Below are 138778 nucleotides of genomic sequence, written 5' to 3' on the forward strand. Positions count from 1 at the left end.
GGGATGGAAGGAGGAAGTGTCTGTGGAGCAGATTCCTGGGCTGTGAGCTCCTGTTCTGAGACATCGATTCCAAATCTGAGCATCTGCCAAGGGGAGCCGAACACCAGAGGGCACGGATGGAAAGGATGCTGTCGTGGGGGAAACAAACACCGGGGGCAAAGGTTGATAAGAGTAACCGGTAGCCCCCACGCTGAGGCCAGGCAGGCTCGCCCTCCACCAGTTCTCCAGCTCTGGTCAATGCTCATCAATGCCACCCCCTTGTGCACCCATGGGCTCCTGGAATCCGCACTCCACTCTGGCTCACTCCCCGTAGGGCCAGACCCACAGCCTGCAACCCGAGGCTGCCAGACACTGACTTTGCTTTCATAGTTGTTTCAAATGGCAGAAACTGTAATTCACAGGTACCAGGCCAAGGGACCCACGCCCACCACGCCCACCTGAGCCAGAAGTGAGGCAAGAAGGGGGAGGGGGTTGTTCCCCAGGGCCAGCCTAGGATAGCCGAGGCCATCCAGTTGTATAGGGGGTCGAGCTTGGGGTCAGGACTCAGGACACAGCGCTGGCCCTCTACAGTCCCGGCATCCATTTCCACCTTTTCCTAAAAGGCAGCCTGGCAATTAAAGACTCCTGCGGGGTACAAGGCGGGTTTGGCCTGCCTCTGAGCACTGGGTGGTGTTTCCTATAGACCTCGGTGTTTTTAACGAGCCCTTTACAACTGCTAAATGATTAAGCGAAAGATTGATGAGAGTCACTGTAGACTCAGCTTGGCAGCAAATCAGAGGCACGGGCCCCCGCCCTGCCGTCCCCTGGGGCTGCCTGGGAATTTTGTGGCAGAGGAGCACGGTTGAGCTGCAGGGCCCAGCCAATGCACACGTAATCAGCTCTCCAGCTCCTCTGCACGTCACAGGAAACCCGGGTACCTTTTTTGCTCTTCTGTAGAGGTTTGCCGTGAGAACGGCCCATACCTGGACATGTATCCTGGGAAGCGAGAAGCCTGCTCTGTCCTGGCAGGTGTGTGGTAGATCATGCCTCTTCAGCCGGGGCTGCCACAGATGAAACAGCAGGACACCCAGGTCAATTTTTAAAGTTATCTGTCCTTGGGCAAGTGGGGCTCACAGGTTAGAGGTGTTTTTATTTTATAGATCTCCTAAGCACAGTGATTTAAAACAATTTTAGCATCATGCTTCCTCCCTGGCTCTACACCCAGTCCTCCACATTCTTCCTACTGAAAGGACAGAGTAGGCTGCCCATGGTGGGAGAATGTACCACTCCAAGGCCAGTGGCAGGACCCCCAAAGGCAGAACCTCCGGCTTCCAAGTCAAATGTCAGCTGAGGTGTAATGACTTCAATAAGAACCACCCATGTTTCCCTGGAAAGCTCCTAGAACCAAGACTGGGTCCTGAGGTCACCAGTTTCAGCACTGAGTCCATCCATAGCTGGCAGTTGGCTCACTGCTGGAAAGAGACACACAAGGGACCAACTAGATGCCTGCGACTTTTGAATTCCCACAGCCTGAGAGCCAGCTGGCGAGACAGAGCGAGGACTCTGCCCTCCAAAAGCTGACATCAAGGATGGAGAGGACTTGGTGACAGGAAGGGCTGCCCATGAGGACCTCTCCAGTCAAGGTCCTTGGGTGTGTAGCTGGCCCTTCAGGACAGCCCAAGACAGTGCAGAGGGAGCCAGCTTTAAGGCAAAGGGAGTGACCGCAGCTGGCAAACAGGGCTGAGACTAGAGCCTGAACCTGAGGCAGCGCGGATATCAAGGTAGGATGTGGTTTGGTGGAAAGGAAAGCTGTTTAGATGAGAGGTCCAGATCCTTCCCATGAAGTCCAGGGGGGAAATCCTAGCAAATGACAGAGGAGCACCTAGAATTCTACAGAGTGTATTTTACCTCCAGCCCTTTTTATTCCTTGAGGTTTTATGTTATGTATATGGGTATTTGCATCCCCGTACATGTGTGCCACACATACACCAAGTGCCCACGGAGGCCAAAAGGGGGCATCAGATCCCCTAAGAACTGGAGTTACAGATGGCTCTGAGCTATCATCATGCGGGTGCTGGCACTCAAACCTGGGTCCTCGGGAAGAGCAGCCGGTGCTCCTAACCACTGAGCAGTCTCTCTAGCTTATCCTCTTGCCTTTTAAAACCTCCGCTGATTGTTTGATGAAGTGAGCATGTCAGAATGTCTGGGAGGACCACAGAACTAATGTACTTCCTGCTGAGTTTTGATTCTCCAGGTCCTAGCTCTGAGTCAGCAGCCGGATGAAACTCGGGGGCAGTATTGATAACCTCCACGAGGACGGGGTTTGTGTTCTAAGTACACTGAGTCACCTATGATAGGCAACTTCCAGGAAGTAGGCTAGCTGGGACCCCGAGGTCATCAGGATCCTGGATCCCCAGCCACTGTGACTTAGGCAGAAGAAAGGGGGCAGGGCTCACTAAGGGGAAAAAAGTACAAAAAGTTCAGCTATCACTGGGGTCGCGTGTCTTTAAGGAGCAGCATGCCAAAGCTCTCTCTCTCTCTTGTTGTTGTTGTTGTTTGTTTTGTTTTGTTTTGTTTTTGAGACCGGGTTTCTCTGTGTAGCTTTGACTATCTTGGAACTCACTCTGTAGACCAGGCTGGCCTCGAACTACAGAGGTCCACCTGCCTCTGCCTCCCAAATTCTGGGATTAAAGGTGTGTGCCACCACTGCCCCGTCCCAAAGCTGCTAACCAGGATTCTAGAAATACAGTCATCAGCCAGGACATCACAGCTCACAATAAGGGCAGGAAGGACTCTTGCCTGGGATGGCGAAAAGGAAGGAGGAAGGAGAGACACTGGTTAGGTGCCCAGCCACCCCGGACCTGTGACAGGCTTCACAGAGCCTTTGTCTCCAAGCTCATCAGAGGAAGTTTGGAAATCCAACCTGCCACAGTGACACAGGGAGGGGTCACAGTACGGAGTGGAGGGGGGGGCGCTGCAGCAGCTGGGAGCAGCGAGGCCTGTCTTGGCCTAGAACCTGGCCTGTTAGCAAGTTCTAGCTTTTGTTAAGCACATCAAGAAATCCAGAAAGCCCAGGAGCTGTGGAGATGGCTCAGGGGGTGACATGCTTGCTCGCCCCACAGATCCAAGATGTACAGGAGTCCCAAACACCCGTGTAAAAGCCAGACATGGGAGGATGAACCTGCAACCCCAGAACTGGGGCTGGGGGCCGAGACAGGGACTAGTGAGAGGAGAATGCTGATGTTGACCTCTGACCTCCATGTGCACACAGTTATATGCACACCTGTACACATGTGTACACTTTCACCTATACATACAAGGAATCCAGGTCTCTCAATGTTTTTACAAATGATTTATTTCTTGTCCTAGTTCGGGTTTCTATTGCTGTGAAGAGACATTATGACCACGGCAACTCTTATAAAGTTTAATTGGGTGGCTTAAAGTTTCAGAGGTTCAGTCCATTATCAGTCACCGTGGGGAGCATGGAGGCATGCAGCATGGAGGTGCTGGAGAAGTAGCTGAGAGTCCTACCTACATCTTGCAGTCAACAGGAAGTCAACTGAGACATTGGGTGGTATGCTGAGCGTAGGAAACCTCAAAGCCTGCCCCTACAGTGACATGTTTCCTCCAACAAGGCCACACCTACTCTGACAAGGCCTCACCTCCTAATAGAGCCTCTCCCTATGAGATTATGGGGGCCAATCGCATTCAAACTACCACAGCTTTATTTTATGTGCATCGATGCTTTGCCTGCTGCATGTTTGTGTTCAGGTGTCAGTTCCCCTGGAACTGCAGTTACAGATGGGTTGTGAGCTGCCATGTGGGTGCTGGGGAATTGAACCTGGGTCCTTGGGAGGAACAGCCGGTGCTCTTAATTGATGAGTCACCTCTCCAGCCCCAGTCTCTCAAGTTTTAAGTACTACATTTGCAACCATGTTTTTGAAATTTTTTTTTTTTAAAAAAAACAAGGTTAGATGTGGCTCAGGAATTAAGAGCACCTTCTGCTCTTGCCCAGGGCCTGAGTTCCATTCCCAGTACCACACAGACAGCTTGCGGCCACCTGTGACTCCAGGGGGATCTAATGCCACTGACCTCCCTGGGCACCTGCACTAATGTGTACATATATACACATGGACACATACAGGTAATCTGAAAAAATTTAAAAACTGTGAGAGAGAAAATCTGCACAGTTTGACATGTGTGCTGGTATAGCCGTGATGAAAAACAAAAGGGTACCTAAGACCTCACCCCAGCCTGGAACTCTCTGCTGGATCTAATGGAGCCTCTCTGAAAAGGGTGAGGGACAGGATCACGATGGCTGGCAGGAAACTAAGACCTTGGGTACCTGCACTGCAGTGAGAAGGGGGCCCAGGTGTGCCTGAACCACACTGTATCGCTGTAGACGGAGGCTACTCATTCGTTTCCCGGCCACCCAGGCCCGAAATAATCACACAGAAACTCTATTAATACAACACTGTTTGGCCAATAGCTTAAGCAGATTTCTAGCTAGCTCTTACATCTTAAATTCACCAATTTCTGTTATTTTAATTTTACCACAATGCTCGTGGTTTACCAGTAAAGTTCCAGCATCTGTATCCTTCAGTGGCTACATGGCATCTCCCTGACTTCGCCTTCTTTTCTCCTCTATCTCTGCTTAGAATTCCTGCCTTGCTCTATTCTGCACTGTCAGAGGCCCAAAGCAGCTTCTTTATTAACCAATGGTCACAAAGCACATTCACAGCATCCAGAGGGGAATCTACATCACATCATGGGATCCTGGGTGCCCATTCAGCCTCCTGGCATGCCATGGGCACCAGTTCTCCCAGGTTTCTAGGCAGACTCTGCCAAAGGAGTGTGGGAAGGGGACAGAGGATGTGATTCTGTGGGTGCCTTAGAGAGGGTGGGACCTGTCAAGTCCCAGCCTGCCCCCACTGCAGCCTTCTCGCACAGCTTCCGGGTGTGTCATTCTGGGGACTAGCCAGGTCTCAAAGCCTGGGTCTGGAACCTCAGGGCCTGAGCTACACACAGAAGCTGAAGGGCACGCGCTGACCTTGAAGAACATGCTCCAGGAAGGGCCTCTGGGTTCATTGCTGAGCCAATGAGCCAAATGCTGCAGAACATCCTGCCTGCCACTCACCATCTGCTAAAAACCAATGAATGAAATGGTCACATGCACAAACCCTTCCACCAGGAGCACAGCACAGGCTAAATGTGTCCCAAGCTAGCACCAGGGAGTCCTGGTGGGGGTGACTGGGTCCCATGCTGGGCCCTGGGCAGAGGGCCACTGTCTCTACATCTTTCCTCTGGTGAGCACGAACCATCCATTGGACCACCTCATTTTGGCACTGACGAAATTCCCAAGAGAGGACCATAGGTTCCTTCCACATCTGCTAACAAGGGTCCTGACTGCCCAAGGCAGGGGCACCCCTGAACACAGAACTCTCTTCTGCAGACCAGAATGAACTAGCCCTCTGGCCACCGTTGTTTCCTGGAAGAGCATCACCACAGGGGTGAGGGAGGTAGCCAAGTCCTTACCTTGCAAGCACAAAGGCCTGAGTTCAACCCCAAGAACCCAGGTTAAAGACAAACAAATAGAGCCAGGTGTTGCAGTGCTTGCTTCTAATTCCAGAGCTGGGGAGGTGGCTGGGTGAACAGTGTGACAGCAGCCACACGCAAGGCTGACAGTTGGGTGGAGTGAGGCAGGCCTGACCTACCAGCTACTCAGGAATGGAGGTTGCACAGTCAAGGCCGGCTTGGGTAACATATATTCTGTCTCTAGATTGGCTCCATGGCAGAGCACCTGCCGGGCACATGGATGTCTCTGGGTCACATCAAAGGTAGCAACAGTGAAAACAGGTGTCAGGGTGTTGGGTGAGCGTACTGCAAGATGGAAGTGGAGCGCCTCTCCGGGCAAGCAAAAGCTGCCGTCCTAATCTCGGTCCCTCCTCCTCTGCTCAGATCTGAACCCTGTCCTCCCTCACCCAAAGTATGCACTTTTCTCTTCTTAAAAACGACACGTTAGAATTTCCAGCTGGCAGAGCAAGTGGTCCTCTTTTAGGCCAAAGCCCAGTGGCGACACACCCATGTTCGCAAATCCTCAGCAGAGACTCTGCTGGGCGACTCCCAGGCCACATGCTCCACACCTTTTCAAGAACAGCTCCCTCGTGTAATTAATTAAGCCTGTAATTACAGACCAATCTTTAAAAATGTAATTTGTAGTTTCTCTACAATACTCCTTCCAAATCCGACTTCTGATGTGGGCTAAATTATATTGGAGCCAATTTTTACTACATGGAGACTCGGGATAAATCAGGCTTTGCTGACGATTGATTGAAATATACTGCTGTTTCATATTTATTGCTTAATAGCAGCTGATCTTTCTGGAGCCCTAGATGTGGGCTCTGCAGGCTTTATGGCCCTTCTTATGGCTAGAGAGACCGGAGCCATCCCTCCTCCTCCCACCTCCCAAGTTACCTGCCCCAGGGCAGGAGTTTATACCTCCAGGTGCTGGGATATCCTTTCCCTACTCCGCAGCCTCTTTATTAGTTATTCCTTGTGGCTTTTTCTTCTGAAAGCTACAGGGAGAAGACAGCCTGCCCTCCGCTTGCAGAGTCTCTGGGAGCTGGAGCAGTGGCTCAGTTGGTAGCGTGTTCACCTAGCACACACAAAGCCCGGTATTTGATCCCCAACATGGCAGAAACTGGGTGTGACAGCACATGCCTTTAATCCAGGCACTAAGAAGGGGCAGGAGGATCACAACTTCAAGGTTTGAGGTTACCCTGGCTTACATGAGTCCCTGTCTCAAAATAAGTAAAGCCTCGGGGGTTTTACTTATGTGAGGAGGATTCTCTGCACACAGGATAAAGAAGAGAGAGCAGTGGGATCCCAGACACTCTTCAAATGCTCCAGGCCTGCCTGGCTTTCCTGGTTTGTTGGGCTTAATGGGGGAAATGGTGGTCTCGGTGTTCCAGGTTCTGGAGTGGCCATCACTTTGGGTTGTCTCCTGATTGCCTGAAGTATAAAGGCCATGTTGGGAGAATACTAAAAAGATAATGACTGGAAAAGAGGGGTCAAAAGATGGGGTGATGGTGGTTGGAAAGCTAGGCTGTGAGGGTCCAGCCATGCCTTCTTCACCCCATAGAGAACCAAATGACTCACTATGAGCAAAAGGGTGTGGTCTAGAATCCAATCCCTCTGCAGGGTGGGAATTCCTAGTGTTAGGCAAGGTCATTTCCAAGAATGGAGACCCCCCCACACCTCACCCCCTACACACACACCCACACACACATCATCATCATCACTTCTGTACCGGGAACCCACTTCACTCGGGAAGGAGACCTTGTTAGCGATCACCTACCCAAAGTCCAACACAGGCCTTTCTGCCTCAAGAGCTCCTTATTTTAGATTTCCACCCTGGAGACAATTTTCTTATTGAGTATCTGGTAATCACTTGGATTGCTCATCCTGACACCGGGGAGGAGCCACTCTGCTCCCAAAATACCTTTTGAGTCACTCGGGTTTCTATCGCCTTGCTTAAACTTTGAATTATTCTTTGTGTTGAGAAGATTACTAAGAAACACACCCTCGAGCGGCCTGTACTTGCCTTCTCGCTTCACTCTGCAGGTTCTGCTGCTCAGGGCGGTTGCCCAGCTGCTCCCCAAGGCTCGTCCATGCGCCCCTGCTGCAAAAACCCCAGGGCAGGGCTGTTCCGTAGGGTGTGGGTTCAGGAGCCCAGCAACTGCCTTCCCATCCCGCCCTCCCTGCTAGCGCAGGATCCTAACCCTAACCTGGGCTACCGGAAACTTTTCTCAGAACACGGATGCCCATCCCCCCCCCCCCCCCCGGTCTGTCTACAGCATAGGGTAGGAAAGGCAGTACTTCACTCCTCTCCTCCGTTTGGTTTTTTGTCTGTTTGCTTTTGACTGTTGAATCAGGGGCTTGATATTTAGCCGGGGCTGATCTTGAACACAGGATTCTCCTTTCTTAGCCTCCCAAATGCTGGAATTACAGGCATGCACTATTACGCCCAACTGAGATCACACACACACACACACACACACACACACACACACACACACACACACACACACACACCTCTACTTGATAGAAGAACGGTTTTAAGAACTTTGATACCCCGCAGGTGCTGCAGCCCGAGGCAGCTGATTTTAAAGCTCTCCCACCTGTTCACACTTTAGCCCAACCAGGGGTTAAAGATGGACTCTTTTTTTTTTTTCCGGGGGAAATGATTCTCATACAAAATACAAAAACAAACAAAAAAAACCCAAAAAACAAACAAAACAAAACAAAACAAAACAAAAAAAAAAAAAAAAAAAAACGGCCGAAGCCTGGCCAGGTAGATGCTACAGAATTCCTAATCTTCCTTCGCGAAAACCCCAGGCAGCTGGGAGGCCCCGCTGGGGATGCGCGCTCCAGCGGCCCCCTCTGCTGGCCGCCGCCATTCTTTTCCGAAAGGTACTCGCAGGATCGTCGAGCGTCTTCAGGGGCGGTGGCCAAGCAGGAGGCTACACAGAGAAGCCCTCCGACGGGGTTTCCCGTGGGGAGTGTGATCCCAGCCACCATCCCGTCGTTCCCAACTAAAATGCAGGACCGCAACTGCACAATAGTCCAGTCCACGGAGACACACTGCCTTAGCGCCTCCCTCCCCGCCTGTTCTTACCTCACTTTAGGCCAGTAAGGGAGTCTCCGACCAGAGTCAACAGAGTCCCGAGTTACAGTCTTCGTGGTAATGGGACAGTGCAACCAGGCCCATCTTCTCTAGCTAGAGCCCAGGACGCCATGCTCGGAGTACCCTACGTTTTCAGAAGATTTCACCCATGGAGAGAGACCCCACGCCAGGGTTGGAGGACCCAGGAGATTCCGTACTAGGAGATTCCCAAGGCTTAGAGGACTCAGGGCTCAGTGAACACTACCCTTGACTCCGTCCAGAGGGCATTGCATTTTCCCTTTGCACCAAGACTTGCGATTCCTGCACCCGACCTTGAGCCACAGAGGCTCCCTGCAGCTAACTCTCTGTGTCCTGGAGGTTGCTTGCCCATAATAGACAAACGCTGTTGGGGAAGGCTTCAGATGGGAGAGAAGAGAGAGTGAGCAGGCGAAAAGGAAGGAGGGGAAGAAATAAGAGAAGAAAGGCAGGCAAGCCAGGGTCTAGACTGGTGCCACCACCTTGTCTCTAGCACAGGGGGACTGAAGTTGGCCTCGCCAGTAACTCCAAAAAGCAGCCACCAATATGAAGTCACAGTGACAGCTGGTGTCCCTTTCAGAGTCAGGCAAGTGTCACGGCTTCACACCTGTGAACTTGTCCACGCAGCTGCGGTGGGCAGTGGCATTACTGACTTTCCTACAGCTTCTCCACCCTTGATGATGACTCGCCCTACAGCCCCTCCCCACCTGGGGTAGGGACTAGTGAAAGAGAGCCGGACTCTGGGAGCCCCTTACCCTCCCCCTGTCCTGCTTGCACCACACACAGCTCAGGGACAAGGAGCCCTGCTTGCCTCTTCTTTTTTTTTTTAAATTTTTTTATTACTTTATAAATAATACCAATCAAAATTTTCACCTCCTCCCACTTCCCTCCCATTCCCCCCACACCCTCCTCCCCTCCCCCTCCAGTCCTGAGAGAGGGCTAGGTACCCTGCTCTGTGGGAAGTCCAAGGCCCTCCCCCCCCTACATCCAGGCTTAGGAAGGTGTGCATCCAAATAGAATAGGATCCCCAAAAGCCAGTACATGCAGTAGAGACAAATCCCAGTGCCATTATTGTTGGTTTCTCAGTCTGCCCCAATTGTCAGCCACATTCAGAGGATCCAGTTTGATCCCATGCTCGGTTCAGTCCGAGTCCAGCTGGATTTGGTGAGCTTCCATTAGCTCAGGCACACCGTCTCAGTGGGTGGACCAACCCCTCGTGGTCCTGACTTCCTTGCTCATATTCTCCCTTCTTCCGCTCTTCAGCTGGACCTTGGGAAGCTTGCCTCTTCTGAATCTGTGTGCAGACAGGGATGACTGAGCTTGGAAGTCCTGCTGCGGGACTCCATACCACGCCTCAGTGTCAGGCTGCTGACGTCGGATGTACCTTCTCTGTGAGTGTCCCCAGGGCCGTGTTGCACGGTGGAAGAACCAACTAATGCAAGACACGCTGGTGGTTTTGGCCCTGGCAAAAACCCCACCAAGTACCATGGGGGTCCCAGGGTCCCCGTTATAGATGCGTCCTCTTTGCTTCCTGTTTACCGTCATTCTGATTAGCGATGAGGCCGAGCTGATTGGCCTAAATCACAACCAGCCCTCTTGGCCAGCAGCTTGGCGCAGTGTCTCACTTGATTGTAATTGTGCCGTTAGGGGCAGCAGAGTGTGCTGTGGCCGGCGGGTGTGAGTGTGTTGCGGGGGAGGGAAGAGACTTGGGAGGAACCCAGTGTTCTGAAGCAAGGCCAAGGGTAATTTAACTCCAGAGTCCTTCCCCAGGGACCTGAGACAAAAGACCTCACTTCTCTGAGCCTCGGTTTCCATCTTTAGAGGGTTGGGACAGTCAGGACCTTTGCCAGGGCTCTTGGGAGAAGTGACAGACATACACGCATATTAGCGGGAAAAGGGTATCTCAGACTGTGTACAGCAGCTGTGACTGGGGACAGGCTTTGCTCTCCTGGGTCCCTAAAGGAAGAGCTTCCTGGGTTCTCTAGATGCTGGGAGCCAGGAGGGGTGTGACCACATCCCCCCCATCTTTCTTGTCACACACCCTCTGCCTTCAGTGTCTAAGGACACATCTCTGGAGTCAGGGTCCCAGCTACACAGGGGCTTCATGCTTTACCCCTTTGGATCTTTCCTGGTTTGATTGTGTTTTGAGACAGGGTCTCACTGTGTAGTTGGGCCTGTCTTGAAATTTGTAGTGTAGAGCAGGCTGGCCTTGAACTCACAGAGATATGCCTGCCTCTGACTCCCAAGTGCTGGGAATAAATCTAGGTACCACCACGCCCAGCTCCAGAGACCCTTGAAAGCCCATTTTCTGGGGGATAGGAGTGGCCATACTGGGCACATAGGCTTTAGTACATCAGTTCCCACTCTGATGCTGGCCCCTTATTGGAAAGCTCGTCAACCACTAGCAGGGTGACCAACATGGGGTGAGCCTTATCTCCAGGGATCGACCAGACTGGCTGTCACTCCACGTGTTAGCTACTTTTTCCATTGCTATAACGATATACCTGAGGTCCTAAGTCACATGGCCCAGGGAACTCCCCGAGAGTGCTTCTCTCACAGACCAGCTCCTGTGTTCCCAAATCCTCCATGGAGTGGCCATGGAGGCTGCAGCAGCCCACAAGTTGGCTGTCAGCCTAGGCCTTTTGCAGGACTGGGGAAGAGTGACCAAGCCCTGAGACACAGCCTCCTTCCTACCCAGGAGAATGGGCACAGCTCAGTTCATGTAAGGACATCTGGAGGCATCCCGGCATTTCTAGGCTCCACTGGAGCCGGAGTGAGAAAGAAGCCGCTGCAATTGGGTGGTCTTGAGTGGGGAGGGCTGGCCTTCCACTGCTGGAAACACAGACTGGCTGGCGTGGGCCTCCCAGGATCAGGAACTGGGGGAGACCAGTTGCCCACTGTCCTAGGAGGCCTCCCTCACTGTGGGTATTATCGGGCAGATTCATGGCTGCTCCACACTTCCACACCTGAGGAAGTAGTTCAGTGACATCCTGGGGCTCGATGGACTGGCGGTAGCCAGCAAAGCTCGAAGCTGCTCCAGGCTCAGAGGGGACACCCTGGACACATGTGCCCACATTGCAACCCCTGGGCTCTCTTTGTACCTAACCATATATGCAGGAAATCCAACCTCAGCTCCTGGAGGCTTCAGTCTGTCTTCAGGCCAACCTCAAGCCTGGGGACAATCCTGAGATTTCCGTTCTCTAACTTATTGTGTTCCTAATTGAAGCAACAAAGGAGCACGAATGGCTTCAAGGAGCTGAGGGAAGCTCTTCAGAGCCACAGAGAGAAGCAAAAAGCACCACGGGCTGTGGGAACAGGGGAGGGGTGCTTTGTGGAGAAGTCCTGGCTCCCAGCAGCTGGGGATGTCACAGCCAGGGTGTGGTCCCCTCTCCTAGTGGCTCCTCTCCAGCCAGATCAATGGTGAATGATGGGTTACCATGGGTCTCTAAGGTGGTGTGGTGGTTAGAGTCACCTAGGAGGTGGTCCTCTGATGCCTATGGGAGAGTGTCTTCACTGACTCCATTGATGTGGGAAGACCCGTCTTAAGTGGGGTGAGCAGCTAAGCACCACCAAGCAAGCATCTCTCTTTGTCCATGGTTATGGAAGTCATAAGACCAAACCCCTCAATGCTGGACTATACCAGAAACTGCATGGCAAATAAACCCCCTTCTCCCTTAAGGCTTTTGTCAGGTATTTATCCCAGCAGTCGGAAAGAAATGACGACAGATATTTCACAGGTCACAGACCTCCTGTGAGAAGTGTCTATTGCCATATCGCCAGCCTCTGGGGTCTCACGCCTCCCCAGCTGATGCCATGTCTTCTGCTGATTCCCTCTGGAGTTGGTCAGATCCCTTGAATACAAACCTGTTTTCACGGGTCCTGAAGAAGGAGGCAGTGACAAGCCGTTCATCATCGGAGACCTGGGATCCTTCTACCCCATAATCTTTTCGGTGGCTATCTCCCCAGAACCCTGCCCCGCCCCAGCGGCTAAAACCAGGGGGCTTGCAAACCTCAGCCCTAGGTTCAAGTCCTCCCAGCACCTGTTTTTGCAAACGCTTGCCTGAGAGACCCTGAGCATCACAGATCTTTTAAAGAGAAGTCTGCCAGTCTTGGCGAGTGGTTAATCCAAGGTTGGTGTCTGGGAGGGAACGGGGCTTTGCCTCAGCCTAGCTGTGTGGCTTTGGGGATCCCCTTAGCTCCCACAGGTTCACTTCCCTGTCTGTAAAATCAAGACCCATGCACCTAAACCACTGGGCACAGTAACTCCCCGGTGCTGCACCCTTCCAGAATCTTCTAGTGGTCTTTAGGGTATTCCACTCACCCCCAAAAGAAAAGCTGTTAAAAGGATTTATGGCTTGCTAATGAGAATCAAAACACAGCTTACAAAATCCCTATTACCCAAGCTGGCCCTGAACTTGGGAGCATTTGTAAAATTAGAAAGAGCCCATGGGTGGTTATGCAACTGGAAAAGCCTGGGAAGCAAGCCCCCAGGCGTCTCTGCTGGGAGCTTGGGATCTGGGTGTGTCTGGCTCTCTGGGACCCTTACTGTGAGCTGCAAGGCCCAGCAGGGGGATGGACTCGAAGGAAGGCCGAGATACCCACAGCGACACACTGAAGCCTGAGAAGCCCCTCCGTGCCTCCAAGGACCTCTTGTCCCAGACACAGGGCGGCTGCTGAACAAAGAGCTTTCATTATGTCCTTTATTTCAAACACCTCCCCTATTTAAAAAAAAATTATCAAGAACATATGTATTGGCCAATCTGGACACATGCTAGGCCAGAGACGAAAGAACAGAAAGCTATGGGAATGGCTGCAGGTTTGCAAGGCCCTGAGCTTACAGCCTGGTTCCCTGCCTGAGCTGTTGCAGGAGGCTCCATGCCTCTGAGACTCAGTTTCCTCACTTGTAAAATGGAATTGGGTATGCCTCATAGCCGGGTCTCCCGAAATGCCCTAATGGGGTGCAACTGATATTTAACAAGCAAACAAAGACAAGTAGACAGCGGGGGAAAGCCTTGTCTCTGTCACACAGCCCATGTCCGGCAAGGCAGGCTCGGATCCTCCCACTTTCAAGAGACAGGGACTCAGAGAAGTGAAGCCCTTTGTCTGAGGTCACACAGCCAGGTCTCAGCACAGCTCAGGAAGGATTCGGAATCCTTGACTATCAGTGAATCTGTTGCGTCTACAGCCCCAGGTTGCCATCCTCCCTGCCCAGAGAAAGATCTCAAGAATGAAACCTGTTTGTAGATGCAGGGTGTGAGGCCACCCCAATGTGGGGAGCATAAGGACCCCCAAACTGTAGAAGGAAGACAGCCTGCCTACCAGCCAGAGTGCTGCGAAGGCCATAGAGCCAGCAGAGGGCAGCAGAGAGCAACAGCTGGCTCAGGAAGGAGCCTTGGGCTCTTATTAGGGGTTGTTGGACACTGTCCCCTCATTTGACCGGTGACAAGGTTGGTGGAGACTGTCAGAGCCTTGGGTGTATGTACATCCTTGTAAAGCATGCAATATTGCTGTGACCAGGTCTATTAAAGAGGATGCCCACCACAGGCTGGGGAGGAGACCCTTATTGTGAACACCCTCCTGCAGGACCCTGGAGTTTCTAGCAGAAGCAAAACTGAGGTTCAGAACCAAAGTGATTCACCCAGGGAGTTCAGAGCAGTGGCCCCCAAATGTCACCTTCCCATCTTATCCACAGAACCTGGATGGCGCTGTTTGTCACTGCTGAAGGGACCTCTCAGATGTGTCTGGGAAAGGACATTGTGGGGTGGATATTTCCTCGATGGCCTGTGTGCACCCTCACGAGAGGAAGAAAGGTGCACCAGGGTAGGGTGTGTGGGTTGTGGATGCTGGGGTCCAGCGACACAGTGTGGGGAAGGCTGTTTCCTGGTGATGGTTACAACCTGGAACACATGAATACTTGCCAGGGCATGAATGCTTGCCATGCAGGAGGACTACTCAGCCCACGGCAGTGTCTGTTGGTTATTGTCCCCTTCTGGGGCCTGCAGGGCAGAGAAACTTAACTACCAACAGGGGGCGCCTTTGACTTCTGCCTGAGCTGTGCCATCCTAGGCCCAGACAGGACACACGGTCACACACACCGTTACACACGCAACACACACACACACACACACACACACACACACACACGAAGCACGCTCACTCCTTCCCACTGAGCTGGCATGCCCAGGCGGGCCTGTCACCCTGACAGCTGGCTGTGCCCACTCACATTGTTGGTCATCTGCCTCTCAGGATCTAGACCTGCAGCCCTGGACTGGTCTCCACTGGTGACACTAAGCCATAAACCTCCAAAGAGGGTCAGAGACCAGGAGGGTGGCTGTCTCAACCCCAGGGCCTGTGATTCCTAGCCAGGACCAGAGGACGGTGCTACCCCCGCAGGCTGGGAGGTCCGGATGCAGTCAGGTGGTACAGCTGAAGGTCTGCTTGCTCAGATTCTGCGCGCCCAAACCCACACCTGTGTGACTCATAGCCCCGCCTACCTCTGTGAAGCTGGAGCCTGGATGGAGGCAAAGTTGTCTCCTACCCATGCGCCCAGGACACGTCACCGATTCTCTTTGGACGTGTTAAAGACAGCACTGGGGCCCCACAGAAACACGCGTGAAAACGGCACAGGGTCAGCCGTGTCTGTCTGATTCCATCAGGAGGCGACTCTAGGCCCCCGGATGTTCTGAAGCAGGAGCTGATGGTGATGCAGAGACAGTGACCGCGGACAACCTCATCCCGATGCTGTGTCACTGTGTCGTGGAAGAGTTAGACATGGGCCACCCGCCCTACACACCATCCGTATAGATTCTGAACTTTACCGTGGAATTGGTATCCACTGACCTCCTTGGGTTTCCCCTTACGTGGACCATATCCAGGTCTCAGCAGAGAACAATAAAGATGAAGGGTTGGTGTCCCCAAGAGGACTAGCTAGAGTCACCCAAAGGAGGGGCCCACAGAAGGGTTTCCATCCCAGCTGCCCGCCACTGCCTTAGAGCCATCCCAGCTGGCCCACTGACCCTCTCCAGAAGCCTCCATCCTTCCCTTCAGACTCGGTGGCAAAGGTGGGTCAAGATTGTCAAAGCACGCCCTGAGATCCCTGGAAGCCGACCCCACCCACCCCCGTAAAAGTCTCCCTGACTCTTCACACTCAGCAGAGCAGACCAGTTGCTGTGCAGAGCCCAGCTTCAAAGCCAGGACCCGGCAGGGTGTCAGGAACAGGGCTGCCGGCGTGCTCTCTCTGTCACAAAGATATAGCACACTGTCTAAGACCACTGACACTGGGAGGGCTCTGTTAGGGGCTTGAAATGTGGACACGGAGTGACACACAATCTCCGTGTGACCCACAGAGGCATCAGACTAGGTCAGCACTCTGCTCTACCCCCAGCGCTTTCTTCCCACCCCAGGGTTCCTCACCAAAATAAAAGTCACAACTACTAGCCAGGCAGTGGTGGCACACACCTTTAATCCTAGCACTCAGCAGGCAGAGACAGGCGGATCTCTGTGAGTTCAAAGCTAGCCTGGTCTACAAGAGCTAGTTCCCAGACAGCCAGGACTGTTACACACAGAATGCCTTTCTGAACAAACCCTGGTAGAGGGTGCATTTTAGCAGGGTTCTCAGCTGCTTAGATCACAGGGCAGGTGCTAGGACCCAGAGGAACAGGCTTGAATATGGGCTCAAAAAATTTGTTTGTTTGTAAACATCTTTATTTTCTTTATTTTGAGAGCTGGGGGTTTGAAGCCAGCCTGACCTACACAGACAGCAAGGCTCTGTCTCACAAAAATAGAATCAGTGCAGACACGGAGGCACATGCACTCGGGGGTGGAGACAGGAAGGTCACGAGTTCAAGGTTATCCTCCAGCATGTCCTAGAAAAAAGAGGCAAAGTCACATACTTTGTTGTGTGGAGCAGTGGGGCTGCATTCCTGGCACCCGGCCGCCCTCGCGGCTAGCTTTACCCGAAATAATTACACGGAAACTGTATTCTTTTAAACACTGCCTGGCCCATTAGTTCCAGCCTCTTATTGGCTAGCTCTTACATATTAATCTAACCCATTTCTAATAATCTGTGTAGCCCACGAGGTGTGGCTTACCAGGGAAGATCTTAACCTGTGTCTGTCTGGAGTGGGAGAATCATGGCGACTCACTGACTCAGCTTCTTTCTCCCAGCATTCTGTTCTGTTTACTCCACCCACCTAAGGGTTGGCCTATCAAGGGGCCTAGGCAGTTTCTTTATTAATAAGAAATCACTCTCACATCAACACTTGATCTGACAGTATCCTCACTCACTTGGGCCTGGAGTGGCCAGAGGGTGGCCAGAGGCTCGGATATCCTGGTTGGGATTTGTTTTCACACATGACATGGAAAATCATCCCGGCACAAGGACTTGGCTTTGTGATTCCCTGGCCAGGGCTCAGTGTTAACACTGATTTGCCAGGCCAAGAGGTTATGGAGTATCCATAATATGTAAAGAACTCTGAGAAGACAATGACAAAAGATAAACCGTCCACTTAAAACTGGACTTCAGCTGACACATTTCCAAGAGATGGCACCACCAGTTGTTAGGAAAAGACAAGTTAACACCACCCCAAATAGACACACACACACACACAGCAAAGCCATGAAGAAGTTATAATGAAAGTGAAGAATAACAGGTGTCGGGGAGAATGTCGCCGGTAACTTTGTTAAGAAAATTTCTCCTTTGTTATGAAGAAAGTAACCCACTGCTTGGTGAAAATGATGGGAAATGGGTATGTTTTCTACTTTGATAAAAATTCCTAAGAACAGCAACCTAAGGAGCGAAGGGTTTCTGTCAGTTTACAGTTTGAGGTACAGTGAACCCTAACCCTTCTGTTAGGCAGGCGGTAGAAGTGAGGCTGCGGTCACATCGTAGACATGGTCAGGCCACAGAGAGATGAAGGCTGGCGCTCAGCTCACCTCCTCCCTTCATATGGTTCAGGACCCCAGCCCAGGCCATAGGACCTCTATGTTGGGAGAAGGAGTCTTCCCACCTCAACGAGCCTAGCCAAGAAATCCCACCTAGCATGGCAGGCCCTTTCTGGGGTTCTAGGTCCTGCCAAGCTTACAGCATGAACCGTCATGCGGCTTTCTGTCATTTGCCGCTTCTCTTCCTTGAGGAGATCTCTTGCTCTGTAGCCTAGACAGCCTTGAATTTGGGGCTTTCTGGCTCCATCCTTCTCTGTGCTGGGGTTACAAATGGCTGTGCACCACCATGCCTGGCTTGGAGATGCAACTTTTAAATCTGTTTCACGTGTCTCTTTAGTCCCAAATTTTAGTCAACACCACCCCTCTGGCCTTGACGGAGAGGCCGGGCCTACCGGGGTTGGGGAGGGTCCTTGTCAGTGGTGCAGCAGGCAGGACTCTGTGGTGACTCACAGTGGCCCACACCGCTTTGGAACCCTCTCCACTTCGCTGTGACCAAGACCCTTTGGATCTCAGGCGACAACTTCTATAACTGGAGGCTGCAGTATGGCACAGGTAACTCGCCTAATCCAAGGAGCCCTGCCAAGGGGCAAAGGCCTCCTGGACAAGATGAGGAGTCTTAAAAGATTTGATCTGAGGGCAGGGATGTAACTCAGGTGGTACAGTGCTTGCTCAGTGTGCATAGCACACAGCTCTGTGAGTTCTAGCCCCAGCCTGACGTGAGTCGGGTCTGGCGAAGCTTGTCTCATACCAGCACGTGGAAGACAGGAGGATCAGGAGTTCAGGCCATCCTCTGTTGCATAGTGAATTTGAGGCCAGCCTGGGCTACATGAGACCCTGTCTCAAAAAGAAAAAAAAAAAAAAAACAAGAAAGATCTGACTTAAAAGAGAATCCTTATTAGGACGGAAGGAACCACATAGCACAGGATGAAGCTGGCTGCTGGGGGCTGAAAGCCCCCTGCCTGACAGACGGCCTGTGAAGAGGCAGGCACTGTTCCCTTCAACCCCTGTCTGTGGTCACTTCTCCGCAGTTCTGAAAGCTAATCATGGACGGGGGAATCCTTGGGTGCCTGCCGAGGCTCCTTCCCACTGTCTGGGTCCCCCACTCCCATCACTATCCTTTCTGCTCCGGGGCCTCTTGGTTTTCCCCCTCTTCTGCCCGGTTGCTGAGCTAAAAGGCTGTTATTCTCTTAGACACAGCAGGCCATGTGCCCACTCAGCCTGGGGAGGATATAGAGGCCTTAACCTCCCCATGTGGAGTCCCCAGGTGGGGGCTGCAGACACTGGCGAGTTGGCACAGGGATGCCAACCCCTGCTGCGGGAGTGGAGGGGTGGTTGGCACAGGGGTGTCAGCCTCCCTGCCCCAGGGGTGGGGGTGGGGGTTTGAGCCTGAACAAAGCTCTCTCTTTGAGGTCGGCTGCCAACAGAGAGACCTTTGTTCTGAGGGGAATTTAAGATTAGTTCTGGAAAGAAAGAGGGCACCCTGACACAGGCGTGTGTGAATCTGGGTAGGGAGAATATATTTCTTTAGCTCCTTGGCAAATAAACAGATCTCACATCGACACTTCCAACATCCGTTTGATTGTTTGATTTGTCAGTGAGCCCTTTGGTGTCATGTTTTGATGACCCCACACCAACAACAGAGAACGGGGGGTGGAGAACCTTCCAGAACAGTGTGTCATAGAAGGGAAGGGTCAGGTATATGTATCAGTTACCCATAGCCGTATAACAAGCCACCCCAAACCACCTAATCCCAGCACTGCATCCACTGGTAATTTGCACAGATGTTTGATCTCTCTCTCTCTCCCTCTCTCTCTCTCTCTCTCTCTCTCTCTCTCTCACACACACACACACACACACACACACACACACACACACACACTTTCCCTACTGTCTTTTTTTTTTTTTTGATTTTCAACTTTTTATTCAGATGTTGGGTGCTGGGTAAGCAGAGCCTTAGGATCCTTTGTTGTGTGTGCGTGTGTTCACATGTGTGTGCACATGTTGTGTGTGTGCACACGAGTACACACGTGTATACATGTGTATGGACATCAGGAGCTGACATCAGGTGTCTCTATTCCCGCCCACTTTATTGTTTGAGATAGGAACCTTGATTGCTCTTTCCTAGAACCCCTCTTGGCTCAGTGGGTCGCTTGAGCACCCATAGTCCAGGCAGGCCAGAGGTGTGCACAGGAACCAGGAGGAAGAGAAGGAGCCAATCTCCCATTAAGGGGCACAGCATTGTCCCATGGCAGAGAATGAGGCTCAAGGAGTCTGGGGAAAACAGCTGTTTAGTAGATCTATCCTGAGTACCCTGAATCCGGTGTACCTCTCCAGGGAGGAGGCTGGGACAGTGGGGAGCTGCTTTCTGTTGTGATTCTATATCTTCTAATCCCAGCCTAGGACACCCCTGCTTGGTGCAGTGCCCCAGCAAACCTGAGAAGGGTCCCTTGCCGTGAACCGAACAAGACATGTGTACTCCCCAAACCCACAGCGTTCCAACGACCTCAAAGGAACCAGAGGCCCTCTCTAGTGAGCTATCTTCAGCCACCAAGCTGTAAACACGTCCACACACAGCAGAGCCCGGCAGCCTTTCCGCAGGGCTGGTCTCTGCACTGGCCAGAGCAGCCACGATCCTTCCAGACTGGCAGTAAAAGCTGACCTTTGTTTCAACTCGACTTAATGAGTACGTGAAGGCCGGCGTAGGCCCCCAGGCGACTTTGGGGTGAGGCCTCCAGCCGCGGCTAGCCCTGTGCATGGATCCTGAGAGCCAAGGCCTGGGCTGTGAGGCTGCAGTGGAGAAGACCGTTGCCTTCTTGCTGGCAGATGGGGCCCGTTCTCAGAGCACCTGCCCTGAAAAACTCAACTCTGCCCCCACAAACACAACACTGGGGCTCCAATCCCAGCCCTGCCTCTCTCTGGCTTGTGCACCTCTCATCAGGCCCAGAGGTCATCTGCAAGAAAGGCCATGCCACCATCACCGGGTCTGATTGTCACTACAGGCGGGTCACACTTCACTAATTTGAACAACAGAGTGCAAAAGAACAATGCCCAACCCAACATGGAAGGCACAGACGTCCCTGGTTCTGATCCTGGGGACTCAGGGAACGTGTCTTGGGAAGCAGGACTCATCTATTCCATGAGAGAGCAGAGCCAGCAGGAGGGGGTGTGGATGGCGCCCAGGTCACACAGCCTGAGGCTGGGACCTCGTCATGTGAACTGCACCCATCACCTTCCTCAAGGGAGATGAGGAAACAACGACAGGGAGCCGCTTCCCCGATGGGAGCTGACCCTCCCCCTCCACCCTGGCAGCAGTGCTCACGGACATCACAGGGAAAGAGCCCTTGCTGTGGTCTGAGAAATGGATCCTGGAAACAGCAGCTTCAGTGGACAGAGCAAAGCAAGACTCTGGAAGGCAGATCCCACTATTATTCCCCAAGGCTGCCTGAGCAGACTGCTTTCATTCCCAGAGAGGATATGGACTGCTGACCTGCTGGCTTGCGGGCCCGCCAATCACAGCGGCCCCCTCTCTGTGAGTCTAACGCTGGAAATTCCACCCAAGACACCTCCGTTTCCTCCCATTAGCTTCAGCAGGGTTGGGGTGTTCATTTTCAACACACACACAAGCACACACACACTCACATATGCACACACGCACAGAGCATTAGAACGAACAGCTTCTTAAGCTCATCTAGGTGACCAGCCGGGTATCACCAAGAACCTTCGCATTCTGGTTCAGCCGTCCCCTGTCATCTCCAGTAGCATCCCATCTTGCAAAACTCAACTCTGTCCCCACCAGATTCTAACTACCCACTTCCTCTATCCCAGCCCTGTGCCCTTGGACAAGAAAAGTTGCCGATAGAGTTTTTATTCTAATCGATCACATGCTCAAAAATCCTCAGAGTCGGCAGAAAAGGGAGATGCAAGGTAAGAGACAACACCGCCATGGCCTCCTTCGGAGATGAAACTGAGGCCCAGAAAGATAGCACCTCCAGGCCCACAGGGACAGCTTGACTGAATCACTATGGCGGGGATTCAGTTACTGAAACAAGAGTTTTTAGCAGAAGTGGTGGCTCACACCTTTAATTGCCACACTCAGGAGCCCAGGCAGGAAGATCAGCGGGAGCTTCAGGCCGGCTGGGGCTGAGATGAGACCCTATCTCAAATATACGTGTGTGTGTGAGTGTGTGTGGTGTGTTTGGAGGAAGTAAGTTCAGTGGGTCAGAGCTCTTACTATCCAAGCAGGAGGACTATGCAAATTCCCAACACACACATTAAAACTGAAGTCAGGTGTGGCTGCTCACAACCTATAACTGCAGCACTGTGATAGAAAAGGTGGAGACAGGAGGATTGTTGGGATTTGCTGCCTGCTACCCTAGCTCCAGATTCAATGAGAGATTCTGTCACAGGGTAGAGAGTGAGAGCGGACATCTGACGTCATCTTCTGGCCTCCCAGAGCATATGGGCACAAATGTCTACCTGCACACACACATACACACGTGTACATATACATACACAGACACACATGCATGATACACATAAACACATGCACATGTACATACATACAGACACACACACACACAGAGTTTCTATTTAATCAGCTTGTGTGGGTCAATTGTGTGAGTGGTAGCTCGCAAACCCAACACAAAAAATCAGTCTAGTGCTCACGTTAGCTCCTCTACCAACTGCAGTTTGCAAAGCATGCTAGTGATGGCAGCAGATGAAAAAAAATGTCTGCCAAGGAAGGTCTGAAATGCACACACAGAGACAGACACAAAGCCAGTTCTGCCTGGACCAGCATTTTGCATTGTGGAAGTGTGTTTCAACTGTGGCCACAATGAAAACGATCAGGGAACAAGGAAGGTGGCTGTCATACTTCAGAGTGGCGATGACGGAAATCTGGGCATGAACTCTACTTACAGGCCTCCGTGGGTTCAAGAGCTAAGGCTGAGTGAGTCCCACTCTGCAAAGCCATTCTGCAAACTGTGGAGCTGGGGGCAACAGCCTTGGGAATGAGAGCATTCTCTAGGAGGGATACTATTTGTATTCTGTGCTTGTAAAAGTTAACACTGCAACTACCCCTGTTCCAGGCCCTGGCATCCCCCACACAGCAGAGCGGAAATGAGAAACATGCAGTGTAGAAGCAGGGGCTGCATCTGGGGCCTTCTCCAGGTTGGTCCCAGAGCTGAGTGGCTCTAGCTGTCTGCGGATTTAGCTTCTGGGATTCCACAACCTCCTGCTGTGGGGAAGAGGTTTCATTGGATGCAGAAGAGGGGGGTTAGAGATGAGAGCCTATAGACCCCTCTGAGGAGTCAGGTGAGAATCATACCTGCTCCCTCAATTGAGGACAGCTGCCTGGGTCTGTGTGTCAACTTTTCTGGTGTGAACTTGGCTAAGCCCTTAGTTGTGAGAAAAGGAGTTGGTTCGGAAAATATGGTTCGGTACTCAGTAGGTCTCCATTCAATTGGATGGGGAATGTCTTAATTTTGTTTCTGTTGGGGTGACAAAACACCCTAAAAAGAACCTAAGGGAGAGAGAGGTTTCGTTTTGTTTTGTTTTTAGTGCACAGTTCAAGGCACAGATCATCATGGCAGCAACGTCAAGGTGGCAGGAGCTTGAACCACGGGTCACATTTATCCACAGCCAGGAAGCAGAGAGTAATGCCTGCTGCTGCTTAACCTAGGATCCCAGCTAGGGAATGGAGCCGCCCAAGGTGGGCAAGTCAGACGTGCCTCAGCTAAAGTCAAGAGAATCCCATCCCCCTTACAGACAAGCCCAGAGGCTCATCTCCTGGGAGACAGGGACCGTGACAACCTTCCAGATCCAGGCATCCCTGAGCTCCTGAAGGGCAGGCTCCTTCCTCAACATCTGACTAGGACGAAACTTGTCCTGGCCCTTCTGGTGGTCATGTTCTCCTGGTAGCCCTGACCTCCAGAGGCAGCACCTTTGGCCTGTGTGACTGGTGTTGTGGGATATTTGTTTAGCTATGTAAAGAGATGCTTTTGTTTAACCACGCAAAGGTGTGTTGTATTTGGTTACCTATGTAAAGGTGTGTTGCTCTTTTACCTTGACTGCCTGATTGGTCTAATAAAAAGTTGAGCAGCCAATAGTGAGGGAGGAGGTAAAGGCTGGACTTGTGGGCAGAGAGAGTAAGGAGTAAGAGGAATTTAGACTGAAAAAGAGGCACCAGGGAGATGGGGGAGGGGCATGCTAGCCAGACACAGAGGAAGCAGGAAAGTAGGATTTACAGAATGCAAGAAAAGTAAAAGCCCCGAGGAAAAACGTAGAGGAATGGAAACAGGTTAAATTAAGGTCAAAGAGCTAGCGGGACAAGCCTAAGCATTCATAATTTATAATAAGTCTCTGTGACTTTATTTGGGAGCTGGCTGGCAGCCCTAAGAAAATGCCAACTACAGACTGGCCTGATTTTTTCTCTAGCCCTCACCATCATACAGGGTTCTCGCTCAGTCTATATGAAGAAGCCTGGCAGAGGTTAGCACATCAAAAGCACTCAAGGGTGACTATTGTTTGTTGGGTGAATATATAACCTGCCTCGATTTGGGCTGCAGAACCCAGGGAACTTGGTGTCAGAGAAGTTCAAGATGAACAGAAGACATGAAGGCTGCCTTGCCTTGGAGGTGTGACCCCAAATGGCCTAGGAGTGTCTGTAAACAAGGACGAACAGACAGACACCACACACACACACACACACACACACACACACACACACACACACACACTCCACTACTAGAGGTGGACATGGTGGACTCTGTGAGGGAGTGGATCTGCCCAAGAGGATAGAAGAGTGGAAACTGGCCTCTGAAGGCAGAGGAGTCAGTGTTGTGGGAGCTATCCCCTGCCCTGTTTCACAGGCCTCTGCCTCACTGTGGGAGCCAGGCTCACTCACCTGTGACCCTAACTGTGTTTACATTACTTGCAGCCTCGTTTGATCTCCTGCTTTGTCTTCCCTAGGCCGGAAGACAAGCTGATGGTTTTATAGGGCCACTGTGACTCCGACCTACCGGGAAATAAAACCTGCACATGGCATTATCTTTAAGGCGGTTGTCTTCACAGGCCTCCCTCCTGCTCTGGCCCAACCTTTGACCGTGGCATAGGCTAATACTTTCTGCCTGCCTCTTCCTAAGCCTCACAGGTGCAGGAACAAAAGACCCTTACCTGTAGGCGCTGGCCCACGCCTACCCACCTGGAGAGAACTGAACTGGGCATTTGAGGCTGGCAGAGCTTGTGGAAAGTCTAGCTGATGGAACACTCTAGAATGGGGGATGGCGCTGCCTCTGGGATGTCCACTCCACGGTCCTCCTCTCCGACTTGACGGCGGGTATCATCACAGTACGTTATCTGATCGGCAAAGATGCATCTAATAGCCAAGGGGAAGTAGGCATTGGGACAGAGAGGGCTCCTACACCTGCTGCAGGGGCCCCACCCACATCCCCTCAGCCTCCTCAGCCCAGGTATGCATCTGCAGCTCAATGCAGGGACTTGTCCCTACTCTCTGAGGCTGAGGGGAGGGTACAACACATTTGCGGGGAATCTCCCCAAGAAGGTCTGAAGGATTGTGACTCCCTCCCCTTCACCCTTGCCACACTGTCTCCAAGAAAATGAACCCCAGACATCCCCTGAGGACCCTGCAGCAAGGGACTGGCTGTTGAAATATGAGCGGCGGGGCTGCGTCCCCAACACCCCGGCCGCTTGGCTAGCTCACGCCCGAAATAACAACACACAAACTGTATTCATTTAAAGAACTGCTTGGCCCATGAACTCTAGCCCTTACAGGCTAATTCTCGCACCTGGACTAGCCCATTTCTAATAATGTGTGTAAGCACCCCAAGGTGCGCTTACCGGGAAGATTCTAGCCTACATCCATCTTCATCGCGTGTGCCTCAGAGAGCAGAGCTATCGCGTCTACCCGGGAGAGCTGAGCATGGCGTCTCTGCTCCAGAGTGCAGAGCTGTCGAGACTGTCCAGGAGCAGAGCACTTCCTCTTCCACCCAGCATCCTATCCTGTTTATTCCGCCCACCTAGCTTTTAACCTATCAGGGCCAGCAGTTTCTTTATTGCTCAGCCAATGAAATCAACAGATTGATATATGACACTCCCACATCCACTGGCAGCCTGGATTGCTGTCATAGGCAGTGGATTGGTTTGGGGCAGGGACTGCTATGCTGTCCCCATGGGGCAGCACCACGTGTTGAAGATGGCCGGCCAGCAGGTGTCTAGGAGCGGGGCTCTGTGTAAGACATCAGAGTAGCCTTGGGCCCATTAGTCCCGGCTTCTTGGGGGTGAGATCACATAATACACAATTCAAACTACAGTTCCATGGCTTCTCTGGTCCTTGCCGATGGAAATACTCCCAAGGGATACACGCGGTGGCTTTGTGCATCAGAAGTGTCCCCCATGGTTTTTTTGCTTGACCACCTGGTCCCCAGCTGGTGGCGCTGTTTGGAGAAGTTGTAGGGGGGTTGGAGTATGAGACTTAGAGAGGGACAAGATCACTAGGGACAGGCTTGGAGGTTGTTTGCTCTTCTGGCTCCAGCCTGTGCTCTGCTTGCTGGTCCAGCAGCCATGGGCAGCTAGGTACCGGGTCAGATGAAAACCCTGCCAGGACTTCTGTGAGTTAAAATCAATCCTTTCTTCCTTCAGCTGCTTCTGTAGGCATTTGGTCAGAACAAGAAAAGTAGCAAGGAATGTGTGTGTGCGTGTATGTGTGTGTGTGCACGTGTGTGTGCATGCGTGTGTGAGTGTGTGCATGTGTGTGTGCATGTGTGTGTGCATGTGTGTGCATGTGTGTGCGTGTATGTGTGTGTGCACGTGTGTGTATGTGCATGTGTGTGCTCATGTGTGTGTGTTGGCTGTGTCACTCACATCTCCGTCTCTCTATGGCAGGACCCTCCCTGCCCTGCTGCTGCAGACCTGGAGGTCTGACTCTTTCTGGCAGATGCAAAGTGAGCAGAGGTTTTCAAAGTCACCATTCCCTTTGTTTGGCTTGTGCCTTGTTGTCTCCTGTCTACCACTAGGAAGCTGTGCCCAGGGCAAGCTATTGCCCTTCCTCCTGGGCCCCAGAGCAAACACACTCCAATTGCGTAAGCCACCGTGTCCTTTTAACCAGGTCTAGTGGGTCGAAGGCCGGAGTTGGTCCCAGCAGGTCCATCGCTGGCCTCTCCAATGCTTTGGCCCCAAGCATCCCAGCTTGGGATGATGGACACAGCATCTCAGTATCCTAGCTGTGACACATGATAGCTGTTTGATACATGATGGTCACACAAGGGGGTTTGTACCCTCCTCTGTCCCCAGGATCCAAAAGTTCAACCCTGTGAAGCTTGCGGAACGTCTGTGCCAGTCAAGGTGGGCTAGGCAGACACGGAGGGCAAAGGGACAAATTGTGTGGTAGCTGCTGAGCCAGTGTCATGGGACAGTTCAAACAGGAACAAGACCACCCAACACCGCCCAAAACCAGCTGGAACCAACATGGTGGACAGAGAGGGTGCTCACTGTCCTTGGCTTATTATAATCATATCTGCATGTCATTAGTCTCAGAAGGTGAGTGCTCCCACCAAGCATCAGATACTGTGGCACATTCGAAACCTTATACACAGACAAAAAGGGGTTTGTAGTGGTGGAATAAGTCTTTTTTTTTTCTTCACTTTTATTTATTTATTTATTAAAGATTTCTGTCTCTTCCCCACCGCTGCCTCCCCTTTCCCTCCCCCTCCCCCAATCAAGTCCCCCTCCCTCGTCAGCCCAAAGAGCAATCAGGGTTCTCTGCCCTGTGGGAAGTTCAAGGACCACCCACCTCCATCCATGGAGTAAGTCTTGAACTGGGGAAATCCCAAACCATTCTTGAAATCACACACACAATCCACCCCTTCATTAGTGTCCATCAGACACTATCCAACATCCTGGGCAGTGTGACTTCCTGAGAAACCGTTGTGCACGTTTATGCTGTGATGCCACTTCCTGTCAGTCCCTCACTTTGACTGTCTCTGTCTGGGACATGATCCCAGAAACACCAGGTAGAAGTCTCCATCCACCCCCTCTGAGACCTCCCCAGTCTTCACATCCAGCAACACTCCCACCAGCGGCAGAGACTCTCAGAAGCAGAAATTCTCAGCTTTCTCGTGGATGCACAAAGAAGCAGGTGCAGAAGGAACTTCCGTCTGGGGCGCTCACAGAGGGAGGGGATGTGGCTCAAAGCCCCATAGAACCCAGAGAATCTTCCCTGGGCCTGGAGCTGTCAGCCAGGTGTGGCCTAGAGAGGATGGAGGAAGAGAAACAAGGGTGAGTGATGGAGTAGCCCGGGCGGCTCAGGCTAGATGTCACTCAAATGCTTGAGACGTCGTGGGGCCCCCACAGATGAGAAGAGACACTCAGAGTAAAGGGACAGCCCTGCTTCCTGTACTAAGGGCTTCAATTAGCATTCACTTCTGTGAGAGTCACACTCCTTACACAGAAGACCAACGTCCTGCCCTCTGCGGGGGCAGGAAATTTTATCCTACCCGCTTCCACCCCCAGCCCAAGCTGTCAACTTGTTTCGGCTTTGTCTCTCGGTTCCCACTGCCCTAAACTAGGGCTGCAAATGAAGGCCCAAGGGCCAGATCTGGCCACTGACTACTTTTGTGAATAAAGTTTTACCAGTACAACCATGTTCCTTCGAGTGTGTCTTGTCCACAGTTACCAGGGCAGGATGCAAACAGGTTGAACCCAGTCCTTTCTCCTCTTCGTCCAGCGGCCTCAACTTTCCCCAGCATCATTCTCTAGGCCCTGCCCTGACTTGACTTCTCTGTGCCAGCTCTGCCCATGCCTGGGAAAGAGCCAAGCAGCTGGCAGGCCTGCCAGTCATTCCCCATGCTGCCCATAGCCCTCCAATTATCCACTCCTGTGTGGGGCCTGCCTGGGCCATGTGGTACTTCTACCCAGGCCTGTCTGTCTACCGGAGTGATTTTTCCATCCACTGCCCCCTCCCCACACTTCCTCACCCTGTGTTCCTCCAGAGAGGCCCCTGAAGAAGCGAGGAGCCTCCGGATTCCAGCTCTGGCCCGACTCCACCCTGTGTGGATGCCAACAGAAAGCCGGTGTTTGCCTCGATTAATCACAGGCCCAATCTGCAACCTGAGCCCCGTGCACCAGAAAGAAATGGAAAAGTGCAACCCGACCACAGAAGTATTATTTTATAAATAAGGCCCTTCAGTAGTGGCTAATTGGATACACATTTTGCAAGATTCGGGGAACATTAGAACTATCAACTCGAATTGGCTGGGTGGGTTCCCATTACAGCCGGGGTGGTTTTCGGTCCCACGCCAGGCCCCAGTTTGCACACTCTCTCCAAGCCTTGCTTTCTCCTCTAGTACATTGCTCCTCTACCCAGTCTGAGATTGATAACAGCTCCATAAATCACAGGACACACCCAAGCCCCAAGTCCTGCCAGCCAGGGTTCCATTGAGGCAGATGCCTAAAGGGCACAGCAATTCCTACACCTACACCCCAAGCTCCTGTTTTGTGTCGGTACCCACCTAGCCCCAGGCGGGGTTGAGGGGAGTCGTGTGCCCCTCCCAGAAGAAGAAGGCTGTGAGGAAAGAGTGCAAAGTGAGCTGTTCCTACGGAGGGGTACGGGGGCTCAAGTCTGCAATAAATGGGGGCTCAGCCATCCCTGTTACTCAGGAAGCTGAAGCTGGAGGATCACAAGTTCAAGGTCTCTGTGGCAACTTCGTGAGACCCCCGTCACCAAGCGAAGAGTGAAAAGAGGCCCCCCCGGGCATGTGTCTCCGCGGAGGGTGGCTTGCCCAGTGTGAAGGAGTAGGCCGGGAGCCTCTCTGCCAGGGCCTGCGGTAGAAACAGCTTCTCTTCAAACTCAGCTTGTCTCTCACACTCGACTCTTGTCATTCTCCCAATGCTCACGGGTCAGGGCTTAGACCATCATGGCCGGGAAGTCAGCCAGAAGCAGCTGGTCACTGCATCCTCAATCCAGAACCAGAAAGCAATGAAAACGGGCTGCTACCCAAGCCCCTTCTCCACTCACACAGTCCAGAATCCCAGCCCGGGAAAGGCGCCACCCTCAGTGGGAAACTCTTCCTAACTCAGTTCAAGCGTAGGAAAATCTAATCAAGATCGTCCCCCACAAGCATGTCCAGAGGCCCACCTCTGGATTGATTCTACGTTCTGTCTGGTTGACGATGAACACCAAGCGTCATGGTTGGTTTCCACATCTAACTAACAAAGTGTTTCCTCGAGTCCACCTTCCAGCCCAAGATGACAATATGATTATCCTTCTCAGAGATGGGGCCTCAGTTCTTCTGGGACATGTGTGGGTCTGTCCCCCACAGAAGCTAAATATGTGCCGGCTTTCTCCCTCTCTCTAGCAATTCTTATCAGGAGTGGGGGGGGGGGAGTGGGAGTCTCAAGGTGGACACAGTTTGAACAGTGGCTCCTCCTGCTGGCCGGGTAGGGTTCTGCAATTCCCACAGTCCCCACCACCCCCTGGATTCTGGCATCCAGCTAGTGGTTGGCTTATCTATATTCATTTGGCCCTGGAGCATCTGAAGATGCAGTGCCGTCTTAGAAATCCTGGCTGGGTACAGAATGTGGAAATCCACAGGACTTTGCTGACAAGACTGCAAGGCCTGAAAAGAAGAAAAGTCCATTCACAAAACACAGGATCTCATCTGCACAGAGGGATGGGCAAACCCAGTGCCGCTACTCGGTGAGCCTTTCCCAGCCTACCTCTGATGCCACCCAAGACGAAGGATGAGAGATGCCCGTTTCCTATGGTTGAAAGGGCGAAGGCAGAAAGCGAAAGAGAGAAAGAACTCTTCAAGGAGAAGTCTAGGAAGGAGGCACCCGCGAGCGACCGGAGGCCGTGGGCAGACCAGCTAATCGCTTCCTCTCAGGGTCCCCACTGGGCCTCCTCATGGGTGGGTGCATTTGTCAGAGGGGCTCCGTAACTCTCTGGAATGGTGGTCTGATACAAGGAAGTAAGTGGGGATCAACACGTTGTTGACTGTTTGATCTCCGAGTCAGAATTAATGAGAGACATTTTACGCAAAGGGAGAGCCCGGACTTTTCAGAGACGATTTACGCTAACTGAAGACATCCTGAGCCATCATGTCGAGGTGCAGGCGGCTTCCTGCACACAGCTGGTCCACGTTTGCTGTCTGCGGGTGGCTGGCAGTAATCCGAGCCAGACAGAGAATGTGAGGAGCTGAAGATATGGGGGGGGGGGGGGGGGGGCGCAGCCCAGGGACTGATTGCAAAAAGGGTACCAGGGTAGAGTGTGTGTGACAGTGTAAGAGTTTTGGGGAGCTATTGGAACTTCATTTGTCCTAAAAGTGCTCACAGAGCCTGGAAAGGGGGCGGAAAAGGATCAAAGTCTTTTATTTGGTGATCTTACATACACTGGACGAACTTCTTTAACTGGTGGGGACACAGATTAAGGAGCAAGAAGACTCCACGTCATGACCTATGGCCTGTGGCAATGGCTCGTTATGTAAGGCACTCGCTGCACAAGTGTGGTGCTCAGGGTGGGGTTGCCCAGCACATCTATGTAAACACCAGACAGGCATGACCAGAATGCAGATGCCAGAAAAGGCAGAACATGCTCAGAAGGACCAGGGAAGGGAGTCACCTCTGAAGCTGTGACAAGGAAACGGAGCCCCTAGTAAACTGAGGCTGGTAGGAGCCAAGCAGACATCTAAGGTATTTGGGCAGAAGGTCCGGAGGCAGAAGAGGCTTGGAGTATTCCAGTCACAGCAAGGCCAGCCATTCACTGGAGGCTAGGGAGGGAGGACAATGGGAGAGCAGCTTACGGCTGAGACCATAATTCAGACTCAGGTGAAGCAGCTGCCTGAGGCTCTGAGCCCGATGCATCTGATAGAATGGAGCTCATTGATCCATAACTGTACCCTAGTATTTTGGATGTTGAGTCTCAATAATGGGAAGTTCAAAGTCAGCCTGGGCTACAGTGAGACCCTGTCTCAACAAGCAAACCAAAATTGGAGACCGTGTGGGGATGAGTTTTGCTTTGTGTCTTGCAAACTTCTGTGGCCCTGGTGGAAACAAACTATGAGCTCTGCTGGAGACAGTGGTACATAGCTCCACTTGTACAAGCTGTGGAACTCGGGGTGGGGGGAGGACCTAGGAGGCAATGCGAGGAAGAGGTAGCCTGGGACCAACCCCTAAGCCAAGGGTGAAGCAAGGGCAGGGCCCACGGCCTTGTCACTCTGTGCTGGTCTGAATGAGAATGTCCCCCATAGGCTCACAGATTTGAATGCTTGGTTTCAAGTTGGTGGAACTGTTTGGAAAGGATCAGGAGGTGTGGCCTTGCCTGGGAAGGCATGGCACTGGGGTTTGAAGTTTCTAAAGCCCAAGACAGATCCAGCCTCACTCTCTGCCAGCAGCCTTCAGATCACATGTAAGCTCTCAGCTGCTGCTCCAGCCCCACGCCTGTCACCACGCCTGTCAGTCCGCTGCCATGCCCTCCACCAGGATGAGCATGGACGCCCCTCTGAAGCTATGAGCAAGTCCCCAGTTAAATGCTTTCTCTTATAAGTTGCCTTGGTCCTAGCGTCTCTCCACAGCAATAGAGCAATAACTAAGGAACACTCTAAACCCCAATCTCAGAATGGGAGAAAGGACACCGTCTGCTTAGACTCACTCCTGAGACCTCAGCTGCACCTCTGAGCTGTTCTGTGTCTCAAGCTCCAGGGCACCAGACTACTCCATCTTTCCCCATAGTTCTGGGATGTTCTTGTAGAAATTGTTTTGTATTAGTGTCTAATGTTTTAAAACACTGTACTGGAGGACTGTTGAGAAGATGGTTCAGCGAATAAAGGTGCTTGCTGCTGAGTCTGCTGTCCTGGGCTTGATTCCTGTGACACACACACTAAAGAGAACAAGTCCTGTAGCTTGAGCTCTGACCTCCAAACAGGTGGTGTGGTGCTGTGCCCTCAACAATACACTAAATAAGCAAATAAGTGTAATTTTTAAAAAATCTAAATATTATATTTGGTTGGGAGTGACAACACACACCTGCAATCTTAGGTCTGGTGGTAGAGGCAGAAATATCAGACCCCAAGGTCACCCTCAGCTACACAATGAATTCAAAGCTAGCCTGGGCTACTTGAGACCCTGTCTCTGAGTGTACCACTCTTCCCAAATCCTATTCCACTACACAGAATCTTCTTATTTCTGTAGTGGTTTCTTAAGTTTTACTTATTTTCTTTTATTTTAGGCAGTGTCTCATTATGTAGCCCAGGACCTGTAACTCCTTCTATAGGCCAGGCTGGCTTTCAATTTACAGCACAATCCTCCTGCCTCAGCCTTCTGAGTGCTGGGATTACAGGTGTGCCCTGCACACCCTACACATTGAGGTTTCCATACAGGGTCTCTCTTTGGGACCCACTTTGGCCTCATCCCAAGGTACCTCCTACTGGGAAAAGCAGGGCCACTTCCCAAGAGAGGTGTGATGCTTCTCCTCTTGGTTATTGTAATTGGATTTAGAGTCACCAAAAAGTGTGTCTGTGAGGTTGTTTCCAGAGATGTTTAAGTGAAGAAGAAAGACTCTTCTGGAATGTGGACAATGTCCTGGGAGCTGGGGTCCCAGACTGAATAGAAAGGAAAAGTGAGGTGAGCACAGCGTTCATCTCTCTGCTTCCTGACTGCGGATGTCATATGACAGCTGCTTCCCGACTTTGGATGTCATATGACCAGCTGCTTCCCAACTGTGTATGTCATGTGACCAGCTGCTTCCTGACTGTGGGTGTCACGTGACAGCTGCTTCCTGACTGTGGATGTCACGTGACAGCTGCTTCCCGACTTTGGATGTCATATGACCAGCTGCTTCCCAACTTTGGATGTCATGTGACCAGCTGCTTCCTGACTGTGGATGTCACGTGACAGCTGCTTCCCAACTGTGAATGCCATGCAACCAGCTGCCTCATGCTTTTTCCACCATGGTGGGCTGCACTCCCCAACGGTGAGCCACAGCAAAGCATTCCCCCACCAGACTGCTGTCCTCGGGCATTTTGTCAGGGCAGGAGAAAGATGGCAGTAACTGCAGTAAGGCAACACCAGCAACCTTTTTTGCCTTAGGTGTTTGTGTTTAGATGTATTAGGAAAACAGAGGGAGCTTGCTGCGTAGAAGCAACAGCTGAGGTCAAGGCTGAAGGTGCCGGGAGAAGAGGTGGTGGTAGAGTAAACGGTAAATAAAAAGATGTGGTCATTCTACAGGCAGAGATGAAAATCACGGAGGATAATGACTGAAGACTGGGGGTGCTCCCAAGGGACGGCCACAAGTGCTGGAGAACCCATCCGATGTGTTAGGCTGGTCCCCAGGTGACAGGTGGCAAATGTGGATTAATCACACATGTGTAGAGGCAGGGAAGGGGCAGAAATGCTGGGATATAAATATTTAAGTTATATTTAATTATTTATTGTGTTAGGGGGTATGCACACACCATGGCCTATGTGTGGAGATCAGAGGACATCTTTGGAGAGACGTCATCTCCTTCTACCAGGGATTGAACCCAGGTTATCAGACTTCACGGCAGGTGCCTTTACCTGCTGAGCGGTCTCGCCAGCCATGGATTGTAAATTGTCAGTTCAGAAGTCTTCTCAACTGCCACCAAGCCGAAAGACCATCTGTCGCTTTGCTGAGGTGTTTTCTCAGGCTCAGCCCAGTTTCAGTCTTATCCAGCCTAATGCCTCCTTGGCCTCAGTTTCCCTCCACAGCCATGACGCTCAGCCCAGAATCGCTGGGAGAAGGCATCTGGTAGGTGGAGGCCAGGAGTCTTGCTGAGTCCTCAGCAAGCAAGGCGTGGCCCTGTGGCAAAGAGCTTGCTCCCAGGTTTCAGAAACACCCCAATTTAGGAATCCCCAGTCTTTGACCACCATCATGTGTATCTTCCCCCAAGAAACAACACTCAGACTGAAGGCTGAGGAGGTGGCTCAGTGGCGAAGCGCTCACCTCACAAGTACGGGGCTCTGAGTTTGATTCCCATTCTCAGTGATGGCACTTGGTGGATGTAGAGGGGTCCTTAGCTCCATATCAATAACAAATCATCTCAAAGGAAAGATGGAAGGTATCTGAGAACCATGAGCAGACACGGCCCCGTGACAGTGTCTCCACACACAAATGTACACATGCACCCACACAGGAGTGAGCACGCACACCAGGCATACAAGACAATCTTCCTGGCCATATATCTGAAGTTATATAAACATTTTAGTGACTAAAAACTGTGATGTGTTTGCTGACATCAAGCTGTCTCAGAACAATATCTTTAATACGACCTGATGTTTACAGAGCCCCACGCTGGACCAGGTACTGGCCCAGGGACTTTTGCAGGTGTTCTCTGCAGTGCCCACCCTGCTCCATGCAGAAGAGGAAACTGAGGCCCAAATAGGTTGTACCTCCTGCCCAAACCTTAACCAGCCTCCCCTCCGGAGACAAGGTTTGACCTCAGTCCTCTGGCTCACACGCCTGGCTGCTGTTCAGAGCAGTGCGTGGCCCATGAAGATTATATACTTTCCTTGGGACTCAACTCAAAAGACTTTTGTTATTAAAAGGGGGAAGCAAGCCCGTGTTATATTTTTATATGTCCTGAGTTGCCGTTCATAGGGGAAGAACTCGCCTGCACTCACCGCCCCACCCCACCCACACCCCACCTCACAACACCCCCACCCCACCTCCTTGCCTCGGACTCCCTTCCTCTGACTTTCATTTCCTTTCAGTCCCTGAGTGTCACATAAACCACGATGGGAGGAGTTCGCACAGCGAGGGCCCTGCTGGGCTTCCTCAGCTGTGACAGGGGGCTGCCAGTTACTGGGCTAAATCAGGCTCTTGCACCCAGCGTGCAGAACAGCACATGGCTGGCTTGATGCTGCCTTGCAGGAGGCCAAGTTCAGCCTTCTATGCTGGACTCTGCAACCAAGTCCCAATGCGACAGCAACTCCGAGGGCCAGGGCCAAGCCACTCAGCCACGCAGAAGAACCCTGGTTCCCCCTGCAGCTTGCAGCTCGAGGCCTGGAGGCCTGTGCCAATGTTGTTGGCTCCTAGACTGGGCACAGCTGGTCAGTGTTTGGCTCTTGGGAACTGGATTTGTAGGGCATGCTTTTGATCTTTGAAAAATCCCATAGGTCCTGCAATCCCAGGGGCACTCAGACACACAATGGGAGGCTCAGAGGGCCTCTGCTACTAGATGACATCCACACAGACGCCCAACGGGGAACCAAGATTCCAACTCAGACCCTCAAAGTTCAGAAGGCAGGCATACTGACTGATGTCACAGTCCCCCCCCCGACCATGGACACCTTCACCATGGGCTCTGTGAAATAGAGGGAGGGCTGTGGACAGAGACGGGGGCCCTTGTGTGGTTGGTATGACACATGTCCAGCCCAGTGACTCCACACCCCGGCCTCTGCCCTTGGCAAGGGTACTCCTTAGAGCATTTAGAATTGTCCTCTTGGAACAGATGTCCACCATCCCTAAAGTGGGTAGGATTTCTCTATATGCTGTATTGAGGGGGGTCTAGGGCAGTGGGGGGTCCAATGGCTCAGAGCCAACTCAGTCAACTGGCAGTCTGTCCCTGTGGCTGTGCCAGAAGCCAGCCCTGCCTGCTGCCTAAAAGCAGAACTTTGAGGCTAGAGTCCTTTGTCCCCAAGAACTGTGTCCCCCACTCGCCTCTTGACCAGGAGGGCAGATCTGGAAGGTGCTGGGATCACGAGCAGTTGTGGAGAAGCACTGGAGGGTTATTGGAGGACGGGCCTGGAGGCATGCCCCCGCATGTGCAGGCCAGATGCAAGCTCCAGCCACATCAAAGTGGTTGCAGAGGGCAAACTGAGCAGTCCCCCAGCACAAGGACAGAACCCCAAACCCTGCGTAGCCAAGGCAAACTGTGCCCAGAGACAGTGGTCCAGCATGAGGCTGAGAATGTGGGGACTCAGGCTGCTGTATCTCAAAATTTAGAGACTGAACCAGGCTCTGTCCGGTAAGCCAGGCAGTGTGAGCACAACCCTACAGATTCCAGCACCCAGGCCTTCAGCTCCACTAGTCACTAAGCAATTCAGTCCCTGGGCCTCAGTTTACTCATCTATAAAATGGGGTCACTAGGGGCCTGGGCAGATGACTTAGCTACTAAAGTGTCTGCCGGGCAAGCATCAAGATCTGAGAGTTCTGATTCCCAGAAGCCACGTGAAAATCCTAGCCCCCCCAGTGCTGGAGGCAGTCATAGGTGGATTCATGGGAGATTTGTGGAACTCAGTGGCTGACCAGTCTGGCCAGTTGGTGAGCTTCAGGTTTAGTGACAGTACCTGTCTCAAAAAACAAGGCCAAGGGAGACTAGAAAGAAAGCTCAGGGCTAGAGAGCACTGAGTGCCCTTCTAGAGTTGACAGAGTTCAATCCCAGCATCCACATGGAGGATCACAACCATTTTAACTCCAGTTCCAGAAGACCCAGTGCCTCTTCTGGCCTCCTAAGCATCGTGCGCGCGCGCGCGCACACACACACACACACACACACACACACACACACACAGACACAGACACACACAGTTGTTGGCAAGATGAAACAGGACAGCAGGCGGCACATGGCAATGACCCAGGCAGCCTATCTGGATGCTGGCCACAGGCCTGGGCTGGAATGCCGGCCTCTGCTGTCTTGAGGTCCTTCTGTACTATCCTCAGACTCCCGCAGATACAGCCTGCCCCTGCATGAACCTGTGGTGGCCTTTCCCCTCCCTGACTCACTTCCTTACTCCCCTGCCTCCCAAACACATGCCACAATCCCGATGCCACCCTCTGCAGCCAGCTGAGCCCCTGAGATGACTTGGCCCACCACAAACAGCACCGTTCCTCTGCTGCGGCTCCTGCCAGTCCATGCCTACACCCCGGCTGGCCCTAGTTCTCCAGGAAAGCCACACCTATGTCCGTCTCTTATCTGCAATTGGCAAACAAGAGACAGACATCCTACGGGGTAAGCATCAGGATGAGTATATACAGCCTGGTTTAACCCTATCCATCATCACCACACAACAAATGTCAGCCATTGGGGTACTGGGTTGGTTAGATCTAGGGGCAGCCTGTGAATACAGGCTTCACCTTCACAGAATCCGAAGCTCTACATAAAATTCTTCTGTTTAGGATCTCGTGTGTCCCTGTATGGCTTTGAACACACACAACAGCCAAGGATGTGTTGAATCAGGCCCTCCTGCCTCTGTCTCCCAACTGCTGGGTAAGGTGCGTGGCTCAGCACTTGGCTCAACACTGCTGGTAAGGTCTCAATGGTTTCAAAACAAAAGGTCCCGAGTTCCCATCTTGCACTGGGCTCTCTGCCTTCATTGTGCTCATTGGTTAGTCAGTTATTGTTCTTGGGCTTTTGAGAAATAAAAATGGGCAAGTTATAGACAGTAATGGAACAGCCGGAGCAGCTAAGGGTGGAGCTTAGGGCTAAATGAGCTCGCTGGTCCTCCAAGCTTCCTCCACCACCGAGGAACTGCTCTGTTTGTTCATTTGTGACATGGTCTCAAATAGCCGAGACTAGACTCGGGCTCACTGTGTCGCTGAGGATGAGTTTGAACTCCTGATCCCCTTGCCATCACCTCCCACGTGCTGAGATGACAGGCGTGTCTACCACCATGCTCGGTTTGTTCACTTTCAACTTCAGACCAGCCCATTCATCCACCCGCACGGCGCCTTACGAACTCGCGCTAACATTACTGAGAACCAGGGCTCCGTTCTTCAGACGCTGTGTGGCTGTCCCTGCCTGTTAGACTCCACGAGAGGAGAGGGGAGGGGAAGCAGGAGCACAGCGACAAAGTCCACAACGGCTCCACCATCAGCAAGAAGCTCAGCTCTTCAGATCTCTCCCCATTGGAGAAAATGGTGGCCAAAGCAGGTTCCTGGCCACCACGCCCCATAACCTCAGTGTGAGGCAGCTTGGTGGCTCTCTACCTGTCTCTCTGCCTTGGCTACGGCCATAAATTTGGCTGGACCAGCTCCCCCAAAACTCACCCAGCTGGCAAGTGCCATTGCTTGTGTGCCAGAGTCAGGTACAGTGGGCCCAGGGCCTGGACTCCAGTGGTCATGGGCTTCGTGGGGTACAGACAGACTGGGGTGGGGAAAGGATCCGGATAGGTATGCAGGCTGGAGAGCTGAGTCCTCATTACTGTAGTCTTGCTCTGTCTAACTTCCCTGATGTAAGGAAGGGATTACCTTACTTTCATGTCTGGTGGCCATAGCTGAGCGATGGTAAAGAGGTGATTTCCACCAGGGAAGAGCTAAATCAAAGTGGCAGTAAACAATACCATCACTGCCGCATGCGGGCCAGCGGCCAGCCTATGCATGAAGCCCCTATCTTCCTTCTCCATCTTCCCCACAGCCCTGTGAAGCATGTGCTATATATAATTAAACCCATTTTGCAGATGAGGGCACCAAGGCCCCTAGAGGCAAAATAACACATCTAGTGTGTGGGCGAGGATGGGGTTACCTCAGCATCTTGGAAGTGGGCCTCCCTCTTCACCAGCTGCCCCACTGCCAACCCTGTGCCGCCTTCAGGCTAGGTGCCCCTCTCTCTAGTGAAGGACCTAGCCACTAGGTCCATCTCCACAGCAGAGGATGTCCCCCTAGGCAGGTCCGTTCAGGAAAGGCGGTCCCCATCATGACTGTTGGTGTGATTAATGGCATATCCATCCAAATGGGGACTGGGGTGCCAAGAAAGGCCTGCTGGGGACACTCCCGTCTGCAAACCCCATTCTCCACTGCAGGAGTGGTAGGGCCAGCCCAGTGCCCCGCCACTGACTGAGTCCCCCAGCCTCCTCCAGGTTACCCCTCTCCAGCCCCAGCACCCATCTTGATCTCTGCATGCAGCTCTTGTTTGGACTGGAGGCTTTTAAAATGCTGTCTTATAATTACAGAGAGCGTGTGGGCGGAGCGCACCAGGCCTGCCCACTCTGCTGCCCCCAGCAATTTGGGTAATGATAGTCATGTGTGCTGTTTATCTTTGGGGTTTCCAGAAATACAGGGACTTTTCCAGACACTTGTGAGTGCCCGCAATGAGTGACCCAGTCACTGGTCCCGGGAGACTGTGGAGCTATGACTCCGGGGTGAGCATGCTAGTCTCAGGGTGGTTCTGCAGGGAGCGCCCAGCAAAGGCAGGTCCAGTCAGTCCATCATGGGGCAACCACAGTGGTTCCCCTGGAAGCTTCGTGCAACAGGGTTTCCTGGGACGCAAGACCCCTGTCTGAAAACCCACAAGACACAGTGTCACCATATGCATGCATTCTCTTTGCCTTTCTTCAAAGGGAATTATGTGAATTGTTAAAGAAAGATAAAGACACAAAGAACAACAGGATGAGAAAAGCCCCCTGGACCATAGAAGGTGGGTGTGGACTGCTGAGGCCCAGAGGGTAGGAGGCCCAGGGGACAGGGGACTCCCCAGTCCCACCCCTTTGGAAATGCCATTAGAACCAGCCTGCAGAGACAAGGCCCAGTGTCTCTAGAGCCAGGTGACAACACAGTGACAGGCTGGCCTCCTGTGAGAGCAGGCCACTGCCGTCAGGTCACTGGGGACTAAGGGGAAGCCCCTGGTCCTAGGGAGCCAGAGACCAAAGCAGCAGGTACCAAAGCACAGCCAATGCAGAGGGAGGAAGCGGGCTCTCATGTCCATGATCCTGTGCCCTCAGCTCTCCCTAAGGACCCTAAAGCTCTTACCAGATGGACACCTCAGGTCATCAGTTAGCAATTTCTTTGGGTTTTGGTGTCTAAATCCTCCCTAGACCTAGTTCCTGATGAGTAGCTTCCAGGTCTCCTAGGCTGTGTGACTCCTCCCGTGGTGGACCTTGCTAGTTCTTCTTCCTCACAAAGGCAGCTTCCAGTCACCCGAGAAGGGAGTCTCAATGAGGGGAGTCCCCAGATCAGATTGACCTGTGGTTCTGTCTGTGGGGGATTTTCTGGATTGCTAGCTGGTGCAGGAGGGACCAAGTCTGTAGACGGAGAAATTGTAACGTCTCCATCATTGTTTTCCCGGTGTGAGCTCAATGGATGTGTGGGTGTAGTCAGGCAGCTGGGAGAAAGTGCCATGGGCTGGGAAGCTTACAAACAGCGGAAAGTTGCCACTGTTCTGAAGGAGGAGAGCTGTAGGTTCAAGGCCAAGACAATGGCGGATTTGGGGTCTTGTGGAAGCCGTTTCCTGGTTTAGACAGAGAGCCTTTGCTATGTCCTCCCTGACTTGTGAGGCAAATGTTATCATTGACCAGGGCCTGAGCCGGGGGTTTCCAGAATTTGGTTTTTTTTTTAGTTATATTTATTTATTTTTACTTTCTATGTGAGCATTCTGCCTGTATGTTTGTGTAGAGAGGAGCAGCGAGCTATGTTCCCGCCCAGCTGCCCAGAGAGATGGCAATGTTCTTATGAGGGTCAGGTTTAGAGCCAATCTGCAGCAAGCAGAGGCCTCAGAGGCTGGAAACTGAACCAAAGGTGTATGAATGGTGGCTGAGGCCAGACCAGGAAGGAGGACTCACAGGACCTAAGGAGCCCTGGGACTTAACTTGAAGGCTGCAGGAAGCTGCTAGTGTCTTCTTGCTCAAGATATATGCATTTATACTATTTGATACGTGTATTTTTATCTTGTGTGTATGTTTTCATCTATATGTTTAGCCTGCTTTCTCATTATGCAGACAGGTACTCACTGGACATGGTCTTAATTTTACAGGCAATAAATGCGCCCAATTTCCCACCTGCCCAAGATAACTGATATTGGTATATTGTCTTTCAGCATCTTTTCCATTTGTTTTGGTTCAGTGCTAACTTGTTTTGGGAGTGGGATTTGAGATAGGGCCTCACGTGGCCCAGACTGCCCTGGAACTCACTATGTAGCCAAGAATGACCTTGAACTCCTGACTCTCCTACTTTTAATTCCCAAGGTCTGGGGTTACAGCCATGCACCCAATTTTAGCATCTTTTCTGTACAGAATCTGGATGTAAGGTGCTGGGCCACAGGTGTCTAAGCAGGAAGCTTGTTGGACCAAGTTGGCTTCAAGGGAATGGCATGGCCAGGGCTGCCTAGGAAGAGGTTGGGTGGGAGGCCGTGGAGAGAATACTGGGCAGTGAAGCCAGAGAAGAGGGCCTACTGGGACATCCCAAGGTGTAGCTCACTGGATAGGTTTGGGGCTGGGTAAAGAGTGCTTGAGACTGACCTTAAGAGATTAGAGTTGGGGTATCTAAGGAGGGGGCAACTTTGTCTTATGGGCTTCAGTGGGACCTTCCAAGAAGATGCCTATGTGGCCCTAGCACAGCTCCACAGACTAGAGCGAGCAGAGAGCCCTTGAAAGTCATCTTAAGTCCAGGGCTCTGGGCTCTGAGCACACCTGTGAAGTGCTCCGACGCAGGTGAGCCCTGTGTGGGCCAAGGTCAGCTAACTGGGTCAAGATGCCAGAGTCTGGGACAGAGGGCTTCTGCGGGATCCAGGGCAGTTGGAGGGACACAGATCTCCGGAGGAACCGAAAGCAATTCAGAGAGGCTAAATTGCAATTGCCTCAGATTCTCAGTGGATGTACACAGTGTACCCCAGGAAAGGGATTCTGAAACCACAAGCTCAAAGACGCAGAGGCTCAAAGAGAACCAGGAAGGCTCATCTGGGTATGAGCAGTGGAGAGAAGAAACATGTGGTCAGTGACTGTGTAGGCAGGAAATAAGAAACACAAACTTTCAGAGGGCCACCGCCCCAGTGGCAGAGCGACATGTTCCCGCTTGTTCAGATCAGCCAAGGGATGAGTCAAACACAGAGGCAAGCTCATGACATCAGCCTCCCCGCCCACCTTACAGGTGTGAACACAGCTCAGAGGGAGCCTTGTCAGCCCAGTGTCCAGAAACAAGAGCCCCCACCCTCACCCGGCTGCCTCACGCTTGCTGCTTGACCAACGGCATTTCCTGTTCCTCGCTCAACCTGTTCTCCACCCATGGTGGAGGCGATGGACAAACATGCTCAGGAGAGCGGGCTGGTCTCACCTGCGTGTTCCTCCTGGACTCTGAGACGCTTGGTGGGATGCCTGGGTTCCCTGCCTCTCTGCAGTCACTGGGACAGTACTCAGCGTGGCCGGGCTACCTGTAGGCCAGGCTAAAGTGTGGCCATATTGCGTCAACCCAGTATGGATGTACTTGTTTCTCTGCCCCAATCCCACTGAATGGTACTGTATGTGTGGGGAGCAATGAGCAAAAGGAAGGTGATGGAGATGCAGATAGTGCTGCTGCTGCTGGTGATGGTGGTGATGGTGATGGTGGTGGCGAGGTCGGTGCTGGCAGTGGTAGGCATATTGATGACGGTGGTGAACATGACGGTGCTGATGGTGTTGTCAACTCCACGCTTGTTCTGTGCTCATTCTGAACCAGGCGCTTCTCCGAGCACCGTATATATTAGCCCATTTAGTTCCTCCATCCTTTCCATGAGGTTCAAAATCACTTCCATGCATGAGAACCAAAGCAGATTACAGAGCTTGCCTGAGGTCCCCGTAGATGGTAAGAGCAGCAAGGATGGAAAGCGAGGTGGCTTGTGTGTGCTCAGGCAGAAGGCCATCAAATATGAGGCTGATTGCAGTAGCAGAGAGGCAGAGACGTGAAACTGGTAAGTTTGCAGCTAGCCTGGGCTACATTGTGGGGCTCTGTGATGCAGCAAATCGAAGGAGTGAGTTACAGAGGTGGAGGATGAAACTTGTTGAATTATAGAGAGCACAGCGGTGGGAGAAATACCCAGAGGCAAGCCTAGCAAATGTGCACAATGTCCTGGAAGAAGAGCAGCGTTCCGGGCAGCCTCCCTCCTCTTCCTGGGTGCCCTTCTTTATTTCGGAACCACGGCTGGGGAAAACCGAATGAGGGCAAGAGGAAAGGCTGCAGGTGAGCCAGCTACAGCCAGGAGACGTCGTGGGCGTGGTGCTGAGAGTAAGCATCCCTGACCAGCACAGCTGGACAAAGGCTGCACTGTGCATCAGTCCCCGATGTCACTTGACCTCACAGCCCCAGCTGTGCGAGCAGAACTGCAAAATGGCTCAAGGTGTCTGTCGCATGCCAGGTGGGCCCTCTCCATGTGGCCAACACCACACTGCACAGGCAGGTGCCAAGCCTGAGGGGCTATTTATAGCCCTTGGAATGTCATCAAGACAGCGGGTGCTAAGACCTGCTCATTCATCGGGGGCTCACAGCCACGTCTCCATCTGGGCCCCAGGATCCCATGAGGACCTGCTCAGTGCTATCTGCAGGCCACTCCAGAGATAAGCAGCCTTAGCTTGGCCCCACTAATGGTATTATTTTAGGGACCACTCAGAGGACAGGCTGGACCTGTCATTCTTTCCATCAGCAACACTCTGAACGGGTCAAACAAAGACCAGCACTCGTGTGAGCAGGGTGGGGGTGGGGGCGCTGGAGAGAATTCCCAAGCTGAAAGCAGCCCCTCCCAAAAGGTAGCTGGGAAAAGAATGTGTTCAGAATGCCTCCGCCTCTCACAACACTACCGTGCAGCTCTGGGTTGAGGGGACCTCTGATGGCCTCTGGATTCTGTTAGGAGGGGCCAGAGCTCAAATGGGTAATTCTCTGCTCCCGCCAGCGACTGAAACCGTTTTTTATGCAGGACAACTGTTTCTTAAACTGACCATCCGCCATTAAAGGAGCAGACCTCTGAGCTCATGGTGTCCAGACCCCTTGCCCCCAACCTCCACCATCATCCCACAGCCTCCACCACGCTCACGTAAACTGTCCTTGGGGATTATTTAGTCTGTTATCTGTGGCTTGCTTATGGCATTAAACAATGACGTGAGTTTGGGCAAACAGGCGGCTACAATCAGATGCGTCATTCTGAGCAGGTCCCAGTCACTTCCTTTCCTACAAGAAGCAGAGGAAACAACTACAGTGTGGGATGAAGATCATGGCTCCCTGGAGCTCATCCTGTGCACACCTGTGAGATGTCACTGATGACCCCCAAACACAGCCCAGTACCATCAGAGTTGCGGAACAAAATCCCAGAGCTGTCCAGCTTTGGCATGGGAGGGGAAGACCCAGAGACTAGCGTTAAGGCTCCCTCCAAAGTCGCGTGACTACTTGGAGCAGCGCCCACATCTCCTGACACCCAGCCTGTTATTAATGACATTTAATTATCAAAAATCGCCCAGTCAGCTGTGCTATGTGCTGAGAGATTCCAAGCGGTGACACCATGGATAACATCGCTGGCCATCAGTGACCTCCCGGGCCAGCAGTCCTCTCCTTCAGCCCATAGACCTGAAAGCTCTGCCTTCTTGAGCCAAGGTTGGTTCACTCGCCATTAAGAATCACCATAAGCTCAGGTATGGTGGACAGGGCGTGCTGTGAATGACAGATTTTCTGGTCATTCCTAACGAGAAATTCAAGGGTATCAAAAACCGTGCTGGAATAAGCACCTGATCTTTCTTTTTCTTGATATTAGTATTTATAGGTTACTAATTATTTTATTTGTTGGGCGTTTTGCATGTCTGGGTATCACATGCATGCAGTACCCAAGAAGGCCAGAAGAGGACCTCAGGTCCCACGGAACTTGAGCAACAAGCAGTTGGGAGCGGCAACGTAGGTGCTGGGATTTGGATCCTGTCCTCTGCTAGAGCAGCTGGTGCTCTTGACTGCATCCATCTCTCCACCCTCTGCCCACCTTTTTAGGAGACTCTGGCAGTTTGTGTGCAGGTGGAGAGGTGACGATTTAAATGGCTGCTCCCAGCTCATCACAAGGCCACCCTAGGCTCTGCCCCACCTCGCTTTTTCTCTAGACCCCTTCCCACTGCCCTTCACCCACCTCTGAAGGCCCCATCTTGAGTAGATCTTTCCTCCTTCAGGTACTGTGAGACCCTGCTGGCGTCTGACCTTTTTTCTGTGCTGTCACTGCAAAGGGGCCTCAGCGCCTGCTGTCCGTCCACAGCTTGTCTTGTTCAGGACACAGACTCTAAGAATGTCCTTTGCGAGCGACGTGATAGGTGCCTTACTCTGTCCCTTGGGCACAGGACCTGTGGGGCCTCAGGCAAAACAAAACTATGAGGCACTTGTCCATAAACATTAATCAATTCAAGCCGGCGAGAGAAAAATGCATAATTACACTCAAGGTTCTCTGGAGGGTGGAGCCTGTGCCCTAGCTGGATGGTGGGTGGGACCAGACTTGAGGTGGGCCAGTAGAGCTGGGTGGGTGATTTCGGGCGTGAGTCAGCCCCCATGTTTCCTCCGAGCTGATCAGAATCAGGGCCTTGTCCTGCTAACGAGGAGGACTGCAGGAGTCAGGGAGCACCAGAGCCGATGCAGCAGGGGCAGCACAGCCCTCCTGGCCAGGTGCACACTGCCTCCATCCAAGCAGCTGTCGAAACAGCCTTGGAGAGCAGAGTGTTTTCCTCTTCTATTTTTATTTCCTCAAATCTGGAACCAAAAGAGGCCAGCGCGAGTGCTGAAGGATCTGAGCCAGGAGAATGGGGTTCACAGGCCAATAGGAAATGTCTAAGGAGGTCATCACACATGTCTTTGGCAGGGGCAGACACTCAACACCCCAAGTGTGGGTGGGGACCAGTCGACCTGACAAAGCTGAGTCCTAGAAGAGACTGAGGCTGGCCAAGGCTGTGAGCATGTACTCCCCGGAGGTACTTTCCATTGGCATCATGAAAGTGCCCCACTGGGGGCATCGTTTTATCAATGCTGTGTGTGAACAGTTGTGTAGGGCCCCACCCAGGGACGAATACCAGCCCCATGACAGCTAAGACCTGTGCTGCTTCCACTGCTGAAGCCTGGAGCCAGTGCAGCCCCCAGGCTTCTCCTGAGCTTGTTCAAGTGCCAAGTGCTCCAAACAGAGCAGTCAGGGGCACACCAAGGAGGTGGACGATGAGGGACCTTCTGAAGAATTTGGGGGTGACAAATAGCTATTCTAGACACCTAACTGGAATCTTGGTGGGGACCCTGGATTCAGCACAGCCCTGGAATTGTGCGCTGTGTGTTGTTGCTGATTGACATTTTAATGTTCGTGCAGCCTCTCTGTTGGTTCCTGATGTGTGCAATGACATAGCATTCCAAGAGGCTGGCAAGAATTCTGCCATCTGTGAGACAGGTCCTTCCTTGAATATGGCAGGCATTGTTCCTAAAGAGAGGGCCTCTGGATGGTAGGGCCAAGCCTGCTAAACAGCATTATGAAAGTGTGCTGTGTCGGCCCCAGGACGCGTGGACGCTCACCTTCTACAAAAACTGCAGCGGGAAGGGCAATGTGCCCACGAGAGACTCCTCCAGAGAGGGGATCCCCTGGCACATTTCTCTGTTCCCATAGTGGCCACCAGGCCCCGGGAGGAGCCACTGCTTGCTCAGGACAGCAGTCATCACCCTCCAGGTCAAGGTCACGCCCAGAGGTTCAGAGCCTCAAACAGTCGGGGAGCAGGAGGGAGCCTCCATGCTGAGCATGTAGTTCAGAAACTCAGCCTGGATTCTGGATTCAAAGGAGCCCAAGGGTAAAAGCTGGGAGTCAGTAATCCCTACGCCCTAAACAGCCCCAGGAAATTCCAACTCTGGGGAGCCTGGGTTTCAGAAATGGTTAGCTGGGGGCCTTTAAGGAGGTCACCTGCTGGTGCCCAATATTAAACAGCATTTGGCAGAGAGGTGGAAGCCAAGAAAAGGGGGAGGGGATAGGAGATAGGTACATCTGGTCTACCACAAATGGCCACAGGGCCTGCTGAGGGCTGTGGGAACAGGCTAGCTTAAGACAAACATAAAAGCCACTTGCCTATCCTGAAGTTCATGCATCTCCCAACATAGCTTTTCTTCTTATTCCTTCTGGGACTTGGGCCCAAATTGGTGTTCATCTGCCGTTTTTAAAATGCCAACTGACTTCGCCCCTTTGTGGAAGAGGCCATGGAGTGTGGTGGTGGCTGGGGCCCTGGCATCTCTGTTCTGCTAGGAGCAACACTCGCCGGCGGAAGAGCCAGGTGTCCCAGTCCGCTGACTACTCAAGAGAAACCTGAACTCCTGATTTGCAAAAAACATATTGGCAACGAATTTGTGTTTTTAAAAATGTGTAAACACTCCTGGGGGTGGGGTAGAGAGGACAAGGCACATCTGGAAGGCCACATCTGGACCTCCGGTTTGTGGCTCTGGTCTTCAGCCTGGAAAACAGAACAAAAGCTAGATTGTCAGGACAGTGACAGCAGGGGTTTAGGAACTGCAGGGGCTGGAATGCGTTAGGAGTGGTTGCTGGGTCTGAGTCAACAGGGAAGACGGAGCAGCCTGTCCAAGTATCGGCTGGGATTCTAGAAACATCCATCAGGTGACCTTAGTGCACACTTCAAAGCCAGATGGAGCCAGATGAGCACCGCTGCTAGCTTGACGGGGGCCCACACCCTATCCAGGCCTGCGGTGGGCCGCCCACCTCCACAGCTGGCCTGCAAGGGCAGCCCCCAACTGTCCGGGTGACGGGCACTGAATGACGCCAGCTGTGAAGCCAGTGCTGCTTTCAAGTTTGGGGTATACGCCCCCCTTTTCTCTCTTGTGCCTCTATTTTATTGGGATGACTAAATCCTTGACTATGTTAGCAGTAAACACAGCTAATTTACCCCCTACCTCTTTGAAGCAGCTGCTGACGGCTGGACTGTAATTCAATCAAAGATCTTTGCCATCCCAGCCTACCAGATTCGAATTTGTTGTCTGGTTCTGTCCCTCCGGCCTGGAGCCCCACACAGCTGCACCAAATACTGATGAGCACCGCTTCCCTCTGGGCCTCGATGATAAACATCCCGCTAACGGTAGAGATCAAGGTTGCGGGTTCTCAGCAGACGAAACTCCAGTGTCCAGGAGCACAGGGGTGAGGGGAAAGACACAAATACACACATGGGCCTGACAACCAGAACCAAATGTCTCCTTTTATTGCAAAGTCAAACCCCTCTTTCCTCTAATCATACAGCATTTGCACTAAGGACCACTTTATTTGACAGCTATGGGTACATCGGTCCGACTGTTAATAAATAGTCTTAAATAAGAAAACAAACAGACTGAAGGAAAGCGACCCCATTGTTTTCCACGAGGAGCCTTTGAAAAGAACTTCAGATGGAAATAAATAATTTCTTTGTCTTGTCACAATTATTTACACATTTAAATGTACAAAAGACACTGCGGACGGATTAGGGCCATGAGTGGTAAAATGCGTACCGAGAGGGATTCACACAGAAAAGCCCCAGATCTGCCAAGACACAAAACAAATTACAAGATGAAATACTCTTCTCTCCATTGATCAGGCAGAGTGGAGGCTGCAGCCCAAGCTACTGAAGAAGAAAAACTTAAAAAAATAAAATAAAATAACAAAAGAGAACCCAGTGTTTCCAGGATCACAGATATGGAGAACGGGTTCCCCATGTGACCAGACTCTACAGGGCAATGGGTCCCACCTGGCTAACCCCATTCTTCGTGTGGATGTGGGAAACATTGGCAGATGGTCCAGCTCTTGCCACAGCTTTGTACATGAAGCTAGGGGCTGGTGCAAGATAGTTAGGGCACCGCAGACCCAGGCAGAGTGGGCTTGCTTGAGCCATGACAGAATGACCCCTCTAAGGCAGGAATTCTCTAAGTCCTTCCAAGTACAGGACATCACTGAACCCAGTCTCCCTCAGATTGAGGAAGCAGTTTAGTGCAGGGCCTTCTGATGGGGTTGAGAGTGAGGAGAGGCAGCTGTAAAGGGCAGGGCCTGGCTCTGGAGTGCGGCCAGAGAGGTACCAGATGGCCTTATTTAGAGGACACAGCCCCGAATAGCCTGCACCATGGGCTTTGGACTAACCCCTGTGCTTCCTCACTAGGGCCGGAGCACAGGTCCTGTCCTGCCTTTCTGCTTATTCACTTTGAATTTTCTCATTATTTCTCAGCACAGGGCGGGAACTGGGGCCAAGGGGCTGGCAGAGCCAAAGTCTTGGTGTGTTTCACACATGCGTGCACGTGTGTGCCTCCCTCCTTCTCCACCCCAGTGTGTGCCTCCTTTGAGGCCAGCACTCCCTGGCTTCTTCTGAGCAGACATCCCTCCTTCCCCTCTCTATACAGTGGATTTGGGCAGTTCTGGTAAACACTGGGCCCTGAAGCCTCAGAAGGAAACCAAATGGAAAGGAGGGGGGCCCTCCAGCCTCCACAGGCCCTAGCTTCTGTTTATGAAGTCAGAATAAACCAAGAAACGGGGATAAATTGTTTAGGAAAGTATATCTGTGACATCCTAACCATTTTCATTCATGGGTTTTATTGTGACATTTTATTACAGGGACTTCTGCTGGTCTTCCTTCAGCACAGACGTAAGCGCCCACCCTGGCCGTGCCCTTCCTCCTGCTGCAGCTCATGGCCTGGCTGGAGCACACTAGTGATTACCCCTCAAGGGCTCAGCACCACGGAGGCCACGTGGCCAACGGACTCTTCCTTGGGAGATCGTTTTCCTGCTAAATGTTGCCTGTGGCAGCTTGTAGGATCTTGTCCATAACGTGCCAGAATTACAGCCCGCTGGCCAGCCAGGGCACTCGGGGTTCTAACAGTCGGGGAGGTGAGGGGAAGGCTCCGGAGAGATGGCTGATCTGTTTGCTCCTCGCCAAGGTGGGCAGTGAGAGACTAGGTGTTGAGACACCTCAGATCTGGAACAATGTGGCCCCAAAGGGTCGGGCTCTCTGAAGAGGTCAGTGGCAGCCACAGGCCCGGACCACCATGTTTCTGTACTTCTTCAGGATGACATTGGAGCTGTCGTCGAAGTAGAGGACGGATATGGCGTTGAGCTGCGTGGGCGCACAGCAAGGCTTAGGCACCGTGTCCGGGTTGATGAAATGAACCTGCAAGCCACCAACACAAATCATGCTGAGAGGCGGTGAGGCCTTCTGCGGGCTTCTCAAGTTCTCTAAGACAGTTCTGCTGTCTGGTTAAGATACCCATAAATGACAGGTGAGCCTGTCTCGTGACTCAGCTCAGGACTTGCCTCTGCTATGCGGGCGAGGGAACCTGGCTTCCTGCACACATCTGATGTGGGAGAGGCAGCTGGGGCTCCAAACTGAGGACTGTGGAACATCCTCCCTGACCGTTGCCCATGTAAAAAGCACTCTATCTTAAGGGATGGGTTGTAGCTTACTGGCAGAGGGCTTGCCTAGCTCACCCGAGGTCCTGGGTTTGAGCCCCAGCATCACAACGATAACAAAGAGAAGGCTGTTTCTCACAGGTACCTATGCACTCCACAGAGTAGGGGTTCAGACAAGGGAAACCTCAGATGCTGTGCAGGTACCAAGTGAGTGCCATTGGCAAGCAAAGTGAAGCGGAGCAAACTGAAAGGAGAGGGCCGCCACTCATCCACGCTGATCCCAGCCCAGCCAACTAGTCCACGTCATCAGGTGAACCCAGTGCTTAAGATTCAGTTAAGGCCAGAGATTCAGTTCTTCTCATGTGTCACTGGTTTCTTTGAAATAGGGACTCTTATAGGCCAGAGCTGGCCTAAAACTTGTTATGTCGCTAGCTTCCACCTCCTGAGTGCTGGGTTGAAACCATTACACCCAGTTTATTCAGCCCTATAGACTGAACCCCAGGGGTTTGCTTGTGCTAGGAAAACAGCCTACCATCTGAGCCACAACCCCAGCTCCCGATTGGCTATTAATGAGCAACTTCTGGGTATTGAGCAAACCAGGAATGGCAAACAAATACATTTCAGCAGCTCGCTTGGCTAAGATGGCTCCTTCCATCTCTCCTGATGGGCAGCACCAAATCCTTACACACCTCTACCTTCCTTATCTTGCTCCTCTTGAATAAATTTAATGAAGTTCTAGGTGTATTGGTTCATTTCCACTGTGAGTATCTCACCAGGATGCCCCAGAGAAGGATTTACCCCTGGTCCATGTGACCACAAAGGCCCCCTTCCTCCAGCAGTGGACACTTCCATGGACCCTGAAGTGAAATGCTAACAGAAGCAGCTGTGCCCCGCCCCTGGGCCAGGAAGGAAGGCAGTGGTGAAGGATGCTAGAGAAAGGCCCCAAACACAGGACCCAGCACCTTCTGGCTGCTCAGAGGAGGTCCGATAAACCACACTGGCAGAGCACCAGGTCCAGACAGTTCATTCCGTCCCTAGCTGCAGACTCCATGCCAAATGCAGCTCTGAAGTTTATAGTTAAGGGGAAGGGAAAACGTTGGAAAACCAGTCTTTAAAGATATGCCTTGCTAGCAGGGCGGTGGTGGCGCACGCCTTTAATCCCAGCACTTGGGAGGCAGAGGCAGGTAGATCTTTGAGTTTAAGGTCAGCCTGGTCTACAGAACAAGTTCTAGGACAGCCAGAGCTACATACATAGGGAGACGTTGTCTCGAAAAACCAGGCTTGGGGTGCAAGCCTGTAATTCCAGCAACTCAAAATAGAGTTTGAGGTAGGAGGGCCACAAGGTCACAGAGAAATCAAGATCAGGCCATAGCTTAGTGAAACCTGATGGCTAAGGAAACAGCTTGACAGTGAGAGCTTGCCAAGCATGCACGAGGCTCTGGGGTGCAGCCTCTTAACCATATAAGCAAGTACAGGAGGAAAAGAGAGAGAAAAGAGAGAGGAGGGTGGGAGTGATGGGGAGCCCTTCCTCTGCCACAGGGTAAAGCTTGGACTAAATGAAAGGCATCGACGAGCAATGAGCTCTGTTCAGGACTTATGGTGTGGAATAAACATAAATTTGAATAGCAAACAGAATTGCGTGGAAGAGGGTCCCGTGGTGAGCTCTTTGGCACCAGAATTCAAACCAGCATGGATGCTCAGTTGTTGAGAGAAGTCCAGGCAGCACCCACTGCAGGGAGGAAGGTCACCTTGGCCCCCAGCATCTGAGGCCAGTCTGGTCTCATCACAGTGACCCACAGAGGGTTGACTTGAATCGGCGGCTGGCTCCTGCCATCCTCCCCTTTCGGGCACATTCTCCCTCTGAAATTCTCTCATTTGCTCAGTTGGCCATTTCCTCCCCTGGACAGTAAAGCCCAAGGTCAAGAACACTGGGCTGTTCTGGCACTTCGCAGACAATCCACAGAGTAAAGCCTCTCAAATCACTTAGCTTCAAGTTCAAGGTCAAAACTGGGAAAGAAAGCCCCAGCTCTGAAAGGGGCTGGTGACTGGGGGAGCTCCAGGAGCTAGCAGTCAAACTTTATCATAACACAGGAAAGCATGCTGACACTCAAGAGGACAGTCCCCACCAGGAGGGGACCCAATTCTCAGCAAGGCACAGTGACAGGGTCCAAGATATATAAATACATATGTGTATGTGTGTGCATATATATTCATCTTTATACCACTATATGCTTAAAACATATTTTTTCAGCCTTTTCTATAGTAGGTACCCACAAGAGTCATGACACACTTGGACAGACAGTTTCTCAGGTTCTGGTTAAAGGCAGTAGAAGCCACTCCCATCTCCTACAGGCCACACCCCCAGGGGCACCCACCAGTGTCTGGACGATGGCGTGGTTGGTGGCGTTCATGTAGGAGTTTAGAGGGAAGGCACACTCCCCCTCACAGTAGTAGGCAGCATAGCCTTCAGGGGCGATGATCCAGTCCTGCAAAGAGAAGAGTGAGGCCAGGTCCTAACGGTACCTTGTGGAGAGCCCAGGGCAGGGTCCCACCCCTGTGTGTCCCACCCTGTGTGGAGTCCTCCCTCAGGCCCAGGTTATGCTCTTCTGAGTTGTGGGGTCCCTTCGGGGCCAGAAAAGTGAGCATGATACTTTGTGAGCCCAGCAGAAGGAAAAGACAAACAAGTCAAGGCTTAAAGGGGCTGCCCTTGTGTTGCGTCTCCTGGACCAGAGGTGCAATAGCAGCAGGGAGGGAGCCAGGGGTCAGAGACCACACCTAAAACCACCCCCGTCCCTGCTGGGGGTGGCAAGCCTCAGCTTGCTCCCAGGCATGTCCATCTCAGAGCCTAGACCTTGCACCCACTGGGTAAGCACAGCTACTAATGAAACCCAACACAATACGTAAACAACGAAAACGTCATTTCGTTGTTTGTTTGCTTGCACCTTCTTTGTATGTATGGCTTCAGCATGAACTCTGTGGATGACAACATTTTGTCCCATTGTCAAGACAGGACATGCCTGTGAGTCTAAACCAGACCTCCATGCCTGGTGCACCTTCTTGAGCAAGAGGCTAGTGACCCTCTGTGACTTGGGTAATCCAGAGAGCATATTCTCTGAGCTCTGGAAGTGTTGTGTCATGCTAACCCAGAAGAAAGTGGTACCGTCTAGGGATTGCAAGTCGAGAGCTCCTGCTGCAGGAGTGTCCGGCACAGCACGCAGGATAAACAGTATGCTCAGAGCTCTTGCTCTACCACAGCAGACTGCTTGCTTGGCTTAGAAACAAACACCCGATCTGAGTCACAGAACAGGGTGGAGAAAGGGCAGAGGAAGCTGGCCCTCCAGGGCTGGGTTCAAACACACGGTCATGAGTGTGAGAAGCAGCAAGCCAAGGGCTGGGACCAGGGTGTGCATGGAGACTGAAGTGCACACTTCAGAAGGGTGGTGCTTCAAGTTCTGATCCCAAGAGTCAGCCACACCTTGGGTGTCATGGGACATCATGGATGTCCTCACATGTTCAACTCAACTCCCCCTCTCAGGTCAGGGCTCCTGATACCTGACATCTCACCAGCAAGGACAAGAACTGTGAACTGAGCTGGGAGAGTGCTTGCCTAGCATGTAGGGCACTCCGGGTTCCATTCCAACATGACACAAACTAGGCATGGTGGCACACTCCTGTACTCCGGTGCCCGGGAGGTACAAGGTCATCTCAGGTTACCCAGTGAGTTCGATGCCAGCCTGGGACTTATGGGACTCTAGTCCCGAGGAGGAAAAGACATGGACTGTGACACACTGCACCCATGAAGACATCCCTGTGGCTGGCAGGGACAGAGAAAGGCCCAATGTGTGGTAGCTCAGCCATCCTTACCTGCCAGCCGAGGTCTCGGAAGCTGACATACAGTTCGTGTTTCTTGCAGGCTTGCCTCTGGTCACTGCTGCTGTTTTCTGCATGGACAAAGAGAAAAATCCAGGGAGGAGAGAGAAGCACATACGTGTTCAAGTCCCTTTGAGTCTGAAGTGGGGGAGCAGCCACTGGACTCAGGGGCTGAAGGACAGTGATGATTCAGAAGCCAGTTTGAGACTTTCATGGTCACCTCTGTCCTTTAGTAGAGCCCCCCCCCACCCACCCATCCCGCCCAGACTATCCTGCTTCCAGACCACTCTGCCTGAGTAGGCCCACCAAGTCAGCCCCAAGACACTCATGCACCCGAAGGTACAGGAGGTCCAGAACCGAGGCTGGGGACACTGCCGGGAAGAAACCAGAGGAAAGTCCACACCCCCGCAGCAGCTGTTGAGTTTAAGGAACAAGAACAGTGTGCTTGGTTTTCTAGGACACAAGTTTGTAGATTTGGGTCGGAGGCTGCACTTTGTAAACACTGTGGGAATCTGTCTGTCCCTCACACACGCCTACGGAAGCTTCCTCTACTCTGCAGCTGCACGGGCGGTTGGTACTTGATTGATGACTTCCCCAGCCTGACCTGTCCTTTCTATCACCTTCTCCACCATTCCACATCCTTGCCCATAAAGCCCGGACCCCTGTCTACACGACAGCCCTGCAGGCCAGGTTCCTGAGCACTCAGGCGATTTCTCATTCCTACACACCCTACAACCACCCAAAGGTGATGACTGCTCCCTCTGAGCCTACTGACAGGCCACAGGGTGTCTGGTGACAAGTGACACACATCCCTTAGGAGATTGCGCTTCTCAGGATGCATGGGAATTCCACCTGCACAGCTCTGTCCAGGAAGAAATAGCACAGGCCAGCCTGTCTCAACACAAAGGGCCAGGGCGTTATTAGAGCACAGTCCACAGACCTGGACAACTGGTCTACCTCCTGGAACCACTAAGGACCACTCCTAAGATGCCGTTCATCACCGTGGCAAAGCCAGGGACTGTAACTAGCACGATCCACCCCACCAGCCCCATTTCCCTCCTCCATGGGGCGGGGGCAGGTAGGAAAGAGAAAGGGAAGTGGACTGTATCCTCAGCCCAGGGTGAAGGAGTCTAAGCAAGGTATAGCTCTGAGTAGGATCCCTGGGGCCAGATTGCCCCACAGCTCCCAGTTCTAAGTCTGGGCAGATCCTAAAGTGAGATATGAGAAAAGGTGCTGTGGCAATTAGCCATGTCTGTCACTCTATCTCGTGCAAAGAAGGGGCGGATCCCAGTGAAGATCTTCGGTTTAACATTCGAAGCTCTGTGGGCGTGCTGTGGGGGGGATGGGCCCTTGCGTGTCCTAGCTGGGGTTGTGGCCGCCCCAGGAGAAGGTAGTTGGAATTCCCCAGCATTCTCAGGTCCTTCTTAGCAGAAAAGCAAGGGAAGGGAGACATCTAGTTCCCCTGCCCCCAATCTTGTTCCACCCACCCCACCCAGTATAGCAGAGAGCTGGTGAACAAAAGGTGCCAGCCACCAGCCGCTGCACAGCTACCTCTGAAAAGTCTTGCTCAGGTAGTAAGCAAATTAGGATAGGTGCTCGTACTTGCTGCTACCCCAAGGGTCAGCTATCAGGGTGTTGGACGGAAGGGAACAAGGGACCTAGGTTATCCACCTGCATCTCAGTAGCGGCTGGAACCCCGGGGCAGGGGTGGTCCAAAGGAAAGAGACTTTCAAGCAGAGGCATGCTGGGACATGTGTCTCCAACTGGACACATAAAGGATACTGTGCATGCAAGAGAGAATTCAACTTGTGTGGCCCATCATGTGAAGTGTGAGCACTTCAAAGGCACTGGGCACACACCTACACACACGCACAGGCTGCCTCACTAAGCCAGGGTGGAGCCCCAGTCCTGGTGTTTTTTTTTTTTTTTTTAAATGTTAAACTTCCAGGCAGGGTTTGGAAGAACTTAAAAAGAGAGTAGGGAGTTGAAATCCATGGGAGTAGGCAGAACCCGAGCCAGAGGGACTAGCTGTCATTCGAGGGAGGATCCTGTCCTGGAGGTATGAAGGTGGGCATTCTGGGGGACTACGGAGGAGGGTCAAGCCCTCCGCATTCCTCACTCCGGAGGCAAACGTAGATCTACAAGACAAGGTCACCTTTGCTGGCAAGGGATATGCCAGAGCTTCTTGCCAGCTGAGTTTGCACAGGATTCTGGGAAGTCAGATACTTCACCCGGTGCTATAGCCACTATTCCCAGAGCTCCCTGCATGACCTCACACCTACACAACACACGGCCTGGAAACGGAAAACTCCCACTCCTGCTCGGGATGGATTTCAAACTCGAAGATCAGACTCCCAGGAGAACGTCCCACCCACCTGTGGCACCAGTCTCAAAGATGTCAGAAAAGCTAAACCATGGGACTTTGTACCCTCGGGGCACACAGGCCTCAGCAACGGGGTCAGCCTGGCCTTGCTCGTGGGCCTCCGCTCAGTTCCCATGGGGACTCTTTTTGCAACCCTGGAATGAGCTGAGTTACCCAGTCACCACCCCCAATCCTGGGCCTGTCACTGCATACAGGTGAGGGCCATAATCACTTCTACCTGCCCCAGATAGCTTCTAGACCTAGGCTTCCACCACAGGATTCCAATCTCAGCATAAACAAGGCCCCCAAATATGAAGGAACTCAGTATTTTTTTTAATTTGGGGGCTAACAGACCCCTTTGAGGTGCCTATAAAAGGCCCTACCTGGCAGAAGAGAAGCTTAGGAAGCCTCTCTTCCACACTCAGGGGGCAGAGCAGGCAGGTGACTCCGGGTGACTGGGGTGACTGTTGAGAACAGCAGCTTTCTGACTGTACCTTGCCACAGTTAATCTGTTTTACAGATCAGCTGTGCTGCCCCGAGTGGCTCCATCTTGGGTCTGAATGCCGAGGCAGATGGATTCGGCATCTCATTTGTATAAGTAAAACAGCAACATCAGCCAGCACCCTAGAGGTGCTACTTCCTGGTAGTTTATTTGTGTCTATAATCAATGCTATCTCTGAGTATAGCTTATGTCAGAACATCAGACTCATGAGCCATCCTTCATACATCTCCTCACCTCGGCTAGGATTGAAGGAACAGCCAAGATGTGCTGGCACGTGGTCCTGGTCACTAGTCATGAACCTTGCCCAGGGTTGCCACAGGGAAGGACTCCCCCAGCCCCTGCCTGCCACCCTCAGTCCTCTGCAGACCAACACCAAAGCTCACCTAGGTCTGCATTCAGCAACTCTGCTCTGAACAGCCCTGAGCTCAACCTGAGACCCCTTCATCTAGTCCCCAGAGAGACTGTCCTTGAGGCCGGGTTGGCTCTGCATCTCCAGCTTTAGGACAGCCTTGCTGAGTAGCACTGCCTCTTCCCAAACAGCTTCTTCTCCACTCTGTAATGCGTGTGTTAATATGTAATGCCATGCTACACAGGTATAATGTGTGCTGAGTCATTAGGTGTTAAGTCGTTAAGACGGATTTACCACTTGAGATTGGAATAAAAACCTCTGATTGGAAGTGGCCATGTCTACCAAGGGAAAGGGGTATTTGGTGAATACCAAGGGATATTTGGACCATAAAATTGGCATAGCCTCTGAATTAAGAATAGATTCTGACTCTGTGGAAATAGGACTGTGTTCATATACATTTCTGACCCAACTCCACCCACGGAAGTCTCCCCTGGACACTGGGGGACACCCCAGAAACAATAGGTCCAACAGCCGCAGTGGGCCACCTTCTCCCTTCAGAAACTGAATGACTCTCAAGAAGACAAGCACAATGCAAGGTGTGCTCAAGAGGAGGGGACGGAGGGGGAGCAATGGCCTGGTGGTCTCACTTTTTAGTTCTCAACAGCCCAAACCTCCTTGGGTGTTTCCTCAGACTCCAAGCAGGCTTGTTGAGTTTGTGTCTAGACTTGCTTTGCTTCAAGGTCACCAGAGTCCTGGAGAAGCTACGCTCGACAGGCGCATCCCAGCTCACAGGCTGATCTGGTCTGGAACTATCCGTAATGCATTTGTACATATGGTCCCTCCTGACTGCTCGGACCTGAATTGGCCTACCTGCCACACTGGCCATCCTCAGTGCCTCTTGGTTCTTGGGTGTCTTAGAGCGGTTCTGGCTGCGCTGCTTGCCCCCAGTGGACCGGATGCTCCGCAGATGGACCTCTGTGGCCTTGAAGAAGGCGACCATGAAGGGTTGCTTGTTCTGAGGTCCGTGCCGCCCAATCAGGCCCGCCAACTTGGGGTTGATGCTCTGCCCTGCAGAGGAGGTGTCCATTACAGAGGTGTGGGGACAGGGAAGGGGTGGGGGAAGATTCCGTCCTCACCTGACAACCTATTCATGGCTATTCGTTCATCTGACAAGGACTATCTGGATAATTCCAGGAGCTATTTCAGGGGTACCCTGTTCTCTGGTGACCCCTGGGAGCATCGAAGACAACACATAATCATCAATGGTGACCCAGACACTAAGAAGCATGAGGATCCAGGCCAAGACCTGCAGGGCATCTCAGGCTAACGCAGGGGGTCTCAGGCTAATGCAGGGGGGGTCTCAGGCTATAATAAAGGGGGTCACAGTCTAGTGCAGGGGGTCTCAGGCGAGTGCAGCTTACACTGCTCTGGCCAGAATGGGTCACTTGGTTTGCCAGGCTTCACGGTGTAGCTGTTGTGTGCCAATGAGGTAAGCATGGCTGCCGACACCTGATGACAATGGAGAGGCCACCAGAGGAGAGACCGGGTGGCAGTAAGGAATGAGCCCCATGTATGTGGTCTAGCCTGAGACCCCCTGCACTAACCAGAGACTCCCTGCATTAGTCTGAGACCCCCTCACTACAGGTGGAGGGCCCTGCAGACATAAAGGCCTGGAGGGAAAAGCTGGATTCCAGGAGGATGAGAACTGGTGGGGGGAGGGAAGAAGACACACTAGGTGACCACTGCTAACAGGCGAGAGAGGTACGGATCACCTCCAGGCCTGTGGCAAGCATTTTGCCTGAACAAGGTCTTGGCAGGTGTAAGCCCTTGAGAAACACAAGGCTGCAGGGCAAGGCTTCATGACAGGAGCCAGTGGCTTTGTGAAAAGTGAGGGAGAGGCTACCCTCGCCCCCCAACTCTAACCCTGACCCTTGGTTCCAAGAAGGGGTTTCCCACAGCATCTGTTCAGTTAAACTATACTTTGTCTTCCACGTTCTACTCCCCAGCCCCCTGCCTCAGTTTCCCGTCTTTGTAAAGCCTTTATGGCTGTAGCCAAGGATGTGCCAGTCTCGCAGACCTGTCTTTTTCCTCAGCCCTTTGGTCGCTCAGCAAATTCCTTCAAAGCACAACAGAACCTGCCATTGTACAAGCCTGAAAAGCATGGACAGGGGGTAGGTACTCCAAGAAAGCCTGGTACCCAGAGACCAGAGTTACAAATTACGGAATTAACGCCAGGTTGTAACGGTCAATGTTGATTGCCAATGGAAACAGACCTCTGGTTATGGGTAGGGGGTAGTTTCTAGACTGGGTTAATGGCCTGGGAGGAACTACCCTCCAGGTGGGCAGTATCCCTATGGCCATGGTGGACCTGTCCTGGAATGGGTATAAAGAACAGAGACTGCTGAGCTCCTGCTCATTTCAGTCTGCTTCCTGGTTATGGATGCTGCCTCCAGTTGCCTCATGGCCTGGACGTCGTGATGGACGGGACCTTCAAGCCGCGGTCCCAAACAAAGCTTCCCTAAGTTGCTCTGTTGGGCATTTTGTCACAACACTGAGAAAAGTGACTCACAAGCAGGTCCCAGGCCATCCCAAGGCCCCGATGGTAAGATTGCTCTATACGTCTTCCCACGGACCAACAGCTATGAGCTCGTTAGAAACAGAATTTGACATCACACTGCTCATGAGTACGTTAGATGGAGACAATGTTGGTTGTGCGCAGCAGAGCAAGATCAGAGCGGCTGAGGGACCTGCCTAAAACTGTGCAACTCAGCGACACCGAATCTGACCCTAGATGAGGTTGGGGGTGGGGAGGGCACTTCACTGTTGCAGCTATTATGGCCCAAGTCCAGGGAGAGAACCACGGCCAGCAGAAGTGATGGTTCTGGAGGGCCTTGGCTCCTCTCCATCAGGAAGTACTTCAGTTAGCGTTGCCAGGCAAATCAAACCCAGGGAAGCCCAGCCTCCAGTGCCTGGCTCAGTCCCGGGAGCCAGTGTGGTTTTTAAGAGTTCATGTTTAAAAAAACACATTTCACCAACCCCCACAATTTACCTTCCCCCCTTTTCATCGTCCAGCTCTCCTGCATTCTTGAGCAGGGTCCCCCCCAGTTCATCCATCTATAACATGAGTGAGTCTATAAAAGAAACCATTAAAGTCAGGCCCTGAGGAATTGCGCTTCCCCCCTGGAAGGCTTTTAGGGCAGAATAAAAATGCCTCACCTAAAACCCTGATGCCTATCGGGACCCCTTAAATCTAGGCGCCAAGAGTGGTCCCAGGCCCTGTAGCCCTTTCGACCTGCCGGGCAGTGCTGGAAGCTGTCAGCAAAGCCACCTCCATTGGTCATAACCTCTGCTGAGCAGGAACCAAAGCTCGGCACCTGCCACCAGCTGCCAGCACAGCCTCGATTTCCTACTGTGTGAAACAGGATGAGGCCAGTGGTCTCACATCCCAGTTTCCCTGCTAAATGACATGGTTTTTTTTTTTCACCTAGGCATCTTCGCTCAAGCTGACTCGGCCCCAGCCTCAGGGCTGGGCGGGATGTGGTTGGACAAGAGGCACCTAATCCTCCTCACGACACAGTCACTGTCTCACTTAGGAGTGAGACGTGACCCAGTTCAGCCGGAACACGCAAGAGAGGTGTTCTGGAAATGTCTAGAAAACATATTCATCTAATGTTCAGAAGAAACTTATTATCTCAGCAGTGTGGAGGGAGAAAGATGGCATTCCCAACACTACCTTCATGTCCTCAGCCCAGGGAAGCCATATTTTCAAACAAGGGCTACCCAGGGAAGGAACAATACAGACAGGTCTCTTGTGACTCGGATGTCACCGGGTCAAGACAGCCTGCAGCCTTCGTCCTCACCCCAATCACCCCCATGAATGCCCCACCTTGATGACTAAGTTAGAGCCTGGAATTTTCCTCACCCCCTCCTCAGAGGCTGGTGACAGGGAGCACGGGCACAAGCCATCTTTGGCCCTCAGGAGCAAGCGCTGGGCCTGTCCTCATTGCCCAATCTGGGGAAGGATGCAGGTTTTCTGTGTAAAGACTGGAAGCCAACCCAACTGCATTTGTTTCGCCTCCAGCAGAAAGCGGGATCAGGAAAAAGACTGGCATAACTGCAGAAGCATTTAAACACGCCCTACTACGTGCGCGTGTCTACAGAAGCATTTAAACACGCCCTACTACGTGCGCGTGTCTACAGAAGCATTTAAACACGCCCTACTACGTGCGCGTGTCTGCAGAAGCATTTAAACACGCCCTACTACGTGTGATGGTTCACCTTTGCTGCTAAGTTTAGAACCAGAGACACACCTCAGGGTGTGTCTGCAAAGAACTCTCCTGAGAGCTTTAACCGAAGAGGGAAGACCACCGTGAATATGGTGGGCCAGGGATCCACAGAATGAGAGAGAGTGAGCTGAGCCCCAGCATTCGTCTCTCTCTATGTCCTGACTGCTGACACACTGTGACTAGCTGCCAGAACTTCTCTGCAGTACAGAACACCCCCTCAAAATATGAGCCAATGTCAACCCCCCTCCCTTAAGTCATTTGTGCTGGGTACTTTTGTGGGCAGCTAACATAGCCCACACCACACTCCACACATGAACGTCCAGAGTGGCGTTGTTCCTAATAGCCCAGAGGCAGAAACCACATCCATGGCACGTGGGAAAAAGGGAGGAAGGCAGGAAGGTGGAGGGCGCACTACAGGTGTGGGCCCTTGGAGGGTATTCTATGCACTGGAGGAGGCTCAAACAGCCTCCACCCAGGACCCCAGACAATGACACATGACCCCTAAGAAGCAAAGAGACGTGGATGGAAAGCCATGGCTGGCTGGCTGTTACTCTGTCTGCCTTGTCTTAGTTGCTTATATACAAAGTAATCAAAATAAATTATTGTGATGTGGCTCCCAGGTAGAGCACTTACACAGCATGCAGGAGGCCCTGTGTAAGCTGTGACTGTTCTTTCGTTTTCCAGCCTCCCAGACCCAAATAATCACACAGAAACTATATTAATTACAAAACTGTTTGACCAATAGCTTAGGCGTATTTCTAGCTAGCTCTTACATCTTAAATTAACCCATTTCTATTAATCTATGTATCACCACAAGGCTGTGGGCTACCGGTTAGGTTCTGGCTTCTTTCTCCTTCAGCAGCTGCATGGCATATCCCTGACTCCGCCTTCTTTCCTCCTCTATCTCTGCTTGGATTTCCCACCTTGCTATATTCTGCCCTGCCATAGGCCAAAGCAGCTTCTTTATTAACCAATAATAATAAAAAAATATTCATAGCATACAGAGGGGAATCCCACATTAGCTCTGGGCTCATCATTCTCAGTATTGGCAGATGTTACACCATGACTTGTTATATACAGCAGTGTGCCTATACACATCTACACATTACACACAGGCATCCATATACATATACAGACAAGTACATATTTGATACAGGGTCTCATTATATAGCCCAGGTCGGCCTTGAACCTACAGCCATCCTCCTGCTTCCCCTCTTGGGTGCTGAGATTACAGGTGTATGCCACTATGCTGTGCTCTTTATTTTGATATCGAACAAGAGGACAGTCAAAAAAGGTTGACTGTAGTCAGGTAGTGGTGGCACATGTCTTTAATCCCAGCACTCAGGAGGCAGAGGCAGGTGGATCTCTGTGAGTTTGAGGCCAGCCTGGTCTACAGAGCGAGTTCCAGGACAGTTAAAGCTATGGAGAAAAACCTTGTGTTGAAAAAAAAACAGAAACCAAAACCTAAAAAAAAGAATCCTTTTTCCTTTGTGATGCTTTCGTGTGACGGTTTCAATTAGGGCTTGTAATCATTTGTTTTGACTATTTGTGTTTAAACAGCCAGCGAGGCTACTGAGCGGGGCATGGGGTGGAAGCGGATGAATTCACTAATCTAGGCAGAAAGACAACACACATATACTTGGAGGCAAAAATCTGTGTCTTTGGCAATATTAGAAGACATTTCTATTTTATTGCAAGGTTAGTGGACTGGCGTTCTCCTCCATCCACAAACCCACAGATTTGCCTATGAAGAGGAGGGCTTGGGAAGTAAGGGAGCAGGCTGTCCCACCTGAACTTGAACTTCAGAAAAACAAATACTGTTTGCTGCATGCAGGACCACGCTGAAAGCATTGCGAGCAATCGCTGCTCACTCAAATTCCACTGGCATCGTGCGTCTCCCTGAGGCTGAGACAGGACATTTTTCTCTCTGTGCCCTGAGAACCTCCTTAGGGTTACAACCAGCAGGAGGGAGGGGCACAGGGCACCTGCCCACCAGCCAGGCAGGTAGTGGGCGAGGCCAGTATGGGCTGTTCCTTCCTGGGACTCATGCTGGCCCTCTTTGCTGTTGCCTCCCTGTTCTGTGTCTTGAGACAAAGTTTCACGTAGCACACGCTAGTGTTAAATTCATTATACAGCTGGGTCTGGCCTTGAACTTCCGGTCCTGCCACCTCTACCTCTAGGGTGCTGGAATTCCAAGCGTGCACCACACAGCCCCTTTATGAGGTGCTAGAGATCAAGCCCAGGACTTCAAACAGGGTAGGAAGTCTCTACCAAGCCCCAGCCCTAGCTGTTTATTTTATTCCTTTTAAAAGTCAGTGACAGTAAAAATGACTTTTTAGGGGGTGCGTTGTGTGTGCTTAGCTGTTTTGTTTGCAAATCTGCATGTTGACGTGTGTATCGATGTCAACTGAAACAGTTGAGTCAGTGCTTCCATGACACACACCACACACCCCACCCCACCCCCATGCACACACACACGCAGCACCTCCCCTCACACACACTTACCTACCCCATGCACACACACATTACACCCACACTACATACACACACAGCACCTCCCCCATGCACACATACACACACAGCACCTCCCCCACGCACACATATACACACACTACCTACCCCAATGCACACACACACCACCTCCCCTCACACACTACCTACCCCAATGTACACACACATCACACACACACACCACCTCCCCTCACACACACTACCTACCCCTATGTACATACACATCATACACACACCACATACACACATACACACCACTTCACCACACACACACACACACACACACACACACGCACACGCGATTGGGCACACTGGCACGTGTGCTTGAACTCTTCCTGTTCTCAGCAGGGGGCTGCTGCTCTCAGAGGCCACATGTATGTCAGGGGGACATGTATGTCAGAGGGAACCCAATGCCACTGGCATTGCACAGAAGCTAATCATTCCCAGTTAGGGTTATCCCATCCTTCCATCAGGTGATGGGCCAAAAGGTGAAAGTCTTGATGCCAAAGATACTCTAGCCCAGGAATCAGCAAATTGTGTCTTATATCTGGCTGACGACTGCCTGCTTTAGCAAATAAAGTTTTATTAGAACAGAGCCAGTGCACAGTCGCAAATGCAGCCTTTGACTACCCTCATGCTAACTAGCACTGGTGAAAGCCAACAACTCTGCTTCAAACCTGAAACATCCAGCCTCTGGAACACTCTAGAAGGCATTTGCTGACATCCACTCTCACCCACACACTCCAGACCTGCTTATTTCCAGACCATACAGAAAACGCACCTGGTGGGAGCTGGGGAGCACCCGGTGGGAGCTGGGGAGCACCCGGTTGGTAGAGCGCTCATCTAGCATGCACAGAGCCCTAGGTTTGACCTCTGCTACTGCACAAAACCAGGCCTGGGGATACGTGCCTGTAATTCCAGCACCTGGGAGATGGAGGAAGAAGTTCAAGGTCGCCTTTAACTACACAACAAGTTTGAGACCAGTCTGAAATACCCAAGTGCTAACCTTGGGTCTCAGACATCCATCCATCCATCCATCCATCCATCCATCCATCCATCCACTCCTCTCCAATGCTGTCTTCTGAGACCCAAGGTATCCAGAGGGTGCTGACTTCTGTCCCACGCCACACACTTGCCCGGGGAACCTAGCTGTGCTGCTTTGGGGCCTGCTGCTGGAAGGCCAAGGCACAGAGGCAGGCTTTGCACACTGCCTGGGTGGTCTGGGAAGACACTGACCTGGGACCTCCCTCAGGGCCAGATGGAGGAAGTGAGCAGTGAGCACACCTGGAGAACTCTGCATTTGCCATCCAGTAGGATCTGACGTCAGGCGAAACATCAGGCTTCCAGAAAGACCACATTAGGATGGAAACTGATGTCCCTGAGCAGGGAAACTGAGGCCTGACAGGCAACCAGTTCCAAATTCTAGCCGCCACTAGGCAGGTCTTCTCCAGCTCGGTGGTCTTGATGAACCACCACTCTAACCAAGGTTAGAGTCAGGGTGAGGATGGCTACCTGTCTCCTTCCACTCTGGTGCCACCCTGAGCCTGGCCTCAGCAGGAGCGGTCCAAAACATCAAGGTAACCTAAATTAGTTCAGGTCCCCAGGGTGGGCATAGGGGACCCTGCTGCCAGCTCAAGACCCATCACACAGTAGCTGCTGGTTGCACTGACTCCCCAGTGGGCCCCATGAGCCTCTCACCTACTGGTTGCAGGTGTGGAGTCTGTCGGCATCCATCTCTCTAAATGAACAGGGTGTCCCCAGAATAAAACTCTAGTCGACACAAGAAATGCCATGATGTTCAGTTCGTCATCCACAAATGTGTCTGGTGGCACCAACCACACCCGTCTTCCCTGTGGTCCACGGCGGCTTTGGCACTCCAGTCATAGAGTTGAATAGCTGTGACAGACAACCGCTAACCTGCCAAGCTGGGCGTATCGGCTCTTTTGAGAACAATAACTGGGGGGGGGGGGGGGGGGTTTGTGGCATTGGCCTGCACCAGCCTTTCTCAGCATGTGCTCCCTGAAGAGCCACAGGTGCCCCTCGAAGGGAAGAGTTCACGGTCCGTTAACTATGAGGAATGCCAGCTAAGTAAACTCCACAGGCTTCTCTTGAGGACTTATCCGAGGCCATTTTGCCAAGTGTCCCTGGTTAATCTCAGGCTGAGGACTTCGCCTAGGAGGATTCTACGTGAATGTTTCTTGAAATGGATTATTTCGGCTCTTAAGAGGCCAGGTGGGACATGGGGGCGGGTGGAGCGAGAGAGATGAAGAACTGAAGAGTGGAGATGCAGACAAATCGCATTCCCTCCAGAATGGCTGTTTCTTCGGGTCTCAGGGACACCTGTTGGGGCTTCTAGCTTGACTCAGTGGGTCCTGAGTGTCCGCGCCCTGCCGGTCCTGCTGGCTCAGGTTTGATTTTCCTCTTAGGTGGCTGGTACTCAGTGGCCAGGACTCTCCTCTCCTTTCCCAGAACAGTGACAGGACTCACTAGGCTTTGAGGTAGAGCAGCCTGGTGCTTAGAGCTCAGCCTCAAGAGCCAGGTGGCCCAGGTTCGAATCCCAGTGCCGCTGCTCCCTAGTTTGATGGCAAGGGCAAATTATCAAAGAACAACTCTTTTATGGCCAATAACAGTTCCTGCTGCCAGGGTGTCTGTGGCAGTTTAGTTTGCCTGTGCAGTAGTGAATGGCAGCAGCTAGGCATGATGGTCTTATGACTTAGGCTGTACCTGCCCTCTGGGTAAGGCACAGAAGGGAAGGCGTGCTTGCCCAGTGTCCAGCTTTCCCAGGAAGGCCTTTCCTTGGACCCCCTGGGCAGGGAAGGACTGTCTCAGACCATCCAGATGGATATGTAGAGGCCATTGGCTGTGTGGGTGAGCACCTCTGAGGAAGTGCTTTGGGGCAGGGTGACTGACACTTCCTAGCCTAAGGCTCATGGTCTTCCCCATCTGGTGGTCTCCAGAGAGAGGTCCATTGGAGTCACCTGAGCACACAGGCCCCATCCACACTCCCCAAGGACAAATCCCAGAGGGTGTCTCATAGCTGTGTTATTGGGCATCTTGGGGCCTAGCGAGGTAACAACAGCACTATGACCCTCTCTCATACACAGCACCTCCCTCGGGAGAAGAGACTTGCTACGAAACCCAAGGCGCCGCTGTCCTGTGGGTCTTAGTAAGGTAGGTCAGTTGTGACAGCTCAGACTGCTGAGGAGGGGCAGCAGGAACCCACCACACTACTGGGGGCATCTGGGACGTCTCTAAATGGGGCAGGGTGAAGATATAAAGTGTAAGTACCACAAGCAGAGTCAAGTTCAGACATGAGCTTAACCCACTCAGAAGGAAAGGGCTGGAGCCAGGTTCCTCACCTCAGTCCTACCTACAAGAGTCACAGAGTGGAAACCATCAATCCACACAGTGTAGTGACAGTCACATCTAAGTCTGGACCATTCACAGCGTGGGTTAAGGACCAGCAGCCTGGGGAGCAGGGAAGGCTGTCTGGAAAGACAGGCTCTCTGTACCCCACACCTATTCAGTTTGAATCCACATTTTGAAAGGTGCCCTGGTAAACCCCCTGGGAGGCACACACATGGAACCGCACATATGTGTAGGTCAGAGGACAACTTGCATGGATTTCTCTCCTTCTACACCTTACCACCTGCCTCCTGGAGACGAGACTGCCAAGATTCAGACAGGTCTAAAGTCACGGGAGAGCATGGGTCTAGACACTAATAATGTGTGGTCATAAAACACACCTTAAAGTGAATTAGAAACTCGTTGATAGATGATGGGACCAAACTCCAAGACAAGCTGTCACCTGAACACTGTGGTGGTTTGAATAAGAAACGTCCCCATACACCAGGCAGTGGTGGCACACGCTTTTATTTTCAGCACTTGGGAGGCAGAGGCAGGCAGAACTCTGTGAGTTCAGCCTGGTCTACAGAGTGAGTTCCAGGACAGGTTCCAAAGCTACAGAGAAACCAGAGGATGGCACTGTTTGGGGAGGTTTAGTTGGTGCAGCCTTGCTGGAGGAAGTGTGTCACTGGGGGTGGGCTTTGAGAGTAAAGTGCCCCACCTACTTCTGGCTGCTATTTTATGTTTTCTGTTTGCAGATGCACGCTCTCTGTCTGCTTCTGCTCCTGTCGTCATTTCCACTGCCTGCTGTCACGCTGTCCTCACAACCACGGACCCTAACCCTCAGGAACTTTAAGCCAGAATAAATCCTTTTGTCTATGGCATCACCCCAGTCCTGGTGTTCTGTCTCAGGAACAGGAAAGTAACTAAGACACACCCATCATGTTGTGGGATAATCTTATTGTACACTGTGAAGATGTGTCTTTGCTAAGGCCCCTTCTGATTGGTTTAATAACAGTTGAATGGCAGTAGCTAAGCGGAAAGAGGTTAGGTGGGGCTTCGGGGAAAGGGAGGAACTCAGGGGGATGAATCTAGACACAAGGAAGGAGTCAGACACACAGAACGGAAGAGAGGTAAAAAAAAGCTCGTGGAAGTATATAGATTTATAGAAACGGGTTAATTTAATTTATAAGAGCTAGCTGGAAACAAGCCTAAGCTAAAGTCCACCCTTTCATAATAATAAGTCTCCATGTCATTATTGGGGAGCTGGCAGTCCCAAAGAAGTCCAACGAGAAAAGTCTGTCTGCACCATCATTTGTTTGAGAAGCGAAACAGAGATCAGAATCTATACCTAAGCTTTTAAGCACCCAGACATCATTCCTGTAAAGGCGCCCATGAGTGCTAATCAGGGGTTATCTCTAGAAAGTGGAACTCAGAATCTGGGGGAAGGAAATTGAGGGGGGACTATTTATACTGTGACACATTTCTATCATGTTGACTGTGGAGGAATGAGTATTTCCTATTCCAAAATGAATGAAAACAATTTGCTTTCCCTTTCCCCCTTAAAACTGGTGGGAAGGTGCCAGGGTGGTCGTGGTACATGCCTTTCATTCAGGACAGCCAAAGCTACACAAAGAAACCTTGTCTCAAAAACCAAAACAAAACAAACAAAACCAACAACAACAATAATATAATACCTGGTGGAAAGGAGCTGGAAAGATGGCTCAAGATTAAGATCACTTCCTGCTCTTGCAGAAGACACAAGCTCAGTTCTCAGTACCCAATCATTCACCTAGAAACCACCTGCATCCAATCCCAGGGGATCTGTCTGCTGCCCTCTTCAGGCCTCTGAAGAGGTCACCTCCACTCCTGTGCTCATGCCCATTACACACGAGAGAGGAGAGAGAGAGAGAGAGAGTGAGAGATGCCAAGAAGGACCAGCTAACAATGACTTCTCCACCAATGTGACTTCAGTACTTCAATATCACCCCACAGAGAACATCTGGCCATGTCTGAAGACATTCTGGGGTGATACTACCTGAATCAATGCTTAGAAGGTTGGGGATGCCAGCAGCCATGCTCCATTGCCCAGGACTCCAGGAGTGCCAAGGGTAACAAGCTGGCAAACCTGTCTGGGACGGCCCGCTGTGCTGTGTGTGTAGTGCCACCTCGGAGCTCGAGCCTTGTGCAGTGCTCATGTAGCAGGTCTGGGTTGACCCAGGAGTCTACATGTGTCATATGACTGCACACCCTGCTGATGCAGGACAGCTGTAAGCAGTGAAGCCATCGCTGGCCCATCTTGCCCAACTCCCAATCTTCTGTGGAGTGCAAGAGGATGTGCTGGCTTCAGAAAAGAAGCTAGACTCCTGAGGCCTGGTTGAGATGGGGAGCACCAGAGGACACTGACTCGTGGGAAAACAAGCTTGTAGGCTGCTGCTGAGCCTCCTTGGCGGCTTGGAAGCATGGGGTTCACTGGGACTAGAGGTGTTGGTGTCTGAGACTCACCATCCAGGGTCTCCACGGAGAGTTGCAGGCCCAGGTTGTGTCGAGGGTTGACCACCCAGTGGTTGCTGGTGGCTGTGATGTCAAACACCAGCCAGCCCTCCTCAGAAGCCCAGAGGGTACGACTGTCCAACAAGAAGAGGTCCGACTCCCTGGAAAGAGGACAGAGACTTGAGGTTAGGCAGGTCATGGCTCAGTCACCGTGACAGCCAGCACCCTAGCAGACAGGGAAGCTCTGTGTAACAGGACAAGTGGGGGCAAGGCACCAGTCCCCTACACACAGGCTTGTCAGAAAAGGACCTGAGCACAACGGCCACTTAGCAGCCGTGATGGGGAAAGAACGTATTAGAAACACAGGTACACACAGGAATAGGAAGCTGGCACAAGGCCATCTCACTCTACCAGATGTCAGGGGACCCTAACAAGACACAGGAGAGGCAGGAACTACACAGCCTGCAAGTTGCTGGGGCTGAAGGTGATGCCAAGGAGGTCATTCACCATGTGTCTGGCACCACACCAAGAGCTCCATGCAAGGTAAAGCCATAATTCACCCGATGAGAGGTGGAAAACGGCTGGCTAACTGGCTGAGAGTTGGAGCAACAGAGGGATTTATGGATAGAAGGATGGGTAGATAGATCAATGGATAGGCCAAGTGAGCAGATGAATAGATAGATGAAATGGGTGGGGAGGGAGGGAGGGAGGAAAGTAGGTAGGTGATAGATTAAAGACAGAGAGATGATGGATGAGTGGGTGAGCAGATGGATGGGTGGGTGGATGGCTGGATGCATGGGTGGATATGTAGATAGATGGATGAATGGATGATGGGTAGACGACATGTGGACGAATCAGTGAATAGAGGTATGGATGAGATAAACAGATGGGTTGATAGATGGGGATGGACGGACGTGTAGGTATGTGGAGGATGAATGGATGGGTGGAAAGAGGCATACCACCGCACCACTGCATACAATATATAAGGCATTCGTAACAGCTCTTGTGGGTTTTTAGTTATCAAGACTCAGTTTCCACATTTTCAGTGGTTAACTAAATACAAGAGCTCCTATGCTGTGCTCGGCACTGGGGGACAGTGCAGCTCCTCTCCAACCCGGACCCTTCTCCGGGCCCCTGACAGTTGCCAGTTGACAAGGTGTAGTTACCACCTTTCCTGGGAACAGGGTATGTTTTGTGGCTCACACACACACATCAGTATGGCACCTGTTGGTTGGGCACAGATGACTCTCCAGGCTCTGGGGTCAAAAGCACGCTGTCGCTGAGTCCTCACAACAACCCCAGGAGCTGGAGAATCCTGCCCACACCGCTGGGCAGACACTGAGACGTAAAAGGCATGTCAACTCTCAGAGTCTTCGACAAATCAGACCTGTTGCTGAGTGTCCCACTAAGCCAGCAACCAGAGCCAACACACAGCGCCAGTCTGGAGAGTCTCCAGTTGGCCCCAGTCCCCTCCTCCTACTAACTACTGCTGCTGCCCATCTCTAGTCATCGTCCCATTCATCTCAGAGGTCTGCAGATTCTCCCTGCTGGGAGCCACAGTGCAGTCTACAGTCACCAGGTGCGCGCGCACACACACACAAGCCAGGGAGCGAGCTGCGGGCAGACCTTAGTTAGATGCATAGTCAGTGCCAAGGCGGGTGTGAGACACCGGCAGTCTCACGGGTCAAAGTCCCCCAATGGATGCTCTTAGCTGGGTCCTTCTCATCCCTCCAGCCAACAGTCTAGGCACAGAGAACCTATGTACATCATTTTATTTACATCATACACCCAGGCTTGGGAGTGGTGGCGGGCACTCCAGACATGGATGACATCACAGAGACCACAGGTGGGGGTGTGGATGGTTTTCATGCACACTCCCCTACACCTGATTTAGAAAACGTTGAATTACATCATTACTTCAGCTGGAACACCGTGTCCCTTCCCATGCTCATGTTGAAAACTAATACACAATGTGACAGTATTAGGAGGTGATCAGGCAATGAAGGCACTGTCCTCGTGAAGGGACAAGCCCTTGTGAGGGGTGTAGCGGGACAGTATTTGCGCCCTTTGGACTTTCTGCAGTTCACTGTGCCAGGACAGAGTAACAAGGTACCAACTTGAAACAGTAACTTAATTCACAGAACACAGATCCCACCAGCGCCTTGACCACCAGCCTCCAAAACTATGACATGAATTTCTGTTCTTGTAAGTTTCCCAGTCTTGGGCAATTTGTTGCAGCAGCAGAAACAGATTAAGGTGCTACAAGTTCTGATCTTAAACCAGTAAATCAGTCACGAGGTAAGAGCCTATGTCATTCCTCAGGGCCCAAAGTCCTCCAGATCCTCAGTAGTCTGTCCTCTTGGTTACTTATTACAGAGGCAAGGAAGCCCTGTTAGGGTCACACAGTGTTTGAAAGACCCTAAGTTTGACGTCAATGTCCAAGTTGAATGAAAACAATGACCAAGTCTTTAGGACACACTTACTTCTTCTACTCTGATGTCCCTTTAGAGGTGACTTTAAAATCTTGTTTGGAGAATATCTTACATGGCTTTCAAAGCCACGCATAGGGAAATCTGGCTGGCCTCATCTCCGACTTGCCTGATGGCTTCCCTGATTCTGGAGAACTCCCAGGACTGTCAGTGAAGCAGCTGGCTACCCTGACAGTCAGCGGATGGGAGCAAAAAGAAGCCACTCCAAGTCAGCTCGGGACATCTGCTCCAAGCACGAGATGAGGAACTTGGGTAGTGACGTTGCTAGGAAACCAGATGTGCAGGAAGGTGGGAGCAGATGCTGGCACAGGGAACAATGCTTGTGACCAAAGGACAGAGCAAGCCTTCACACAGGCTGCCCTGCCCATGGATGCTAAGACTTCTTTCATTAAAGGCCAGGACACTGAGGCCAGATGTGTCAGGCCAGAAGTGATTCATCCCCACATCACCATGAAGGCAGCCACTCCCCACAGCCAGCGGAGTTTGCCATTTATCTCAGGCATGCAAGAGCCACGCCTTATCTGAGGGGGCAGGAGTGGGATGAAGATGTAGAGACACCTCACCAGAACAGAGGCGGGACCACGGGCAAGGGACAGCAGGAACACTCAACTGAGTGGGAAACTGGATTCCTGGTCCCTCTCATAGTATTGCAAAGGAACACTGGTCATACAACAGAGAGAGAGAGCGCGCGCGAGTGAGTGGTGAATGGGCCTCTGGGACATTCTTATTTACCTAGAGCACAACGGCTGCTGCCCATCCCAGGTGAGTACAGAGGTGGAGAAGGTGCAGGTGCTGGGGCCCCAAGAACAGACACGCATTCATTTACCTTCCCCGCTCCTGGAGCCTGGGTGCTTTCCAAGCCGGCACACTGAACTTCCCCTGGCCCTCCATCATGTTAAGATGTCACTCCCAAGTTGGGCACAGTGGCACACGCCCATAATCCCAGCATTGGGGAGGCCGACGCAGACGCAGGACTGCTGTGAACCTGACTTACGTGGTGAGTTCCAGGTTGTGGATATGGTTCCTATTTCACACATGTGGGCATGGGGACATGTTGACATTGTCCCAGGGGCAAGCCTTATACATGGTCAAACTAGACAGTGGAACAGGAAATACAATTCAAGAACCTTTATCATCTCAGCAGGGAGGGAGGGAGGTACAGGATCTGTTAGGTCCTGTTTGGCACCTGCTATCCGCCCTGCACCTGCACTGTGTGGGACATGGGCAACACCAGACAAATGTAGTCAATTTTGATAGACTGTTCTCCAAAGATGGCCAAACAGCCAGTGGATAGGAAAAACAGGTCTAGTTGCATCAGCTGTCAGAGAAAGGCAAATAAAAACTAGAATGGGCAAGGTAGTGGTTAAAGGTGCTTTTTGCCGAGCCTGACGACCAGAGTTCAGTTCCCAAAATCCACAAGGCAGAGAGGGGAGCCCAGGCTGTCCCCTGCAAACTAACGAGCAAATGTGAAGGCTATAAAGAACAGGCAGATAGTTCAGTCATCAAAGTGATTGCAGTGCAAATATGAGGGCCCAAGTTCAAATCCCCGGTACCTATGTACAAAACTGGGCGCTGCAGTACATGGAAGGCAGACAAGCATTGAGGACCCAAGTTCAAGTCCCCAGTACCTATGTACAAAGCGGGGTGTGGCAGTGTGTGGAAGGCAGACAGGAGGATCCTGGGTTTCGGTCAGCAGCCAACCTAGCTGAACTGATGGGCACCAGGTTCAGTGAGAAGTGCTATCTCAAATACTAAGGCAATTTACCTTCCTGGGGACGACATTTGATTCCAAACTCTGGCCGCCAAATACATGTGCATACGCACTGAAGAGACGGACTCGTGGGAAGATGTACGCAAACACTCCGTCTGTTACTCCCACACATAAACCCAGCTAGGGGTGGGGCTTAGTTCCTCCTCCCCTCTCCATATTGTACTTGTTTTCTGGCCAGTGCTTGAACAGATCTTGTGCACACTGTCACACCTGCTGTGCGTCATATCTGCTGCTGCCCTGTTGTGTCTAGGGGACAATGTTTCTTTGCAGTCACCTGCCACCTCTGGCTCTTACACACTGCAATGGACAATCCCTAAGCCGTGTGTGTGTGCGTGTGTGTGTGTGTGTGTGTGTGTGTGTGTGTGTTACAGAGATGTACCATTTAAGGCTGAGCATCCCATTGTCTCTTATTCTCTAAACCCTGGCCAGCTGTGGGTCTCTGTGTTAAACACCACCTACTGCAAAAAGAAGCTCCTCTGATGAGGGCTGAGTTATGCTCTATCTTTTTAGATGGATAAAGCTCGAGGGTGATGTACAATACACAGGGCAGCGCCTTGCGGAAATAACTCCCTAAAGTTTGCAGCCCTTACACAGGAAGCCTGCTTGTGTGTACTCTAGTCTGGAGGGTGGAAAAGGAGCATTCCAAATATCAATTCTGAAAACATACATGGCTCTCAAAACCCTGCCTGTCGGGGCTGGAGAGATGTCTCAGTAGTTAAGACCACTGGCTGTTCTTCCAGAGGACTTGGGTTCAATTCCCAGCACCCAGATGGCAGCTCACAACTGTCTGTAACTCCAGTTCCAGGGAATCTGACTCCCTCACAGAGTATTCAAGGCAAAATACTACTGCACATTAAATAAATAAATCTTGAAAAAACAAAGCCCTGAGAACACATTCCCATGTTCTCGTGGTCTTTCCAGAAAACACGGAGTGACGGGACTAATTTTCCACTGCACAGACGTGTGTAGTGTGGCCCTGTCTGCCAAGCTCAGGAGAGGCATAGAGCAGATTTCAGGGCATGCGTTCCCGACTGTTACCACCACTAATTCCTCTTAAAGGAATAGCAAGGACTGGGGAGATGGCTTGGTTGGTAAAGTATTTACCAACACAAACATGAAGACCTGAGTTCCATTCCCAGATTCCATGATTAAAGAGACAGACATGGTGCCACACGCTTGTGATCCCAGCACTAGGAGGCTGAGGACAGGACATCCCTGGGCTCACAGCCCAGCCAATCTAGCCTAGCCTACCTGCTCAGTTCCAGGTGACAGACCCTGTCTCAAAAACAAAGTGCAGGGGCTTGAGCGATGGCTCAGTGGTTAAGAACACTTGCTGTTCTCACAGACATGGGGTTCAGTTCCCAGCACCCACATGATGTCTCACAACCACCTATAACTCCAGTTCCAGGGGATCCAGTGCCCTCTTCTTGCCTCTGTGGGTACTGCATGTATGCAGTGAAAGCAAAAACAATGCATGCAGTTCACACACCAGCAGGCATGCAGTGCACACACCAGCAGGCATGCAGTGCACACACCAGCAGGCATGCAGTGCACACACCAGCAGGCATGCAGTGCACACACCAGCAGGCATGCAGTGCACACACCAGCATGCATGCAGTGCACACACCAGCAGGCATGCAGTGCACACACCAGCAGGCATGCAGTGCACACACCAGCAGGCATGCAGTGCACACACCAGCAGGCATGCAGTGCACACACCAGCAGGCATGCAGTGCACACACCAGCAGGCATGCAGTGCACACACCAGCATGCATGCAGTGCACACACCAGCATGCATGCAGTGCACACACCAGCATGCATGCAGTTCACACACCAGCAGGCATGCAGTTCACACACCAGCAGGCATGCAGTCCACACACCAGCAGGCATGCAGTTCACACACCAGCAGGCAGGCAAAACACACAAAATAAAAACAAAGAAATGTTTCAATACAAAGCAAAACAGTCTTCAGCATATTCTTCAGGACACAGACATACACTTTCACACACACACACAAACCACATACCACACTATTCACACACTCACACACACATCACACTCACACACAGAAACAGCATCAAGACACAGAAGGTCACCTTCTCCCCTTTAGAAACCCAGGTTTTCCCAGAGTCCTGCTCTGTAAGGTGTGAACCCCAGTTGACCCTGATGCTGGCTCTGCGATGTTAATAATTAACCACCTGACTGTGGACTGCAAGCTGCTGGGTCCAGGGCCCCTCCTCCAAAGGAAACCAGTGGACAGCAGAAACCTAACCCTAGAGAAGAGGGAGGAGCACCCTACACACACACACACACACACACACACACACACACACACACACACTTGAATACGTGTGCAAGCACACACAAACAAGGAAACCTGTGAACATTGGGAAGTGAGAGGAGACACACACACACACACACACACACACACGCTGGGACTCGCAACACACCCTCCCCTGGAAAATTCTACCACTGTGGAAAGTGGGTATTTTAAATCACCAGTGTGGGAGGATGGAGAGTCCTGTCTGGGACTTCTGACTACTCGGAGGCTATTTCTAGTCTGCAATCCCCAGGGGCCATCAACCACTCCCCTGGGGATGGCCACATTTCCTCACATCAAGACCACCAAAGCTTACTGAAAAAAAAAAAAAGAAGAAAAAAGACCCCAGGGGCCTCTGGAAAATCTGAGGGCACGCCACTGCACGTGAAGGCCTGTTTCAGAATCCAGTACCCAGCCTTGGGGGACGTGCCATATTTGACCACTGTCAAGGGGTCCAGAACCCCAGCACCCAGTGTCTTGAGGGCCCAGGAGAACCTCGGAATCCCTGCAAAACATCTTAGCTGCAGCTGAAGATGGGGAGTGTTTGTGTCATCATACTGCTGCTGGTGGCTGGACAGGAGGAAGGATCTGGGTGACAGCCATAAAATCTTAAGTGGTGGGATTAAACATTCTCCAAGTCAGGTATGGTGGTGTAGGCCTACAGTTCCAACTGTTAGGACAATTACAGACCCAAGGCCAGCCTAGGCAATCTCAAGTCTGCCTCAAAATAAAAATATGGGAGAGGCAGAGACAAAAGGAGACAGATGGGGGAATTACAGAAAGAGAGGGGTGTAGCTCAGTAAGAGTGCTTACTTAACAGACACCAGGCCCTGGATTCAAGCCTCAGAATTGAGGCGGGGTCCCCAATATCACAGCCCAAAACACAGTTGTAGCTCCTCCAGGAGCCCTCAGGCACAGCTGACCACCTGCAGGGGCCCTCAGGCACAGCTCACCACCTGCAGGGGCCCTCAGGCACAGCTCACCACCTGCAGGGGCCCTCAGGCACAGCTCACCACCTGCAAGGAGCAGATACTTTCTTCAGGTGGAGAGAATAGCCTTTGGAATTCCCCAGGGTCTCTCCAGGAGGCCTGGTTCAGGGCTACAGCCAGGCACCTGCTCACCTACCCTCTCTGTCTCCTGTGTTGCAGGTCCAAGAGCCATCTCCACAGAGTAGTGGAGAGGACTAGGGATCAGGGTGTCTGCTGGGCAAGTGCCCCAAGCTGTTACAGAGAAATATTTGGGCAATCTTCACTGGAACAACGACAGCCAGGAATCACACTGCATGTTACAGGAGGTGACAGGCAAGGGTGCATTAGGTTCTGGACTGAATGACTCCACCACCAAGCAAAAGAAAACGGACTTGAGCTGAGAGGCCAACAGAACAATACACCCTCAGAAGTCCTGAGTGGTGGGCCAGGACCTGAGTGTGCTGTCTTAAATGGCAGAAGGGGTCCAAAGAGAAGACATGGGGGACACCTGAACTGAGGCAATTCTCCAGGGAGGTCCCAAGTCACCACAGAGTCAAGAAAGCAGAGAGTCAGACCTGAGCATAAAATGAGAGCGGACACTCCCAGAATCCAGGAAAGGTTAGGAACCGAGGCCTCCCCAGGAGTCCAGTGTGGACATCTGGTGACTTCTTTGGTAATTCACCATCTCAGTTTCTGAGATAGTCTTTCTGTGAACCCAGAGCACTCATGCTCAGGGTAGACCAGCCCAGCCAGTCAGCAAGAGCCCCAGGATCCGCTTGTCTCTACCCTCCAACACTTGGGTTATAAATTTGCACTACAATCAAAAGCAGGGTCTCCCTATGTAGACCACGCTGGCCCCAAATTCACAGAGCTCTACCTGGCCCCACCTGGCCCCCATTGCAAATGCTGGGGTTAAAGGTGTGGCCACTGTTCCCAGCTGCTTTTGTGTATGTGATGAGCATCCAGACTCAGGATGCTTAGGCAGCAAGGACTCTACCCACTTAGCCACCTCCTCCGTCCTAGAATTTGTATTTTAAGCCATTAAATGTGTGGTCCCTCGTTACAGCAACCTTGTCACCATTGGGATGTCTTGCCTCTCAACCTTATGCCAGCGCCAAAAGCTGGAGGGATGATGGCAGCCAGAATGGGGTTTGAGGACCAGAGGCAAGGACAGCAATACCCAAATTGGGCAGGCAAGATGCTGACAAAGATCAAGGAAACATCAGAAGTACAAGACTTCCCAGGGAAGGAGGTTCCCAGGGACACCCCAACAGGACAAGAAGAATGAGCAGAGTTAATACAGCCCAGACGGCCGGGACAAGGGTAACTGCTGGGACAAGTGTGCCTGACAGAGGGAACAGAAGTGTGGAAGGTGTGATTAGAGACCAGTGAGGAGAGGGTGCAAGCGGCTGTGGCGACAGAGGTGGGCGGGGCCACAGCCTGCAGGCTTCTGGCTACCATAAGTCAGATGCTAAGACCCAGAAAGTAGGGAGCACATTGGGTGGCAAAATCTTTGCCAGATCCTCCCTCCCTCTCCCTGCCGTCCACACTGTCCCTCTTCTGGACATGATGGGGGGGGGGGGGAGCAGGGAGGGAGAAAGAGAGAAGGAGAGAGAACACTGCAGCGGGAGAGAAATCCAGAGAGCGAACAGAGCAGAACAGAGCATTCGCAGGCTAGCATGATGTCATGTGGGTAGAGGCCCCATGAGTCAGGAGAGAAGGCCCTTGGCTGGTGTACCTGGAGCCAGCCCAGCAGGCATACTCCAGGCCGCAGGGAGGCCCAGGAGGAAGATCAAAGTCCTGAGACGAAGTTGGCCCCGCAGGGTCGGGTCGCCAGGCGCCTGGAGCTGCCCACCTCAGGGCTAGGACACAAAGGGCCCTGACGGTGAAGTCAGAGAGGCCCAGCGCTTTTTATAAACCACTCTCTTGAGGCCCTACACATCCAGGAAGACCAAAATTAAGTCGTTCGGGAGAAAGGTGGAAAAACAGATGAGAAGCCGCAACACCTCCTGCCACGGCATGAGCTGGGGGGCCACCCACCGCCTTCCCATCCAGCCCAGGACTGGCAGGCTGCCCACTGAGGAAGCCCACCAGGCATCCGTGGAGGGCCCGAGACAGCCTACACAGCAACCAGAAGGCTGTGCTGTTACAGGCAGGGAACGAGGAGAGGCCATTCACCGTCAGGGCTTCAGGAGCCTGTCTGCAAGAAGACAGGTTTGAAACTCATCAAGGTCTCTGGAGTTTACCTCATTAGCAGAGGGCCAACAGACAAGAGGGTTCTGCAGTGAAATAAGAAAATGTGTACCACTGACCCTCAGATGCCAAACTGTATGTGCGTAAGTACATTAAAGGCTCCAAAAGGGCCTCGAGATGGCTCTGTGGCTCGAGGCGCTTGCTACCAAGATAGTGACCTGAGTTCCATCCCCAGGACCCCAGAAGCAGAGAACTGATTTCTATAAATTGTCCTCTGATCTGTGCGTGTGCACATGCATGCACACACAGACATACACACACACAATACTTACAATGAATATGTATGCGTATGTATTTAAAGAAATTAAAGAATAAAGAGTAGCTTTTTTTTTCCAAACTTACAGGCGTCACCAGAAAGGGACTGGATTCCCCCAGTTCCCTGGGGCCTTTACCCACTGATCCTGCTCTGAGCCCCTTGGAAGCCCACTCTCAAATCCCAAGGTGGTCACTCACACTGACTAAGGAAAGACCCTGGACACCTCCTCTCACCTCCCACAGGAACCCTGGCTGGTGCTGTAGACTAGGAGACTGGAAGGGGGGAGGGGATGCCTACTCATTCTCCTCCCCACTTGGTGAGATTCACTTAGACACAGTGCAAGGACGGAGCCACACTGTTCACCTAGTGACACATCAAACATCATCACAGTGACACAGCGAGATCTTAGGAGCCCCCCCCCCCAAGAAACTGTGGGGAGCCCTGTGGAGATTCTGAGTCAGCTCCGTGTCCTCTTGATGGACCCCTGACTGAGGCTGTGGTGCAAAGGCGGATCTTTCCAGACTTTTCCCTGGTTGCCCCACTTCCTCCAGCCTCCAGCTCGAGACTGAAATAGGGCAAGGTAACCTCAGACTCCTCACGAACACTCAAGACAGCAACTAGTCGACACTGACAGCTTCCCCGCCGCGTCATCTTTCCAACCTGAAGAAAAAAAGAACCACAGACCGACTCTTAAGATTCCAAAACCCAGAGACCAGAAGGGGAGGGGAGCAGGGCGCAGCAAGAAATTGAACCTGAAAGCGTCAAGGCAGGGAGCTGCAGACAGAAGCAAGGGACACCGTGCCTGTGGAAGACAGGCTGCTCCCTGCCCTGAGGCCCTCCACAGTGTATGCTGGCCTTTAGGCTGCATCTTACCCTCAGGGACAGAGGAAATTCACACCACTCTACATGAATCACACTGCTCTGTGTGAATGGAGACGGTTGAGAATGCTCTCCAAACTTTCCTTTGGCAACTCAACACTCTCATCTGCCCAACCCTAACCACGGGGCGTCGAGTGACAATCAGTGATTTATGCAAATGAAATATTACCACCTATCAAGTAATCAAATTAAGTCAAGAAGACGTGGCATGTGGGTGTACCAAAACCACCTCAGAGAGCTAAACAGGCGGATCAGCCGGCTAAGTGCTTGTCTTGTAAACATCGGGACCTGGGCTCAATTCCCCAGGGCCCATGTGAAAGCTGAAGCATGTGTCTGTAATCTCAGCACTGAGGAGGCAAGGACAGGCAGATCTCTGGGGTGTGCTGGCTGTCCAGGCTAGCCTACTTGGTGAGCTCCAAGCCAGTGGGGGGGAAAAAACCCTAACACCAAGGTGGATGATACCTGTGGTTGCCTTGGCTTCCACACACAAGCACACATATGCACACCTACACACACACAAGCAAACACAGGTGGGTACACAAGATCATAGCAGAGTTAACAGACTCTTGACCTTACAGACATATGAGGCCAAGGAATGATGCCCCTGCCTCACCTGGATCATGCAAAGTGGGGGCACCTGGGCCAGTGAGACGGCTCAAGAGGTAAAGGCATTGGCCTCTAAGCCTGATGACCAAGTACGAAGGCCACAGGATCCTCACTGGTCTGAGGTGCTTGCCACTAAGCATGGTGACCAGAGCTTGATCCCCAGGACCCACACAGGAGAGAACTGCTCCCAGAGGCCACCAGGAATGCATTTCAGAAATGCAACAACCAGGGAACGTCTGGAGTGACCTGCTTTTGCACCACCAGCCTCAGACGGGACCATCAAGGGGACTCACTGAGCTGACTCGGAATCTCCATAGGACTCCCCACCGTGTCTTGGGAGAACCTCCTACAGTCTCGCTGTGTCATTGTGGTGTTTGAATGTGTCACTAGATGAACTCTGTGTCTCAGTCCTGCACTGTGTCCGAGTGGATCTCACCAAGAGGAAATGAGCCAAATAGCCCCTCACACCTCCCCCATCTCCAAGTCTACAGTACCAGCCAGCGGCTTAAGTACCCTCACAGCAAGGAAACCGGTGCAGCTTGCAAGGGATCTTCAATAAACTCTTACACTAGATGAACACAAACCTCTGCCGCTCTGTTACTGACAGTGTGGGTGTGACCACTCCCAAGCTTAGGATTCTCCACAGCTAGGCTAATGGAAGTTTCAGGAAGCAGAGGACCAGAGGAGGAAAGGAAAGGGGACGGCTAAGAAAAATGGTTCCTGCTTAGGTACTGGCCATGAGTGGAGAGCCAGGCAGATACTGAACATGCCTGTGATGCACGACCTGCTGGCTGCAGTGTGGGACACTCTCTTACCTCCTCTCACGCGTGAGAAAAGGCGGAGGCTGGCCTTCAGCCAAGGACTTGGATGCAAGTGGGTTGCCTGAGATCTGGTGCCAGGACCCACATGGAGGTACAAGACAGGAGGCGGGGAAGGAAAGAGCACCTGGGTACCTACAAAGACCCAAGTGACAGGTGTGTCTGGCAGGGCCTGGTCAGTGTCCACTGGATACAAGTATCAACAGCTACCAAGACCCAGGAGCCTAGAGGCCTGGCCTGATGAGTTGGCCTCCTGCTCAGGAGGGTAGGGCCCCACACATCATATGAGGCTATGTCCAGTGTCCCACGAGTACCAGGCTGAAATCCTCAGGATGTTTTAGCTTGGTTTGTGAGGCAGAGATAAAGCCTGGTGCCCTGTGGCAAGCAGCCAAGCACTCTGCCCCCAGGCACACCTGTGGTCCCACTTTGACAGTGTTTCTTTCTTTGTTTAAAGACAGGCTCTCACTGTGTTATCCTGGCTGGCTTGGAAGTCTCTACATAGAGAAGGCTGGACTTGAACTTGTGGTCATCCTCCCGCCTCTGTTCCTACAGGACTAGGTTTATAGATGGCATCTTGACACATTTGCCTGATCACCTTTCTCTGATCTGTGACCCGCCTTGGAAGCAAGTGTTAACAAGAGTGATTGTCTCTGGATTTTTGTCTAAACAGCTAGGCTGGAATGGAGGGTCTGGATTCTTCTCTCTAATCTGGGTGGATTCAGGCACTGTGGACAGTGGGAGCCATGGGGAGGCAGGCATGGGAAGGCAGGCACAAGCTGAGGAGGAGGTGGGAACGCTGGGAGGGAACTGAGGCACTTTCCACCCCAAATGTGGCCTGCTCTGGAGGCCTCCCGGGGCTATTCCGCTCCTCACTGGGGTGTTGCAGGATGAGGCCAGCATCTTGTGTATTGAGGCTGGAGAGGCCACTGCACACCTCCCATCTCCCCATCAGCCTGCCCCAGAAAAAGGTCAAAAGCCCCCAGCACAAAGCCAGAAGCTCTGTCTGAAATGATGCCTATGGAAGTGGGAGCACTCGAGAAAGAGGATTCAGCTTTGCCTCTGAATCCCCTGCAGGGGAGTGGACCACAGCTGGGGACCCTGAACAGCACCACCCTCCCCTGCATCTCCCCATTGCCCCACCCACTCTTCTCCTAGTAACAAGCCCTCATTTCAGGGTCTGGGAAGGTGGATTTTAGGAGGTTGCTGCGGGCCAGACTCAGGTCCTTGGCAAGGCAGTGCGCTTACAATTCCTGCGCTGGGGAGGCAGAGACAAGAGGGCCCCGGGGGCTTCCTGGCAAGTAGATCCAGCCAAACAGCAGACTCAGCAAAAGACCCTATCTCAAAAATGAAAGGGGAGAATGGTTGAGGGAGATACCTGATGTCAACCTCTGCTTTATACACACACACACACACAAACACACACACACACACACACACACACCCCGGTCATCTCACCATCGGCCCTGGAGACACCTTGACCTGAGCGAGGGGCCAAGCAGGCTTCCCTTGCTGGCAGATTCCCTTGAGTGGCTGCTCCCCTTTCATGCAGCTGCACTGAGGAATTGTGGGAAGAAGTGCTGTGATCCATTAGTCATGCCTGCCTCGGTTCCCAGAGGGAGACTAGCGCAGAGCGTGCTAGAACAGAGGCCAAATGTCAGCTCTTCTTCTTCCATTCCTGCATCAGCAAAAGCAAAGCCAAGAAGGAAGATGGCTCTGACAGGGTGAGAGCAGAAAGACAATGGGGGAAACCAGAGTTTGACAAAGCCTTGAGAATTCCGTCTTCCAACAAGAATATGACACAGCAGAGGCCCTCGCGGAAATAGCCGACTTCTTAGAAACAACACTTCCGGGGGCACCTGTTCCCCTACCCTCACCGAGTCAGCATCTGAGACGGTATTTGTTATCCCAGCTACAGATGACCGCTTACAACCAAACTGAAAAATATTAATTCCCTTTGTTTCCTGCCAAGAAGGCTAAAGCAATTACAGGCCCTGATATGAAACACATATGTTAATACATTTGGAAAAATCGGTTCCTATAGGGAAGCAGAGGTCCCAATCCAAGAACAGAGTGCTTTTGGAACTAAAGCGTCTGATCAAGTTATCCAGACAGGCCGATCCTAAAGCACTGTCCCCAGATGTATTCCAGCACCAGGAACCCAGGACCCCGGCACACGCTGCCATTGCCCCCTCACTGGCCACGAGGGTTCACCGACCCTTGGACACCCGGGCGGCCCCCTGGCTCTGTGTAATATGATTACAATCATCACAGCAAAGCTCGCAGAGAATCGAAAGCAGTTTAATTACAGGCAATTTTCACTTTTTGGAAATGGAGCTCAGATGCTGAGGTAAGATCGGTAACAAGGCAGCGAGGAGAGTATGGCAGAATGTGCCGGGGTGGACCGACAGCCCACGAGCAAAGGCGCTGTTGGCACTCACACATGTGGCAGGTACCCGTGGGCACGTCCTCGTGGTGGCGCGACACCTCCATACAAGAAGCCTTTGCCCTGCTGAGAGTGGTCAGACCTTTCCTGCAGCGGGCATCCTGAGTGCCTACTATATGCCTCAGACTTCACTTCCCAAGTAGTCTCTGTGGCTGGGCCACCCTCACAGCCTCCGGGGCTACCCACCCCATCGGAATTCACCCAGTGCTCAAGGAGGCTCTGCAAGGTCAGCAGGTTGCCAACCCCACAGTCACGAATTGGGGGAAGAGAATGGACAAATTGCCCTCATCTGTCATGGCTGCTCAGGAGGACAGCTATCTCTTCTGCAACGGCACGTCACGGGAGGCGGAGGACTGCGCCTCAAACTTGCCCGGATCTACCCAGCGGTAGGAAAGAGCCCTCCCCATGCCACAGGTCTGCAATGATGCTGGCTCCGGCTAGTGACTTACTCCACGTGGTTCAGTGCTGGAAGGAGTCCAAGAAAATGAGAGCCCCCCTGTAAGCCCCCTGCTGAGCCCCCACCGGACGCTATCACAAGTGCCCCACAGATACGCCCTGTTACCACTGACACCCAACTGGTGCCCAGCCAGTCCAAGAAGCCAGGTCCAGGCTGTGGAAGAGCGATGGAAGGAAGGAAAAGGCACACAGTACAGATCAAAACAGCCATCAAAGCCCACCAGCTGGCCTCAGACCACAGGACAGGAAGCCAGTGGGCATTTGGCTCCAGGACACAGGACAGGACCAGCTGACTGCCTCTCCAGAACTAACTAGATTGGACACAGTGGCTTGCTGTCCTGCCATGCTGGGTGGTATTGAATGCAAGCTTTTTCCAGAATGATCCTTGCAAATCACTGAGGGGGCCTTGAGGGGAACCACGCAGTACCAGGGACTGACTGTACCTTGTCCAAGGCTCGGGGATGGGGTCTGGAGTGGCGCCCTGAGAAAGGGGCCTCAGGCAGAGGCACCCAGGTGGTCCTAACCCAGGATTTTCATGGCCCCATGATTTTCCAGGGCAACGACCACCAGCTACTGCCCACGGCTAAGGCAGCTCAGATCCGCCCTAACGCCCTATGACTGAGGGGTCGTGGCAAGAGGCGGAAGTAAGGAGACACAAAAGCCTATGCAGAGGCCATTAGGAGCAGGGAGAAGCCAGAAGCTTCTGGAAGGGCCCCCACTCATTCTCAGCTAATCCCTCCCCCATGTCAGAGAAATGGACAGAGTCTGGAACGTGAATGGGGCTCTGTCCTGTGAGAAGAGGAAGTGTGCAGGCAAACAGGCCATTTGCTAGGCAGGTGACCCCTGTTCTACTTATTGACAGGGGACTCAACCAAGACAGGGCCATAAGGCATGGCAGCCACCTGCTCAGAGCCCGGCACACATGGGCTATCTCGCAAAATGCTAACATCCAGCCCAACCCACCCACTCTGGTAGCTTTAACAGACCCTGGACAGCCCACCCAATGCACAGCCATGACTGAGACTCTCACTGCAGCCCAGAATGCAGGTGAGGGTGTCTCAGAAACCTGGGTTCAAGGCCTCCCTTTGCCACTTCCTGACTGTGCGTCCTCAGCTGAGCCACCCCGCCTCTGAAGCAGTCTGTGGCAGAGGGGTAACACTGAAAAGGCCCGTTGTGGAGGTGGGGTACTCACTACAACTCTGCATGGAGAGAATACTAAAACAGGACATGCCCCAGTACTCTTTGCTGTCTCTGCACTGTGCCCATGACCCCTGCCTAAACCTGGATACAGGAAAACCCTCCCGGAGTCTGGATGCCAAGTCCTGAGCCTGCAACCAAAGTGATGGCTACCTGAAAGTCCTCACAGAGAACAGGTGAGGCGAGGTGCCACCCCAGGCCCACTGGTGTGGCGGGGGGTGTAGAGACCAGATGTACGTTTTCTTGCCCTCAGCTCCCACAAGCTTTTCCAAACCCCTGTGGTCCTCCATGTGTATCCTGAGGTAGAGCGGCACAGCCTGTCCTGGTGTGGGTAAAAGGCCATGCTCCACCTGCTCACCCTGGATTTGAGGGGGAAAGGCAGCTGAGACACCTCGGAGGTTGGCTGCAGTGGACTTCAGGACAGGTGTGTACCTGTTCAGATAGCAGGGGCACCCTGGACAGGACACCTCTTCTGAGTAGAAAGCAAGAGCCTGTTCTGGAGAAGCTGCTATCCCCACCTTGGGTACTCAGGAACAAGCAGGGCTGGACTGGGTTCAGGAAGGAGTTGGTAAGACACCCCTTTGGCCTCCTCTGCCCTGAATCTCTCTCTGGAGGGACAGGCAGAAACAGCCCCTTCTCCCTCACAGTGACTCAGGCCAGGGTTGATCCAAGTCCTGGCATTGTAGAGACTGAGGTCACCCTCCTGGCAGCCGAAGACCCTGTGATGGAGCAGGGGACATTCTTCATCCAGCTGCAGACAACATCTTGACCTTGGTGGTGACAGGGCCTGGCCTCCTGCGGCTCCTGGTGCAAGCATAGCCCTCCAATACAGGAGGAGCACATCCAGAAGCTGCCAGCAAGAGCACAGGTTGAGGATGGGCCTAATGAAACCCATAGCCTGAGGATGGAACCAACAGAGCAGAAGCAAACTCAGGTCCTAGAAGCTAGCTAGTCCAGCCTCAGGCCCAAGGTCCAGGAAGTAAGACTAAGCTCCTGATCCTCCCCAGCAACCCCAGCAAAGCCTTCAGAACCAAGCCACCACCCTCAGGCCCACCCTGAGCCCTGGCTCTCCCACAGCTGGCCAAGGGTGGCATACCTCTCCTGCCTTTCCAGCCTGGGGCTTGAGGCAGGGACAGGCCATGGAAAGCCTCCAACTCTAAGAGATCAAGAGGACTTGGTGGGAAGTGACTCCCCCAGGGGAGAGATGTGGAGGCCAGCCCACAGCTGGCTAATCCCAGCACCCCCGGAGTGTCTCTGGAGCTTAGCTGAGCCTGCCAGAGAGCCAGATGTCCCAGGCCCTGAACAGCTGGGTAGCTGGTGGCAACATAGTTATGTTCTCTATCTCGAAGCCCAGAGCCCAGGGGGTGGAAGGACTTGTTTGGGGGGGAGGGGGAGCAGGCACTGGGCTCCTCAGAGGTCTGGGCAAGGAAGAAGCTCTAATGGAAGATGTACAGCCAGAGACATGCCACAGAGCCATACATCTCTACCCAGCTCAGGCCTATGTCCCCAGGCATATTCTTAGGCTAAAGAATTCAAGTGTTCAGAAGCTGAAACCCAGAGAGGGTGGTTCTGCCAAAGGCTGAAGCTCTCCGCTCTGCTATGGCCTCTCTCCCTCCTACAATGACTGAGCGCTTAGGGAACACTTACCGCATGGAAGACAGTCCCTAAAATCCTCCCCCATACCCCGGCAGGGAAACTCCACAACCCATTCCTTTCCAGAGGAGGAAACTGAGGCTCCAAGCTTATGACTTCCCAGGAGCACGCTAGCAGGATTTGAATCCGGGTTCTCAAAGCTGGATTAGCCATCCCCTTGCCTCAGAGAAGCACCTACATTCAAAAGTGACCCAGAAAACAGACAAAGCTAAAGCTTAACTCCTGGAGAAGGGCCACATGGCTTCTATCCGTGGGGCTCAGGAAGAATATTTAGTAGCACAGTAGTCCCGCCTTCCTGTTGTCAATCAACTCTGCTCCCTCCAGGCCAATCTCTTCCACCTGCTCTGGGTCCCCTCCTCTGCCTGGCAAGGGCTCCCCTGCTCCCAGAGGCAGGCACTCAGCAACATGTCACCCATGCCAGGGAAACTCCTACATCATGTGTCCCTCTGGCAACTCTGGCAACCCATACCTCCTCGTCTCCCCAAAACGGCGGATCCATCACTGAGTCTCAGGAGTGGAGGGGAGAAGACACACAAAGGCTGTCCTACTCAAGGCCCAAGAGGATCACCCCATCCCAGCAGCGGCTTCTCTCCATCCTGCCCCACGTGACCACAGGACCCTGTGGTTCCCCCACAGACTCTTCCCCTGCCCTCTATTGACGGGGTGTCTGTCACTCAAACATCCTCAGTTCAGCAGGACATTGGTGACTGCCTAACAGACACCCATCATCCCACCACCTTCCCCAGCAGCTCCAAGCCCTTCCCTCGGCTCTTCTCTTACTCCCGAATTCACATCTCCTCGTCATCCTGTGATGACTAACTGTACCCCAAAATCGAGGAGATTCCAGTCCTAACCCACAGATCTGTCAATGGAACCGACCTCATTCAGAACCAGTGTTTCTGTAGACATATGCAGACACGCTCAGAGTAGAGTGGGGTGGACCCTCTCCTGCTGGAGGAGATGCAGCGGGAGGGAACCCCGGTGAAAACAGCCGGGGTCGTGCTGAGCAGAGGCTGAGTCTGAAAGCACAGCAGCTGACAGCAGCCTCAGGACACTTCAAGAAGAATACATTCGCATATAGGCGCATGTACAGACACACACGTACACATGCATACACCCCCCAACACACACACATGCAGGTTTCAGAGGGGCCAGGCCCCCCTGTGTCTAACTCTGAAGTTCCAGCCTGCAGGGAATCCCAGTCCCAATGTTCTGGGCCACCCTGTTTGTGGGACTTCATTATAGTGGCATCCTGGGAACTCGGCTGCACCCCAACCAGAGCTTTACATGGCGTTCAGGCTCTCACAGCCCCCCATTTATTCCCGCTATCTGACTTCTGGGAATGGCACCAGGCATATGTGCACACAAACGTAGCTGACAAATAAGTCACAGCACCCACTGTTTCGTCAGTGGTGTGGCCTTGACTTCCACGAACACCGCCTGGCAGGGCTTGTGGGTCTCTAAGCCTCCATCGCCTTCCAACACGAGATGCAGGAGGTATGCACGGGCACGGCCCAGAGACGCTCCCTTCTCTGGAAAAGCAGCATGAAAAGCCGTGGTATCAGGAAGCCAGTTCTGCACAGGTAAGAGGTGACCTGCAGACCAAATGGCCCTCAGCCACCAGGAGGGCACATGTTCCCACAGGGAGAGATGGGAGAAGAGGGTGTGTATGGCCATGACCAGTCAGCCATCTCAGGTGGGCTAGGCAGGACTACATTCCCAAAGTTGGACCTCTCCCATGAGGCATTATGAGAGGCAGGTCTGGAGACCAGCCAAGAGCCCTGGGCACAGGTGGCGGCCCCACTTGTTGGCGAAGAACCGCTGGGTATGTGCCTTCTCTAAGCCATCAACCTTCAAAAAAAATAAACACGTGGTCTGGCTAAGCGTCTCGACGGCCTGGGGTGGGTGGCTCAGTGGTGGAGCACTTGCCCAGTTTACGTGAAAACCTGGATTTGATTCCAAGCGGCTCTGTAAACGAAGAGTCCCTGCAGTGACAATGTTCCCGAGTATACAGCAGGTGCTTGGAACTCCATAAATTGGGCCACGTCCTCTAAATGAGGCCGGGCCTGGGGACCAAGGTAAGACCCACAGGACACCTGAGTGTCTGGGAAGATTCGCAGTCTATCTGCACGACTGCCTTCTGCCCCCAGGCACCCTGCTCTTCCCATTCACTGCCTACCTCTAGAGCAAGAAAGTCATGCAGGGCAGAGCTTGGTGCCGGGCAGTGGGGGCTGTAAACATAAATTAAAGCCACACCAGGACGCCATCTGCCACCCATCAGAGGGACAAAGATCAAAACAGTTTGGTAAGAGGCTTTCCTGAGTGCATGGGGACCAGCCTTCTCCTCCCTGGCTGGTGGAGGAACCCCAGCGACATTTGGGAAGGCCGTGTGTGGGTGTGTGGGTGTGCGGGTGCGTGGGTGAGCACATACACACATGTATACAACCCAGCCACAGTTCTAGAACTTCAGGCAGACATGCTTCCGGGAAGAGACAGCAGGACTGGAAGGTGGCTCGTCAGGGAGAGGCTTACCTCAAAAGCATGAGGACCTGACTTTGATCTCCCAGAACCCGGGTAAAAAAAAAAAGCCAGAGGGTGGGAGGCAAGACGGCTCAGTGGGTAAAAGTGCAACTGAGTTTCATCCCCACAACCCACACGGCAAAAGAGAACAGACGTCTTCCAGTTGTCCCTGAGAGCCGCCCACAGCACGGCCCACAGCAGCAGAGCGTGCTGTGAACTCCCACAGAAGCAGCTACTTCACACTCGTGGGCAACAGACATGTGAGACCCTCAGCGCAACACAGTCTATCCCGTGGAACTGTGTGAGTCTGAAAGACTCAGGATGGGAGGTGTTGAGCAAATTGCCCCACCTAGAAGCAGGAGACAGTGGACGGTGGGCTTCTCCATGGAAAGAGAACCCGAGCTGAAGAGGCCCCCTGGGGAAGGGACTGAGGACTCAATGGTGAGAGGAAGCCTAAACCCCAGTCACCGCTGCTTCTCACTTGAACTGTATTCCATGCGTCTGCCCGTCCGTCTGAAACTTTCTTTCCTTCCTTGTTGCATTGAGGATGGAACCCAAGGCCTAGTGGGTTCTAGGCAAGCCCTCTACCGCTGAGCTACAATCCCCAGACCTTATTTTACCTTTCAGTGTGAGACAGGACATCACCAAGACATCCTGATCCTCCTTGGGTAGCTGAGCAGCACCAGACTCAGTTCAAAACTAAACTATTACCAGAGAGTTCTTCAGAAGCTTGCTCTCCAGTTCCCAAAGCTGGGCCGAGTCCCTGTGGCTAGCCTTCTCGGTGCTCTTAGGACACTTCGATCGTACCCGTTTCACAGACTCCTTACTTCCAAGTGCTAGTGTCTATCTGAAGTGACACATGGGTGTGAGCCACCAGAGACACACCACAGTAGTTGTGTCCTTAGCCACCAAGACGGGCTGCCCAACAGCATTGCCCTGACCAGGCTTCCCTTGTTCCTGTTCCTGTCCTAGCTGAAGATTCTCCCACTAACTTCTGTGCCACCATGTCTGTGGGGACGACAGAAGTTCACAGCCTCAACACAAAATCCTGGTCACAAAGAAAGGCAACCTCAACTGCAAAGCAACTTTGGGATGTACGTGAGGGGCAGCCCCCCATTATCTCTGAGCTCTTTACTTTTCTTGGGGCCCCAGAAGTGCTTTCGAAACAAACATTTGGTCCCTGACCTAGCAACTCTTGGACAGCCAAGAGTTTTCCAGCTGTTTGCTTTGGTTTGTTTGTTTTTGTTTTTTCTTTTTTTCCTGCTCCCCTTAGAGCATTTGATTATAAATGGTCATTTTTATTGGTGGTCTGACATCACCCTGGGCTCAGAGCAGTGAGCGGAAGGACCATCAACACCAGCCCTCCCTCCCCTCCCCCTCAACACACCACCAAACCTAGACCATTCATGTAGGTCTATCTAGGGAGGCACAGCCCCGGGCTCTGGGCTTCCTGGTCTCCCGATATCCTTGACCAAGTCTGCGTAGGGTCATAGTTTGAAAGAACATGCACACATCATACACTTTAAGACGGTCATCTGGTGTAGGGACCAATAGTGAAAGCCACCAAGGCTGTTCCTGGCCCCACCCTCTGCCTCTCACCCACTTCTTTCTCTGCAGCAAGAGGAAGCTCACCACCCCACTCCCACACAAAGGCAGAACCTACCTGCCTGAGTGCTCCTGGAGCACCTGGTAGACTCTGATCTGGAAGGTCTCATTGTCAAAACGCTCCCGGATGTAGTCCTTATAGATCCGGAACTCAGCTGCAGTCACGGCTTCCCCTTCGGGGATCTTGGAAAGATCGAACCGGAACTCCCGATGGTGGTAGCGGGGGTGGAAGAATTCCTTGTCGTGTTCCACTGGAGGGGAAGAAAGCACACCAGCACCGAAGACATTTAGTATCTGGTTCATCTCTGTCCGTGCAATTGACCTGAGCTGGGTGGACACTGCCTTAGGGAACCTTTGTGAAAACCTCACGTCCCGTATAGACACACTGTGGACCAGATGGTCACAGGCCCAGACCTTAGGGACATCTTGAGCAACAAGAGCTCTGTATCCAGTTTGCTGGGGAAACTAAAGCACTGACCACAGCAACAACCACACCAGCCTGGAATCCTAGAAGCTCGGGACTGGGTTCAAATGCAGCCTCAGCCACTAAGAAGCACTGAGGCAGTGAAGAGTCCCGATACCCCGCCTGAAGCTCCGTGTTGCTATGTGGGAAACGGGGCTGTGATGTGTGAGGGACCTAAGATTCACACAAGAGACAGATGATGTTATGGCCATCAGGTAACTGCCCCTGTTGAGAACATGCACCTTGGTAGGCCTGTCCTGGGACAGCATAGGACAGTGGTTCTCAGCCCTGGACGGCATAGAAGAATGACAGAGGATGCTTTTAAAAATTAGAGATGCCTGGTATGGGTCTGCTTGTGTTAAGACCAGCTCTCAGCAGGGTTGGCCAATTCCTACGGTGTAAATTCTGCCGTCATGAGAGAGTTCAATTGCTGACACAAAGGTTCCTCCCAGACAGAAAGAGAAGGCACACCATGCTGCTCATAGCCTACTGTGCCAGAGAGAACTCTCCAGAAACCCTCGGCACGCCTCCCGGTGTCGGCTCTCCTACTGTCCTCTGGAGCACAAGGAGCCCTTCCCTTCCACGCCAGCACATGGGAAAGGCGAGCCAGCATGACAAAGAGGCATCAGAGATGCCACCAGTCCCTAAGAGGGAAGAAAAGCAGCTGCTGAGATCCAGGCAGTCTCCTGGATAACAAGAGAGCCTGGGGAGGTGGCCCCAGGACAAGGAGGCAAGGCAGAAATCCTCTGGTCGATCCTGTCCTCCGCCGGCTCCTCTCAGCTCGCCCTCATTTCATGTCTGTTACTGTGATAACACATCCTGCCACAAAGCATCTTAAGGGGAGGAAGGGTCTGTTTGGCTCACGGGTCCTGGTTACAGTCCGTCACAGCAGAGGAGGCAGAGGCAAGAGATCGGTCACAGGCAAGAGCAGAGAGAATGAATGTACCCATGCTGCCCGCAAGCTTGCCAGCTTTCCTCGTTCTTACACAGCCAGGGCCTGACTGCCTACGGGACGCCAACACCCATAGAGGACGTGGTCTTTCCACAATAATTAGCAATCAAGATAGTTCTCCACAGACATGCTCAAAGGCAACCTGATGTAGACCATTTCTCAATGTCCCAGTTGATTGTAGGCGGTGTTAATAGACAGGCAAAATTAATCAGCAGCGTGCCCGAGCTACCTGAAGAAGGGAGCATAATGCAGCAATGGTCAAGCACACACCTGAGACCCAAGGGTGTCGAACAGCCTGCCTGGAGTCACACTGCCAGGATTTAAACCAGGACCTACCAAACCCAGGACCGTTACCACTACATATACCTACAGCAACAGTGAGGACAGTTTGGTGGGATCAGTTCTCTGCCTGTTTAACAGATGTCACATTGTACCATTTACATGTATGTAGTGTGTGCATGAACCCCACATGCATGCTGCCATGTCCCGCCATGACGATAATGGATTAAACCTCTGAAACTGTAAGCCACCCAATTAAACATTTTCCTTTATAAAAAGTTGCCGTGGTCACGATGTCTCTTCACAGCAGCTGAAACCCTAACTAAGACAATACTCTTTTCCCAAAGTGTGCTGCCAGGGAGAGTTGTCAAGGTACACACAGAACATGAACTACAGGAGGACAGTCCTATGAAGGGGACAGGGAAAGATGAAGCCACAGGGGGCTTGAGGCTCAGGAGGTAGCCACAAGTCCCAGAGCATCCTGTGCCACAGCGAACAGCCAGTACCTACGCCCACACCACCCTATCTGCTCACCTCAGGGAGGAGCTTCCAGGGAACACCCCAACAGCATCTCCGCCCCAGCAAAGTCGCTAAAGACCACACAGTAACCAGCTGGGACATAAATGGTCGTCCACAGTCTTGCTGGCCTCCAGGAGGTAGCATTCAGCATGTGACCCCAGCACTTGAATGCTACCCTTTCTTTTCTCCTTCACCAGGAACTGTTAGGGACCTTCTGACTCCCCGACCATCCTCTCGGTCCTCACTTCTGTCCGCCTTGCAGGCATTCCCTCCCTCAGGCTTGGTCTCCTCACACTCTGCCGCCTCCAGGGAGAGCTCATCTACCCAGAACATGGTTACAGGCCACAGGCAGATGGCTCCCTGCATGCAAATGAGCCCACCTACAGATGACCGCCTACATGCTAATGGCTCCAACATGGAGACAACTCTGCATATAAACAACCCTGACATGTATGTGGCTTTCTCTCATACCTGACTGTCTCCCCCAGCCTCCTGCTCATGCACACAGATCCTCTCTTTGATACCTCCAGTTGTAGGTCTCACAGAAACAATGACAAGTCAGTCCCCAAGTCGTTCATAAATCCCCCTAGTCAAGCCCAGCTGTCTCCTGACTCTTTGTCACCTTGGCCAAACAATCCTGCTCTGCTCCCTGTCTGCTGCAGCAGAACCCCCACAGTCACACGGATGCACCTCTTCCCTTCTCACCCTAAGGCTCATGGGCCCTCTCCAACTGCACGGTGGAGTTTGGGTGACTTTGCCTACAGATGGGATGAGGCTATCATGGAAGCTTCTGCTTAGGTTCCAGCGGTGCCCTGGAGGTCAGGAGAGTGCTCCTGGCTCCATCCCTGCCACTGAGGCTCCATCCCTGCCGCTGTGGAGAGATGGCCCTCACCATGACTTCCAACCTTCTTTCCTCCTCTTCCCACAGAAGAGACCAGGAACAACCCTTCCCTCCCCTTCTCTTCCCCTCCCCTCCCCTTCCCTCACGGAGTAGGCCATATTCTCCTGGACCACTGATGCTTCCAGGCTCAGCAAGGAGAGCCACCCTGTGTCTGCCCAGGAGCACTGTGGGCTCCCAGCTGAAGTGAAGTCAGTCTCCAAAACTCTTTAGTCCTTTGCCCCACCCCCACCTCTGCCCCGGGGCTTCAGAACAGTGCCACTGGGGGGAAAAAAAAAAAGGATCAGCCAGAAAAGAAGCCAGCAGAGTGGGACCTCTCTCACAGCCAAAGATGGCTGAAGAAGCCAGAGATGCAAAAGGCGCATGTCTTGTTAGTGCTCAGAGATGCCCCCACGATGCATAGCTTTGGCCATTGTCTAGGGGGGACCTGTGAGGTTGGAGGGATCCCTGCTTTGCAAGTGAGAAAACTGGGGTTCAGGGAGGCCAATTGGCTTACCCACAGCACAAAATGGGTGACTGTGGAACTCTGGGCCCTATGCTTTTGCCCTCTATTGTTTGAGACCTGGGGTCTTGGTCTTTGCTCTGTCACTAGCTCTGCGGCTTGGGTCATGTGACCTGTCCTCTTTATGGCCCTGTGTCCTCAGAGAGTAACAGTAATGGCCCTAGCAGTGTAGAGGGTGGCCCTTCAGCACACAAAGGGTGTCTGCCACTGTCATGGGGCCTCTGAACAATGAGGCAGGAGAACAGCCATCAGTGGAGACAACAGGATGTCCCTCTGGGTGTCTACACCACAGGGTCACTTAGCAAAGAAAGAATCATGAAGCCACACAAATCAATAAACAAAAGGGAACTGTAGTAGTTACTTTTCTGCCGCTGCCATGAAGACCTCAGAACTATGGTAACGCAGAAGGAAGGGTTTGTTTGAGCTTATGGTCCCAGCGGGTTAGAGTTCATCACTTGAGTGATGGTGGAGGTGGGTGAGGAAGTATGGCAGCAGACAGGCGCGGTGGCTAGAGCTGGAAGCTGAGAGCTCACATCTTAAACTGCAAACAAAGCACGCAGTGGGGGCAGTGTCTAGGAAGGGCAAGATTAAAGAGTTTTAAAAGACACTGGAGATACATGGTAAACTGAGTGATCCTGAAACCCTGGGACTCTAAAGGAAAATGTGTCCCCGCTGACAGGGCAGTGCCATTCCAGAGAGGCCAGGACATCCTCACTGCTGGGGGAGGGAGGAGACAGGTTTTCGCAGCAACAGTTTTCCAAATCACCACATCAGTCAGCACGGTGCACACGGAGGCCCAGGCTTGGATCCAAGATCCAGCTGGGCGATACCAGAAAGAAGTGGGTGGAGCCTATGGGGCCTTCCTGTCTCTAAGCCAGGCAACATCAAAGTCCCTATACTTGATGATCTTGAAGATTTATTATTATTTTTAGGGGTGTGTGTGTGTGTGTGTGTGTGTGTGTGTGTGAATGCACGCCATATGTGTGTGTGCCTATGCAAGACCAAGGTGTTGAATCCCCTGGAGCTGGAGCGACAGGTGTTGTGTGAACCAACTGATGTGGGTGTTGGGAACCGAACCCTGGATTCTCTGGCAGAGCAGCAAGTGCTCTTAACTCCTGAGCCAACCCTTTGTCCTCAAGAGCTGCTGAACTTTAACGTTCACCTGGGGAAAGGTGGGTGATAAAACACCACCTCACCTCGCCACCTGCGCCCACGTCAGTCAGTTGTTGAAAACACATTTACATTCCGCTGTCTCTAGACTGTTCATCTGGAAAAGGTGAAACTCTGTCCCCAGTAAACGCTCACTTTAGTAGCCACTCCCCAGCACTAGAGACCACCGGGTAAGTTTTGTCATTGCGAACTGTGCTCCTCCGTGAATCTCCTATCAGAATCTGTCCCGCAACTGGGACATTTCACTCAGCAGTGTCCTCAAGATTCATCAAGGTTATAGCAAGCATCAGAATGTCCCTTTTCAAGGACAAGTATCTCAGGTTGACCTTCTGTCTCAATACACAACTCACCACATACACACACACACACACCACACACATCCTTACACCCCATATACCCCACACATAACATACACAGCACACACACTATACAAACCTTCCACACATTACACACACACACACACACACACACACACCCTCTCACTGGCCCAGAAGCCCCATCCCTATCCTACACGTTACATCCTTGATCCTTATGAGAGCCCTACTCCAAGGGAGGTTTGTCTCACAACTGAGGAGACTGAGGCTCAGTATAAAGTCACTGGCTACCTACGGCCACAGAGACCTGGAGGCCCACAGGTCAGGACCAAGCCCCCACCACTCTGAACCACTGCGAACCCTGTCCTGGGGAGGCACCCGAGCCAGGTGTGCACAGAGCCCTTGGCATTCCCCACAGATTCACGTCCATCTCGCTGCCGCTTAGCTCTGGAACTTCAGAGTGACAGGCCTCCAGAGTCCCCACACCAGCTCTCCAATGGGGTCTTAGGAGGCTCAGCCTCCCTCCCTCTGAGCACGGGGCTGCTTTGGCGTTGGCAGGGGTGGGGGTGTCTTTCTCCGCTACGGAGACGCTGGGATGGAGACAAGGCTGAGGAATGAGGTCTTTGCTGCGAGATTAAACACTTCAGTGTCCACATGTGCGCAGCACGGCTCGAACAATGTCATCATTGTAAGCTGGGTGAAGCTGAGGGTTCAGGCTGGGGTGGAGAAGAGAGAAAGATGGGTCTAATTATCTCTCCAGGGCCGAGCCAGTTATTTGCCTAAAAAGACCTGAGAGCAGATATGGTCCATGAGTCTAGGGCCTTCTGCCCTCCACAAGTCAACAGTCAGCTTTGACCTGTCATTCACATCCCAAGGGTGTGGATTCAGATATCCAGGGCTATCTGATCCCAGTCCCATCCTCAAATAACTGAAAAACAAGGGAAAACAACAGAAATCATGACAACGTCCCACCAAGTCAGGCTCTCTTAGTTGGGGCAGCTTTGTCCCAGACCCCCTCTGCACCCAGCCACTCTAAGCAGCACGTGACACATCTGTGGGTGTCATACAGATGGGTGCAGTTACTAGAGTCCGGTTGGTTGGGGTCATAATGTTGCCACACCCCACAATGCACTGCATAGCCTTGAAATGCAGAAAGACACGATGGGATTAATGGTGGCTCTTGCCTGGGATCCTGGCTACTGGGAAAGCTCTGGTAAGAGGATCACTTGCCCCTACAGGTTCAAGGGGAGCCTAATGAAATGCTAAGGTCCATCTCACTTTTTTTCCTTTTCTTTCTACTTTGTTTATTAATCTGTTGCAAAGACATGGACTAAACCCAGATAAGCCCTCAACCACTGACTACACCCCTAGGCCCTTTTCTGACTTTCTGAGAAATCATGACTTGTTTGCTTTGAACTTGCTGTGTAGCTAAGGATAACCTTGAACTCCTGACCCTCCTGTCTCCACGTCTCAAGTGCTAGGATTGCAGGATCATTCCACAATGCCTCCCAGATGTTATCCTGAAGTGTTGAGAGGCTCTGAGCTAACCAGACCTCAAGAGGTCAAGGGTGCTGGACTTGGTCCCCATCTGGGCTGTCAGCCAGCTGGGTGGGACCCCAATGCCTTTCATCACTCTGAAGTCCCCTTTTTCTTCCATTAGGTCATGTCATCCAAACTTGCCAGCATCCCACCAACTTTGATCTCACACATGGCTCAGGATGGGCCTCTGTCCACGGGCACTGCCCATGGCAGTAGCCATGGACCACATGTGGCCACTGGGCCCTTGAGATGTGGTCACTGTGGCTGAGTGTTCTGCTTTTGTTGTTATAGTTAATTTAAACATAAGCAGCCACTTGTGGCCTGTGGACTCCCTGCCCGACGAACGCGTGCAGCATGGTAGAAAGCCCTGCGGATCCGCACGACTCTGCCACACTGGTGCCACCACCTGCTCCAAGGCATCATAGGGTTGATGTGAAGTGGGAAGGAGGGCCGTGTGGGGTAACACGATGGCTATCTTCAAAGAAGGGTGGTTGAAGGTGAGATGGACAATGGACAGCAGAATTCCACAGAAGGGCCTGTGACGGAAGCATGAGGGTGTGGATCCCCATCGCCCACATAAATTCCGGGCAGGACAGCACACATCTGTAGCCCAGTGCTGGGAAGACAGAGACAGGAGGATCCCTGAGGCTCGCTGGCTAACCGGACTACCTCTGGATTCGGTGGAGGCCCTGCCCCAAAACATAAGAGGGAAAAAAGATTCACTCTCGACATTAATCTCCGGCCTCCACATGCACCTGCACACATGTGCACATTAATGTGCATGAGTACACACACACACACACACACATCCATTCCAGAGCCTGGGGTCTAAGACTTATGTGTGGGGTTTCTTGGACCCTGGAGACGGATGTTCCTGGTTCTGCCTGCAGGAAGACCCCTGCTAAGGTCACAAGGTCCCTCAAAGCAGATGCTCACAGTACACGTGGCTAACGTCATTGTGGGCACAGTGGTCAGACATGGCCAGGTGACACATGCAGGGCTCTGCTTGAGACCCACCTGGCCCTTGGCCCCCGGCCTCTTCCCAGTTGGCAGGAATCAGCCTGGCAGGCACAGCTCATCACTACCCTCTCGTGGCCTCCGTCCCTTCTGGTCTGGCACACTGATGCCCATGTGCTGTCTGCTACAGAAACCAAACGCCAGTCCCCACTGTGGTTCAGAGCTAGGATGAGTCCTGGCTCCACATTCTTGGCACGCGGCTCTTGCTCCAGATCCGAGGACCCAGGCCAGGGGAAGGTCAAGACTGCCCCTGCTAGATGCTGATGGCGGAACAGGCTCTGGGGTTGGGACTAGCCTATTCCCAAGAGTGACGATGTTGCCAGGGGACCCCACTTTGACAACCACTGTGATACAAGGCATCTGTGGAGCCTCCAGTACATTCAAAGGTCTTCAAAGATGGCTGCCTTTGCTCTTCGGCTCACCTCTGCCCCACCTACCGCTCCTCTACCAGGTGCTCAGCGGCTTCTCTGGGGAGGCGGCAGAGGGCTTGGGTAGCATCCCACGGTGCCCAGGAAAACTCCTCTCCTGACCTCAGTCCGCTCAGGAAGAAATCTGAGTGTGATCCCAGGGGCCCCGAATGCCCAATGGGACACAGCCTCTGGCAACCACTGACAGGAACTCAGGACACTTTCATACATCCCTAAAAGGCTCCGCATCCCCTCCTCCCAACCCCCCCCCCCCCCCCCCCCCCCCCCCCCGACACAAAGCCACACAGAGGCTGTAGTGAAAAGTGAAGACAACAGAGGCCAGCATACAAGGTGGCAGAAGCAGGTCCCTGTTAAACAGCCAGTCCAGCAAGGGCCCAGGCCCAGCAGCCAGGTGGGAGTGGATGTGTTGCCTCCTCCTTTCCCATTGGGCCAGGGGCGACCCAGACCGCCCCCAGGCAGCTGGGGCTGCAGGGTCAGCTGGGCAGGCACAGCTGCTTTCAGGTATCCAGCAGCAAATCAAATCACATGAGAATTTATAATCCTTCCTGGGGTCTGGGTTCTATCAGCCTAAACTCATTAGCCCCAGAGATGCAGGTGTCTCAGAGAAGAACAGGCTCCGTCTCCCCTTCAAAATAAGAGTCTTCCATAGCGCCGACTGACCTCAGGCTCCAGACCAATCATGGACAACTGAGTGCCCGACTTCACTCCTGGAAAAAGGCTGGTGCGGGAGATGACTGGAAACGGTTTGATGGGAACTGGAAATCTTCAAGGCCCTCACTGTCTCAAGCTCACATTTTGAACAAATGGTGCTCAAACTCCTGGTCTGAACTACCAAAGCCCTTTAAAAACTGCCTGTGGAGTCTGGCATGGTGGGGCACACATGCCTTTCATCCCAGCACTCCAGGCAGAGGCAGAGAGATCTCTGTTGAGTCCAGGCCAGCCTGGGCTTCACAGTGAGACACTGTGGACATACTCTGAAGTTGAGGAACTCTTCCTCCTGCACACACACATGCCAAATCACTGACAGGCTCGTACTGCTCCAAGCAGGGTCCTTCCCATGCAGGGTTCCTGCAATCTGCCACGTAAGAACAGATTGACAAACGAATTTACATGTTTAGCGGCAAATCGTGATGACCACTGGGTGTGAGAACTAGGGGCTCCAGAGCAGAAAGGGGCACCCCTACATCTCATCCATTGCTCCAAGTGTCCCTGGGTATATGTTACAAGTATAAGATACTATGAACCAAGACGGTAACCAAGAGGATATGGGGCACAAGGAAACTTGATTCTTATTATGGTGACTAACCCAGCGGCAACCAAAGAGCAGGCCCAATACACTAGTATCTGCAGTACAGCCACAGGGGACCGGAGCCTGGCTTCCTGCCACCCATCAATGTGGTAAGAGCTACCTTCTAAAGCAACTGAGTCATGGCAGAGCATGTGATCAAGCTTCAAGTCTCTCTCCAAACGTTTTGGTTAAATTTGGAAGTTCAGCCACATCAATCAAGAACCCGATTCACTTTTGTCTTTTTCACTTGCCACTGTCTGCACAATGGCTTTCAATCCTTGGGTCTCGTGGTCACAAAAGGGCCGTCCCCACACCAAGCATCGTCTCCACAGAACCACACTCAAGGCAAGGAAAGGAAGAATACAAAGTTTTGCTTGCTAAGCAGTCACTCGGTGGGAAGCAAAATATTTTTCTGAACCACCCCCTAGCCCGCTGTCCAACCAGCAGGTTTTCTGTTGTGTCTGCTAATTAGAATAACAGCCCCAGGCTGGTTTGAGCTGCAAGGGAAGCTGAGCAAGCAAAGGGGGTGGGGTGGGGTGGGGTGCGGTGGAGGCCTATGCTATAATCAAGAGTTGTTGTGAGCAGCCATGTTTGCTCCAGTAGGCCAGGTAGCAGACTAGGCGGGGAGGGCTTATGCTCTGTCTACAGACAGTGCTGTGAGCCTTTGTTGCACAGATCCTGCATCCTCTCCAGGACTCAGCAGGTGCTGGCCTAGTGAGCCCTTTCTTTACACTGATTCCTCCCAACACACAGCTACCCATTATTGAGCCATGATGCCCATGCTCAGAGAATTCTGACAAACGTGCAAACGCACGCTGGCCAGAGAGCACCCGACGAATATCTCCTACTCCTCCCACCTCCATCCATCAGAAGAAACACCCAGGCCTTGTCCCAGCATCCTCCAGGGGAACAAGCAGCAGCAGGTTCAAGGCTAGACCCCACTCACAGATGAAGGGTCTGCTAAGGTTCAGGTCCACATGGCCTGGAGCCACCTCCAAGGATCAAATGTGACCAGACTCTAATGGCACTCACAGCATCTTGTCCTTGTGTACACTCTGACCAGGGAGACAGCTGTCACCCGTCCCTGAGCAGGACCCAGACGGAGGCCTGTCCAGCTCTACTTCTACCTGGAGGATGGGACTCCTGACCTGCTTGGGTCAATGTCAAGAACATTTGCCCTTGTGGAAGGACACTAGGAGGATCCTGCTGGTCACAGGTCGTGTTAGCAGTAAATGCTGAACTTCAGCTGGATTTTCAAGGCCAGACCTTTGGGGTGGGGGTTAAGGAGAAACCTCAAGCAGTCTGTAGACTGCTGAGAGCCTGGTTCGGTTAGTAGCCATGAGCTGTGGGCACAGCTGAGAGATGAAGAAGCACTGGCCAGCAGGTTCAAGGCCATGGGCTCTGTCCCCAGTACCAATAAACACAAAGCAACCATAAAATGCAGGCAGCCTTCTGCATACATCCACGGTGGCACACTGCTGTGTTCTCAGGCTTTGGAAGTGGCTCAGCCTCTGCTTCCCACGCATGCAGTGGAGCCAATCGCACGCGCATACCTTTTTAACTACAAGTATGCAATATAGGAAACAACAAAGAAAGAGAGAACATTTTAATTCATTCAACACGGCTCCCGACAGCCAGGTCTAACCTTCTCCCTGTCTTCCAAGAGCACAGCTGGCTAGAGGCCAGAGCACACCTTTCTACCGTCGCTTGCAGCAAGATGTGTTCTTGTAACCTATGGTGACTGGAGAGTCAAGGAAGGTGACATCTTCCAGGGAACCTCGGAAGGTTACCAGTCTGTATTCAGGGCACTCCTCCATCTTGTCCCCAGTTCTGTTTCTTTAAAAGCCCTGACCAATGACAGATCCCAATCAGTCCAGATATAACTTTCTAGTGTGACAGGATCAGCCCGATGTGATAATGCCAACTTCCTGTTTTGCTTCGTGCCCTGTCAACACAGGCAAGCTTCTGACTGAGCCAGTGTCTCTCTGCTCAGGCATGCCACCTCCATCCTGTGTCCTACATGCTGGGCTGAGGCACCATGCTCTGGACCCTGGCTGCATGCATGCCTGTCCTCAGGCCACACTGAGGCCCACAGCTGAGGTCCCTGGCCTCAGTATGGATGCACCAATCTCCTCTCTCCTCCTATTAAGCCGGCCCCAGGGTATGGGCAGCAGAATCAACTCTAGAGATGGGACCAAATCCCTGAGCTCAGAAAAGAAAAGGTCTTGGATCTACCCAGGGGTAGCAATGGACCTCAGAGCTGGGCTGCTTATAAAAACTTCAAAAAGTCTGTAGGGATGGGACACAGAGACCTGACTTCCTGGTGGGGTGGAGTACTGCCCTAGGGGGCGGGTTGGGGGCTCACATCAGAGGAGACATAGGTCCCACCAAACCAGGAAGGAGGTGCTCGTAGAAGGGGAAGGAGGTCCCTGAAGAAGGCTAATGAAACCAGAAGGTATCTGTTCATGGGAGGGGTTAGAAACTGAGACACGGGAGTCTGCAGAGGCCCATGGCACACCAGGCAGGAGACACTCAGGCTTCGACTACCACAACATCTGACGAAAACACCCTAGAAGGCCACTATGAACTGGAGATGGCCACAGAGAACACACCCAGACTGTGTGCCAGCAAAACATTTACTTAGCATCCCTGCCACTTGGACTGTGGGTTAATTGTCATGTCTGACAATTTAACTCGTGTTCTAGGTGAACAAACCGTTTTGAGATCACGGGTTGTACAGAAATAGGTGAGTGGCTAGACCAAGCCTCAGACCGTGGTCCAACTCCAGCCAAGGCCTAAGGTGGCCTCTCTGATTTGAAGGGGTTTGAAGCCTGCAGGAAGCTGGCTTGCCCATTTTGTTCATTTGAAATGATCACCAGGCTCGGACACCCAGCCTCCTCCTGGGGAGCCTAAAAGAGAGCTCGTGAATGGACCCAGAATGGGTCCCAGCGACCAGTAGGTCTGGGTGCACATTTAAGCATCTTTAGCCTGTAGGGAGTGGGAACAGAGCCATCACTTTGGGCTCCAGAGAGAGAACAGCTGGTCAGTGGAGTGTCTTCCTCCACCTGGGTCTCTGGGGCATCTCTCAGGAAGGTGGCAGGGTCCAGGAGTGGTCCCATCCTCACTGCAACACTCCTCCCTTACAGCCAGCAAGTGAGTCACCCCCAAGAACGTGGTAACCCCACTCAGCCTGGTTGCTGCAAACTTGCAGTTAATTTCTTAAGCTTCTGAAAAGTCACCCTGAGCCAGTTGTTTCCAACTGTGGGGAGGGACTTCCCCTCAACCAGAAGATGCTTAACCAGGTCTGGGGTTTTACATTAGGGTGTCAGGACTGTGGACATACACAATCCTAGTAGCTAGTGTGCGGAGGCCTAGGAGATGGCTGAAGATTCCACGGTACACAGACCAGGGTGACCGTGCAGACTGCATCCACAGCAGCCCTATACTCCCTTCAAAGGCTACCTCCATGTTCCCAAGGCATTCACTGGTCCCAATATTCCTGGATCCCTCTTCCACACCCTCCTCTCCACCTACCCAACCCCCACCAAGACAACCCAGAGTTGTACTGTACCCGCGGTGGAGAGGCAAGTCACTTCATTTATTGTTTCCTCCTGCGGCGAAGGACCAACCAATGCCTCCATCCCATAAACATTTACTGGCCCTGGAAGATTCCTGGCCCCGCTGCCATTTTTAAGGGCTTGTCTCTCAACAAATGGTAAGGTCAAGTCAGTCAGAAAATGGAACTTGAGAAGGGAAAGGAATGGGGGTGTGTTTTACAAAGTTCAAGACCGATGGAAATGGAAAGACCCCAGACAGCCCCTGCCCCGTGAACAAACGTCTGCTCCGTTCTAAGCCCTTTCAGAACAGGCGAGGGAGCTGTAAATGTCTCCAGGCACTGCCCCACTAAGTCCCCAGTTGCTCTCCGTTGGTCCCCTTTGTGCTAATGGGTCTAAAGATAGATTGGTTATTGACCCATGAGGCACAAATCCACAGCACTACTCCGGACAGCAGGGAGGGGCGCCTTGCCACAGAGACAGCCTTGAGACCCGATGCAGACTGTGCCCAGCAGGTATCTCCAGTAGGAATCGGTCTGGTGGGCCTAAGCTTGGGAAAAGCTTAACCGCAAAGCAGACCTTAGAGACAAACATGCCAGGCATCCATGTACCCATGAGATCTGACATTCTGGTTGCCTGGTCTACAAGCGCTAGTTCTGGGACGGGCACCAAAGCTACAGAGAAACCCTATCTCAAAAAAAAAAAATTAAAATAAGATAAATTATTTTTGGAGTAACAAGATTTGTAAAGGAATCTCAAGGCTGGTGGGTAGAGGCCCTACCCATGTGCTTTACCCAATGCCCTCCACATGAGCGTCGACCAGAAACACGCACTGTCGGCGCTGAGACTCGTGTTGGCATGCTGCAGAACCCGAGTGCTGGAAGCGTGACTGCTTGCTCACTGCTGTCTGGTCCTGTCCTGTCCAAGATCTGACCCCGGGACTTCATGCTGTGCTTCCCTTTGGCTTCTTACTGTTACAAGAATGAAACCTTGGGGGCTGAGGAGATGGCAAGAGGCCGCCATGCAACCTTGGATCCTCCACACCCATGCAAAAAGCTACAGGAGGCACATACACATCTGTTACCCCAGCAACCGGAGGGGAGGGACAAGTAGATCCCTAGAGCTCGCTCCCTGTCAACCTTCCAATGCTGAGGTCTAGGGTCAGTGAGAGACCCTATCTCAAAAAGAGAAACAAAGGAGAGAGTAGCCGAGAAAGAAAGACAAGAAACAACACCTCATGCTGAACTCTGGCCTCCACACACAAGTGCAGACACATGCAGACACGCCCGACATGTGTATACTCACCCTGACCCAGGCGCATACTTAAGCATGTAAAAATCAGCAGTTCTCAACCCGTGGGTCTAGACCCCTTTGGGGGTTTGAATGACCCTTTCATAGGGGTCGCCTAAGACCATCAGAAAATACAGGTATTTGCATTACAATTCATTAACAGTAGCAAAATTACAGCTATGAAACATAAATGACAATAATTTTCTGGTTGGAGGCCACCACAACACGAGGAACTATATCAAAGGGTTGCAGCGTTCAGAAGGTGGGGGACCATGGTTGCAAACGCATACACCACACGAGCATGCGCACACAAGGAAGGACCTCAGCGGCAGCATATGCTCCTGGTCCTTACCCCTTGCCTTGACTTCCCCCAGCAGCTGCCACCCTGCAGGTCCTGGGTCTCTTCCCATGCTCGTGCCCTCACTACAGAACACAAGCCCACAATCTGCAGCCACCCCCGGTGCCCAGTGAGCCTGGGCTGTGCGCTAAGCCACACTCTAAACACCCTCTGCCCCTCACTTCCTCTCTTGCTGTGTTCTAAGTCACCCTGCACACAGACGGAGGTCTGTGCAATTGAACTGCACAGCTGCTTTCGTTCCCAGAGCCTGCCGGGGTGTTCACCACAATGCATATACACCATGCACATACACCTAGCCACCGGCACATACACACACAGACACACAGGCACAACAAGAAGATCCCAACTCCCTGTTGGGGGACATCCAGAGAAGGATGGCTGTCCCGTGTCACAACCCAGCTGCAATTGGAAGCCCTGGGCACATGGTGAGACCGCTTCCACAGACTTCTCCACCAGCATCACTAGCTCTGACCGCTAAAACACGCATGTAGAGCCGGACGGTGGTGGCGCACGCCTTTAATCCCAGCACTCGGGAGGCAGAGGCAGGCGGATCTCTGTGAGTTCGAGATCAGCCTGGTCTACAAGAGCTAGTTCCAGGATAGGCTCCAAAACCACAGAGAAACCCTGTCTCGAAAAAACAAAAAAACAAACAAAAAAAACCCACGCATGTAGCTACCCCAGGGTTTCCTGGATGGGCTGGGGAAGCAGGAGGCATGTAGGACCCCATCTATGGGTGTGCAGGCTCTTTGTCCTGACAATTCTTTTCTGGCTATGACAGAGAGTTTTACTACAGTCAGGATGGAGAGGGAGAGGGGACCCATCAGAAGGGACCACAAGGTCAAGGCCTGCTGTCTGTTCCCAGGCAGTCTGTCCTCTTCCTCTAGGCCCCTCCGGAGCCAGAGAGGCTTGTGTTCAGTGACACGCATGGCCCACACTCATCAGGTAAGCCCCATGGCACTTACCTTACAGAAATCAGAGCTAAAAAAGGGAAGGTCTGAGGCGGGGGAAGACTAACTGAATGGCTACATAGACAGCTACCAGCTCTGAACGTTCATCCTGTCCCGGTTCAGAGAGGGTTAGATAAGACCTGGAACTCAGTGTCTGGCTTCAGCCACACAGGTCCTGTGGGGAGGGAGATGCCATCTCTAAGGCCTGAGAAGAGGACGTTCTCCATGCAGGCCAAGACTTGGGGACAAGGGACAGCTGGTACCTTCTGGGAAAACTTCACAGCGTCCTCCATCATCAAACTCTCCCCCATGAACCCTAAGCCCGTCACTAAACGGTTCCTACAACCTCCCAAAACACCACCACCAGCTGGGGACCAGGTGTTCAAACACATGAGCTGCTGGGGGATAGGTCACATTCAATTCCTGCCGATAAACAAACACACAGATTCTCGTTTTGTTTTTCCTCTCTAGGGCCCCTGCCTACACGGCTATTCTCATCTATGCCTTATAAAGCAAAAATCTCCCAACACGCTACTCATCGTGCAGTTTGTTTCTAGGTAGGCTGTGCGTTCAAAACGTCGCGGGGAGGGACCACAAGATCAGACATATTTACAGGACTCTGCCTGGAATGTCATCACCCCGCTGGCCATGTACACAGATACAGACAGCCAACATGTGAATACCTGGAGCGCCCTGGGAATTGTGCAAGGCAGTGCCTGACCCAGCAGCAAGGAGAGCCGAGAAAATAATCAAGGAGTGCCTCATCAAAAGACAAAGGTTGTGTGCATGTGCATGCACACGTGTGTGGATATGCACATGCATGTACACATGTGGATATTCACGCGTGCGAACATGCATGTGTATGCATGCATGTTTGTACATGTCTCTGCGTGTGCATGCATCCATGCGTGTTTGCGTGCACATGACTGTATGACGTCCACCCGGCAGGTGAGCACCTAGTCCATCAGATTCAGAGTGCAGTGTTTAGTGCCACAGAAAAGTGCCAGTGAGGCTGAGTCGATAAGAATACACACACCCAAGACCAGGGCCTAAAACACCAAGCCCTCCGTTCTGAAAACAGCACACGTGTGTTCTCACAGACAAATTTAATCAAGCGTGACCACAGAGATGGAAGCCTAAAGACTCCGGGGAGACGTGGCTTTAGCGATGCAGACATTTGCATACTGTGCTGGACTTCCCAAAAGGCATGGAGAGCTGAAGGAAGTTTGTGGGGCCCTGGAAGGAGGGTGCACATCTGCCTTGGGCCTTGGCCGTGATCTCGCTCTTTCTCTGGCCTCCATGGAATCCACACAAGGCTTTATTGATGTCGTCTGCTCAGCCCCAGCTGGAGGAGTCAGGGGGCACCTTGCACCTGCTCCAATCACAAGTGGAAGCCGCAGGCTCCATTAATGAATGCTCTGGGCTTGTCAACTCCCCCGAAGTGAAAGCTCCCAGAAAGGGGGGTGGGCACAAATACTTCAGTAATGAGATTTTTTTTTTAATTAAACTTTTTCATGTTGGAATAAGTTTTCATTTGAAGCTTCTATACAGAACCCTTACTCGATTTTGGTCTCCCGGGTTGTGATGTTTTTAAATAACCACAGGTGCTAACATCCAGAGAAAGAGTCAGGATTTTCTCTGTTCACCATCAGTCAGTCCAGTGTTCTGTTCCCGTCTATGTCGGATGGCATCTGTGTGCAACCAGAGTGGTCCAGAGGCCTTGTTGATTCGAGCACGATGGATGGAATTAGTGACAGTTTGGACAGAGTCTCTAAGTCTCAGAAAAAGGGGAGAAACTTAACTCGGGACATACGTTTTCTTACGCTTCAAAAAAAGAGCTCAGTATCTTTTAACCTTTTTTTCTTTTCTTTCCTTTTTTTTTCTTTCAAAGTCATGTTTTTGTGTAGCCCAGGCTGGCCTTGAATGTGTTCCATAGCCAAAGCTAGCCTTAGCAAGGCAATCTTCCTCCCTCTCCCTTCCAAGTGCTGGTATTACAATGCCTAATTTGGTGCTGGGAATCACCCCCAGAGCCCCCTGCACATCAGACAAGAACTCTCCCAAGCAAGCTGCACTCCCTGCTGATGTCATTATCTATAGTTAACTACTTAGAAACTGAAATTGTGGCGGAAGAGGGGACTCAGTGCTGAAGGATGCTCAGTCATGAAGCTCAGAGCTGTGACCCAGCGTGTACACAGGGAGGCTCACAAAGGCCAATAACTCCAACTCCAAGGGATCACACACCCTCTTCTGGCTTCAGTGGGCATTTGTGAGTATACACACACACACACACACACACACACACACACACACACGATAGAGAAAGAGAATAAAATATTCTTTAAAAAAAAAAAAAGCTGAGCCGGGCGGTGGTAGCTCACGCCTTTAATCCCAGCACTCGGGAGGCAGAGGCAGGTGGATCTCTGTGAGTTCGAGACCAGCCTGGTCTACAGAGCTAGTGCCAGGACAGGCTCCAAACGCTACAGAGAAACCCTGTCTCGAAAAACCAAAATAAAAAATAAATAAATAAATAAATTTAAAAAAAAAGCTGAAATGTAGAGGTGGGCAAGATGGTGGCTCAGCAGGCAAAGGCACTTACTGCCAAGCGTGACCACCTGAGTTCAGTCTCTAAAACCATCATGGTGGAAGGGGAGAACTGGCTTCCACAGGTTGTCTTCTAGCCTCCATGTCCCACACAGGCACCTCCTCCCCGATAAATAAGTGTAGGAAGACCAGGATCTAACCCTAATGCATGAACTGACTTTGTGGAGCCCATTCTCTATAGAGAGACACCTCACTCAGCCTAGGCCTGGCAGGACAGGGAGGGCCTTGGTCCTGCTTCGAGGTGATGGGTCAGTCTTAGTTGACTTCCCAGGGGAGGCTTTACCCTCTCTGAGAAGCGGATGGGGGATGGGGTGGGGGAAAGTTGGGGAGGAGGGGGGACTGAGATTGGTATGTAAAAATAAATAAAAATATTTTTTTAAAAAAGAAATTCTAACTGAAATTTAGACTAACATAAGAAAACGAATATGGTTCTACCCACCCCAACAACAAGAAGTACATTGATTACACACCGACTATTTCTGGGTTGGTGAGACTGGTGTTTTCTTGAGACTCTGTGGTAGAAAGGTCTGCTATCTGGCCTTTACAACATGAGGGGACAGACTCAGCGACGTTAAAGTAGCTCGCCCAAGGTCACAGGGCTACTTACTCTACCAGGGTGGAAACAGACGCAGGGGTTTAAGCCGCGTCTAAAGAGAATTACGGTGGATGTTCCTCCGGGCTCCCTTGCCAAGCCACACCCACCGCTGTCACCAAGAACTTCCGTTCCTCGGCAGGGAAGCCCCCAACCCCCCACCCCGTAGATCATCCAGAATTAACTGCAAAGTGTCAGGAAACTTGGCCAGGCAGCCCTGAGCATGAGCGAGGGCTGGAAGCCTTCACTGTGAAGCCCTTTATAGAAAGCCGGTTGGCAGCCCGGCTCCTGCATGGGAACAAATTAACAATGGCATCCCAAACACAGGAAAGGAAGGAAATTGGAAACACAGTTTATGCTTGGCCGGCCCTTTGAAATACTGTACCATGCTACTGACATCAATTAATGAAAAGCAGGGCTGTGCTGAGAGGCTCCGCTTTGGAAATGCATTAACACACGTTAAACATGTTGGTACAGGAACCAGATTATAAGCACTCTGGTTCCCAAACAATAAAGCAGTTACCCAAACCCTGGTGTTCACAGAGGCCTCATTAATTCGATCCACTCCTCGAGGATCACTGGAGGCTTTGCGCCGCTCCCCGCGATGCCTTCCGACACAAATGTTGAAAGGACAGCCTGGCACATGCTACTCCGAGCTTCACAACGGGGCGTGTCAGGCTCCGTGCACTCCTGACATCCCCCAAATCATAAACAGCCCATCCTGGAGAGGGGAAGTACCCAGCCCGTCCTGGCGTTCATCTGCACTGCCATTACACTTGGGGGTCGAGAGATTTTTTTTCCCCCCGCCGGGGGACGTTAACCGTGAAATATCTGTTCCACATTAAGAAATACCAAGTCACATTTTTTGTCAAATAGTATTTGTCAAATGCCATTTGCTGCAAAACCTGGGGAATTCAATCCCAGCTGAGCACACAGCTAATACCGACCGGCTCACATAATAGCCTGGTGGTGCATGCGATCGCTTGCAATGCAAGCCCTCCTGCCTCTATAAACAGCTGCAGGGACTAGGAAGGCGAGTTCTGGAATAAATAAAGCATGTGCCCTGAGCTGCCCCAGTACAAAGAACCCCACATGCTGGCAGAGCCCCTGAATGGTTTTGCAAGAATGTTCTAGAGGGGGCGAATTGGTGAATCTCAGCTTTCCGAGTGCCTGTACGAAAAGGGGACTCACCAACACTGCCTCTGAGCACACACCTACTGTATTCTAATATCGGGATCCAAGTCTTAGGCATCACCGATGTCCCACTGACATCATCCCTCCCAACTCCACGTCGTTCTGGGATCCATCAAACTGAGGCCATCGGAGTGTGAAGCTGGACGTGTTATCAGTTTCTATGTAAATATTGGTGTTTCCTCACCCCATGGAGGCAAGGAGAGGCAAAACAGCCTGGGCGCGTTTGATTTAAACTAATTAAAAGCAGAGGGCCGTGCAATTCAATATATTGATTTTACCAGTGGGACTTAAATCTTTTATAATAAGTGTACACAGCTGTGGCTCCCTCCCACCACCGTGCTCTCCCGCTAATCCCTGAGTGCATTCCTTCTGACAATAGCAAGACAGATCCTATACATCCCTGCCTGTGTCCTGACCCCAGAGACACCACAGAGTCCAGTCTGAGAAGGCAAGCTGTGCAGCGGCCAGCCACATCCCCTGTGCGTCGATGGGCCCCAACCACTGCTGGGCTGCGGGGTGGGAAGGGCTCTCCATTCCAGTTACACCAAGGGGCAGGGCGGGAAGGGTGGAGGATGCAGCCGGAGGACACTGTGAGGCTCGATGAGGGCCAAATATGACCTTAGCAAGCGGGGTGGGCAAGATATGAAAGCGATCAGGGCGATCGATCAATGTCCACGGGACTCTGCCTGGGATGAAATCATCACTTGTCTCCCAGTTCAGCAGGCATGTGACATGTGCTCACATCACAGGCTCGCCAGAGAGTGGTAGGGGATCGTCCATGCTCTGTTTATCTGGGCAAAGGCTTGGTGGCTGCCACCATCACTGCCTAGGCTAAAGTCCCACCGACCCAGTTCTCTGGAGCTGGGTCTCAGAGGCGCTTTCTTTTCTCCACACGGGGAAAACAATCACCAGCTCCTCTAGGCACCACCTCCTACCTTCTGCGGGAACCTCAGACCCAAATGACAGCCCTGGGATAAACACCCAAGCCAGCCATCTGAGCTGCCATCCAGGGCCCAGCCTCTGCCTTGATTGCAGAAGGGAAATACACAAAAGATTCAAAACAGTTCAAATCTGGGTCACATAATATCCTTGGGAAAAGGGGAGGGGGGAATCTTTGATTTATAGACCCAGGAAAATGAGGTTTAAAAGTGATTTTGAAAGGGTTACTGAAAACACAGCTGTTAGTGCACCCCTATGGTGAAGTTGGTCTGCAGAGAGAGAGGGAGAGAGAGAGAGAGAGGAAGAAAGATGAAGGGGGAAACCATGTGACATCTCTATTAACCTTCCTTTGCTAACCAGAAAGGGCTGGAATGTGAAGGAGCCCCTTCCAAATTCTAAGGCGGGCCAGCTTACAGCTGCAGGCGCCTGCAGCCATGCTCTGTGGAGCAGTCCCCAAAGGACGTGTTTAAATTGTAACAGAACCTTTCCCTACTACTCCCCAGTGGTAGGGCCTGTTCCTAGGGGTAAAGGAGAGATGTTAACGCCAAACACTTGTCTACAGAAAGGACAGCCAGATGGGGTAAAGTGAAAACCAAACTGCTAGGTCTCCCTTCTGCTTCCCAGCCTGAGTTAACAAAAGCCACTTTTATGTGCTGGCTACAATAATGACAGGGTTCTAACCTTCTCCTTTTTCTAACTTAGTTTCAAAGATTAAACAAATTTCATTCCTTCCTAACCTGGCCCAGAGATAAACAGGAATCACATACACCCTCTCCAAGCCGGTTGGCTTTCTCGAAGATTCTGAGAAAAGATGTTGGGGTTCCCAAGGAAAGAATAGTTGGGGTTAATGGCCAGACTAAGTCTCCGCAGGATCGACTTTGCCTGAGGACTGTTTAAGTGAGTGTAGCCTGTTTTGAATTCCAAAATGAAGTCTACCCAGAGAAGTCAGGGGCTTGTTAATCCAAACCAGTTTACAGATCTTGCCATTGAACTCTGGGGCCAGAGTTGGGATGATGGGTGTCTCACCCCCGCCCCTGCCCCGCAAGTAGCTGACTGGCCTTTTCCAGGGGCTTTATGATGCGGGGCTGGTCTTTGTCATCTGGGGGGTCAAGTCCTCACATGGGCACCTGGTTTTGTTGTACAGTCCCCTCTAGGGTAGATCCCACTCGGCCTGGCAAACTGCTCAGATTCCAGGGAGAACAACTTACAAGAATAAAAACCAGTTTGGCTGCAGACGATAGGGTAAAGGACCTGCAAAGCCTTCAGGATTGAGGCAGGGGTCCCCAAGCAGGCAGGCCTGGGGGGCGGCAGAGGTATTGGGGGGTCAGAGGGAGCAGCTTAGGGAAGCCAGTCTGCTCCGACACCAAGTGCCACAATGGTGACAAGGGATGGTTGATGGGAACCAATGACATTGTATCACTCAGGGGGAGAGGGCAAGAGTCAACTTGGGTTTCTAAAGCTTTGTCTATTTCTGATCCACGTGACTGGCAGTTCAACTAAGCTCTGCAAACTCAATGTCGGACACGTTTCCAGCAGCCACACAACCCCTCTTCCACCCGACTGCCACTCCCAAGTCACTCCCAGGGAGAAATCCCAGCAGCAGAGGCAGGAGGTTCATGCCCTGTGCTGTGGCCCAGCAGAGATTAAAGATGCATCTGCGGGAAGCTCACAGCAGCTGCAGTCTGGGGTTTCCACTAATTACCTATAGTTTAAGGACAGAAAGGGAAAGAACACAAGACCCAGGCCCATGGGTTCTGTTAAAGCCACTCTGCTATCTAATTGGGAGTGATGGCCCAGAAAGCCAGGCCTGAGAAAGTCAGGATGGTCCCACAAAAGCCCGAAGCCAGCCCCACTGGGTAAGAGGTTCAGACAAGCCAGTCTTTGTCCTTTCCACATGAAAGAATGGACTGAAAGGTGTGTGTGCAGCCAGAGGAAGCCACCCAGCTGTGGCCTCCCCAGCATGCCCCAGCTTGTACCCAAGGCCAGGGGGGAGCAACCGCCCCCGCCAAGTTCCCAGCAGGGCTGGGGAGCCGCCCTGGGAGCCACCTGGCCTTCTGGGATAGAGGAGGCCAGCTGGGGCCACACTGCCTGACCTGAAGCACAGAGAACTGCCACCAAAGCCAGGGATTATAGATCGCTGCTTGGTGAGCCCAACAAGACTCTGAATCACCAGTTAGGACCTTCCTGGAGATAACAGAAGGAGAGACCGAAGATGCCGTAAGCCCCTACCCTCACTCTGGGAAAAGGACCCTATTAACTCTGGCCTTGAGACGGGCGGTTTCAGAATCCATGGGGACCATATATTGCTAAGCATGTTATTACGTGGTTGTCTATAGTTTTTGGTAATCTACACACTTTGAAGAACTAACACAGTGAAGCACAGCCTCCACCTCCCAGCCCTGCCCCCAGGAGAATCTCTCTGCAGTTCTCAGGCTTTCTCCTACCCTTTTTTTTTTCACCTATGTCTTGGAGATCGTTGCAAAGCAGGGCTTCTTCTTAACAAGCGTCTAAGGAAATTTTAAACTTGTTTTATATTGTTTTGGCATCTCTATCACCCACGGTGACCCTTGTTTCATTATTTGATATTTTTGACCAATAATGGAGGCCGACAATGGCCTCCTGAGACTCCAGGCCCTTTATCTGGAGCTGGAAGGATTAACGTGAGTCCCCTTCCAAGCCCCAGGTGCCCAGCGGGGGAGGGGTGGCCTTCAAACTTCATTATTTTCAAGTTGACACAGCGCCCGCGGTGTTTGGTATCTTGATTTGGGGTTTTCTCAGCAATTTCCACAAGCAGAATAAAAGCGGCTCAGGAAACAGCACTATCAGGGTGTGTTATCACCAAAACCAAATATTTGATGATCAACCCCACAGCACACTGCCGGGGGTTAGTTTGAGCAAGTTAGACACTGTGAGCGCACGGATGCAGGGGGAGCTATCCCGGACCAACTGCAACCCAGCCTCGCATCACTTGGTTGGCTAGGACTCCAGTAGGGAAGAGGATTCCCCAGCCACTCGGTGGCGGCCTCTGCTCCGAGGTCCCCAGCTACCCAATCGCCAAACCCCGTGGTTTGCGCGCCACACGTGATAAACGCTGAAAATGGATTCTGCCTGCCCGGGACCTATCATTAAATATTTAAAATAGAAAACTCGCAATGGCAACGTTCTTTCCCTGGCTCCAGACAAGAGCCCAAAGGTAGGGGGCCCTGCGACTGGAAGAGGAGCTCCGAGGAGCTCCGGGCGCGCGCCGAGACAGGCGCACCGCAAGGGGACAGGTAGGGCTGGCCGAGGCAGGTAAGGGAAAGGGATGCTCCCGGTGCCAGAGCCAAGTTGGGATGAGAGGAGCGAAGGAAGGGCGGGAAGACAGCTGGGCCCACAAGGGCCCTTTAAATCCAGGTAGCGCGGGCCGCTGTGGCCGGTTCAGCTCACATGACCCAGCCGGGCGCTTTGAACTAAGCCGCGGCCCGGCCAGCACCTCCCGCCCCAACCCATGGCGGAGACCGCGAAGAGACTCAGGACCGGTCCTTCCCTCCCGGTATCCCCCACACACCCGCTGAGCCGGCAAGCCCTACCAGGAACGCACAGAGTTTAGGGTTCACTAAGAACCCGGCGCGAAAGTCTCTGACGGGCACTGATGCTTTGCAAATGGAAGGTGGACTCGCTGGCTGGCTGTGATATACCCCTCCCACCGCCACTCACCGAGGTTGACGAAGCTCATGACCATGTCGGCGTCGGTGAGGAAGTGGCTGTCCTGCAAGCTGGCTAAAGGGGGACCCTGGGTACTGAAGACGGCCTTGTAGGGGTAGGAAAAGCCCTGGCCATCGGGTCCGCTCTCCTCCACTGCCATGGCGTTGTACAGGTCCAACATGAACATGGGCGCCGAGTTATGCTTTCCCTGGAGGTGCGGACGCGGGCGATGGGGCAAGCCCAAGATGGACAGGATCTCTCGCTGCATCTCCCGCCGCTCCTGGCTGCGGAGGCGCCGGTGGATGAAGCTCGAGTGCACCTCGTTGTCCAGGCTGAAGTCGGCTAGGGCGGAGCGCAGCAAGAACAGAGGCGCCCAGAGAGCCACGAAGCTGTGTGGCGCCGCGGCGCGCAGCGAGCGCACGTGCATCGCGCCGGCTCTACTACGCGCGATCCGGGGCACCGGGGCCCGCACCGCCCCAGGTGGCAGCGGAGGGGGTAGGGCAGCGGTCCACGACGCGAGGTCACTTGCTGCAGACGAGCTTCGCAGCGGCCTTGCCACACATGGCCACTCCCCGGCCGGCTGCGCTCTGCCCGGGACGCCCCTGTCTTCTGCTTAGCCCTGGCGTGGGGCCCCTCGGCCCGCACTCGCCGGGACGCCCCGCAGGGTTAGCACGGCAGCTCCGGAGAGCTAGCGAAAGAGCGAGGAGGCGGGCCGGGATGGGAGGAGCAGCAGCTTTGCAGACCTTCGAGTCCTGAGAGCGAGTGCCGGGGAGGCGGCTGGGCGCCGGGCGAGCCCTCGCTCCCTCCTCTCTGGCTCGGGTAGCGCCCAGGCCTGCGGGCACCGGCGACAAACCCTCTTCTGAGTTCCCGTGCCCAGAACAAGAGCCCCGGGTCGCTTCTCCAGCCCCGCGCGCCCCGGATTCCCCTCCAGCCGTCTCGGGAGCCCCGGAGTGGTGCGCGCTGGGGCCGGGTAGGAGAAGGGGGAGGAGGAGCGGGAGGACCGACCTCCCCGCCCCTCCCGCTCCCGCGGCCTCCCACCTGCGCCCAGCCCCGCCCTCCCCAAGGCTGGCCCAATGGCTTCATTCATTCCTCCCCGGGCGCTCTACAAATATTTACCGAGTGCCCACCACGTGTCCGGTACCTGGTCGGACACTGCAGGGGTGCGGAGAGAGGAATCCGAGGCGGCCCTGCCCTCTCGGGACTCGCACTTGGAGGTGACTAAAGTGAGACCTGTGGCACCTTCGGGCTGTGGTGGAAAGTACCGGGGAGGGAGCGCTGGAATCCGAGCAGGCTCCCCAGAGGTGGCCATCCTTGGACCTGGCTCGTCTCTCTTTCCTCCCGAATACTGCATTTGCTCCCGTCATGCAGACCCCCCACTGCACACTCACTGGGCTGCCAGCTCTGCTGCCCTGGCCATCCTCCTCAGGGGACGGTCTCTCCCCGCCCTTCCCCCCTCAGGTGCCACTTCCTCTGGGAACCTTCCAGGACGGGCAGAGATAATGTGGAGATAAGGTTGTTTCCTCCTACGGACAGTACTTTTATTTTCTGCACTTCGCGCCCCGAAATGCACGCACGCACACACACCGAATCTTTATTTACACAGCCTGGGGTCTCCCCCCAGCCTCTATCCCATCCCCCAAGTCCAGCACCCTGAGCGTTCAGATTTGGCTTCTAGGCTTTTTCACCCTAGCATTTTGAACCCAGAACCGGGGAAATCCCTGAGGTTACAACTCTGTTGAGTATATAAGCAAAATTTGGAACTAGAGAGTGCCACCCTCTCCTCGGAGAGGAGGGGTTCCACCCACCCCTTATCGTGACGTCCTGCCACAAGCCCCTTAGTCCCTCACAGTCAGACACCACCTCCCAGCCCCAGGCAAGGCTGAGGAGTAGGCAGCTAGTCTTTGTACCCAAATACGTGGCCCAGGGGCTGTTCAGGAGACCTCCCAACTGCATTTTCCTGTTCCCAAAGGATCAGCCACCCTCTCCTCACACCAGGAAAGGCCCCCTATACTCGATCTTTGGGGCTTTCAGTGGGTTGCTGCTCTTTGCCGCCTCAGTTTCCTCATCTCAAAAAACAGGAGCAGAACAGATTTCGCCCAGAGTGACAGGGGCTCTGTGGAATGGCAGGCTGCCCTGCTCTCCGGAGCTGAGTTTGAGAGGACCCACGGAAGTCTAAGATTAAGAGTGAATTGGGTATTGGGCATTGGGTAGGGGCCCCTGTTGGAGTCCTAGGGTAAGAAGCGACAGTCTGGGGAGAAAGCCTCTTAGAACAGAGGAGACTCCTTGTGGGGATTTTGGACAACAAGGCTTCCTGAGGCCTGCAGGATTTTAGACAACAAAACAGGCCCGCAGATCTTAGCCCAAGCTGTGGATACCCCCAGTCCAGTAGATACCCCGAGAGGTCCCTCCCTGGACCTTGTGAACTGAGGCCATGCTGGCTGTGAGCTGGTGTCACACCTATGGTCACCATGTTGCAGTTCTTGATAAAGAATAAACAAAAGGCCCTACTTTCACTTCAGAATACCCTGTGGCAGCCTGGATGCCACAGATCGGGCCAGGGAGGAGGATTTAACAGGGAGGGCCAGCATGGTGACCTCCATGAGGAACTGATTCTCAGGCCTCTGGAAACAACAAGGACCCACAATAAGGTCTGGGAACCGGAAGGGAGCTTCCCTTTCCTTCCTCCCGGAAAGCCCCAAAGTCAGGCGAAGGAGGCACCCAAAAGAGTAGAGATAGGACATCTGGCTGGCCTTTGGGTAGAGAAGGACATCTGACCTATGAGCTACAGGGCAGGTGACAGGGAAGGCATCCACTGTCCGCAGCACAATACACAAGCAAGACCCCAGGTTACTCCAGTCCCCGCCAAGAGAGTGGGCCACCCACGTGAGGTGAGAGGTGAGACACAACTCCCGAAGGAGAGACTTTCCTGGGAGAGGCATCAACAAGAGGAGCCCAACCACAGAGCAGAAAGGAGAACTAGGCTAGCCTCAGCCCCTTTCGAGGCCTAGGTCAAGGCCCCACAGGCACTATGCTGATCCCAATGTCAGCTTCAATGCAGGAAGTGGCTTCCTTCCAAAGTCTAGAATGACATCAAGTTAAGATGTCCTGCTCTAGGAAGCCAATCCTTGGCGCCATCTTTAGGAGCATCTCCCTAACAAGCTTTGTAGAGGGAATCGGAGCAGGTTTGGGTTGGGTGGATGGACCGTACATAACCCAGATGGCCATTGTCTCAGGGGTGGCCCACGAAAGGCTGCCCCTCACCCAGGTCCCTGCCTCCCAGAAGCCACCTTTTCTCATCCCTCCACTCTGAAGATTCCCTCTGAACTCCAACCATCCCCTAGTCAGGATTACCTCTCAGTCAAACCCTAGAGGGAAGAGGGCTCTCTCTCTCTGTGCTTCCCAAGACCTCAGCAGACCCCAGCTGGCTTTCCTGGGTGATAGAGCAAGCAATCAGAACAGAAGCATTCCTTGAGCACCCAGGCCATCCCAGGAAAGCCTTTAGGGATGCTTAGGGACAGCCTTGTGGGGAGGAAGTGACAGCCTGGGTTCAGTGACAGTGAAACTGGTCAGGCCCTGCCTTAGTTTCCCAGTCTATAAAACAGGGGACTAGGAGCTTGTGACTCCCAAGGGTGCTTGAAGATTCACAAGTGTCCCTCAGGCTAAGGGATCTGCCAGGTGCCTGGGGTAGAGAAGACATCCTTGCTAAAAGTTAGTTGCCATCTAGTAAGTCTGAAAACCCACCAAGAGGAAGCTCCCGGGGGTTAAAATGAGCAGAACTTTTCCAGGTGGCCTGCACAGAGGATTGAGACAGGCCTGAGCAAAGAGCAACGGAGAAGAAAGGAGGCCCAGCCAGTCTTAAGGCTCATGAATCCCGGTCCCCTGCCAGCCTCTGATTGTCCCCCAGCCCCCACCCCAGGCCAGCCTGGGCCCGGGGACTTCCTGAGCAGCCAGGCCCTGATCCACACCAGCCCCACCCCCACCCGGCCTGGGCACCCAGCTCAGGCTCCGGGATGTAATGTGATCCCCACAGACTGCTCCACACCTGGGCCACCTGGGCCTGGAATGGAGGGGTGTCACTGTGTCTGCAGGCTGCTCCCTCCAGCCCGTCTCCCAGTGCTGGGCAAGGAGTTCTCGGCTGTTTGCATGTCAGTCACACCCTGCAGAGGTGATTTTGATCCCAACAGCATATGTCTCCAAGGCTATAAAAAAAAGAAAGAAAAGAATTCTGCTGATGTACACATTGCAGAGCAAGGTGGGACCTCATCTTCAACTGCAGAGTCTAATTCCATCTGCCTGGAGAGCGGGAACTGAGCCAACCCAGGGGTACCTTGCACAGCTAAACTACAGTCAGTTCCCTCTGCCCCCACCCAACCTGGTCAAGGCCAGATGACCTAGATCTCAGACCAGGATCAAAAGCAAGCTCTCTCCACCCTTCCACCCCCACAAACCTGCCTCTCTCTCTCTCTCTCTCTCTCTCTCTCTCTCTCTCTCTCTCACACACACACACACACACACACACACACACACACACACACTCCTGTGTGCTTAGAGCACCACCCCACAGGGGAACTTATTTCTGCACGTCTGTCATGCCTTTCTTCCTGGCAAAGTTTTCTCTGCAGCAGCAGCAGCAGCTCCTGTGTCCACGCCTCCTGCCTGTTCTTTGTCGACTTAAACCCGAACAAGAAACTGGGCATCCACCCATCAGTCCATCTTGGCACTGCACTTAGTGGCCAAGAGACCCCAGTTCTGGGGACAATAAGGCAGGAGGATTGCTTGATGGAGGCCAGGCTGGGCTACACAGAGCCTATTGCCAGAAAGAAGGAAAGTGGGCTAGGAAGAGAGCTCAGTCAGGAAAGTGCTTCCCTGTCAAGCGTGAAGAGAGCAATCCCCAGCATTTACACAGGAGGACACCCACTGCTCACTGCTCAGCCTGACAACCTAACCCATCTGTGAACTCCAGCTTCCCTTAGGAACCCTGACAGACACAAAGTGGATAGCTCCTGAGGCGTGTACCTGAGCTTGGCCTTTGGCCTTTACACATAAATGCAATTACCACATGGGGGTGGGGGAGAAAAGAAGAAAATAAGGAGAAAAGAAAGGAAGAAAGAAAAAGGATGGGAGAGGAGTGAAAAGTGTCCCATTGACTCACAGGTTGTGGGGTCACACTGCCAGACAGACTGCGCCATCATCATATACACAGGAGCTGTGATGATTTCTAGGGTTTGGCAAGCAATGGGCCACCGCAATGTGGGGTGGGGAGGGGTAGGAGGGTACTTTGTTCTGACCATCATGGCTGTCCTTCCTTCCTCTGGAGAAAGACCAGTTTGGTAACGGGCACTTTAGAGGGAGGCCTTTCCTCTCCTTCCAGAAGGTGACAGGGAACGCCTGACCCACAGGACTCATTTGCTCCAAGGGTGGCACCTGTTAAGACAACATTGCCTCATGCTTCAATCTCCACATGCAACAGAAGCCTGAGAGTCCGAGAAAGGCTGTCTCAAGGTCCAGCCAGTGGCGGAACAGGACGCAGAGACACACTGGGGGCGGGCCCAGACACACTGGGGGCGGGCCCAGACACACTGGGGGCGGGCCTAGACGCACTGGGGGCGGGCCCAGACACACTGGGGGCGGGCCTAGACGCACTGCCAGGATTTTGGAGAAAGAACTTACCTGCTCTTCCCCCTCACTCCACCCACAAGAACCATTTCTGGTGGGGGGTTGCTGGAATCTGCCAGTGTGCAGGCTGAATGCAGCTCTCACGTGCGGGCCGGGGAAGCAGTTGGACTCTGCCCCATACCATTCCCGGGCTTGGCAGCTGCTACTGTCTGTGGACTCTCCATGGATGACCAAACACTCTCCTAAGTGATGGCTAAGGCACCAAGGCTGCAGACCGAAAATCGCATGCCTGGCGGTTAGTACTTTCTCAGTTAACGGTCCACCTCTCCCAACCACCTGTACCATGTTCCCTGTTGATGTACTCAGTCTGCACACCAGAAGGGAGAGCTCAGCTCAGCTGCTAGGAACCTGCCCAGGGCTGTCAATCAGAGCTCTAATGCAGGCTGTCTAGTCTTAAACACTGTGGCATCCCAGAACAGGGACTTGCCCCATGCATATCTCCAAGTACTGGCAGGAGCCTTGCCCATAGGCGTGCCCATCATTGTAGCATGATGCCCACAGCATCTTGGGACCCGTTTTTTCTGCTTGCCTTAAAGCAGAAGCAATGTATCCCAGTGCCACAGCAAGCACCAAGAAACCAGCATAAGCCCCACTGGGCCCGAGGATGCTTGCACCCTTACTGGCTTCCATGAAGGAAACTGTGAACACACAGTCTGGGACCAGTAACCTTTACACAGTAAGGAGGGAAGGAGCCAGCATGAGCTGGGGACCTCAAAACCATCCCAAACTTGACTAAGTCACCAGACAGCTCTGATCTCAAAGGGAAAGAGGGACCAAGTTTACATACGACAATTCTCATGTTTATTTGCCGACAAGCACATTGTTTTTAAATTGTTTTATTACATTTGCTTATTTTATGCACACACACATGTAACCACATGTGCCATGCATGCGTGAAGAGGCAGGAGGGCAGCTTGCAGTAGTCGATCGATCCTCTTCTACCACGTTTGTTACACGGCCATCAGACTTGGCTGCAAGTGCCCGTCTTCTCACCACCCTCCAATTGCGTTTTGAGTTTTGGGAAAAAAAAATATTAATAATTCAGGGATCTGTTTCTGGGGGTCCAGCTTACCCTGGTCTCATAGAGGGGACTGCTAGGTTTGGGCCAGAATTTCCCAGCTTAAGCCATTGTGTGAGGTGCTCTTCCTCAGTAGCAAAGCCCTGGAAATCTGGGTTTCAGTGTCTTCCTCTCAGACCAGGAGAGAGGCAGTGTGGCTCTGATTCAGGAGCCTTTGCCAAGCTGGGCTTAGAATCTGCACTCAGGCATGCAGTCACCACCTGACACAGGACCCTCTCTGGGTCAGTGGGTTAAAACTGCCTGCTGTGTAAGCAAGAGAGACGTAGTTCAAATCCCAGCACCCACGTAGAAAGCCAGCACTGTGGAGGAGTGGAGACAGGAGGATTCCTGGGACTTGATGGCTGCCAGCCTGACTCCAGGTTCAGTGAGAAACCCTGCCTCAGGGTTATTCAATGGAGAATGATAGACCTATGTCACACACACAGGTGCATGAGCATGCGTGTGCACACAACAGAGACACAAACACACACACACAGAAACAGTGTGATGGCTTCTCACTTTGTGGGTTTTGTTATCCTTCCCTAAGCCTATTTTAACTACCTCAGTCCTGACTCATGGGAGAAAGCCAATATGGGGAGATTAGCAGTTCTGGGAGGGTCTTAAACTGGATGCAAAGCCTCCTAAGAACTAGATTAAGGGCACAGCTTCCCGTGTCAAAGGACCGAACTCCAGCTCTAACCTTACGTGGGGTTGTTGGCTTTCCTGTCCCACAGATGAGACAGAAAGACAGCGTGTGGCTGTGAGCAATGAGGCCAGCATTGGAGTCCAGGAGTACCAGCTACTGAAAGTCCTGTTTCAGCGGGCAGTCCCTGCCATGGAGCCAGAACAAGGTGCAGATTCCACCGTGCCCATGATTCTAACCATTGCTTAGAACTGTCAGAATTGGCATATTAAAATCAAGATTTGGGGAGATGGGATGTTTCTTCATTCATGTTTTCCACCACCCAAAATATGTAGTTTGTTGTCTATTGCCTTCTTTCCTCTGTGGGGCAGTAGGGTGGGGCTGCAGAGATGGTGAAGCGGTTCACAGCAGGTTCTGCTCTTGCAGAGTTTGGTTTCTAGCACCCATGTGGAATGAACCATAACCTCCATTGACTCCAGCTCCAGGAGCTCTGACTCCCTCTCCTGGCCTCCAAGGGGACTGCACTCAGGTACACATCTACACAGAGGCACAGACACACACACACACACACACACACATACACACAGAGAGAAACATACACACATGCACGCACACATTTAAAAATAAAGTATTTTAAGATGCAGGCATCAGTTCTGTTCTGACCTGTTCACATGTCTGAGGGCCAGAATGGTATCTGAAATGCATGTGGTGCTCACTGATGAGCGAATGAATGGATGAATGAATGGATGGACGGACAGACGGACAGACAGACGGATGGATGGATGGACGGATGGTCGGACAGACAGATGGATGGATGAGCAAGCTTTCAGAGAGAACTGTGGTCTGGATGGAATGACACCTGACTCAGAATCTGGAGCCAGAACTCAGTCACCTGCCAGGTGACGACAGACATGCCTCTGGTCCCCCTCCTTCAGCAGCACTCAGCTGACAAGTCCTTATCTTGTACTACCAGGTGACAGAAGATTCTAGAGAGAGCCCTCACTCAGCAATAGCAGCTCCCTCCATACTTCCTATACAGGTCATGTTCCACGGCTGTGACCTGGAACACAGCCCTGGCTCTCCCGACTGTGAGCGTGAGGCTGCTCACCCCAGTATTTCTGCAGAGAAAGCAGAACCAGGGAACACAGTAGAAACAGCAGCTGTCAGCGATGAGCTCCTGGCATGACCCTCCTCATCACCTCTGAACTCCTTCTCACTTATCCACACAGACACCGTTTGTATACTCTACCCGGGAGGAAACTGAGGCTCAGAAAAGCTTAAGCAGTCTGCTCGGGGCTACAGACTGTGAACCCAGCTAACCTAAGTGAAGTCCAGCCATTTTTTTTAAATATCATCAGTTTCTTTGTGATAGCGCCACCTACTGTGGACATGTGAAATGACTGTGTGAAATCCTGCGGGCGAGGGGAGGGGGGCTGACTATAAATGGACTCCACCAACACCTATACCTCTCCAGCCAGAGACAACCAGGCCAGAGCAAGTCCCATGCCAGTCACCATCCAAGTTGGTCAGAGTGGCAAACGAGTCTGCTCTAAGCACGACAGCTATGTACATTTCCCAGATCTACTCCTCTCTGTGAAAACTATGGGATCCTCGTCAGGTGAGCTGTAGCAGGCTGGGGAGCCAGCATGGCCTCCATCAGTGGGGCCCAGGGCTGTGTGTGAGCTGATGAGTGCACTCTACTTTAGCATCACCGCAATGATGGTGAGAATGATGACCTGCAGACTTACACAGCAGCGCTCGCTCTGGCCAACGGTACCCGACGCTCTCTGCATTCTTATCCATTCACTGATGCATTGGTGTGCATGCATCAATTCCCCACAGCAGCAGCAGTGGCGAGACATCCGATGGCCATTATGTTTTAGCTGGGGGGAGAGAAAAGAGGAACAGGAGTGAGGGACAGGACCCAATATGGTAGCACGCATCTTTAATCCCAGCACTCGCGAGGCAGAGGCAGGCTGGTCTCTGTGAGCTCAAGGCCAGCCTGGGCTATAGCTGTGTAGCGAGTCCCAGGACAGCAGAGCTATACAGAGAGACAGACTCTCAACCCCCACTTCCTGTAAAAAGCGGTGACAGGTAAGAGACAAGCAGGGATTGAGAACAAAGCAGGGAGAGGCTCTTGGAGGCTGGACTTCTGGAAAGTCAGGCATGAGATGAACGGAATTGTTGGTTCAGGGAATAGCAGGTGCAAAATGAGCACAAGAGTTAATGAACTAACCAACCCAGACTCATGGTCCCCAGCGGATCACCAGCCCTGGTCCAGGCCCTTCCATCTGTCTGCATTCTCCTGCCTTGCTCACCTGGTGTCTGGAATCAGTCAGGACCGACTTCCTGCTGCCAGAAGAACTCAGCACAGACCCCTGCCAACTCCTTCCCCAGGAACAAAGTCCACACAGTGCACCATTGGGTCCTCACCTGCTACTCCTGGCCAGAGAGGTAGCCAGACCCCTCCTCAGGCTGCTCTCTGCCCTAGCCTGCTCCCAGGGGGCTGTCTGTCCATCCACAAGCACCCAGACAGAAGCTGGCATGATGCCAGACACCAAAGAGTTTGTCACATAGGACCCTTTCCTGCTATGGCTGCTAAGTTGTCACACACCAAGAAAGGACAGAAGTTAGCCTAACCCAGTGGAAGTGGTAGAAGTCGGTGGCTTCCTGTGGCCCTCAGTGTCTCTGGCACGGTGGCCTTGATTTTGTTTTAATGGGGTAAAACCCTTTGATTCTGAAATGCCATGTGGGAATTTTCTGGGGAGAGCCAGGGCAGGGGAAGCAGGGGGGAAGGGACAGAGAAACAAAAGACTGATTTTCGGGGCTTCAAAAGCCTTGTTATAACCAGAAAATTTAATTTCCAGACATTTGGTTCTTTTATTCTCATCTTTGAAGAAAGCAGGAGATCAACAGAGGGCGGCCGTCCTGCGCCCCAGGCTCGGTGCATGCTGGAGGCATCTGGGCCTCAGACACCCTGGTCTTGGAATGGAGGAGTAAACAAGCTGAGCAGATAAAACTGGCCTGTGGTGGAGGAGCGGGCCTGGTTCCCAGCAGGGTTTTTATAGATAAAACAACATGACCAGACTCAGAAGACACGCCGTGAAAAGAACCGCGTGTGAGCACTAAAGTCCCTGCTCAGGAGCAAGCTGCACCCAGCAAGGACAGGCCCAAGAATTAGGGGTGTGTGCATCTGCCTTCTGGCTGCCACCTGGGAGCCTCTGGAGTTTCTGGGTTTGGGTCCTTTGTCTGAGGCAGGGTCTCACTGTGGAACCTAGCTAGTCTTCGACTCATGGCAATCCTCCTGTCTCAACCTTCCTGGTGAGTTTCATGTTACATGTTTGGCCTTCGCTATGAATCAGTCCATCATCAAGAGGAAAGAACTTTTTCTCCTGTAAGGTTAGGAGGTGACAGTGTCTAGAAAGGTCAGTGGGCTTGAAGAGTCTCTGTCTTTAACCGTGGGAAAAGGGGTGTTGTGTTTCTGAAATGGTTTGGGGTGTTTTGAGGTGTGGGAACAGAACTCAGGGCTTCAACATCCTGATCAAGTGAACCTCGACTAAGTCCCGCCCCTCAGTGGGGGCTTGTAGACAGATACTCCACCACTGAGCCATGCCCTCGGGCTCTCCATGGGAGATTCTAAGCAGGTACTCCACCACCAAGCCATGCCTTCAGTCTAGGTCTAAGCGAGGGGATGGGCACACGGATGCAGGAGCCCAAGCAGGCCAGAAGAGGGCAGCAGATTCCCTGGAGCTGGAGTTACAGGCAGTTGTATGCTGCCTGACATGGGCACTGGGAACCAAACTCTGGTCCTCCAAAAGATCAGCACATGCTCTTAACCCCTGAGCATCTCTCCAGCCCTCTCCATGGGCTTGAATCTCCTTTCCTAGAGCCCATCCACCCTGGTAGGACAAGCAATTAATGAGTACCACTGTGTGACTAGCACTTCCAAGAGTCTGGGAGGGTATGGCAGACACAATCCTGACACAGAGACACAGAGCAGAGTTTCAGAGGGACAGGGCCACCTCAACAACATCAGCCAGGAAAAGCTGCTGGAGGAGAGAAATCTGAGTAGAGAAACCATACTATTGGGCAGAAGTGTGATCTAGATCAAGGAAATGGCATGTTCCAAGGTCCTGGGGCAGAGCAGGTGTGGCGTGTGTATGTGTGTGTGTGTGTGTGTGTGTGTGTGTGTGTGTGTGTGTTTACATAGCAACCAGAGAGTTCCAGTGACTGGGACACCAAGATGGGGAATTAAAATCCTGACTCCAAAGATAACACCATGGAGGGAGTTGCAGGCCATGGATCCCCCAGATTCTAAGGCAGGCCCTGACCAGTCCCACCTCCTGGCATTCCTGCGACCTCCCTCACATTCAACTACAAGCGGGACCTGTGACTCACTCCTAGCCAATGGCCTGTGGCTTTTCTGTCATTACATCTAGCTCTAACTTTGTTCTGTGTGGCTGTGCTGGTGACCCAAATGACCAGGAGCTCAGGGTAGCCTCTGGCCCACAGTCAGCAAGGGACAGAGAACCTGGACAGCCATCTTCCTTAGCTGAAATCTCAGCAAGAATTTAGCCCTGGCTGTGCCCTGACGGCCCTATAGAAGAGCCATGGAGCCACACCCAAGCCCACCCCAGACCCCACAGGGTCTGTGACAACTTTGTTACATAGCTGTAGATAGGAGTGAGGACGCTAGAAGCGTGTGGAGGGCCCAACAGAGCACATAGCAAGGCAGGAGCTCAAGGTTACCCAAGAACCCCAAGGAGATTGTGGAGAGCCTGGAGCAGTGGAAGGTGCGGGAGCTTCAGGGTGGAGGTGGCGTTACCGTAGACCTGGTGTTGTCAGAGGCAGCCATGATTGGGGCTGGAGTCTGTGTTCCTGAGGGTGGAGCTCAAGGTTCTCAGATGGATCACAAGCATCAGAGAGGAAGACAGGGAAGTGCTATGCCTTGCAGCCTGAGCAATGGTGTGGGTGGAGGCCTAGGAGTGAGCAGGGACATCATCAAGGGCCGTGCTCACCAACACCAGGCGTGGTGGCTCAAGTCTGTAATCCCAACACATTAGGAGGCCGAAGCAAAATGACCCACCAGTTTGCTACATAGCAAATCCCAAAGTAACCTGGGTTGCAGAGTAAGAACTAGTCTCAAAACAAAAGCAAAAAGTGTCCCATTCACCAGGTTTAGGGGTTATGGCCTGGAAGGTTGGGGTATTTGGCTATGGGGCCTGCAGGCAGCATGTCTTCACCACCAGACCCAGGTGCCCTCTGAGAACCCTGGGGAGGGAGGTTGAGGCACCAGCATGGTCTCAGGAGCTCCTTGGCAGCCACCAGGAATCTGTTGAAGCCACCTCCTCAATGCACCCTCCTCTGAGCTTCCTGCTCATACTCTAACTTATCCCCTTAAGGTCACAAGAGGAGACCAGAGCTCTAGACATTGAGGGGAAGGAGGGGGACTGGATTGTCTTTTGCTAGAAATAAATTCTCTCTCAGATGTGTCTTCCATTTGTCCGAGCAGCTCACACAGCCATTCTAGCTGCAAGGCTCCGTGGAAGGGACACTCCATGGGTAGTTCAGCTGCTGTCTGGAGAAGTTCACTCTATTAGCACAGAAAGTTCTATCCTAAACCCCTACAAGCCTGTAACAGGTGACATGTGCACAAGTGCACAGAGGGAGAGAAATGGCCACAATCCTGGCACACAGAAAATAATGCAAAAAATAAACCAACAAACAAATAAAACAAAACAAAAAACCATGGCATTTTAGTTAGGGTTTCTATTGCTCTGATGAAACACCACAGCCGAAAGCAGCTTGGGGAGGAAAGGGTTTATTTTGCTTACACGTCCACATCACTGTCCACCACTGAAGCCAATCCTGGCAGGAACTTAAACAGGGCAGGAACCTGAAAGCAGAAGCTTGTGCAGAGCCCACGGAGGAGTGCTGCTTACTGGCTTGCTCCTCATGACTTGCTCAGCATGCTCTCTCATACCATCCAGGACCATCTTCCTAGAGGATGGCACCACCCGCAGTGAACTAAGCCCTCCCACATCAATCACTAATTAAAATGATACTGCACAGACCTGCCTATAGACTAATCCTACAAAGGCATTTTCTCAATTGAGAGTCTCTCTTCCGAATGATTCTGGCTTGTGTCAAATTAACCAGAGAAGGGGTGGGGCAGTACACATGGAGACCTGGATGACCTTTTCCACCTCCTTGTCTGGTTTCCCATGCACTCACTAAGTCAAAGGGGGAAAACCGGGAGATAAAATCTACCCCAGGGCCCAAGAGATGGCTCAGTGGGTAAAGCGCTTGCCACACAAGCATGAAGTCCTAGGTTTGAATCCCCAAAGCCCATGTGAAAGTATATGCAGTAGCATATGCAGTAGCATAGAGTCCACGTCCCAGCACTCTACAGCAATGAGAGTGCTCTAGCAGTATCCTGGAGACAGGCTAATCCCCAGAGGCTCTCCAGCAGTGTGTGGGAAATCCTGTCTCTGACGAGGTAGAAGGCAACAACTGCCATCTAAGGCTTTCTTTTGACCTGTACATGTGTGTGACCACACTCATACACAAGAACACACATATATATGATCAGTAATAAAATAAATTCCATGCTAAAACACAGCACTTTACTATCCTACCCATTCATGGTGCCTGGATAAGAAAAAAAAAGTCTCTTCCGGCATTGACAGTCTTGAGTGACTGTCTCTGGTCGACTGTTAACCCATCACTGGGATCAGCATTTGAATCAAGGCTGCATTTGGCTGTGGCAGAGACCTCCCCATGGTGACTGACCAAACAAGAACATGATAGATTTGAGCTGGGGTTTGTTTTGGTTTATGTTTTCTCTCACAATACAGGAATTCTACAGGAAGGAAGTCCAATATAGCTAATGCAGGTTCTCAATCAATACTGCAAGTGCCCCCTCTTCACAAGCGTCCTGCTCTGCTACTCCTGGCCTGTGGTTTTGTGGTACAGCTGCCCCAGTTCCAGGCGACACATTGGCCTTCCAGGGAGAAAGACTAGAAGAAGGAAAGGCGAGAAACACAGCCAGCTGAGTTCGTCCTGAGCTTTTAGGACAGTAGTAGCCTTTCCTGATGTCGTCATAGCTCATCCTCCCATTTCCTCAGCTAGCACAGGTTAGCTGCAAGAGAGTCTAGTGGAAAGGGGAGAGGGAATGAGAAACCAGCTGCTGCATCCACACATCCCAGGCTTAGACCAGCACATCCTCAATATCCTCAGGAGGTAGAGTGGGCACATGTCACTACATCTGGACCCTACAAGCTGTGGGCCGAGAGTCACATAAGGTGCCCGTTTTAGTTTAAGTAAGACATGTTACTGAAATACAGTGTTCTTTGTGTATTATCTATGGTGACCCAGTTTGCTATGGCGGTAAGTGATGTGATGGAGACCTCCCGCCATGATCCACAGAATCTAAACCCTTGTAGAGCCTGATCCTCTAGAGAGAGTGCTCTCCTTTGCCAAGTCCCTGCTGCTTGGAGTGCATCGGTGGACCAGCAGCAGAGACTCACCATGGGACTGAATGGCTTTGTCAGGCCACCCTGCTTTGCCCCACTCTCTATAGAATATGCAGGCTCACCTTGAAGCAATGCATGGACACTGATGAGGAGGAGGACATGGGAATGCTGTATCATATAGGGTGGGTCTCCATTATTGCCTCACAGGTAGTGTGCCCTAAGGAAGGAGCTTCTGAATCCTCCTGGGGAAGAAGCCAGGCTCATTAGTGCTTCCAACACATGAGACTGAGGCAGGACAATCACAGGACTAGGGTTAGTCTGGGTTCAAGGCCAGCCTGCGCAACTTAATAAGACTGTCTTGCCGGGCAGTGGTGGCACTTGCCTTGAATCCCAGCACTCGGGAGGCAGAGGTAGGTGAATCTCTGTGAGTTCAAGGCCAGCCTGGTCTACAAGAGTTAGTTCCAGGACAGTCAGGTCTGTTACACAGAGAAACCCTGTCTCAAAACCAAACAAGCAAGCAAACAAACCAAAAAACAAGCAAACAAAAAGACTGTCTCAAAATACACACTAGAAAAAGGACTGGGGCAGATTGCACTGTCTCACCACTGGGACTCATACTGACCCTCCTTCAGGTGTCTGTTCTCTCTCCAACTCCAGCTCCAGGGATCCAACACCCTCCTCTGGTCTCTGAGGGCACTGCACACGTATGGTGCTTATATATACTTGTAGGTAAACCACTCATACACATAAAATAAAACAACAACAAAAATAAGTTTCAGCCGTAAAACAGAGACTCCCATTCTCTACAGTCCAGGGCAATAGAGCTCCATGCTGGGGTTCTAAAAGGCCTGCTTGTTGGGGACTTTCAGTATGGGGGTTGGGGACACTGCCAGAGTAGAGCTGTCAGGCCGTGTGTCCTGCCTGGCTTCTGAACAGCCAGCCTAGAGTCACGGGGACTGCATACACATCAGAGCCCATGTGCTCCAAAGGACACCAGACAGACAGCATGAGGCCAATATGCACCGAGTTTCCAGGCAGCTCCACGGGGTTCTGAGGCCCTTAGCATTAGCATCCTCCCAAGGTCTCTGCCTGGGTTTGGCTTAGTCTATACATTTTCTACTGAGGATCAGACATTGAAGCCAGAGGGGGGGGGGGGGATTGCTCAGCTGACTGCTTCCAAATCTGGGGCCCATCGGATCCACTTTCAGCTCCAGAGACCAAACTGCAGCCAGGGAGACAATAAAAACAGACAAGCTTTTGTTCTGACTAAACTGTTTTTTAATGGTTCCTTCCAGGCCAACCCTGTGGAAGTTTCAACAAGGCAGCCATTGAACCGCCCTGGAAGTGCCCAGTCAGGCAGAGCCAAGGCGCTAGGGAGGGCTGGGCCTTTGCTCCGCTGTGGTGGTCTGGCCGCAAGGGAGGCTGGCTCTTTTATTTGTTGTCTAAGAAGAAAACGGGGAAGGAGGGTGTCAGACAGGCAGGACTGACCCACAATTCCCGTAATTACTGCCTTCAAAGGAGATCTTTCTCTTTCTCCTCTTTCTCCACCCCCCCCACTCATACACACACACAGAGGCACACGGCACACGCTTTAGCGTCTGTGTGTGCACTGCTCCATGCCATAGGATGTCTTCCAGGAGGGACACAGGTTTCCAGAAGTCAGTAGTGACTCTCTGATGGGGCAGGGTACAACACCTGCTCAACATTCCACAGACACCAGGGGGGCCACAGTTGAGAAACTTTGATTTTCATCTGGAGGCCACTGCACCCCTTGTGTTCAAACAGAATCCTGAAGAGACGAAACAGACAGACAAATGAAGACAATAATCAAGAACTGATTTGTTCACTGGCAGTCAAAGGCCCAGGCTGTGAAGTGCTCCTGCAATACATCCTGGCTGCTTCTAGTCAAATACCAGGGTGGATGAAAGCTTGGGCCACACGGTCTCAGTTTTCCAGTCCAGGAACCGACCCTTTATGCCTTAAGCATCTCCAGGATTTGATGATGTTCCCGAAGTGGGTCAGCCCAATTGAACTCTGGATCTCAGCGGCCATGTGTGTGATGTGCTTATAAGCAATTTACCCCGGCCAGCCTAGGGGGGAACCCACACAGCCTTGCTGGTATTCCGACCTCTGGCCACAGACGAGGTCCTGTAGGGCTCCATTGACGCAGGTGTTGGGCACAAGTGTGACTCACTTGTCTTGCAGATGAATAAGCTCGTAGTCAGGAATCCAAAATGAGTCCCAAAGCTACATGAGTGAGATGCTAAGGCCAGCTGCATCTCAGCCAGCTCCTGCTCTGAACTGTCCCTGGATCACTTGGAGTCTTTAGATAAAGTTGGCCATCATGCCAGGGCACAGAGGTGGCAATTGACTCACAAGGAGTGGTAGAGGCCACTCCAGGGCTCAGCCAGGGAGGGCAACTTCCCAACCCAGCAGGTCACTGATGTCTTCTGGGGTAAGAAGAGATGTCCCCACGTAGTCTAAGGCTGGTCCCCAGTGGGCCACGCTTTCCTTCCTCCCTCCCTTCCATTTTCTCCCTCTCCACTTCCTCCCTTCCACCCTCTCACCTCCCTTCCTTAGTCTTCCTTCTCCTTTCCTTTCTTCCCTTTATTTTTTAATTAAACAAGGATGGGATTCCTTTCCAGTGGCCGCATGGCGTGCAGTCTCCTGGCAACCTGAATTAGTGTGCCCTGCCTGCCCCCTTAGCTATGCAGGGCATGACTCTATTTAAGCGGCTTGGAGCGACTCTGGCAAATGAAGCTTCCACCAAATGCCTCTCATAGTTTCCCTTTCTCTGGTAAGGGCTCTGCTCAGAGTCATTCTCCCTTTTCCTCGTGGCCAACATTGAGTGACGCAGCTCTCTTTATTCATTTGCTTGGTGTTTTGTTTTGTTTTGTTTTTCGAGGCAAGGTGTCTCTGTGTAGCCCTAGCTGTTCTGTAGACCAGGTCGTGAACTCAGTAATCCTCCTGCCTCTGCCTCCTGAGTGCTGGGATTAAAGGCGTGTACCACCATGCCTGGCTTGCAAGACAGCTCCTAATAGCCAGAGTTTCGAAGGTTTGAAGCTTGCATGCAGACTCATTTTCCTATTTATTTATTACCCTCTTTACTTAGAAAAAAATAATTACTTTAGTTTTATGTGAATGAGTGTTTACCTGCATGTATGTGTAACACATGCCTGCAGTGCCCACAGAGGTCAGAAGAAGGAGTCAGATCCCCTGGAACTGGAGTTAGAGACAGTTCTGAGCTGCCATGCAGGTGCTAGGAATTGAACCCAAGCCCTCTGCAAGAACAAGTGCTCTTAGATTCCCCCCTTTTTTCATTTCTTCTTCCTTTTCTCTTCTTCTCTCCACTTCCTCCCCTTCTCCCCTTTCTTTTTCTACAGCCCTCCCTACTATAGACAAGATAAATATAAACTTTTTTCTTCACATAAAAAACGGCTGAGCTGTGGTGGTGCACACCTTTAATCACGGCACTCAGGAGGCAGAGGCAGGAGATCTCTGTGAGTTCGAGTCCAGCCTGGTCTACAGAGCGAGTTCCAGGACAGCCAGAACGACACAGAGAAATCCTGTCTCAAACAAAACATAGAAAACGAAACAGGGGTATGGGTTGGGAGTTGTGGTTGGGGGTGAGTTTGCAGTATTGGTAACTCTAGAGCCCTATGACCCACTGAGTGATGGCAGAGAGTCCAGCCTGTACTGAAAGCCCAGAAACAGGACCCAGCCTTGACCAGGGAAAGGCGCTGAGCAGAGTCCACAGAAACCACGCAGAGCCCTGGAAGGAGGTGACCCTGCTGCGGCTGCAGCACAGGCAGGTCAGAGTGATTCACCCCGGGTCCCACAGCTTCACAGCAATGCAGACCTCAAAGAGGGGCTTGCCTCCAAAGCCCGCTCCCTAGGTCCATTCCGTGCACCGAAGGACGGATGTGCCAAGCTGCTAAGGAGCCAGACGAAGTCTCTGCTTTGAGTTGCTGCTGGGGTGACCAGTGAAAGAAAGGGCAGGGAAATTTTGGTTGTGCTTCCCTGAGAACTTTCTGTGGGCTTCCTGCCTCTCCCAGCTGGCAAGACACATTTGTAAACACTGAAGGCTAAGATTCAGACAGATTAGGGTTCATGTTGGATGCACATCACTGGTTGCCCATGTGACCTTGAGTGAGTCCCTTAACTCTTTCTAAACTCTGTCCTCCTGACTGGGAAATCCCAGCTGATGGCGGTGTAAGCCTCGGGGGCTGTCATGGGAATTAGTGGAGGAGGAGAGTGTTCAAATGTCTATGTTTAAAAACAATTAAGGGTGCTAGGAAGATGGCTCAGTCACCGAAGTGCAAGTATGGGGACCTGAGTGTGACACCCAACACCTACACCAATGAAGAAAAGAAGAGAAAAGGCCAGTGCAGCAGCTCACGCCTGTGATCTCAGAGCTGGTGGGTGGCATGCAAGGGGATCCCTGGGACTTGTTGGACAGAAACCAGTGATGGCAGCTGAATTATCCTACCCTGGGTTTAGTGAGAGAACTTCTCCCAAAAAATAAGTTAGAGGCTAGATGTGGTGGCTCAAACCTTAATCCCAGCACTAGGGAGGCAGAGACAGGAGGATCTCTGTGGGTTCAAGGCCAGCCTGGTCTATATAGTAAGTTCCAGGAGAGCCAGGGTTACATAATAAAGAGAACCTGTCTCAATAATTAATTAGTTAATCAGTTAACTAATAAGAAACAAGCTAGGCAGTGGCGAGGCATGCCTTAAGTCTCAGCACTTGGGAGGCCAATTTAGTCTACATTGTAAGTTCCAGGACAGTCTGGAACTTTCCAGAGAAACCTTGTCTTGTAAAAGAAAGGAAGGAAGGAAGGAAGGAAGGAAGGAAGGAAGGAAGGAAGGAAGGAAGGAAGAAAGAAAGAAAGGAAAATAAGACGGAGAAGATTTAAGAAGACATCTGTTGCCAATCTCTGGCCTCACACATGTGCATTTTACCCCACATGAACATATGAATATGTATGCACACACACACACACACACACACACACACACACAGAGTGTGTGTGCATTGGGGTGGGTCCAGGCCTATTAGTATGTGCCTGACCTATCGTCCCAGCTGCTAGGAGGCAGAGGCAAGAAGATCAAGTGATTTGTATTTTTTCCCCAAGGCTGCGAAGTTTAAAGCGGTGGCACCTGCCCGTCCGGCTGTGCTGGGAGCAGCTATGGAGCGTTTCCTTTAAGCTGGCAATGGCGGTACATACTTGTCTTGCCAGCGCTTGGGAGGCCGAGACAGGCCTTGAGATTAAGACTAGCATGGACTGTGTAGTGAGACCTTGTCTCAAAAGATCCAAACAGAGCACTTTCTCACATTAACAGGTGAGAGTCTATTGTAGATACAGATGTGTAGGAAAAGACAGGAATGAAAAATCTTTGGTGACATCTGTGGCTTCATCCTGGTGGTCTGCACATAGCCCCATAGGGAGTCCCCACCCATATATAGGACATGGGAGGGACAACTGTATCTGTAGGCTCATAGTCCCTTGGCCCCAGACATCAGTGACAGTTTCTTCAAACCCTGTGACCGGCCAGGTCACCCTCCACACTGTGGCCAAAAGAAGTAAAAGCCAACGTGGTGAATTTCCTTCCATTGGCACGGGCTACCACACTCAGCAGTGGCTCTCAGGATGGAGGACCAGACTTTCTGATGCAAAGAGCATAGTTCTCTGCCATCTTCACGGGCCTTGATCTTCCCACCTCTCCTCTGAGCTGTGCCCAGGGACACCCACCATGTTCCTGTCTCCTGTGTTGGGCTGACTCCATTGGACCTCCTTCTCCTTCTTGGCTTGGGGTCTTATGGTTCTCAAACAACTTTCCGGGGGAGTCTGTCCCCAAGATATCAGCTGGTGACCCCCACAGGGCTATGAGTCATGTGTCTGTCTCCTTCCTGATAAGTCCTGGGGCAAAGGACAGCCTTCTTCCTGCCTCAGGTCCCCCGCTGGACCTCCAGGCTCTGAGTGGGAAGCAGTGAGATGGGGTAGCGCTGAGCTGGTCCTGCTAGCCAAGTAAAGTGATTGCTAGGAGGGGAGGGGAGAGCCTGATGGTGGAGGCTGCAGGCCACAAACAGAGGCAGATGACACAGCCAGACCGTGTGCAGGGAGTGGACAGGATGCCCTGATAGAGTCCTCCACGCAGGGACCTGGTTGCTCCTACACCCGTGGAACCCTGGCCCTACCTCCCTCCAACCAGGCAGGAGGGGAGAGCTGTGGCTTCCACGGGATCCTTTTCACCTCCTAAGGCCAGATGCTGTCACCCAGCTGCTTCCACCAATTCCACGAGTGTTGCCTAGACTACCACCTGTGACGACAGCAAACCCCCAGTGACACCCAGGAACAGCTGGAGTCTGGAGGGGGGTGTGCACCCGTGTGGCTTAGGGAACCCCCAGGCTGGACAAGAACTTCTTAAAATTACGCTCACACAAACGGCATTCAATTTGGAAATTAGGCAGGAGCCACATTCCCCAAGCTACTTGTACCAGCTCCATAACCTTAAGGTGCTAGCCTCTGTCCTCAGGTGAATTTCACTTCCAGTGGGATGGTGACAGCCCCTCTAATGGCTGCCCGTCACTGCCATAAAGCGTTTAGGAAGCTCTAGGTCACTGAGCTTCCTCCTACCATCACTGGACCAGGGAGGCAGGCTCTGCTGGTGCGGATACATTGGAAGTTGAACTGCTCACGGGGGGTGTTGCTCACGGAACTTGCCTGGCATGTGTGAGCGTATGAGTTCAATGCCCATCATTGCA

General features: G+C 52.4%; 1 protein-coding gene across 1 annotated transcript; it reads right to left on the reverse strand.

The window, feature by feature from the left end:
- Positions 1 to 48494: 48494 nt before the first annotated feature.
- On the reverse strand, positions 48495 to 117597 carry Bmp7 (bone morphogenetic protein 7). Its single transcript, XM_050152907.1, has 7 exons — positions 117175 to 117597; positions 92693 to 92885; positions 70413 to 70561; positions 58636 to 58833; positions 54547 to 54623; positions 53058 to 53168; positions 48495 to 50443 (listed from the first exon to the last, which is right to left on the reverse strand). Exons 1-7 carry the CDS (start codon positions 117587 to 117589, stop codon positions 50294 to 50296), a joined length of 1293 nt encoding a protein of 430 aa, XP_050008864.1. The 5' UTR covers positions 117590 to 117597; the 3' UTR covers positions 48495 to 50293.
- Positions 117598 to 138778: the final 21181 nt, after the last annotated feature.

This window comes from Alexandromys fortis, unplaced genomic scaffold (assembly GCF_014885135.2).
Source record: "Alexandromys fortis isolate MF-2015 unplaced genomic scaffold, M_Fortis_MF-2015_v1.1 scaffold_81, whole genome shotgun sequence".
NCBI lineage: Eukaryota > Metazoa > Chordata > Mammalia > Rodentia > Cricetidae > Alexandromys > Alexandromys fortis.

What these genes read in the sequence shown, in the direction of transcription:
- Bmp7 (XM_050152907.1), bottom strand. Translation starts at nt 117,589, where the DNA reads ATGCACGTGCGCTCGCTGCGCGCCGCGGCGCCACACAGCTTCGTGGCT. An exon ending in CTCCAGGAGCACTCAGGCAG is followed by an intron (nt 70,562 to 92,692) that starts GTAGGTTCTGCC and finishes TCCTCTTTCCAG; the next exon opens with GGAGTCGGACCTCTTCTTGT. An exon ending in TCCGAGACCTCGGCTGGCAG is followed by an intron (nt 53,169 to 54,546) that starts GTAAGGATGGCT and finishes TTCTCTTTGCAG; the next exon opens with GACTGGATCATCGCCCCTGA.